Source organism: Zootoca vivipara, chromosome 3 (assembly GCF_963506605.1).
Source record: "Zootoca vivipara chromosome 3, rZooViv1.1, whole genome shotgun sequence".
NCBI classification, from domain to species: Eukaryota; Metazoa; Chordata; class Lepidosauria; order Squamata; family Lacertidae; genus Zootoca; species Zootoca vivipara.
The window spans coordinates 117,306,317-117,449,986 of record NC_083278.1 but is presented as its reverse complement, the minus strand read 5'-3'; the positions used below and the strand labels follow the sequence as shown (position 1 = coordinate 117,449,986).

Genomic DNA, 143,670 nt, shown 5'->3' with positions numbered 1-143,670 from the left:
AAAGCTCTCTCATAATACTAGAACTCGTCAACAACCAAGGAAGCTGAATACTGGAAAAGTCAGGGTGGATAAAAGCAACTTCTTCACATAGCACATGGTTAAACTATGAAACTCCCTGCCACAAGAGGCAGCGATGGCCACCAACTTGGATGGCTTTAAAAGAGGATTAGAGAAATTCTTGGAGGAGAACACTTCTGATGGCTACTAGCCAGGATGGCTGTGCTCTGCCTCCACATTCCACCAGTTCCTGGAAAGCGTCAGAGAAAGGGCTCTTGTGCTTTGATCTTGCTTACAGCTTTAAAACAGGAATCTGGTTGGCCACTGTGAGAGCAGAATGCTGGGCTAGTTGGGCCATTGTCCTCATCCAGCAATTCTTACGTTCTTATGCATAAATTATCCTATAGTTTCACATCCAAAAGTAGTCCCAGAGCGGATAACAAACAGCAACCACCGGCCACACAAATATGGATAGCCCAATGTTGGAAATACAGTACCCATGAAAAAGATTGGCAAATGAAGTTAATGGAATATGCAGAAATGGCAAAGTTAACAGGAAGACTCAGAAATCAGGACAATAACAAATTTTTAAATGAATGGGAAATATTTATTGTGTATATATCAAAGCATTGTATACAAGTTGATACATCAGCGGGATTCTAAAAAAACCATTTACAGTATTTTAACGAAAGATAGAATTAGATACGAATAGATGGAGAATTGAATTTGGACATGCATGAATTAATGATGAAAATAATGGAACCATGGAGAGGGGAGAGGGAAGTCGAGGGATTTGAAAAATCCCACACTTTGAGCTTGTATAAACCAGGCGTCCTCAACCTCGGCCCTCCAGATGTTTTGAGACTTCAATTCCCATCACCCCTGACCACTGGTAGGGATCATGGGAGTTGTAGTCCAAAAACATCTGGAGGGCCGAGGTTGAGGAAGCCTGGTATAAACAGTATGGAAAATGTTACAGTTGTATTTAAACTTTTTCTTTTTCAATGTTTATTTTTATATGATGTTTGTTATAATTAAAATTAATAAAAATATATTTTTTAAAAAAAAAACCCAGCAAACATCCACATTTAAAAAAGTCTCAGCACCAAAGTGCCTATTGATGACAGTGACCTTCTACTGTGACCCATCTCTCTGTTGGGGGCTAATGGCTTCAGTTGCCCCCCAGCCAGAATTGGTTGGTTGGCACCTGTCTGTCTTGGGAGACAATGGAGGAGTGCGCATTTAGGGGTGAAGTCAAACCATTGGAGAGCTATAGCACCTGCTGTGGCCATAGAGACTGATGCAGTAGAGACATGTTTTGTTGCAGCCAGGGCAGATGAAGACATCTGCTTGTGCTGCTGCAGATTCACCATGGCATTTATTCTCTCTGCACTCCTCCCAGCGGTCATTTCTCCTTTGGTCAATGCTGTGAGTGCATGACCTGACTGCCTTCTCCGGGCACTGCAGTGGTCTGGATCCAGGATCCAGGTCTTGCAATGTTGCCTTTGTCTCTGTATAAGCCACAGAGTGGGGAACATTTGGCCCACGGGGTGGTGCTGAACTACAACCCCCAGCAGCCCCAGCAAGCATGGCCAATGGGCAGGGGTGATGGGAACTGTAGCTCAGCAGGATCCAGAGGGGTCAAGGGTTCCTGGTGCCTGGCTCTTAACACGATCTCTGCTCACGGTGCAGATTTTGTAAATTGCTGGATGGAAATAAATAAAGACACACCTAATCCCATTTCATCCTTTGCGCATCTGCATGGCGCCACCTCTTCCTCTTTCTGCAAGGGAGAGACAACAAGGGGGGATGGAGAAAGCACTGGACATTGCTGCTTCCTGTGGGAGAGAGTTCCACAGTTTAATTATGCTTTCCATGAGGAAGGAATTTCTTTTATCTGTCCCGAATCTTCCAACACTCAGCTTCATTGGAGGCCCACAAGTTTTTAGTTCTATGGAAGTTGGAGAGAAACCTCTCTGTCCACTTGTGCCATGCCAGGAATAATTTATGAACTTCTGTCATGTCACCTCTTATTTCTCAAAACTAAAAAAAAGCCCCTCAAATTCTGCACCCTTTCCTCATAGCAGAGTTGTTCCATCCACTTGATAATCTTAGTTGCCCTTTTCCAAGCCTTTGAACAGTTGTTGGCACCTGTCTGACTTGGGAGGCAATGGAGTGTGCCTCAGGGGGTGAATTCAAACTGCTGGGCCAGCAGAACCAAAGTGAACTCTCCGGGGCGCAAGCCTGGGCAGTGTGTCTGGAGGTCCTGGGCTGCCCAGACGACAAGACCCCCCCCCCCAGCCTCGCTGATGTGCCAAAGGAAAGCAGAGCAAGACATTTGGCACCAGCTTGGCAGCAGGAGTTGCCGCAAGGAGGCATACGAGGCGCCATCCAAGCGTCTTAGGGGCCCCACTCCAGATTTGTGTAGGGTTTACTCCTGAGCCTTTTCTTCTCCTGCAAGGTGGTGGAGGTTCAGGATCAGAGTTTTCCTTCTCCCAGATGGGCTTCCTTCCCAGGTTGATGACCCCACCTGCCCCTCAAAAAACCATCAAAAAACCCCACCTACCATCAAAAAAAACCCAAGATCATGGCCACTGGTCCCATCACCTCCTGGCAAATAGAAGGGGAAGAAATGGAGGCAGTGAGAGATTTTACTTTCTTGGGCTCCTTGATCACTGCAGATGGTGACAGCAGTCACGAAATTAAAAGACGCCTGCTTCTTAGGAGAAAAGCAATGACAAACCTAGACAACATCTTAAAAAGCAGAGTCATCACCTTGCCGACAAAGGTCCGTATAGTTAAAGCTATGGTTTTCCCAGTAGTGATGTAGGGAAGTGAGAGCTGGACCATAAAGAAGGCTGATCGCCGAAAAAATAATGCTTTTGAATTATGGTGCTGGAGGAGACTCTTGAAAGTCCCATGGAGTCCCATGGATTGCAAAAAGATCAAACCTATCCATTCTTAAGAAAATCAGCCCTGAGTGCTCACTGGATGGACAGATCCTGAAGCTGAGGCTCCAATATTTTGGCCACCTCATGAGAAGAGAAGACTCCCTGGAAAAGACCCTGATTGAGGGAAAGATTGAGGGCACTAGGAGAAGGGGACGACAGAGGACGAGATGGTTGGACAGTGTTCTCGAAGCTACGAACATGAGTTTGACCAAACTGTGGGAGGCAGTGGAATACAGGAGTGCCTGGCGTGCTCTGGTCCATGGGGTCATGAAGAGTCAGACATGACTAAACAACAACAACAAAACCCTCACTTCTCTCTACATCACGTGCAGAAACCGACTTCTTGATCTTTGAACTCACTTGCTCTCATTTGTTCTATCTGCAGAGCCTGTCTTCACAAGCAGGGGAAGCCCCAAACTCATTGAGGATTTGAGACCTCACCTGGTTTAGCTGGCCAGTCAAAGCCGTTTCCCGGGATTGTGGCCTCTGTCGCCTGCTGACGGCTTCTCGGAGCCACAAGTAAGAGCTGTGTGCAGGATGGGGGACCAAAGGTCAAGAAACTACCACAGAAGGAGCATGATGTGCCCCCCAGAGGTACCACCCCTCCCCAACACCCCATACACAGTAGCTCAATAGTATTATCACCTAAGAACAAATAAATAAAAAATTGTCCAGTTATTCTTCAGGTATCTGAAGAAGTGTGCATGCACACAAAAGCTTATACCCCGAACAAACTTAGTTGGTCTCTAAGGTGCTACTGGACAATTTTTATTTATTTCAACTGCTACCTACCTGAACCACTTAAGAACAAGAGAGTCTTGGCAGCTGGATCAGGCCAATGGCTCATCTAGCCCAGCAGCCTGTTCTCACAGTGGCCAACCAGGTGGCTATGGCAAGGCCTTTATTGCTGGCATGGGGCAGCTGTGGGTCCCCAGATATTTCAGGACTACAACACCCATAATCCCTGACCATTTAGCATGCTGATGGGAGGTGGAGTTCAAAGACACATGGAGAGCCACAAGTTCCCCACCTTTGCTTTCTGACATGTGGGGAGCACCGAGCCATGGAATCTTGTTTGAGGCCACCTTGTAAATTGGTGGCAGAAGTGGGATTTGAACTCAGGACTTCCCACACCCCTAACCACTCCACCCTGTTAGCTCTTAGCGGGGGACAGGAGCTAAGTGGCAGAACCTGTGCTTTGAATGCAGAAGCCTCCAGCTTTCTGTGCTTAGTGTCTCCCAGTCAGAAGGCTCAGGAAGCAGGTGGTGGAGGGCAGGGGGTGGGAACCACTGCCTCAGATGCTGTAGAGGGGGACAGAAGAAGGTTCCATTGACTTAATCAGACTATTCACCCATTTGCGTGGTATTCTCTACACCAACTGGCAGCAGCTCTCCAGGATTTCAGTTTCTCGCAGCCCTACCTGGAGACACCAGGATTGACTCTGGGACCAAGGTAGATGCTGCAGCCCTCCTCCTGCAGCTGCTGCCAGCCAGAGCAGGCAACACTGGTCCCGATGGGCAAATAACCAGAACCGGCACAAGGCAGCACCCGGTGCTCCACAAGGTATGGAAGCACCGCGACTCCCAGGGAATCTCATCAGCAATGCCTGAGAGAGCAGCATTGCAGAGCCAGAGAAGCCCCAGCACATCGGAAGCCTCACTTTTAGGGCTGCCGGTCCAGCGATGCCCCCGTGCCATTGTTCCAGCCTCCCGGAGTGTGACAAACACTTTCTGGGAAGGTTTCTCCAGAGGGTGCTGAGGGGCGCACAGCTGCCAGTGGAGCAGTCAGGTGGCTCCATCAGTGGGTTGGACTCACCGATCCACATGTTAATGGGCTGGCAAGGTTTGTGCGTGTGCGTGTGTGTGTGTGTGCCTGCATGTACATATAGAGGGGGCCACTCCGGCAGAGAACACAGTGCAAGGCTCGAACATCAGAAGGAACAGTGCAGCAACTCAGGCATCACACCCAAGCAGGTAAGGCGGCTGCTCGCTCTGATTTGCCAGCCAGCCTCTCCTTCTCTTTTGTCTTGGTGGGGCTTGTGAGTTCTTAGCTTTGCATGCTCTTGAAACCGACCCAGAGCTTTGGAACTGGCAGTTTTGGGGTGGGAAGGAGCTGGGAGGGGGGGTTGGGGAGGGAGGGGGGCTTTATGGTTCTCTGGTGGCGAACTTCCTCCTCCTCCTCCTCCTCCTTAACCTCTCCTTCAAGGAAATCAGCCGCTTAAACATTTGTTTTGGGTCCGCCAGCAGAGTCGAAAAGCATGCCTTCTCTTTGATCAGGGATATTGTTTGGAACGGGTTCGTTGAAGGAGGATTTGTCTCTTGTTAAACTAGCTACTTTTTGTTCCCTTTTAAAGAAAAACGCTTTCGGGTGGTGGAGGTCGGGGGGGCACAGAAAAATTCACCCAATTTGAGAGAGAGAGAGAGAGAGAGAGGAATCCCCCCCTTCTCTTTCTCTCTATGTATGTATTGAAATGTACCGTATTAGCTGGAACAATGCATATATTGCTTTAAAAAAAGATAGAAAGAAAACTGAATTATTTGTCGCAACGTTTGCTTTTTTTCCTTCCTTCCTGTGGGTATTTCTCGGCAGCCAGCTCTGAAAGGTTTGTTTTAGAACTATTTCGTTAACAGGAGACTTGCCCCTTGGGATCAAAGATATTTTCCCCCCTGTTCTCTCCGTCCGCACCCTTTGGTTCCTTTGTCTTGCAAAGGGAATAATCCCTTCGAAGATAACTGCACATTCTCTACGGAAATCTCTCCAACTTAGAATCAAAGTTCCTTTAGGCTTCCGTTCTATGCACGCTTTACCTGGGAGCAAGCTGCAGGAAGGGCTCAGGACTTCTGAGTAGGATTCCACCCTTAGTCTTCCAGAATCCCCAGAGTAGGTATTTTAAACTCCATTTCTAAACAAAAAGAAAAAGGATTTTTAAAAACCCTGAAAAACTTTGGAACTTTATCTACGGGTGATTTAAAGGTTTATTCCCAGAAGCGAGTGTTGGAAGAACAATGCCTCTTAGACACAAATGTTCTAAGCTGTGTTCCGAGGACAAATTTCAACCCCCAAAACAAACTTCTTTCCCTTCTACTCGGCAGCCTCTCCGGGTTTGCATTTGGAGTCTTTGTCTGACGCTTTCTCTGCACCGTATAATTCAGCCGATTATAGTCAATTTTACGATAGGATGCACATCGCGCCTCTTGCGCCTTTGCGCAATAGACCAGGGAGATCTGTAGCAAATGCAGCTCCACTGTGAGGGGGTTTGTTTTTTGGGGGGAAGCAGTTCTTGCAAAGAAGAGGCAGGTAGATCTATCGACAGAATGTGGTTGTGGTACCTGCCCCATTGACAAAGGAGCGCGCCGGCTCCTATCTCAGAACCGTCTGCATTAAAATACTATCAAAGTGGCAGGTGCCCTCGTGATGAAATTCAGCAGGCATAAGATTACAATTTGCTCTGGGGTTTTTTAGAAAGAGGTTAATGAGCTTTCCCATTACCGGTATCTCAGTTAAATCGGCGGCACCTGCTTTCCCACTAGATGTGTTGACATTTGACGCCGGTCCTCTGACATGCAGGAAAGCTACAGTAATTGCTAATTCCATAAGGGAGAGGAGGGGGGGTTAAACACAAGGAGGATTTCACTGTATCCAGTCTAAAGAACACTGCTGGTCAGCGGTTCCCCTGCTCCCAGGCTCCTCCTTCGTTTCGGTCCTGTGTCTACCAGGTGCATTATCTGCTGGTTAACCTGGTGTCGACATGGAAAGATTCCAGCAGAAAGCAAAAGCTTTGCCATGCTTTGGATCATTAAAAAAAGAAAGGAAGATACCATAAACATACATATACCTATTTGATTCCAGTTTTAGGTTTCGGGAATCCTTTGCTAAAGATGCAGTTTTACTGGGAATCGGTTTCCATTGGAAGCACAGAGACTTGGCTCCCAAGCGCACCGGTCTTTGCGCTGCCTACCGCCTCTCTCCACACCTAGCGCTAAAATCACACAGTCCGGCTACAGCTGGGGGAAGAGTTGCCCGCATCCTTAACTCTTCCGTCAGAGAGGGCGTGTCTGCTCAGACCACCCACAGTTAGAGGCAGCAACGCTAAGTTCTGAATCCCAGTTGGTGGAAACCGCAGGAGGGGAGAATTATTTGCTCTCCTGCTCGGATCCTGCTGGCGGGTTTCCCAATAGAGGCATCTGGTTGGAAGGTGCTGGACTGATCCAGCATCTTCTTGGGTTATCTGGGAAGCCCACAAACAGGAATGGAGTATAATGGGACTCTCCCACTTGCGGTCTCCAGCAGCAGGTGTTCAGAGGTAGACTACTCCTGACCCTGGAGGCTCCGTATATGCATTACAACTGGTAGTCATTGTAAGCCTTACCTCCCAATGAAGTTGCTGAAGACTACCTTGTGGTATTCCATGCTGTAGCTTAGCTGAAGGAGTCATTTGTCTCTTCCTGAATCTTCCAGCCTTCAGCTTTGCTGGACGTCGCTGCCTTTTAGGGTTCTGGTGGGGAGGGGGAGAAAAGCTTCTCTCCATCCACAATGTGCATAATTTCCTGTGCCTCTGTTGCATCTTCTCTCACTCATATTTCTTCCAAATGAAAATGCTCCAAAGAGTGCCTTCTCTTTTGGAAGTTGCTCTGGTCATAGAATCATAGAATCATAGAGTTGGAAGAGACCACGAGGGCCATCCAGTCCAACCCCCTGCCAAGCAGGAAACACCCTCAAAGCATTCTTGACATATGGCTGTCAAGCCTCTGCTTAAAGACCTCCAAAGTAGGAGACTCCACCACACTCCTTGGCAGCAAATTCCACTGCCGAACAGCTCTTACTGTCAGGAAGTTCTTCCTAATGTTTAGGTGGAATCTTCTTTCTTGAAGTTGGAATCCATTGCTCCGTGTCCGCTTCTTTGGAGCAGCAGAAAACAATCTTTCTCCCTCCTCCAGATCATTCTGGTTGCTGCTTCTATGCTCTTAGGGACAAAAGAGAAGGAGCTGCCTTATGGCCTCAGGCCTGTGGTCCATTGACCTCAGCATCGTCTACACTGACTGGCAGCTGCTCTCCAGGATTGCAGCCAGGAGGAGTCTTTCCCAGCCATACCTGGAGATGCCCTGGGGGGATTGAACCCACGACCCTCTGTGCGCAAGGCAGGTGCTCTGCCACGGAGCTACAGAATTCCCCTTGTTTCCCTCTGTCTGCTTGCAGGAGTCCCCGCTTGCCTGCCCAGCCCTCTCTCTGAGGACCCAAAATGTGCAAATGCCTGGGCCCACCCAACTCTCCAAAATGAGGGTGGAGGGGGCGTGTCAGGTGCTGGGACAGAGGGCAGAGCCTACGGCAGGCAGTGGCAGACCCTGGGGTCTCAGATTTCAGCGGTGCCCCGGGCGACATCAAAATTTGGTTGCTCCACTTCCCTTACTCCATTCTAAGTAATAGTTGTTTCACCCCCAGGACTCCACGCCCAGTGTGAATGATGGCACTCCCTTAAGAGTGCACAACTCCCCCCTCCACCCCCAATACTGGGAACTGTAGTTTCTTGAAGGCGCTGGGAACTTTAGCTCTTTGCAGCAGAAACTATGGTTCCTGGGATGCTTTGGAGAAGCCATGTGCAAAGAGCTAAAGTTCCCAGCGCCTTCAAGAAACTACAGTTCCCAGGATTCGGGGTTGGAGGGCAGTTTTGTGCTTCAAACACGCGGCTCTGCCCATAGACTTAGTTTGTGCCTACCAGCTTATCATAGAAGGGACCCCTAGCCCTGCAGTGGTCAAACGTAGAGCTCTGTTCTGAACCACAGGATCGTGTAACCTGCAGCTTGCCCCATGTTGAGGTTGCACAGTGGGTTTTTTTGGGGGGGGGGAGCTTCAGCACTTAGCCAGCCAAGAGCCTGACACCAGTACTGTCTACTCTGATTGGCACTGGGGATTGAACACCTTGTTGAGGTAGAATCCATTTCCCTGGACTCGAATTATCATATTTTTATTTTTATTTTTAAACAGGTTTTTTGGCAAGGAAAGTAATAGGAAAATGTAACTGGAAAATGAGGAATAGCAACTGTTTGCTACTGCGTTGCATAACCTCCCTGTCTGCCTTGCACAAGCAAATCGGAACAAATTGTGAATCGAGTGGTTGTCTGGAAGCAAGCTCAGGGAAGGCCAACCGGTGGGCCCCCAAGGAGGACCCAAGCACAAGAGCATTGGCCACTCCTGGGGTTCCCAGCAGCTGGTTTTCAGAAGCATTCCTTCCTCCAACTATGGCTGGTAGGAGCCACCCATAGCCCTGGCCTTCAAGAATTTCTCCGATCCTCTTTTAAAGCCATTAAACTATGCACCGTGTGAAGGATAAAGGACTTTATTTTGCCATCCCTGACTCTTCCAGCATTTAGCTTCATGAGATGGTCACCTGTTGAGAAGAGGATATAATAATAATAATAATAATAATAATAATAATAATAATAATAATAGGTGGCGCTGTGGGTTAAACCACTGAGCCTAGGGCTTGCCGATCAGAAGGTCGGCAGTTCGAATCCCACGACAGGGTGAGCTCCCATTGCTCGGTCCCAGCTCCTGCCAACCTAGCAGTTCAAAAGCACGTCAAAATGCAAGTAGATAAATACCTCCAGCGGGAAGGTAAACGGCGTTTCCATGTGCTGCTCTGGTTTGCCAGAAGCGGCTTTGTCATGCTGGCCACATGACCTGGAAGCTGTACGCCGGCTCCCTTGGCCAATAATGCGAGATGAGCGCGTTGGTCACGACTGCACCTAATGGTCAGGGGGTCCCTTTACCTTTACCTAATAATAAATTTATTATTTGTACCCCGCCCATCCAGCTGGGTTTCCCCAGCCACTCTGGCTCTGGGCGGCTTCCAACAAAGATTAAAATACATTAAAATGTCACACATTAAAAACTTCCCTAAACAGGGAACCTTTCTCTCTCAACTTTCTCTTGTTAAAAAACTTCCAGTAGGTTACCTTGCCTTCTCTCTGAACTAAAAGGTCCCAAATGCTGCAGGCTCCCTCCTTAGGGGACTTCCTCCATCCCCTGACTCGCTTTGGTGAACCTGATCTGCCGACTCAGCGTCTGCTCCAAGGAATACGCAATTTAGTCCCCTCCCTCCCTCCCTCCCTCCTAAAAGCTCCCAGGTGGCAAAACTTGGCTGTACTCAGGCCATGCAAGTCATTAACAGGAGGCATTTCATTCGGTCCCCAGGGGGATCTCCAGGGATGAGAGAGAGAGACTCCCTGTTGGGAAACCTGGAAATCCATTCCCAGGCAGTGCAGGCAATACCAGGCCCAGGGCCGGCTCTAGGTAGACCCCCGGTGGTGCGGTGTGCCAGGGCGCCGGGCCGGTAGGCTGGGCGCTGCGCGGCAACCATGCTGCACCCTGTGAGGGCGGGGGCACCGGAGCGATCTCCGCCCCTCAGCGCCAGGGCGGCCGACCTGCTCAAGACTGCCCTGACCAGGCCCTCCAACTGTCCTTATTCTCCAGGGACAGTCCTGGATTCACAGAAGCCGCCCCGGTTTTTGCTTTGATCCCAGAATGTCCTGCTTTTCCTTAGGATGTCACTATTCTCATCAGAGAAATGTTGGAGGGTACGGAATTATATGACCCACGAGATAAGTAAACATACAACCTTTAGAAGACGTCTGAAGGCAGCCCTGCCCGGGGAAGTTTTTTTTTAATGTTTAATGTTTTATTATGTTTTTATATACAGTATGTTGGTAGCCGCTCAGAGTGGCTGGGGCAGCCGAGTCAGATGGGTAGGGTAAAATTATTATTATTATTATTATTTTATTTAGAACGTCCCTATTTTCATCAGAGAAATGTTGGAGGGTATGCAATACTGAGCTTGGGGAGCAAATGGTCTGACTCACACAGAGCGCAGAGTTATGCAGAAGCAATGCTTCTGAATGCCGGTTGCTGGACGCCACAGGAGAGGAGAGTGTTGCAATTGAGCTCTGATTCCCACAAGCAGGTCCAGCAACTGCCTTGGGTGGCAGGATCCACGGGGGCTGCAGAACCAGATGCCCCTTGTCCCTGATGTAGATCTTCATTCACCCATTCTTCCCTGTGGGGGGGGGGGACACACCATTTTGCCATTCGCCTCAGGTGCCAAAATGACTTGGGCCGGCCCTGCCCACAGGCAATCTGCTTGGTGTCCGCTGTGAGATCCGGATGCTGGACTAGAGGGGCCAATGGCCTGATCCAGGAGGCTGCTCTTATGTTTTTACGCACTCAGAACCTGTTGCAGGCTTCCCATTTGTGCATCTTTTTGAACATGGCGAGAACAAGATGCTGAGCTAGATCAAACTCCAGGGCTTTCCATACGTTCTTGTAAAGCCACCGTTTCCCGATGTGGAGCTTTTACCAATGCATTTGAAAATCCACCCTTTCTGTTCCGTCGACACTTTAGGTGTCTAGTGATGGAGACATGACAAACGAACTGGAGCTTTTATTTCTGAGCTGTCGCTTCGAATGCCAGCTCTTTCTGTGGGTTACTTTTGTGGATATTTTAATATGCTTGTTTCCGTGATGTTGGCCGTGTGTCTGCCATCATGCATTTTATAACACACACACACTGCAGAAACCTGAGAAATGTAATTTACCATTCAGGGAGATACAAGGCGGCGCGGGGGGGGGGGGAGATGTGTATCCTACCTTGAGCTCGTTGGAGAAAAGGTGAGATATAAATGCAACAGTAAGTTTAAAAAAAATGCTCTTCAAGAACTAAGAACGTAAGCAAGGCTTAAACGTTGCCCCCTCGCTGCCTCCCCACTGGAAATAAGAAACCGTTGTGTTGGGAAACTTTTTAATCATTTCCTGCTCACCCCACTGCAGATATATATATTTTTTGGGGGGGAGGTGATGTGACACACAATTAACCTCCCATCTCAGCTTATTCCTGATCACCAAAAAATAAAAAGTGGCACAGGTTGCAATCCATAATAATAATAATAATAATAATAATAATAATAATAATAATAATAGAATTTATAGACGTAAGCTAAATTGAACACAGTAGGAGTTATTTCCAGAAAATAAACATGCTCAGGATTGCACTGATGAACTGGATTATCCTCATGGTAGAAGTTTATAACGTGAAGCACAGCATAGAGGAAGTCAACAGAGCAAAGTTTTCACCCCTCTCTCATTGTGGGATGGGTTTTGCTGGATAGGAGAGGGTATATTAATTACAATTTATCTCTCTAGGTGCCCTCGTGTGTGGGCTGAACAGAGTTTCAAACTCCCATCCTGGGCAGCAAAATTAAAAGTGAAGCAATTAGGCTGCAAAACCTTGTTTTCAGAATGTGCGGCTACAAAGTAAGCTGGCTTTCCACTTCTTGCCCCACTTAACAAAGAATCAGGCAACAACTTGGGAAGCACGTTTAAAAATATAATTTAATCGCTTACATTCTTGCATTGGCTCATAGCAATGGCAGCAGTAAAATCCATGCAGGCAAAATATTTATATTTACAGTATGACCAGCTTCAGGCATGTGCCTAGAACTATAGCAAGAACAGGGCACAACTGCCCTCAGGGTTGGTCGAAGGGAGAGAGAGAGAGAGGAAGAGGAAGTACCATATGCTCCTTCCTCTCCAGGAGAGGGGAAATGACATCACACAGAGCCCTCTCTAGCAATTGCATTTCTCTGGTCTGAATATCTGTCTATGAGCAATACAGCTCTGTGGGTGTAGCTCCTGTGAACTAGCAAAAATATTAATGTAAATGAATGTTGGAAGGTTCAGGACAGGTAAAAAAAAAGGGACTTCACCCAGCACATAGCTGAACTATGGAACTCCCTGCTGCAGGAGGCAGTGGTTGTCAGCAACCTACAATTAGGCAAATTCATGCCTTCATGGTTGAAAGCAGTCATGCTTCTGAACAGCTGTGCTCGGATCCTGCTTGTGGGCTTCTCTTGGGGGAATTGGATTAGATGGGACATTGGCCTGATCCTGCGTGTTTTCCTTCTGTTCTTATAATATGCGCTTTCCAGAACAAGATTCAAACCGGAACACAGTCAGCCTTTGAAATTTGCACTTCTCCAAATTTTGCAGCCAAGTAATGTGTGTATGAAAAAAGCTCATTCACCAGGCTAGAGTGTGCGTGTGAATTTATTTTTGTTATTTAGTTAAAAGCGTTCATCAACTGTTTAATTTTTTTTTAAAAAAAATCTCCATGATACAAAAACAATGCAAAAAGCAAACATTGCCATTGAAACAAAAAGGCACCCAGACACCGATAAAACAGCAGTAGAGAAACATGTAAATGCCTCTAAGAGCAAATAAAACCGTCAGTGTCTTATGCTTGAAATGGATCTATTAGTGAAAATGTGCATTCTGTTAGGGGGAAAGTGCTTTGCAAAAGCGTCTCAATTAGGCGAGATTGTGTGTAGCGTCAGAAATTCTGGGGGATTTCCACAAGGACTTCAGAAATAAAAAAATCACAAGCTAATGTCAAAATGTGAAGCATTAAATTTAAGGTTGAGGGTGGGGAATGAGAAACAGAGAAATGTACAGATTTGCCTGTCCTTTCTCCCAAGTAAAACTCCACAAAGCTTGCAGGCTGCTGCTCAACAGAAGAGGCCTGTGTTTACCCCCTCCCCACATGCTCAATGGGACTTACTCTCCAGAAAGTGTGTTTAGGAGTTAGCCCAAAGATGGAAGCAAGAAGAACTACCAACAAAAGAAGAGTGGCAGATGAAATTACCGGATTATGCCGAATTGGCAAAATTGACTGGGAAAATCCAGAACCAGCAGGGCCAGACTTTTCTGAAAGATTGGAATAAATTTATGTAGTACTAGCTGGCCCAGCCACGCGTTGCTGTGGGTTTTTGTGTTAAATGGACCTTTTTCTGTTAAATGGACCTTCAGAGTCTCCCTTCAGAGTCCCTTCACCTGCCCTGTCCCAACCCTGACTCCCCTACTGTAAGTTTCAAAAACAAGACTCCCCCACCCACGCGTGTTCCTGAAAATGTCCCCACCGCCCACTGCTTTGGCTGACTCAGGGTCCTACCTCCCCCCCATGGCTATGTGTTTCCCCCCCTCCCTTTGTTGTGCTTCATCCCTGTGAGCCCGCTCCCCCATTGTTGTGCCTCATCCCTGTGATTCCCCCACCCTGTGAAAGGCCCATATTCTGTTTGTTTTTGCCTATTGGGCAAACATTGGGCAATGTTGCCCTATTGGGCAATGTTGCGGCCTACTCAGTTTTCCCTGTCCCAACCCACCCCCCACGGCATTGGCTGACTCAGGGTCCCCCCCCATGGCTATGTGGTTCCCCCCTCCCTTTGTTGTGCCTCATCCCTGTGCCTCACCCCATTGTGAAAGGCCCTGTTCTGTTTGTTTTTGCCTATGGCCTGCTGAATGGTGCGGCCTACTCAGTTTTCCCTGCTTGGCAATGTTGCGGCCTATTGAAAAAGCTGGGCCTTGTTGCTGCAAAAGGACTGTTTACAGTTGGTTGCTGTGGGATTTTGTGATGTCATCTGGCAGCTTTGGAGGCGGCAGGGTGCGATCTGCCTTTCTATAGGATGCTGCTGGAGTTTTCAGAGCTTCTGGTGGTGACGTCTAATTTGGGCGCCACTTTTTTGTGTTTAATCATTATTTTAGGTGTGAAACGTGTGGTTTTTTGGGAAAAATTTAATGCCAGATCCCTCCCTGATGGGCATGGAATGTTGTGGCCAAATTTGTTACATTATGGTTCAGCAGTTATGGAGAAAGGCTGTTACATCCGCTCGCGCAATGCCTACATTTATATATATATAGATTTGAAAGACAACTGCCAACAACCAACATCATTAGTAGGGTTACAAGAGGTTTTGTAAGGATAAAAGTATCGTTTGTTATTAATAGTGATTTTTTTAAAAAAGTTTTTTTTAAAGGATTGGATTCAATAATAATAAAATATAATCAAATGCAGGATCAGAGAATAAGTTTGAAAACCATTAGCCAGTGTGGGGTGGAGGGAAGTCAACGTTGTTTATTTTGTTCTACAACAATGTTGTCATTTGGGGGGGGGGGAATGTAAAAACCAATAAAAAAGTATTATGTGTATATATATATATATAAGGTAAAGGGACCCCTGACCATTAGGTCCAGTCGTGACCGACTCTGGGGTTGCGCGCTCATCTCGCATGATTGGCCAAGGGAGCCGGCGTATAGCTTCCAGGTCATGTGGCCAGCATGACAAAGCTGCTTCTGGCAAACCAGAGCAGCACACGGAAACGCCGTTTACCTTCCCGCTGTAGCAGTTCCTATTTATCTACTTGCACTTTGATGTGCTTTTGAACTGCTAGGTTGGCAGGAGCTGGGACCAAGCAACAGGAGCTCACCCCGTTGCAGGGATTCGAACCGCCGACCTTCTGATCAGCAAGCCCTAGACTCTGTGATTTAACCACAGCGCCACCTGCGTCCCATATATATATATATATATATATATACAAAGAAAGTGTGTTTAGGAGGACAACCTTAGAGCCCCCTCCTCTAGGCTGACCCTCCAGGGGTCTTCGTACTTCCCAACACGCCCATTTACTGCATGGATGCTCTATCACCCCCTTCCTCCAATTTTTTCAATTATTATTATTATTATTTTTACCCCCCAAAGTGGAGAGCAAGAGAACAAGCTGACGGCTGTCCCTGAACCGCTTCCTGCGTTCGCTCTGGCTGATGAGATGTATTTAAAATATAGGCTGTGACCACAGCAGCGCTCTGTCTCTTGGTAACTAGGGGTGGGGAGAGAACATTACATTTCACGGCGCATTATCTCCCCAAAATGCTGTCTTTTCCCGCGACCGGTCATGAAATATTTATGAATGTTGGGGGGGGGAGGGGGAAAGTTATTTGCGCCGTTCCGACAGCTTTGCATGGAAATCAGGACGGACTCGCTGAGTGGGGGGAAGTTCTCTTGCACAAGCCCCATTGAATTGAATGGGAACGGGCAAAGGAGAATCTCCCTGGAGGACTGACGTCAGCCATCCTTACAGGGAAATTATGCTGTAAAGTACATTTCCATCCATGTAATAATAATAATAATAATAATAATAATAATAATAATAATAATAGGAGACCCAGGTGGCGCTGTGGTTAAACCACTGAGCCTAGGGCTTGCTGATCAGAAGGTCGGCGGTTCGAATCCCTGTGACGGGGTGAGCTCCCGTTGCTTGGTCCCAGCTCCTGCCAACCTAGCAGTTCGAAAGCACGTCAAAATGCAAGTAGATAAATAGGAACCGCTACAGCGGGAAGGTAAACAGCGTTTCCATGTGCTGCTCTGGTTTGCCAGAAGTGGCTTTGTCATGCTGGCCACATGACCTGGAAGCTATACGCCGGCTCCCTCGGCCAATAATGCGAGATGAGCGCGCAACCCCAGAGTCGGTCACGACTGGACCTAATGGTCAGGGGTCCCTTTACCTAATAATAATAATAATAAACCTTTGTTGTCACTACACCACCTGTGAGCAGTGGCCCTCAACCCAACCCTGACAGCGAGATGCCAAGCTAATGTTCAGCATATCCACTGCCTACCCTCTGGTTCAGGGGAATGTTTTCTTGCGGTGGTATCTCCTGCACACATAAAAAACCACCCTTCGTGTAGCAGCTCAGCCTGTGGCATGAGCTGCAGGAGGAAACAGCGTTCTTTGCTAGATGCATCCAAGCACCTCGCACAATGCACCAGAATTATGATGGCTGGAGCATAAAAGCCATTGTGGTCCGAGTAGTCAACCTCCTATAGTGGAGCCAGGGGTTGTGGTAGCAACAAGGTATGCGGGTGGCATGTGGTCTAAACCACTGAGCCACTTGGGCTTGCTGATCAGAAGGTCGGCGGTTTGAATCCCGCGACAGGGTGAGCTCCCGTTGCTCTGTCCCAGCTCCTGCCAGCCTAGCAGTTCGAAAGCACACCAGTGCAAGTAGATAAATAGGTACCGCTCCGGCGGGAAGGTAAACAGCATTTCCATGCACTCTGGCTTCCGTCATGGTGTCCCGTTGCACCAGAAGTGGTATAGTCCTGCCGGCCCCATGACCCAGAAAGCTGTCTACGGACAAACACTGGCTTCCTCGGCCTGAAAGCGAGGTGAGTGCCGCAACCGCATAGTCGCCTTTACTTTACCTTGGCAACGAGATTCCTTCATCTTGATCTGACGATCTCCATCAAGATGAGTGTCCCTCAAATTGCATGTACCCATAGGAAAGGCATGATGCAATGTGATATGATGGCTGTTTTAGAGTGTGGTGCTGAAGACGGCAAGGTTGCAGGTTCAATCCCCGTATGGGATGGCTGCATATTCCTAGACGGTTCCTTCCAACTCTACAAGTCTATGATTCTATGGTTCACATATCTGAAGGGCTGTCCCATGGAAGATGGAGCAAGCTTCTTTCCTGATGTTCCAGAGCAGGCATCCCCAAACTGCAGCCCTACAGATGTTTTGGCCTACAACTCCCATGATCCCTAGCTAACAGGACCAGTGGTCGGGGATGATGGGAATTGTAGTCCAAAACATCTGGAGGGCCGAAGTTTGGGGATGCCTGTTCCAGAGGAACCAATGGATTCAAGTTAAAAGAAGGGGGATTCTGGCTAAACGTTAGGAATAACTTTCTGATGGCAAGAGCTGTTTGACTGTGGAACAGACAGCCTCAGAAGGTGGTGGATTCTCCTTCACTGGACAGGTTGGGTGGCCATCTGTCAGGGATTCTTGAGCTGTGATTCCTGCTTTGCAGGGGGTTGGACTAGATGACTCTTGGTGGTCCCTTACAACTCTACAGTTCTGTGATTCTATGAACGACTCAATAGGCCATCAGAAAAGAGGGCTAAGTCTCTCCTTGAATTTTAACAAGGAGAAATGTAAAGTACTACACTTGGGCAAAAAAAAATGAAAGGCACAAATACAGGATGGGTGACACCTGGCTTGAGAGCAGTACATGTGAAAAGGATCTAGGAGTCTTGGTAGACCACAAACTTGACATGAGTCAGCAGTGTGATGCAGCAGCTAAAAAAGCCAATGCAATTCTGGGCTGCATCAATAGGAGTATAGCATCTAGATCTAGGGAAGTAATAGTACCACTGTATTCTGCTCTGGTCAGACCTCACCTGGAGTACTGTGTCCAGTTCTGGGCACCACAGTTCAAGAAGGATACTGACAAGCTGGAACGTGTCCAGAAGAGGGCAACCAAAATGGTCAAAGGCCTGGAAATGATGCCTTATGAGGAACGGCTTAGGGAGCTGGGTATGTTTAGCCTGGAGAAGAGAAGGTTAAGGGGTGATATGATAGCCATGTTCAAATATATAAAAGGATGTCATATAGAGGAGGGAGAAAGGTTGTTTTCTGCTGCTCCAGAGAAGCGGACACGGAGCAATGGATTCAAACTTCAAGAAAGAAGATTCCACCTAAACATTAGGAAGAACTTCCTGACAGTAAGAGCTGTTCGGCAGTGGAATTTGCTACCAAGGAGTGTGGTGGAGTCTCCTTCTTTGGAGGTCTTTAAGCAGAGGCTTGACAGCCACATGTCAAGAATGCTTTGATGGTGTTTCCTGCTCGGCAGGGGGTTGGACTGGATGGCCCTTGTGGTCTCTTCCAACTCTATGATTCTATGATTCTAAGTCTGACACATGGAACTGTTTGATATGGGGCTATAGCTCAGTGCCAGAACATCTGCAGAAGCCCACCCACCTCTAGTTCAAACCCAGATAGGGCTGAGTAAAACATGAATCCGAAACCTGGATAGTAGCGGCCAATCAGCGTATATAATACTGAGGCCACTTCTTCTGTTTGCGATGGGCAGGGGCAGAGAATTCATTAGAACGCGTCAAGGAGGAGGAGGAGAAAAAAGGAAGAGATCTAGGCCTGCCTGAGATGGGATTTCCCTTTTAGCCTCTGGGAGAAAAACAGTCCTTTAAATACTTAATTAAACTAAACTAAATACTTAATTAATTGAAGTGCTGCATAGGCAGTAAAGGCTGCCTTACTGGAACAAATGCCTCGTCAGCAAGACATGGCTACCTGGTGTATTCTCTGTCTTGCTGGGAGGAGGATGACAGAGTTGTGTGCTTTGGGGTGGTTATCGTGTCTTGGGATTGCCGATCGGAAGGTCAGCAGTTCAAATCTACTTGACGGTGGTGAGCTCCCGTTGCTCTGTCCCAGCTCCTGCCAACCTAGCAGTTCGAAAGCATACCAGTGCAAGTAGATAAATAGGGACCACTGCGGTGGGAAGGTAAACGGCGTTTCTGTGCGCTCTGGTTTCCATTACGGTGTCCCGTTGCACCAGAGGCTGTTTAGTCCTGCTGGCCACATGACCTGGAAAACTGTCTGTGGATAAACACCGGCTCCCTCGACCTAAAAAGCGAGATGAGCGCCACAACCCCATAGTCGCCTTTGACTGGACTTAACCATCAGGGTCCTTTACCTTTTTTTAACCTTTATCGGTGAATTAGTTTATCTTTACAGCTTCATAGGGTAGGTGGAACAAGAGACTCGTAATCTCAGGGTCTTGGGTTTGAGAAAAGATTCCTGCATTGCAGGGGGTTGGACTAGATGACCCTGGGGTCCCTTCCAACACTACAATTCCCTGATTCTGAGGTTCTAGGATTCTAAGACATGAGAAGACTCGGCCACTGTACTCCATGCTCTGGTAGCTTCCAGGATAGAATATTGCAGTTTGCTCTATGTGGGGCTGTCTTTGAAGATAACTTGGAAAATGCAAGGGATAGTATATCTATTACATTGTTTGACTCCTCAGGAAGTGGTAGACTCTCCTTCCTCGGAGGTGTTTAAGCAGAGGTCGAATGGCTGCTTGTCCTGGATGCCTTAGCTGAGATTCCTGCATTGCAGGGGGTTGGACTAGATGACCCTCGGGATTCCTCCCAGCTCTACAATTCTACGATTCCATTATTCTTCCCAGGGTTTTGGCAATGTGTTAGTCATGCCAGTGAGTCAAGGTCACTCTTAACCCACTGGTGCAGTGGAGCAGGGCCAGGCAGGGACAAAGCGTTGACTCTCATTACCCAGCAGCGACAGTGAGGTCGTCCCCCGGGATGCTGTTTGTCAAACCTCAGGATGCTGAATAAATAAAATTTTCTCAGAGAGGAACCCATCGAAGATGCTCAGCAGAGGAAGCAGCAGGTTAAACTGGCATATGGGAGGGCTAAGGGTTAAATTGCCACTTTCATTGTGAAATAATTCCAAGATCGCTTTGTTACGGCCACCCAAGATGTCAAGGAAGCCCAAGAATTGCTTAGCAAGCTTTTGAGTATACCAGAGTTCTTCACCAGGGTAGACTTTAAGGGAAGTAGTAAATGCAATGTAGGGAAGCTAGGCTGGTACGGAACCCATAATGCCCACATTGGTCAGAAGTTCTTGTCTACTGCACATAAGCCTTCGCCTTGGAGTTGTAGGCACTTGCAGTTCGAAGCATCCGAAGGCTGTCACATTGGCAAAGGCTGCTTAGGAGGACTGTAGCCGAAGTGTTGTGTGGCTGTGGGGATTGCCTTCCTATTTCTTTAATGAAACTTCAAAAGGGGGTTAGGCAAATTCATAGGAATAAGGCTATCCCACCATCAGCTGCTAGCTATTGCAGATATTAATATTGTGCAGTTTGAAGCGACTGGAAACAGAAGGACTGGCTCCTTTTGGCAGAAACCATCGTCCGGACCCATAAAAATATTGTTCAAACTTTTACTTGCAGGACAAGTATCAAAACAAAATCAAAACATCACATGGCACATCCAAAATTATCCATACAATATCTTGTGCTGTCCAGCACAGGCTCAGCATCTTTGAAAATATGAAATGACCCAAACAGACCTATAACAGCACCCATTACGCCTGGAGCTGTTTCCCTTGAGAGCTCCACAGAGTCTTGAGAGAGAAGATTCAAAGCCAGGGGTCAGCAAACTTTTTCAGCAGGGGGGCAGTCCACTGTCCCTCAGACCTTGTGGGGGCACAGACTATTTCTTTTGGGGGGAGGGGGATGAACGAATTCCTATGCCCCACAAATAACCCAGAGGTGCATCTATATATATAAAAATGTAAAAATCGTGAAATAGCGTTTGCAACTTTTCTCCGTAACCACTTGACCGATCGTCCTGAAATTTTGACACAACGATCCAGGCCACTCCTAGAGCGTTGTTGGGGGCAAAAATCCCTCAAATCGCACACCTGCCCAGGTACAGACCTGCTGTTCCACCAAGTCAAACAGCGCCCTCAAGTGGCGTAATACCCTCCTCCACCTCTCCCTTCCTGTGAAATCTAAGCCACACCCACAAACCAAATGACATCATCATCAACCAAGCAACTGAAAATCCCCCAAGGCGGCCATTATCACACTACTACGCCTTTGTTTAATGTAGGCCCCTGACAGGCCCGGGGGGGGGGGAAACCCACAACAACGCACTTGGGGGCATGGCAAGGGGTTTTTACTTTACCATTTAGCACAACTAACACCCCCCCCCCAAAAAAACCCACCAAAAAACCAACATTGCCAAGTGGAGGTCTGGGCCTGTCTGGGGCCTGTCTGGGGGGGGGGGTGGCACATTGCATGGCAAGGGTTTTTTACTTTACCATTTAGCAACACTACCACACCGGTCATGGGGGGGGGCAAACTGAATAGATCATGGATCGGGACACATGGGGCCAGTCGCAGGGATAAGCCACAACAACACACCACACCCACAAACCCCGCTTCTGCCACGAGATCCTGTAAAACAGGAGGCCTTGGCTCCATTTTACATACTAGGCTTATATTGCACAAATGCTTAGTCATCCTGCTATGGCTTATTTTATGGGTATGTCTTATTTTAGGAGAAACAACTGATTGTAAGCCTAAGTGTGTGTGTGTTTTTTTTTTTAAAAAAAACCATTCACTTTCTCTCCCCAGTTTAAATCCTCAGATATTTGCAGTGGCCACCCCCCACCCCATTTACAATCCCCTACCTTCCCCTTGCCCGGGCCAGGTAGATAATGTGGCCCTTTTTTAACCCTTTTGTTACTTTTCTCATTTTACTGATTGTGAATATGCTGACCGAGGCCCCCTTTAGATTCGGAGGCCCCCCCAAGTGGCCCATATGACCCCCCCTCCTTCTGTCTGGGCCTGTCTGTTGCTACGGGGCTATGGGGCTTCACTATTTGACCCCCCCCGGTTGGGATTCTTTAAGTAGTTATCTGGGTCCCAGGGCACATCATCATCCCCTATCCTTAATCTAAATATATAGAAATGTTCACGATTCGTTTGCAGGAGCCAATGTATGGAGATACAGGGGGGAGGGGACAACAGAGGGCTCAGACAAAAGTAAATACTGGGAAATAGAACCCAGAAACTGACAACTCCTTCTCCAATGACGGGGGCCAATGTAGGAAGATACCGGGGGTAGGGGCCAACACTCCCCAGGAACAACAGAGGGTTCAGACAAAAGTGCATGCTGGGAAATAGAACCCAGAACCTAAGAATTGCTTTTCGAAGGGTGGGGGCCAAGGTATGGAGATACAGGGGGGAGGGGCCAACACTCCCCAGGGACAACAGAGGGAAGGGTATCCTACGGAAACACAGGGATGAGCCGGGGTGGAGGGAGGAGGGGCAGGATACGTCATGGATCGTGACAGGGTGGGGGGGGGATCACAGGAAAGAACCACAGCAACGCGTGGCCGGGTCAGCTAGTTTTAAATAAAAGGACACATTCTACTCATGTAAAAACACGCAATTCCTGGACCATCCGTGGGCCGGATTTAGAAGGTGATTGGGCCAGATTCAGCCCCCTGGGCCTTAGTTTGCCTACCCATGCTCAAAGGCAACTCAAAGGCAAATTTGCTACCAAATACCTTTGCCACCTGAATTAAGGTTACAAAGCCCACCTGTTAGCTAGCAGGAAACAACAATAGTTAACTGTCAACTGTGAGTATCTGAAGAAGTGTGCATGCACACGAAAGCTCATACCTATGACAAACTTCGTTGGTCTCTAAGGTGCTACTGGAAGGATTTTTTATTTTGTTTTAACTGTCAACTACTTAAAGCTCAGAGAGAGCTCCTTTTGCTGTTCTTTAGCTTCAATGAGAGCCAGTGTGGTGTAGTGGCTTGTAATCTGGGGAACCGGGTTCGTGTCTCCGCTCCTCCACATGCAGCTGCTTGGGCTAGTCACACTTCTCTGAAGTCTCTCAGCCTCACTCACCTCACAGAGTGTCTGTTGGGGAGGAAGGGAAAGGAGAATGTTAGCCGCTTTGAGACTCCTTCGGGTAGTGATAAAGCGGGATATCAAAACCAAACTCCTCCTCCTCCTCCTCCTCCTCCTCCTCCTCCTCCTCCTCCTCCTCCTCCTCCTCCTCCTCCTCCTCTCTCTTCTTCTTCTTCTTCTTCTTCTTCTTCTTCTTCTTCTTCTTCTTCTTCTTCTTCTTCTTCTTCTTCTTCCTCCTCCTCTATGGAATCTCTCCACGCTAAACCTTTTCACCAATACACATTGATCCATTCCCATTTCAGTGTCAATTAAACCAATTATACTCAACACTAGCCACAATGGTAGGGCTGGCCCACCCCATGAGGCAAGGGGATGCGACCATTTCAGGCAGCAGGATCCACAGGGGCAGCTGATCCCGATGTAGTTCTTTATTCCCTCTCTGTTCCTTCCTGATGTAGATCTTCAGCCATCCTTTCTTCCCCAGTGGAGAGGGAAGGGTGCAAATTTTTTTGGCCGGCCTCGGGTGTCAAAATGCCTTGGGCCGGTCCTGCGCAACAGATATGTTTTCCTTCCGTTGTCCAAGGCAGTCTGCTTCTAAATACCAGTTGCTGGGAATCACAAGGTGAAAGAGGGCTGCTCTTGTGTTCGGACCCTGCATGCTGGCTTCCCATAATGGCCACCTGGTCTGGCCATTGTGAGAACAGGATGCTGGACTAGATGGGCCATTGGCCTGATCCAGCAGGCCTCTTCTTTTCCACTTATGCTCAGATGATTTCAGGCTTAGTTGAAGCCTCCACAAATGCAGGTGTTGACGGTTCTTTGGACATGTAAGATTTCTTGTCTTTCAAGCTTGTCATAGACCCTTGCACATTTACAATTCCGAGAATCTGTTTGGAACTATTATTTTGTTTATTCATTTATAGGTGCATAATATGCCTGTTTATTGGTTTCTCTTCGCTTTTTTGCAGTTAAAGAGAATTGTGGGGGCTTTTAGCCCTTTTTTATTGCTCCCCATTAAAAAAAAAATTCCACATTTGCAAAAAATTAGGAGTTGCAGCAATTGTTGTTTTAATGACCCAGATTTAACTCATAACCATTTTACGGTGTTGAGCAGCAACACTTAAAGCACAAATTGTCAATATTGTCATGTACAAATTTCCTTGACTTTCTGCACCATCCTTCCTTTATTGGGTTTTAGGAATTGTTTTGCCCTCTGTTCGATCCAGTTGTTGCCAACACAATTATTTCCCTCGGTCTCCAATTAGGTGATGCATCTGATATTTCTTTCTTTTCCATTGCGCCAGAAGCGGTTTAGTCCTGCTGGCCACATGACCCGGAAAGCGGCCTGTGGACAAATGCTGGCTCTCTCGGCCTGAAAGCGAGATACCATAGTCGCCTTTGACTGGACTTAACCGTCCAGGGGTCCTTTACCTTTCTTTTTTACCTATAACAGTTCTGTTTGGATTGGGAAAGGTTTTAAGAAACCTCCACTGTAGCTGCCACAGGGAAGGAAAACATGATTCTAGCACAACCACTCCAAAGATCGCCATAAGCACTGAGTCCAGCCATCGCTGGACCTCACACACATTGTGTGGGCTTATGTGTGTACTGTAGCTCCTGGAACGTGTCCAGAGGAGGGCAACCAAAATGGTCAAAGGCCTGGAAACAATGCCTTATGAGGAACGGCTTAGGGAGCTGGGTATGTTTAGCCTGGAGAAGGGAAGGTTAAGGGGTGATATGATAGCCATGTTCAAATATATAAAAGGATGTCATATAGAGGAGGGAGAAAGGTTGTTTTCTGCTGCTCCAGAGAAGCGGACACGGAGCAATGGATTCAAACTACAAGAAAGAAGATTCCACCTAAACATTAGGAAGAACTTCCTGACAGTAAGAGCTGTTCGACAGTGGAATTTGCTGCCAAGGAGTGTGGTGGAGTCTCCTTCTTTGGAGGTCTTTAAGCAGAGGCTTGACAGCCACATGTCAAGAATGCTTTGATGGTGTTTCCTGCTTGGCAGGGGGTTGGACTGGATGGCCCTTGTGGTCCCTTCTAACTCTATGATTCGATGATTCCTTCATCCAAGCAATGGACCAAAAGTTGAACTGCAGAGCTGACCGACCCCTCGCCTCACGAACTCCATTGCTGAATATCATTATCACCTCCTTTTGCTGCCAGCTGCAGGTCCATGAATGGGATTCAGAAGAGATGGATGTCAGGAATTAGAGAGATAGGAAATGAAGGAGACTCACACATACAAGCGTAATATCATTTGGGGGTTAATTGTCCGGGGCCGAAGCATTGCAGAGAAGCGATTTGGGACGGCAGCGGGTCATAAACTCTGCCTGAGTCACTGATGCAACCCTCTGACTCAAAACAAGGAGGGGGGGGGAGGCCACTGGCGTTTTCGGGTTGCCGCAGCATTTTATTTGAAATTCAGCGGAAAACAGAACCGCTCTCCTTGAAATGGCAGAGTCTTGCTCTGGGGAGAGCAGGTAGTGTTGCTGTGAATAAACGGCTTTTATTTTGTGGTTTAAAAGCTGACTGAGCATCCCTAGATCATAGCCATGGAACTGTAGAGTTGGGAGGGATCTCCAAGGATCCTCTAGTCCAACCCCCTGAAGTGCAGGAATCACAGCTCAAGAATCCCTGGCAGGTTGGCACCCAACTCTTCCAAGGAAGGAGGGTCCTACTGTTGAACAGCTCCTACCATCAGGAAACTCTTCCTAATGTTTACATGAAATCTCCTTCCTTTTGTCATGTCAATGCCTCTATCCCAGGTGATGCCCTGGCTTGGAAAGAAATCTTAGCCTGTGCTATCCCACTGACCTCCAGTCTTCCCTTCAATACTCCAAATAATTGAAATATGACTATTTATTAATTCCTAGGGTTTGGGGGAGGGTTCCCCCACCCCAAATCTATAACAGCATTCACGGTCAGTTTGCTCACGTGCTCACCTCTAAAGCCAGAGTAGGAAGTCCTTCTCCACACAGCACAAAGTTAAACAGCGGAACTCCCTGCCACAGGAGGCAGGGGTGTCCACTAACTCGGATGGCTTCAAAAGAGGGTGGAGGACGAGGAAGAGGACTATCAATGGCTACTACTAGGCATGATGGCCGTGCCCTGCCTCCATGGGAGAGGAGAGAGGGCTCTTGTGCTCGGATCCTACTTGGAGGTTTCCATGGGGGCATCTAGTTGGCCACTGTGAGAACAGGATGCTAGACTAGTTGGGCCACTGGCCTGATCCTGCAGGCTCTTCTTATGTCTTTATGTCCTTAGGATAAATGAACATTTCATATGGGAGCAGTGAGGGTACGAGCAGTGGCGGAGGAACCCTCTCCATCACCCGAGGTGGGACGCCGAGGGGCAGGGCAAACCGCTTGGTGACACATGTGCGACGTCTGTACAGACTGTGCACACGCAGCAGCCCGTACGGTCACCACACAAGTGGCGGCCCGTGCGGACGCTGTGCAGACGCCGTTCGAGCGGCACCCACTCTGTGTGCGCGCTCTCCGCCACTCTACAGCTGGGTGGAGGCAGTGGGCCATCTTGTCACCCCCCCAGCCGGTGCCCAGGGCGACCCATCCCCTCCACCACCACCCCTTCGTACACCCCTGGGTGCAAGGGAGACGCGAAGGTCTTCAGAAAAAGGAGCCTCCAAAACGGAGGTCTCGAATCTCTTTGAACCAACACCTTGAACTCACCTCAGTAGCTGGTTGGCAGCCCGTCCCATTGACTCACTGAGCCTTCCACATAAAAACCACCGTATCAGACCACATGGGCTTCTTGCGAGCCTGCCTTGAGCACTTGATAGGATACATTTACAGCGCCTCATCATTTCTGAGTCCGGCCAAATTCCCACTGCGGTGATTGACACGAGAATCAGTGCTTCAATCACACACACACACACTTCTTTGATTGCACGTCGCATCGCAGACTCATCTCTTCCCATAAACTCTTGAGGCCATCTCCAAAACAAGGGCAGCTTCTCCCCCTCTTCCTCCTGCTATCATCCGCCCATCGCCCGTCACCCTAATCAAGTTGTAAATGAATCCCCCAACTCTGGCTAAGAAATTTCTGGCCAGAGAGATATTTTTAGCCCTTCCTTTCATGACACAGTTTGGTATCTTTGTTGTTGCTTTTAAGGGAGAAAAGAAGAAAATGCTCAAGTGGGGTTAAAGGACCGCTGGTGCTTGACTCCTAATCAGCTGTGAGGAATGGTTTTTATCCTGACTTGTCTCCCACAAGCCCTCTTCTCAGAAGTTGCTTAAATGATTGCTAAGGGGCTGCAAAGATATGTCTGTGCAGGAAATTTTGCCAGCTTGGGTCCCTCCAGATAGTGTGGGCACTTCCTGATCCATGGGATCATTGAACTGGAAGGGACACGAGGGTCATCTAGTCCAACCCCCTGCAAGACATCTACATTGGATCAGGTTCCATTATTGTGGTCTGAAGATGTGGACAAACTGCTTGGAGAAGTGCAGCTGGCCACCTCTTTGCTTGACCTCTGTCCATCATGGCTTCTTAGAGCTACCCCTAGTGGTCGGACTGGGTGCGACCAGGGAGTAAGCAATGCTTCGCTGGAAGAGGGCGAAATGCCACCCCCTTTGAAGGAGGTGGTGGTTGGTCACTTCCATAAGAGGTCCATGGAGGGGAGGGCCACAATGGCTGTGCTCTGCACCTCTGCAATCGGAGGCAGCAAAGATTCTGAATCCCAGTTGCTGGAAACCACAGGAGGGGAAAGTGCAGCTCTTGTGCTTGAATCCTGCTTGCGGGTTCCCCATAATGGGCTTCTGGTTGGCCACTGTGAGAACAGGATGCTGGACTTTTCTGTGAACTGCCCTGAGATCTTCAGATGGACACTATACAAAATAAAACTCTGCGATGTCTTCTGCTTTGGCGATCCCTTGTAGCCGAGCAAGATCCATAAACACGGTTTTAACAATGAGTCCGTAAGTGACTGTGGAGGCCAATTCTGGATCCACACGTCCTTCCACAGTGGGGACATTGGTTTCCGGGCGGGAGTTGATCATGGTGAGGGTTTGCCAAGCGTGCCTTCCTCTTAGCATGTTTCTCCCTTGTGACCTGAGTTCGAGTGTCTTCAAAGCCCATGTCACCTTTGGTCAAGGCTGTTCTCCAATTGGAGCGCTCACAGGCCAGTGTTTCCCAGTTGTCAGTGTTTTTACTACATTTTTTTAGATTTGCCTTGAGACAGTCTTTAAACCTCTTTTGTTGACCACCAGCATTACGCTTTCAGGGAAACCTCAGAGTCAGTACTTCCCATGGCCCCAAATCTAACTGATTTTCAGGTGCCTAGTAAAAACATTTTACGGTCATGAGTGTTTGATGGCTCCGCTTTTTAGTGCCTCTCAGTAGCTTGTAGAATTTAAAAGGGCCTGGGGGCCTTGTTGCTACTGAACTGTTTTTGTTTCCCCTTTTTATTTGGCTGTTTTAATTGTTTTGCCATTGGTGGTTCTTAAAACGAGCTGTGAATTGCGTTGAGAGTTGTACTGTATCTTGAAAGGCAGGGTGGAGTTCTTTTAAAAATACAGCTGCAGCCCTAAGCCAACTTTTGCGCACTGTGAGGAGTAAGGCTTGTTGAGTAAAGAGAGCCAGTGTGGTGTAGTGGTTAAGAGCGGTAGACTCGTAATCTGGGGAACCGGGTTCGCGTCTCCGCTCCTCCACATGCAGCTGCTGGGTGACCTTGGGCTAGTCACACTTCTCTGAAGTCTCTCAGCCTCACTCACCTCACAGAGTGTTTGTTGTGGGGGAGGAAGGGAAAGGAGAATGTTAGCCGCTTTGAGACTCCTTCGGGGAGTGATAAAGTGGGATATCAAATCCAAACTCCTCTTCTTCTTCTTCTTCTAAAGAGGAGCTTACTTCTAAGGAAACCTGCAGAGGACAGAGGAAAGAAAGTATGGTACTTCTTTCCACAAGGGCCAACATTGATGCCGAAATCCAGCATCGCCTGAGCTCTGCGAGTGCGGCTTTCTCCCGATTGAAGTGCAGAGGGTTTGAGGACCGGGACATTCACAGGGAAACCAAAGTGCTTGTTTACAAAGCTATTGTACTACCAACCTTACTTTATGCTTGTGAAACATGGACCACTTATAAATGCCATCTCCAACTCCTCAAAAGATTCCATCAACGGTGTCTCCAAATTTTTTTACACATCACTTGGGAAGACAGGCAAACTAATATCAGAAGAAGCAAAAATCACCAGTGTTGAAGCAATGATTCTTCAACATCAACTTCGTTGGACTGGTCATGTTGTTTGGATGCCTGATTATCGTCTTCCAAAGCAACTACAGTACTCTATTCCAAACTTTAAAATGAAAAGTGTAATGCTGGTAGTCAACAAAAGAGGTTTAAAGACTGTCTCAAGGCAAATCTTTTAAAAAATGTAGTATAAACACTAACAACAGGGAAACACCGGCCTGCGAATGGCCTTTCCTTTCCCTCCTGGGGGTGAGCATGCCACATTGCTTTCCGAAGCATGCCAACTGTACACAATGCTCACATCGCTTTCCCTGCATTGGCGAGGTAGGCGAGGGTTGCACGCACGTCACAAATAGAGCTTCCCCTCCAGCCAGGAAGCATAATTCTTCGTTCCATCTGCCAGCAAACCGTGGAGCCGGTCAGGAGCTATCTCGCCCTGCGTGAGATGAAACTCAGACCATGAATTTCACAAATAGAGGCAAGGGGGGGGAGAAACAAGCATATCCCTGGCTGCGCTCGGCCTGAGTCGCCGCCGTGTGACAGGCTTTGAGTACCCTCCTGCCTCGGGGTCCGATTCTCTTAATTTAGTTAATGAGTAACTGCACCGTCACAGATTCCGCTTGAGCCGTCACACGGCTTCAGCGTGGAGGGAAGGGCGTCATCGGAGCTCCCCCCCTCCCCTGCCGGAGCTCAGTTCCGGCACTGCTCAGGTGGGCGCCATTGCCATTCTAAGACAACAAAGGAGAAATTCATGCTGAGCTCTGGCACCTCTGTTTCTAGAAAAATGGCACTCGGCATCATCACTGTATTCTGCTCTGGTCAGACCTCACCTGGAGTACTTTGTCCAGTTCTGGGCACCACAGTTCAAGAAGGATACTGACAAGCTGGAACGTGTCCAGAAGAGGGCAACCAAAATGGTCAAAGGCCTGGAAACGATGCCTTATGAGGAACGGCTTAGGGAGCTGGGTATGTTTAGCCTGGAGAAGAGAAGATTAAGGGGTGATATGATAGGGGAGAAAGATTGTTTTCTGCTGCTCCAGAGAAGCGGACACGGAGCAATGGATTCAAACTTCAAGAAAGAAGATTCCACCTAAACATTAGGAAGAACTTCCTGACAGTAAGAGCTGTTCGGCAGTGGAATTTGCTACCAAGGAGTGTGGTGGAGTCTCCTTCTTTGGAGGTCTTTAAGCAGAGGCTTGACAGGCATATGTCAAGAATGCTTTGATGGTGTTTCCTGCTTGGCAGGGGGTTGGACTGGATGGCCCTTGTGGTCTCTTCCAACTCTATGATTCTATGACAGACATCTTCAAATATGTCAAGGGCTATCACATGGAAGATGGAGCAAGCTTGTTTTCTCCTGCTCTGGAGAGGAAGACTCAAATTTATGGATTCCATTTACAAGAAATTGTCATAGGCTCAGGATACCAAGCCAACCTCTGAGATCAACTGGGGGAATGATCCCCCCATGGACTCATGCCAGTGACTCTATGATTCTATGATCACCTTCACAAGTCAACTGCAAGAGACCTTTCTGCACAACTTGTGAAAGCCCCCACCCGTGTTTCCTTTTTATTTGTTTATTTGTTTATATTTTAAAAATTGTGTCACTTTAAAAAAATCTATATCAAGGCAATTTATAGGAATAGAAGCATAAATCCATACAGGCAGCTCCCAGTTTGTGCAGGGGGTGCATTTTGAGTCATTGTGTGCTTGCGTGAAGTCTTGTGAAATCGGAAACCCTCCCCCTCCCTGCTCCACCCTTCCAGTGGTGTCTTGGTGACATTTCCTGGTCACTTCTGGGTTTGGCTACATGCACCTGCGCAATCACATTTATATCGGTCGTGCCTAAAACAGGAGTTGCCTGTACGGTAAAAACCATCCAGAAGGTTAAAAACGTTTGTGTTCCCCCCCCCCCATAATTTTATTTGTATGCCACTTTTCCACACACAAAAATATCATGCCCAAAGCGGCTTACAACAAAGAGAGCAGGAATACATTTCAAAATCAAACATCAAAATCATGTCATAGTAACGTCATAAAACAACTGGCATCAAGTAACCATTGGGGGAGGACGGGTTCTGAACTGCCTGCGTTGGCCCGGCAGAATATAAGAGTTTTCAGCAGGCATTAAAAAATTGTCACAGAAGGCACCCCCCTGAATCTCTAGTGGCAGAGAGTTCCACAGGGCTGGGCCACTGACACTAAAGGCTTGGTTTCTTGTTGTTGACAAATGAGCCTCACCAACTCCGAAACAACAAGCGATGTTCCTGCAGATGATCTCAGTGTTTGAGCCGGGATGCGGGGGCGTAGGAAGGAGGGTAGGGACATCATTCCTTCTATTGGCTGCAGGCTTCCGACACCCTCATAACGGAAGCATCCCCAAAACATTGTAGGTGCTTGATAGACTGATCGATGTGGCATAGAAAACATGCTTTGTTTCAATTAGTTTGCACAAGGGTGTATATATTGCTTGATGGTAAGCATGAACCTCTGTGGGGAGGCAATTCTGCAGGACCGGTGAGAATGACCAAAAACCTACTGGGTTAGAGTTTTCTTCCACTTCTAGTGACCCAGAGTCAGAGAACGGGAAAGGACAGTTCCATCTCTTGACATAGCTGCCAAGTCTCCCGTTTTCCCCGGGAAATCCCCGTTTCCCCAGCTGTTCCTAGCTGAAAAAACAGATTTTTTTGTTTTTCCCCGGTTTATTCTGGCGCGGTGGCCATTTTGGAACTGGGCGGAGCATGCTCAGAAGCGACTTTTGATGCTGCTCTGCCCAGTTCCAAAATGGCTGCAGTGCGACTTCTGGCGTGGTGGCCATTTTGGAACTGGGCAAAGCAGCATCAAAAGTCACTTCTGAGCATGCTCCGCCCAGTTCCAAATGGCGGCAGCGCTACTTCCGGTCTGCTATTTCCAGCCCGGTCCCTTATTTCTCTGACAGCAACTTGGCAGGTATGTCTATTGAACATTCCACTCTCTCTTATTCCTTTTTGCAGGTTTTTGAGAGTTGAAACCATGAGGGTCCTCCTTTGGAACGTCTTGTTGTTCTGCCTGCTTGCGTACGCCCTCAGCGACTGCCGGAGAGATTGCCTGAACTGCCACAGACATTTGTATAGCCACCAGCAGGATGACTTCAGCCTTCTGGTGAGTAGTCCAAGCAGTGGCGGGCTTGGGTCATATGGCACCCAGTGAGAGGCAAACCTACCCGATCCATAATTTCTGAAACAGGATGTGAACCGATGCACATCCTTTGGAATTTGCACTTATCTGAATTTTGCAATGAGGTTCTCCAGTCAAATAGTATGTACAGAAGTGCAATAAAGATCAAATTAGGGGAGATGGCTTTTCAAAAATGCGTAAATTAGGCAGAATTGCACGCATTTGCACTAAAGTGCTGGTGGGTTTTTATGAGACCCTTAAAAGAAAAAAGTCACAACATCATGTGGAAATGTGGAGAACTGAACATAAGATTGGAAAAAAAGGAACCAAAATGGAGAGATTCACCCGTCCCTATCCTCAACACAGGCCACCTGAGACCCCTTCCTCACTCTGCCCAATGGTAGGGCCAGCCTGTTCTCGGTATGCCAGAAAGTAGGTAGCAATGATTTTTGGCCGCCTTCCAAGCTCCAGTCCTGGCAGCTCAAACACCAAGTTTCAAAGGAAAAGGTAAACACCGTTCTCATTTTCACGCTTTGCTGATCACGCTTGGCTGATCAACAGTGACACTTTTGCAATGGGCTTCTCCTCCTTCCCTCTCCCTCTCCCACTTCTGGTGCTTGTTCCTTCCCATTTGATGAGGATTTATGTCCCAGCCATTCCCTGCCCTGGCTCCATTTCTCCTTGAGTGGGGCCCAAAAGAAAGATCGTGGCATCTGTCTGCATTCATCTGGGTCGCCATCTGAGGCCACCTGAGGTTCCAGTCTGGATGATTCGCACCTGCCTGCCCAATAAGCTCATTTCAGGATAATAACCCCCCCCCAAAAAAAAAACCTCCTGTGAATCATCTCTGAAACAGAAAGTGGCTCTAGGAGAGGTCTTTGCCCATCTGGTCCCTTCCAGATATCCTGGTGCCATGTGATCATTTGGGGCTGGACTAGATAACTCTAGAGGACCCTTCCAACTCTACAATTCTCTGATTCTATAAAGAAGTCCTTTCTTCTACTGTATCTGTCATGAATCGTCCAACATTCCGCTTCATCAAATGTCCACAACTTCCATTGTTATGAGAAAGGGAGAATTCCCCCCCCCACTTTCTCAATGTCATGCATGATTTTATAAACTCCTATGATGTAAATTAAAACGTCCCAAATGCTGCAGCCTTTTATTCCCCCAGAGAGGAGTCCCAGCATCTCCTTGATCATTCTGGTTGCCAAACGACCAAAGAGGGCTTCTCTGAAATTAAGACATGGACAGGATCCTTTGCCTCAAAATTATAGGAAGTTCAATGCACTCTTATGCCCGTGACCTTGAAGGGCTTCCTTTCCACAGCTGATACTGTCATGGCTGGACGGTTTGTGGATTGGAATGAATGGATGGATGGATGGATGGATGGATGAATTAGCAAACCAAGGAACGAAGCCAGCTTCAGCTGTCTGGGCTGGACTCTGCATGGTGCTGGCAAACCATTTCCTGCCCATTAAGAAAATGCAGTGGACAGATCATTAAGATTCATTCAGCCAGCCGCCTCATTTCAGGGAAATGGCAATTTCACCACCAGCTACACACACACACACACACACACACACACACACACACACACACACACACACATAAAATGGGTGCAACCTTGAATCTCACTCCCAGGGAACTGCAGAAGGCAGAGCTTCTCTGCTAGTGTTGTGCAGTGGTTAGAGCAGGGGGTCAGCAAACTTTTTCAGCAGGGGGTTGGTCCACTGTCCCTCAGACCTTGTGGGAGGACCGGACTATTTTGGGGGGGGGGTAAACGAATTCCTATGTCCCACAAATAACCCAGAGATGCATTTTAAATAAAAGGACACATTCTACTCATGTAAAAACACGCTGATTCCTGGACCGTCCGTGGGCCAGATTGAGAAGGTGATTGGGATGGCTCCGGCCCCCAGGCCTTAGTTTGCTATTAATGGGTTAGGGTCTCAGACTCGGACCAGGGAGACCAGGCTTCAAATCCCCCACTCAGCCGTGAAGCTCACTGGACAATCTTGGGCCAGTCATTCGCTCTCAACTGAGCCTACCTCACAGGATTGTTGTGGGGATTAAATGAGAAAATGGGAAATCATGCGTGCCCCAGTGGGCAACTTGGAGAAAAAATGTGGTATATAAATACAAAGAAAGGAATAAATAGAAAGGAAGGAAGCAGGGCCGTCTCAAGCCGGTTGGGCACCCTGGCGCCGTGGCGCGGAGATCACTCCGGCGCACCACCGAGACTACCCCTAGAGCCGGGCCTGAAAGGAAGTGCCCCCCAAACTGCCTGCACAAGAGAGATGTGATGGCCACACTGTTGTTTAGTCGTGTCCGACTCTTTGTGACCCCATGGACCATAGCACGCCAGGCACTCCTGTCTTGCACTGCCTCCCGCAGTTTGGTCAGACTCATGTTCATAGCTTCGAGAACACTGTCCAACCATCTCGTCCTCTGTCGTCCCCTTCTCCTTGTGCCCTCAATCTTTCCCAACATCAAGATCTTTTCCAAGGATTCTTCTCTTCTCATGAGGTGGCCAAAGTATTGGAGCCTCAGCTTCACGATCTGTCCTTCCAGTGAGAACTCAGGGCTGATTTCCTTCAGAATGGATAGGTTTGGTCTTCTTGTCACACTAAAGAGGGCCAGAACTTGCTTTTTTTTGGATCAGAGTTCTAGGCAAGAGTCATCTGGGAATGGGTGAGCAGATGCAAGTTAGATGGCTCTCCTGTCTCCTGCTCTCCTGTCAGGGATTGGCTGGGCACAGAGGAATGGGGGGAGGGAACAGCTGGGGAACCCACACACCCACACCCCGGAAGAAGGCTCAGAGCCCGGGGATTGGTGGTGGGAGGGCGATGAGTGGCCCGGGGAAGAAGACTGGGAAGAGTAGATGTCAGAAGTGGAAGCGGTACCAGGGCTTAGTGAGGAGGGAGAGTCTGTGGCAGATAGAAGTCCAGAATCAGAAGCAGGCGATGAGGGAGGAGGGAGGCTAAGAGGCAGAGATGAGTCAGGCTGGTACACAGTTGTGGGTGTTTCCCCTTCCTGCTGCAACAAGCTCCCCTCCTCCCTGCATAGCTGCCAAGTCCGGATCGTAAAGATCCGGGATCGGCAGCGCGCGCATGACCGAAAGTTGCGTGACGCAACTTCCGGTGCGCTTCGCCCTTCTATGGGCACCAGAAAATGGCGGCGCCGGCGCCGGAAGTCGCTTCTGCGCATTACCGGAAACACGTAAAAGCGACTTCCGGCGCCGCCATTGCCATTTTCTGATGCCCATAGAAGGGTGAAGCGCCACCGGAAGTCGCGTCACGCAACTTCCGGTCATGCGCGGAAGCGACATCCGGCGCCGGCGCCGCCATTTTCTGGTGCCCATAGAAGGGCAAAGCGGCACCAGAAAAATGGCCGCCGGGAAGAAGCGAATTTAAGGGACAATGCCGGGATTTTTCGCCAAGCGGGAGACCGCCGGGAAACGGTGAGAAAAAAGGGGTTTTCCCGGCGGATACGGGATACTTGGCAGCTATGCCTCCCTAGTTTGCAAGAACCAGGAGAGGCACAAAGAGGGTGGAGAAGTCAGCTTCACGCAAGCACAGTCTCGAATCGCTTGGGGAAAACCCTGGAGAGGAGAGGGCTTAGGCAGCTGTGGGGAGGCGGGGACCTTCATTCTCCTCAACTACATCATAGGGGCCAGACAAGGCCGGATTTAGGTTTGATGAGGCCCTAAGCTACTGAAGGCAATGGGGCCCTTTATATGTCCAGCTGTCCTTTGTCAACAAATTGTAGCTGTTTTTTGTGTTGAAAATATGCTATATGGTAATTTCTGGACCTAATAGGTATCTAAAGCCATTTGCGCATGTTGCCATGCAACCAATCCATGCAGAATGTAGGCACCCTATATACAGAAAGGAGCAAACCAGTGATATTTTAGGGAGCAGGCGAGCAGACGGGGCCCATGACTTACATCATAGGAGCCAACACAACACAAAACACTGTTGCTGTATGAAGGTTTTATTTTATTTGTTTTATATTTTGGAAATGTACATCCAGGGGTGTTTTTTCCCCCTTTGTTTTTTTTTGGGGGGGGGGCCTCCAAGAGAGTGGGGCCCTAAGCTAGAGCTTGTGTAGCTTATACGTAAATCCGGCACTGGGGTCAGACCTACCAGAGATGAGTCGCTGTGCTCATTACGCCTGACACTCATAGCTGCCAAGTTATCCCTTTTTTTCAGGGATTTTCCATTATGCTGAATAGGCTTCCTCGCGAGAAAAGGGAAAACTTGGCAGCTATGCTGACACTCCTGTGCAGATCCTGTTTTTTCTAATAAAGAGTTAATTCCACTTGCCTTGTGTGATTGAACGCTGGTTTCACAGACTGCCTTCCTAGAGACACCACTTCTCTGAAACCTTCAAAACTTCAGATCCAAACAAACAAACAGAAAGTTCCTCTTCCCTCACTCTCATCATTCACATGAGTGCTTGGGAATTCCAGAGACAGGCTTCCTAGCAAGGGTGTCTAATGCAAAGACTGGCCCCAGATAGCATAGGATGACAAGGTTGGATTGCTGGCATTCGCACTTCGCTTGTATTTGAGAAGGTGCCAGTCTTGCATATATTAGCAGGTAGCTAGGAGTGTTTTTTTCCCAGACCCCAAACTTTCTCTGTTCATCTCTTCTCACCCCATAACTAATAGATTGCAAACAGGTTCTTAGAGGGATCACTGACTTTCATCAGAAGTCAATTGTAAGACAGTAACTTCCTTTCCCCCCCTTTGCTGGAAAGGAATTGAATTCACAGCAAGGGGCCTTTGAGTGCCAAGAGCGAAGAACCCAGCTCTCTTTTCACGCTCAGGTTGCTAAACCACTTTCCGTACTTCTGCAATCAGGCTGCTATTTCCAAAGGCTTCCCCATCACCACCACCTTTCATTAGCAGGTGAACTGCTTGCATTTAATTCTACCCACTCTCTCTCTGTGTGTGTGGTGGCTTGTCTGTATTTTTTTTAAAAAAAATGCAGCCCTGCAAAAGTCTAGCTGTACTCATTTATTCTGCACAGCCTGACTCAAGGAAGAGCAAAGTGGGGAACTTGGACTAATTATAAGTTCTGAAGTTTCCTGGGTCTTCTGAGCTGAGAGTTCTACATTTTTGTCCCAAATGGCTTCTTCACGCAGAAGGGAGGCCTTTTGAAATTGCCCTTACTTTGGCAAACTGAGCTGAGAGGGATTGCTGGTGACAGCTGATCTCATGTGGGGAGCCAGCATGTGGAAAGCCCACTGACCAGGCCAAATAAATGCAGGGGGCAGCTTCCAGTGGCATATTAGAAGAACGAAAAACCCTTTTCATTCATTTGCTGTACAAATTTAGATGCCGCTTTTCCCACTCTCAAAGCAATGAACTTGATCCAGAAGCAGCAGTTCTTGCTAAATGCTGCAGCGCAATTGCTGACGGGGTGATATTTTGCCAGCATATAGCCCCTGTTCTCAGAGATGCAGCCCACCCGGGAAACGAGTTTCCCATTCTGCTGAATTCTGCAGCAGAATCCCATTCATGGATTCTGCAGTTCGGTGCTGATAAGGAAAAATTCTGGGGTGAGAGACTACTCAACAGCCCAGCTCATCGGGGTGCAAGTCCCCCGTGGGTCCATGTGGTCAGTAAAAGAAGGAAGTTGCAGCCAAGTCATTTGGAGCAAAACGGCGGTCAGTAGACCATGATCTTTATTGTTGCGCAACAGGTCTCCACAGGAGTAAGAACCCTGAGCATGGGGCGACATTCTCTCTTAAAACTTCCCTCTTTCCACCAGAATACATTTCGAGCAGCATCATTGAGATATCATCACTACATCACTAGCAGATCACAAATGGGGAGGGATACAAGGGTCACACAAGTTCAACATAAGTTCACTTTATCAGAAACCTTTCCCAACCCCTCTTAAGTCCCCGAAAGAACAATAAAACTCTTTGCACATCCTTGCCCTCAGGACTTGTCTGGAGATGGGCTTTCAGAGCACCTGACTTGCTAAACTGCCTCTGTGGGTGTCCATTGTTGCCCCCCCCCCCCGTCACTCCCTGGGTGGGGTGCCTTGCATGTGCTCTCACGCTTGGGGAATAATGGCGCGATGCCCTGTTCCTGCTGCCTAGGAGACTTCCTGCTTCTTGGTTCATGGAGAGAGGTGGAGCCCAAATTCAACTTTCTTTAAGGGTTAAAATGGCATTGGAATGAAGAGAGTTGGTTAAAGTATGGATTTTCTACAAATTTACAGTGGTACCTTGGTTTATGAACACAATTGGTTCCAGAAGTCTGTTCGTAAAATGAAGCGTTCATAAACTGAAGCGAACTTTCCCATTGAAAGTAATGGAAAGTGGATGAATCCATTCCAGATGGGTATGCGGCGTTTGTAAACCGAAAATTCATAAACCGAGGTGTTCGTAAACCGAGGTTACACTGTATAAAGCTAGATATCTTCCCTGAGCTGTCAAGTTGAAAGGATTCATTCGACTTGTATTTGTAACATTGAAACAACTTTAAAGATGTGCACAAACACCCGTCATTTCCGTAACAGTGGTTACAGTCTTCTTAAGCCACTAGTTTAAAAAGGAGATTCATTTTTAAATAGCCTGCAGCTATTTTAATAATAGCCCTTTCCTAGCTTTCCTCCTTCAAAGAGAAAGATGATTAATGTAACCCCCGGTGCAATACTCCTGAAACTAAAAGCACACACACACACACACACCTCCTGAAACTGTTTCTTCCTTCCTCCCTCCTCTGCAGATCTGCGTCATGGAGTGTGAGGGGAAGCTGCTCTCCAGCGCCACCTGGGGGCTGTGCAGCAAAGCCACCGGAGGCAAGGCTCCTTTGCCCCTCGACCTCGACAGCCTGGAAGACGACGCCAGCCGGCCCTTGGAGATGTGGAACGGCGGCCTGCTGCCAAGCAGAGGCGGCCTGAAACGCCTCGGCAGTCTGGCCAGGGTGGCGGACCTCGACAAGGCCGGGGGCGAGAAGGGGGTGTCCAAGACAAGCGGCTTCTTCCGCCAAGCAGAAGGTGGAGAGGGTGACGGGGTCCAAGCTCTGCTGAGGGACTTGCCGGCCCAGCTCGACATCCCGAAAGGGGTGAGCGGCTTCCTGAGCGGGCCGTTCGGTTATGAGCCGGTGGGGGAGGCCGGTGTGCAGGAGCTCCAGAAGCGGTTCGGGGGCTTCATTGGGGTCCGGAAATCGGCTCGGAAGTGGCACAACCAGAAGCGGTTCAGCGAGTTCTTGAAGCAGTACCTGGGGATGTCTCCGCGATCCGTCGAGTACGATGACCTGGCCGACGACCCGAAAGAGCAAAACGAGATCTAGGCGGACGGACTCCCCCCCCCTCCCCGGCGTTCCCGGTTTTTTTCTCGTACCACCAACTTATAGTGAATTGGTTCAGGTCTGCCGAAGCCTAAGAAGTCAACCCCGATTTAGTCCCTTTCTGTTCCCGTTCTATTTATCGTGGCCCCCGTGTTTGTCGTCCCAGACCGGGAGTCGAGGCGGCTTGCAAATAAAAATACGCAGGGTGGATAAAATGCAAAGAGCTAAAAAGATCTGAGAGATCATCGTTCGAAAGCAACTGAGCTCTGACAGAATTAAAAGACTATGAAAAGAAACGGTGCAGATTATGGAAACAGCAAAGTGCTATTAGAAGCCCTTCTTCGAACAAACACTTCCCAAAGGCCTGTTGGAATGAAACAGTCCTCACCTGCAGGTGGAAGAGCAGTGAGAAGGGAGCCTGTCTAGCCTCACTAGGGAGGGAGTTCCAAAGTTGCTCAGGAGGAGCCACCACCGAGAAGGCCCTCTCCTGTGTCCCCACAAAGCACTCCAGTGAAGGTGGCAGGACCGTGAGAAGAGCCTCCCTTGAAGATCTCAGAGACTGGGCAGGTTCATATGAGGGAATATTGTCTGTCTGATTGCCCAGACCTAAGCCACGTAGGGCTTTATATTGATTGATTGATTGATTGATTGATTGTACTCCAGATGCTTTTGGTCTATGAGTCCCATCACCCCCAGCCAACACTGTTAGAGGTGACCCACGACACCCCTTTCACATCTGTAAGCAATCTATATTTTAGTGTGTTGACCTTTGGAACTCCCTGCCAATTGAGATCAAGCAGGCGCCTTCAAAGTACACTTTTCAATATCTGCTAAAAACATTTTTGTTGAACCAAGCCTGCCAGTTATCTAAAATGCTGGAGGAGGAGGAGGAGGAGGCGGAAGAAGAAGTTTTTTTAAAAAAAATTAATTCTTTTTCCCTTTAAAAAAAATAGGTTTTTGTTCTTTTTTGCAAACTGCTTTCAGTTTTATTTTGTTTTTACAATCAAGCGGTATATAATTTTTATGTAATAAATTAATTAAAACATTGGGGGCAGGTTTAGGAAGGCCACTGTGATTGTGCAGACAAGTTATTCACTTCTATATAAGCTTCCTTGGGATGTTTATAGAATCATAGAACTGTAAAGTTGGTACCCTGGGGGGTCATCCAGTCCAGCCCCCTGCAATGCAGGAATCTCAAGTAAAGAGTCACTGACCACCTGAGATAGCTAGAATTCATGAAGCAAGGCTGCGGTTTCTGGCTTACAACTTTGATATTTGTTCTATTTTAGTGCCAGAATTTAATTGGGACTGAGTCAAAATCCTGGATTATGTTCCCAAAACGAGGTTGACATCTTTGGATTGGCAGTACTGTGGTGTTTGTGGATATTTTGTTCCCCGTTCCTCATCCCTCTCGGGGTCTCTCTCTCTCCCCCTATGGCATGCATTTTGTCAAAGCCGCTGTCTATGGGCTGTCACTTTCAAAGGTGTATTTTTGTAAGGAGCCAATGAGATTCCGGTTGCCCCCTTCCTCTGCCCTGCCTGGCAACAATCATCTCCAGAAAAGACCGCATGACTGAAAACTAGCAATGTAGCAAGTGCTGGGCACACCTCCTTCTGTTAACCATTGAATGTTCAAAAACAGGGGAAATGAGACCCAAAACCCTGTTCTTTTTAATTGTTGCAGACGCCAAGATTCCTCCATTAAACTTGTACATAGCAAAAAGAAAAAAAGAGAAAAGATTAATAAATTACTTTTCTATTTCTACTGTAGCGTTGTGGTCGGCACACCGTCAATCAGCATGGTGCTAATGTGCTACCTGAGCATATTCTCCATCCACACCCCTGTCTCTGCCCTGGCCACCCCACTCTCTCAAGTCTCGGACGGAGATATGAGTCAGAGGCCTTCCTTGCAGACCTGGCGCTCGCCCGTGGCTCACTCGAACTCACTCCCCAACTTTCCTGAGCGGCAGGAAATTTCAAAGGAACTTTTAGGATCGCTTTCCATGCACGGGGGTTGTTTTTGCAGCACCTTTGTATTTGCACACTAAATTCGGCAAGAGTGAGGGGTGTCAGAACGGCCAAAGCCCAGGATTGTAAAATGCGTGTGCCAAAAACATTTGAAAAGAAGAAGAACATGCACAGGTGTTTATACAATAATGCCAGGTGCCTCTGAGCTAAGGTGGGAAAACTGGAGTACTTAAAGATGAACATAGATTGGCATTGACAAAACCTAGCAGAATGGGACACAATTGTCTCTGTCCCAATCTCTAAGAGCTCCCAGGGGCTCCAGAAATTGTCCACAGTTCAGCTTCCTAGGAATGAAGCTCGGCAGAGACTGTGGTGTCTTTAGGATATACGGTTATATTTACCCATATGCACAACCTGAGCCTAAGATGGAGGGGCTCTGAACATTGACACCCCAACAGATCTTGCTTCTCCATTAGCCACAGCTTTGGACCCAGCACAGAGCAAGCAGGTCTCTGCGTCCCCCGCTTCCAGCCTGCTTTCAGCTCAGCTCACCCCCCAAAACTCTGGCTCTTCTTCTCCTACCTGGCAGCTAGGTGAGGAGGGAGAGACCTACCCATTTGTTTTGCGGCACAGAGCAGCTTTATTGGGTATGCTAATCGTGGTGCTTAACAAGTTAGGCAAAAACATTAGCTAGACAAAGTTACTGTTCTATCTCCACTGATACAGGATCACAAGAACTGGAAGGGACTCGGGGCATACTGGGCCCCAAGAGTAATTTAGTACTGGCAAAGTACAATTGTCCCCCAGACCAAAATGTTACCCTCAATGTCCTTCAGTTGAGCCTCTTCACCAAAAGACTAGAAAGTGGTCAATGTTAATGCCAATTTCTAAAATCCTGGAAATTAGAGGCTGGGAATCTGGATCCTAGAAATTAGAAGCTGATTAGGGATCCTGGAAATTAGAGGCTGATTAGGCTAACTTCTGTTCTGGGAAAACTGGTGAAAGACAATGCTCACTAAGCATATGGAAGAATAAGCCTTGCTGAGACAGAAGCAGCATGGCTTCCACAAGGATAAGTCCTAGCTGGCTAACTTTTTAGAGTGCTTTGAGAGTGTTCATGAACACCTGGAAAGGAATGATCCAGGAAACATTAGGTGATATCCAATGCTAGTCATGCTTAGAGCAGGCCAATTGAAATCAGCGGATTTAAGTAACTCAGCTATCAGCAAGTTTCATTTTCACTTTCATTTCACATTTGTATACCATTTTCTATATTACAGCAACATGCAGTTTGGGAAGCGGCAAGATTTACGAAAGTCCCAATCATTATTTAGGACGGGGAAACCCAAGGTGCCCACAAACAGCCCAATGAGGACTAGAATGGTCAGTAGGCATGTAGTTAATTTAATTCTGGTGGGAGTGGGACAAGGAGTTGGGGGGGTGGAATGGAGTTTTCTGAAAAGGGGCAACACATACTGCAGCAGCTGACAGTTCACCACACCTCAATCTGTGTGATGTATCAGCAGACTATGCAAAGTCCCAGCCGAGTCGTAGAGATTTCCTGATCCCAGCAGACAGCCTTTTCCAGAGTCCCTGCTTAGGGGGGAAACTCCTCTCCCATGCAGTTCCAAGTCGGAAAGAGATTATTGTTTCCAGGCACAACACAAAGCTAAACATTAATATCAGTATACAGTTCTTCTGGTCTTAGACGTGAAGATATTTGCAGAGAAATCCAGTAACACCATCACCATGCTAGCTAACCCATAGCCTCTTCCCCTGACTCTCACAGATTCAGAATCAGACCCTGACAGCAAAGAGGATGGGACACAACATAATGAAAGCAATGCCCTAGAGCAGGGGTTGCCAACCTGGTCCCTACCGCCCACTAGTGGCCGTTTCAGGGATTCTAGGTGGGCGGTAAGAGGTTCTACAGCACAGGCTGAATCCTCCTCCCATCGAGCACTGGTGGGCGGTAAGGAAATTTTACCATCAAGAAAAATGCATTAGTGGGCAGGAGGTATAAAAGTGATCTTGGGTTCCATGATCACTGCAGATGGTGACAGCAGTCACGAAATTAAAAGGTGCCTGCTTCTTGGGGAAAAAGCAATGACAAACCTAGACAGCATCTTAAAAAGCAGAGACATCACCTTGCCGACAAAGGTCCGTATAGTTAAAGCTATGGTTTTCCCAGTAGTGATGTATGGAAGTGAGAGCTGGACCATAAAGAAGGCTGATCGCCAAAGAACTGATGCTTTTGAATTATGGTGCTGGAGGAGACTCTTGAGAGTCCCATGGACTGCAAGAAGATCAAACCTATCCATTCTGAAGGAAATCAGCCCTGAGTGCTCACTGGAAGGGCAGATTCTGAAGCTGAGGCTCCAATCTTTGGCCACCTCATAATAATAATAATAATAATAATAATAATAATAATAATAATAATAATAATAATGGGGAAAAACAATTAATTAAAAGACAGATTAAAAGACAATATTAAAATTTAAATTTTAAAATGCAGCCTCATTTTAAGTAGTCCATAAATCCAAACCATGAGGGAGGAAAACACAGGGGTCAGACTGAATCCAACCCAAAGGCCAGGTGGAACAGCTCTTTCTTGCAGGCAGAAGACTCCCTGGAAAAGACCCTGCTATTGGGAAAGATGGAGGGCACAAGAAGGGGACGACAGAGGACGAGATGGTTGGACAATGTTCTTGAAGCTACCAACATGAGTTTGACCAAACTGTGGGAGGCAGTGGAAGATAGGAGTGCCTGGTGTGCTCTGGTCCATGGGGTCACGAAGAGTCGGACACGACTAAACGACTAAACAACAACAAAGGTATAAAAAGGTTGACTACCCCTGCCCTAGAGACTATTATACCCATCTCTACACGTAGGCAGGTGGTGCTGTGGGTTAAACCATTAAACCACTAGGGCTTGCCGATTGGAAGGTTGGAGGTTTGAATCCCCACAACAGGGTGTGCTCCCATTGCTCTGTCCTAGCTCCTGCCAACCTAGCAGTTCGAAAGCACGCCAGTGCAAGTAGATAAATAGGAAGCACTGCAGCAAGAGGGTAAACGGCATTTCCATGCGCTCTGGCTTCTGTCATGGTGTCCCGTTGCACCAGAAGCGGTTTAGTCCTGCTGGCCACATGACCCGGAAAACTGTCAGGGTAGTCTCGAGCAGGTCGCGCTGAGGGGCAGAGATCGCTCTGGCGCCCCCGCCCTCGCAGGGCGCAGCATGGCTTCCGTGTGGCGCCCGGCCTACTGGCCCAGCGCCCTGGCACCCCGCGCCACCGGGACTCTACCTAGAGCCGGCCCTGCTGTCTGTGGACAAACACCGGCTCCCTCGACCTGAAAAGTGAGATGAGTGCTGCAAACCCATAGTCGCCTTGGACTGGACTTACGGTAATTGTCCAGGGCATACCTGCCAAGTTGCTGTTGGAGAAATAAGGGACCAGGCGGAAGTAGCAGACCGGAAGTAGCGCTGCCGCCATTTTGGAACTGGGCGGAGCATGCTCAGAAGTGACTTTTGATGCTGCTTTGCCCAGTTCCAAAATGGCCATCGCGCCAGCCGTCGCACTGCCCAGTTCCAAAATGGCCACCGCGCCAGAATAAACCGGGGGAAAACAAAAAAATCCGTTTTTTCAGCTAGGAACAGCTGGAAAAACGGGGATTTCCCGGGGAATACGGGAGATGTGGCAGCTATGGTCCAGGGGTCCATTACCTTACTTACACGTAGGCATATTTCCTGGACCAATGGGAGGGTGAATGACTTGGCCTTGATGGTGTTGCTATGGCAACCCTTACCTCAGAACATCCAGATGTGGAGGATGTGCTCCTCAAGACAGGATCCCAAGCAAGCACTGCGTGATTTAACCAATTGTTCACCTTGTGCCAACGTTTTCCCCCATCACCGAGTAATAACTATTTAGGTCCTCAAATATCTGTAAAGCAGCAGGGATGGGAACAGGAGACGTTCTCATGGTGACACATCATGTTGTTAAGCCAGAACAGAAGTTGTACCACCCAACATGCAATGCACATCTGCAGCTCACACTCTTCCTGTGCCGATTCACATGCTCCTTTTTTTGCAATTTATTCATTACATTTACCACCTTTTCAAGGAATTCAAGGTGGGGTACATGATTCCGCTCCTCCCTGTGTCATCCTCACAAAAGCCCTGTGAGGTGGGTTAGACTGAGGGGCAGTGGCTGGTCCAAGGTCACCCAACGAGCTTGACCACTGAGTGGGGCATTCGAATCCTGGTCTCCCACATGCTAATCCAGCACTCTAACCACACGGGATCTCCACAATCAGCCCCTCCTTATCTTTTGGTCCTGGAAGAGTAGCTGCCTCTGTTCATGATTTCACACACCTCTCCCAATTACATAAGACAGGAGAAGCACAAAATAAATTGAAGGAACCCATTTGGGGGGGGGGGAGAGACTGAGAGTGCAATCAGCAACAGAGTGCTCATCTCAGACGTTTATTAGAAGTTCTCTGCTGCAGGCTGACATTGAGGATAATAACGAGGAGTTAATCACCCTCAATTGAGGGTTTGTTGGAAGAAGGAAAGTCATAGAGTATTATCTATCCAGTAATGTAGGAGTTAGTCTTATCTAAAAGAGAGAGAGAGAGAGAGGAGAAACCTTTCCAGGAAAGAAAGAAGGAATCATAGATTTGGGACACTGTGGATCATCTTAGTCCAACTCTCTGCAATAATAATAATAATAATAATAATAATAATAATAATAATAATAATTTATTATTTATACCCCGCCCATCTGGCCAGGTCTCCCCAGCCACTCTGGGCGGCTTCCAACAGAAGAATTAAACACAATAATCTATTAAACATTAAAAGCCTCCCTGAACAGGAATATGCAGCTATCCTGTACAGGATCAAACCTGCAAATTTAGCATTATCAGCACCAGTAGGTCTTGTCCCTATGGGGCAGTTCCCAGGACTAAAGGTCCCTGCCTTCCACCCTTTCTAAGGATCCACCTCTCCCAGATGAATTGAATTGAATTGAATTTATTATTTTGGTCACAGACCAGTTCCAGCCCACATACAATATCGAGAAAGTCATAAAACACAATAGGGATACATTTGAATTTACAGTTAGGTATAACAGGGGCAATACAGATATAGCAACAGTTTAAAAATATATAAATTAAAACTTAAGTCACTAACATATAACCTAAAATTATCATTTAAGGCCTAAATCATGATGATAGCACAGCTTGTTCCCTAAGTTTTATGGAAATCGCACAGAATTTGGCTACCCTTGATCTCAGGATCCTTGTCTTCTACCAGGAATTTTAGACATTGAAGTTTGGTTTCATTTGGAGATTTTTGCATAGCAGGAGTAATAAATACCGAGTGTATATCCCTGAAACGGCAGCATGACAAGGCATGAGAGACAGTTTCTACCTCCATCAAGCCGCAGGGGCAGACTCGTTCTGTGTATGGTTTACCCTCGAATCTGCCCTGCAATAAGGCAGGTGGCAGTTGTGTTTCCCAAGCAGTCTCAAACTGCATTTGTGCACCTCTGATCTCTGTCCTGCCCTCCTCATTATCTTCCTGGAGACTAGGGAGAGAGGAGCTTGTCACAGCCATAAAGGGAGACTTCTGGGATTCTTCAGCAGCCTCTTGACACACACACAGACAGACAAACACACACACACACACACACACACACACACATACCTCTGCTTCAGTCTCAGAGTCTGAACTGCTCCCTGTCGCCGACTCTCCCTGCCCACCAAACCCTGTTGCCCCTTCAGCATCCAGCACCTCCTCCCAGCCCTCTCCTCTGACCTCTCCTTGGCATCCCAGGACCAACTCCCTGGCTCTGAGCCTTCCTCCTCTGGGGGGTTCCCTTGGGGGTTCCCTAACTGGTGCCTCCGACCAGTGCTCCCTGACAACTGCAACCCAGGGCAAGGGGAAATGTCACATGGAGCCAATACATGCTACGGTGATGCGATGCGACGGTGGGACTGTGACATCACAATGGTGCTGCAGGAGGGGCTGGGGAGAAATGAAGCCCACCGCCCCTTGTCTTGGCTGGATGCAGTTCAGATCGCCTGCTGCAGATCTAGGAAGAGCAGGCCCTTCAAGGCGTCCCAGTAACTTGGTCCTGTCCCTGGGGCCCTGGGTTTATTCCAAGCAGGGGGAGAGACTTTACATCCTCCAGGTATGCTGAGCCCTTTTTTCATGCCTCTGGGAAGCCCAAAGGAAACTTCATAGAATCATAGAGTTGGAAGAGACCACAAGGGCCATCCAGTCCAACCCCCTGCCAAGCAGGAAACACCATCAAAGCATTCTTGACATATGGCTGTCAAGCCTCCGCTTAAAGACCTCCAAAGAAGGAGACTCCACCACACTCCTTGGCAGCAAATTCCACTGCCGAACAGCTCTTACTGTCAACTCTTACAGCTCTCACTCTTACTTCACTTTCCTGCTGATTGTCCCATAACAACTGGCATTCCGAGGTCCGCTGTCTCTGAACCTTTTTTTGGCCGTGCCCCCATCTCTAAAATCCTGATCCCCCCCCTCCTGTGACGTATCATTCATTCTTACTATTCAAAAAGTGAATTCCTATTCACGTGGAGGAAGCCTAAGAGGCCATTAGTGTTTCTGTGTCCAGGGCAGCTGTCTATCAGCTCCATCTGGTACGCAGGATGAGACCCTCCCTGCCCACGGACTGTCTCGCCAGAGTGGTGCATGCTCTGGTTATCTCCTGCTTGAACCACTGCAATGCGCTCTCCGTGGGGCTACCTTTGAAGGTGACTCGGAAACTGCAACTAATCCAGAAAACGGCAGCCAGACTGGTGACTGCGAGTGGCCACCGAGACCACATACCAGCAGTACTGAAAGACCTACATTGGCTCCCTGAAAGGAGCATCTCCACCCCCATCGTTCAGCCCGAACACTGAGGTCCAGCGCCGAGGGCCTTCGGCAGTTCCCTCCCTGCAAAGAAGGAGTCTCCTTCTTTGGAGGTCTTTAAGCAGAGGCTTGACATGCATATGTCAAGAATGCTTTGATGGTGTTTCCTGCTTGGCAGGGGGTTGGACTGGATGGCCCTTGTGGTCTCTTCCAACTCTATGATTCTAAGAAGGGAGGTTACAGGAATCAGGCAGAAGGCATTCTCGGTAGTGGTCTGCCCTGTGGAACGCCCTCCCAGCAGATGTCAAGGAAATAAACAACTGTCTGACTTTTAGAAGACATCTGAAGGCAGCCCTGTTTAGGGAAGTTTTTGATATTTGATGAATTATTGTATTTTAATATTTTGCTGGAAGCCACCCAGAGTGGCTTGCGAAACCCAGCCAGATGGGCGGGATATAAATAATAAATTATTACTATTATTACTGCCTGGAAAAGACCCTGATGTTGGGAAAGATTGAGGGCACAAGGAGAAGGGGACGACAGGGGACGAGATGGTTGGACAGTGTTCTCGAAGCTACGAACATGAGTTTGACCAAACTGCGGGAGGCAGTGGAAGACAGGAGTGCCTGGCGTGCTCTGGTCCATGGGGTCACGAAGAGCTGGACACGACTAAATGACTCAACAACATTATTATTATTATTATTATTATTATTATTATTATTATTATTATTATTTTAAAAAGCTTTATTTTATTTCAAGTTAAACTCTACAAACCATAACATAACATAAACATAACATAAACATAACATAATCAAATCTAACTGAACATAAGCAAATATAATCCAATATAACCAAACATAATTTCCAAGATTTTCAAAAAATTTCAAAAACAAAAGGAAAATAGACAAAAAAGAACTAGAGACAAAATTAGAAAAAATTAAGAGCAAAATAGAAAAAAGAAAAAAGAAAAAATTACAAATTAAAAATTAAAAAGTAACTTCCAATTTATAATAATATATTATTATTATTATTATTATTATTATTATTATTATTATTATTATCTGTTAATAACTCATTCTTGAATTGCCCCCCCTTAAAAATCAAATTGCCCCTCTGTGGGGTGTGTGCCCCATGTTGGGAACCATGGCTCTGAACCCAGAGACTCAAGCAAGCAGTGGGCAAGAGTTGTCTCCCCTATCCTCCGGTACAGCAAGAGAGAGAACTGTAATTGAGAGGTATATAAGGTAAACTCCCAGGAATTTAAAGGAAGAGACTCTTTCTCCACACACACACACACACACACACACACACACACACACACACACACCATATACAACAGGGCTAGTTCTCCTCTCTTCATAAGTCCAACACCATCTCCTTTGCCTTGCTAATATTTAGATGCAAGTTATTCTCTAGGCACCAGTAGATACTTTTTGAGCCTCCTCCCTGTACGCTGATTCATCTCCACCTGTAATTATACCCATTATGGTAGTATCATCTGCAAACTTAATAACTGCAGTAGACGGATCAGATGAAACACAGTCCTATTTATACAACAAGTACAGTTAAGGACTCAGCACACATATGTTGCCAACAGGAGCAGGAAACCTGATTTTAAAAATTGTATTAAATTAAACTAATTAGGTTTGATTTGTATTAAATTTGGAAAACGAATTAAAAAATTTGACCAAAAAAAGAAATCGTCTTAGTGGTAATATCTCCCAGATGTTTGGACCACGACTCCAGCCAGCACAGTCCTGATAATAAAGAACCATAGAATTGTAGAGTCGGAAGGGAATACTGTGGGCATCATCTAGTTCGCCCCCCCATGCAATGCAGGAATATGCAGCTGTGGGGATAAGAGATGTGGTCTGAAACATCTGGAAGGTAACAAGTTGGGGAAGGCTGAGTTTGAGTGTTGTGCTAGAAGCTGAGGGAGACCCGGGTTCAAATCCCCACCTAGGACGAACGTTGAAAATGGATAACAATGAAAAGTTCATATTGAAAGCAATTAACTTAACGAAAGCAACAAAACAAGTCTTCCTGTGTCTCTGCTCTTATTTGCTTTTGTATTAAAACTCATAGCAATCAGAATAAGAGGAAACGAGGTTATAGTGAATAAAAGTAAGGGCGGGGAAGGAATATGCAGATGATGTTATGTTATTGCCTTAACTAAGCCTTGCAATAGTCAATGGAAACAGAACAACTCTTTGATGTCTGTGGGGCCCCTGGCAGGATAGAAGGTTAATATAGGGAAAATAGAATTATTGGGAGTAAATATGAGTACAAATTCAGAAACACAGATTAAGGGCAAGATTGGGTATAATTGGAGGTAAAGAGCAATAAACTATCTGGAGTTATAATTCATATTGCTGTGGAATATGCTATAATTTAGATATTACATGAAAATGAAAATAAGTAGGAATCTCTGAACAAATCTCTTGCATTTCAGTGGGGAAACTATTTTTATATTTTATTTTCTCACTGCTTCTGCTTCTTCATTAAGAAGGGAAAGTGCAGAATAGCAGCCTAACTGCTTTGCAGAGGTGGATAGGAAAAGGCACAGTGGGAGGAGCTGTCCCTGGGGGAAGTGGAAGATGTGTTGTGGGTAGAGATGTAAGAAGGCTTCATTTTCTGTTCTGCCCACCGCTGTTTCCATTCCACTGCAGGTCACTTTCCACCAAAAACTACATGATCAATATTGCTGTCTGCAGCGGTGAATTTATACAACTTATGTAATTAATTAGATAAATTATTATGTAATTATGTAAACTAGGTTGTCATTACGTTAGTCCCCCTCAGTGCAAATGAGGGGGGCATGTAATCAATTACTTACAATTTGGGGGACAAAAGCAGCAGTGACAGCAAATGCAGTTGGCATTCACTGGCTGGGTTTCCATTCTGGACGTGGGGCAAATAATTCTGTTTCCATTAGAATTCTCCAACATCCCTGTTTGGGGCAAACCTCCTTTGTCCCTTTGCATGTTTCCCATTTCCCATTTCAAGCTATTTCACATCCTGCCCCACAAGTCCTTTCCCTTGATCCGTTGGCTCTCAGCCGTAATTAATTGCTTTCTAGAATGAGGTTTCCACATCTCACACACTTCAATTAGCTACTTAATTAGCAGACTGAACTGCAAACAGCCGGCACTTACTTCCAAGTGTAGCTGAGTAGTTTCCGACTGTAATCCTGTAAGGTTGCAATATTGTGGGTCTTCCTTCTCAGCAAGCGCACAGAGGTTGCAGCTGCAATCCTCTAATCCAGTGGCTCCGAATTAGGGGTCTGGGGACCCCATGGGGTCCGCAGAACACACCCAGGGGGTCCACGGCCCCATCCCTTGCCTTCCCCCCTCCCACAACTAAATTTTTGTCATTTTTGCATGGTGAGATCACAAACCCGCTTTTATTTACTGTTTGAAACAAGCATTCATATGCCACCGATTCACATGGCGTACGATATAGACAGCCAGACATAGAAACAAATTCAAATTAAGCATTGCTTTTCCCTGTGGCCCCTGCTCAGAAGAGAATGAGGACCTGTTTTAGCACTGTGCAGTTTTTCAATATATTGGCCAAAATTAGTTTTGAAATCACACCGTGATAACAATTTTGACCTGGCAATATACAGCAATATATCACTCCTTGCGCAAGGGAGAGCAAGGCAACCAATTTCAATGAATAATAATAATAATAATAATTTATTGTTGTTGTTATTGTTGTTGTTGTTCTTGTTGTTGTTCTTGTTGTTGTTATTTATACCCCGCCCATCAGGCTGGGTTTCCCCAGCCACTCTGGGCGGCTTCCAACAAAAGATTAAAAGTACATGGATTCAAACTACAAGAAAGAAGATTCCACCTGAACATTAGGAAGAACTTCCTGACAGTAAGAGCTGTTTGACAGTGAAATTTGCTACCAAGGAGTGTGGTGGAGTCTCCTTCTTTGGAGGTCTTTAAGCAGAGGCTTGACAGGCATATGTCAAGAATGCTTTGATGGTGTTTCCTGCTTGGCAGGGGGTTGGACTGGATGACCCTTGTGGTCTCTTCCAACTCTATGATTCTATGATTCTATACATTAAAACATCAGCCATTAAAAACTTCCCTAAACAGGGCTGCCTTCAGATGTCTTCTAAACGCCAGACATCTGTTGTTTATCTCCTTGACATCTGATGAAAAACAAGCCACAGTCACAAAAATGAAAAAGCCACACAAACAAAACACAAAAACAGCAAAAACAAAAGCACCAAATAGCACCTCAGAACACTGCAATCAGAAATGGAAGGCTTTAATTAGGGGGGGGGCTTAAATTAGCTGTTCACGGGTAAAAATGGGAGGGGGGAAAGCCTTAATTACGATGGGGGGGACTCAAATGAGCTGCGCAGTAATGAAAACGGAAGCTCAGGAGCACATTTGACACCTGAGGCAAAGTTCAAAAACCAGAACACCTACTTCTGGGTTTGCAGAGTTCACGTTCCAGGTTTTGGGGAACTAAGCTGTCTGAAAACTGAGGTACCACTGTGTTGTTGTTGTTGTTGTTGTTGTTGTTGTTGTTGTTGTTGATCAACCCTTTGCCACCCATTGAAAATTAAGCAAGGGCAGAGGTCAGCAAACTTTTTCAGCAGGGGGCCGGTCCATTGTCCCTCAGATCTTGTGGGGGGGGGACTATATATTTTTTTTTTAAAAAATATGAACAAATTCCTATGCCCCACAAATAACCCGGAGATGCATTTATAAAAACTTCTGCTTCTCATGTTCTTATTTTTTTTAAAAAAAATAATAATAATTTAAATATATAAAAATGTTCACGATGCGTGCGCAGGGGCCAATGTATGGAGATACAGGGGGGAGGGGACAACACTCCCCAGGGGAAACAGAGGGAAGGGTATCCTACGGAAACGCAGGGATGAGCCAGGGGGTTGGAGGGAGGAGGGGCGGGATACGTCATGGATCGGGACAGGGTGGGGGGAATCACAGGGATGACCCACAGCAACGCGTGGCTGGGCCAGCTAGTTTTAAATAAATAACCCACAGCAACGCGTGGCTGGGCCAGCTAGTTTTACATTCTACTCATGTAAAAACATGCTGATTGCCGGACCATCTGCGGGCCGGATTGAGAAGGCGATTGAGCCGCATCCGGCCCCCCGGGCCTTAGTTTGGGAACCCTTGAGCAAGGGAAACAACAAAATAGAAACATTCCTTATGCAAGAAATGAACTGCCCTGGTCAAGTCACATCCAGGTCAGCACAGGAAATCCCCCAAATTCCAACACTTCTGACCCATCTATTGTGCAGATGTCAATTTTGTCCAGGATACCAGCCTTTCAAAGGGGAGAAAACAGCCGGCCGAGGTCGCCTACGTCAGACAGAGAAGATCATAAGGGGAAAAGGGCATATCTCAAAGGCCATGCAGGTGAGTCAGGGTGCTCTGTCCCTAAGAACATGCACATGAAATAAGAGCCTGCTGGATTAGGCCAATGTGAGCCCATCTAGTCCAGCATCCTCTTCTCACAAATAAAGTAATATTCAATAATCCGTTAAGAGTATGATGGTAAACCGTAAAGGTAAACATCAGCAAATAATAATTAAACAGTTTGCACTTAACAGTCACAGCAAAGAATTGCTAAACTAAAAATGACGACAAGTCACAATGCCCATAAATTTATTTTTATAATATACCCTTGTCCTTGTCTTATCTCTTCCCAGCTGCTTCTGCTGTTCCCAAAGTCATGGACTGGGAAAGGTTCCTAGGGGTGGAGGGAGTGGGACAAGGCAGGTGGGAAAAGCCATTGCCGCTCTCTTTCCCCAAGCCGGTGCCCTCCAGATGTTTTAGACTACAACTCCCATGATCCCCACCCAGCACTCTGCTGGGTGCTGTGGGTCCAAACATCAGGAAGACACCGGGTTGGCTGCCCTACACGGTGCAGAACAGAAGCTGTGCAGTTGAATCCATAGATCCTATCTCTGAATCTCTCTCCCTCCTCCCTTTGCGTTGCTGCTACGATCTTAGTGCGAGGACAGGTGATGATAGGAAATGTCACTGTTATAAATGGCGAGGCTGGATTCATGCTTTATTTGTTGGCTGCTAGACGCCGCAAATATTTCATCGACCAGAGGAGCGGCCTTGCCAAGTCTGTCTCTGCAAAACAAAAGCGACACAAACCCAAGAGTCTCGGAGCACCTTTATCACAAACAGATTGATTATAGCTTAAGCTTTCATGTACTAGGAGCCCGATACATCACGGGCATGAATTGTTATCATCCTAGGAAGATGCCTTATACCACGGGTGTCAAACACAAGGCCCGGGGGCCTAATCCGGCCCGCCAGACCTCGTCATGTGGCCCGCGTAGCCACCGCCGACAATAGCCGCTGACAGTAGTTCTGGAGCCTGCGATTGGCCGAGGGTCAAAACTGGGGGCGGGGCTTCAGGAGGAGGCCGGGGCGCTGGAGCCGCGCTGACGGCCTTGGCCAGGGAATTTCAATTTCGAATGAGGCTGAGGGAGGCGGTGGCACAGCGGCCAGACGGGGAAGTGAGATGCAGGAGGAGGAGGAGGAAGCCCGCCGAGGAGGTAAGAAAGCCCTACAGGCGCCGCCGGCAAAGTTGGTGCCGGGACGGAGCAGCGCTGGATTTTTTTTTGGCGGGCTTTGCTGTTGTCTCCGAGAGCAAGTGAGGCGGCACTGGGGAGCTGCTGCCCGCCGCTTCCCTTCCTCTCCTCGGCTGCATCCGGGAGGTGGGCGAGCATGCGGGCGAAAGGGACGCGGAGTGAGCCTGAGGGGGAAGTAGGCGAAGCGCAACAGTCACTCTCTTGGTGGAGCCGGGTTTCTCTTCCCTCTTCCCCCGTTTTCTCCTCATAGACACTCGGGAGGGTGCCTGGCTTTTGCTCTGCCCCCCACCCCCGAGCCGCCCTTTGGCTTCTCAGTTCCGGCGGAGCTGCTCCCCGGGGGGCGGCCGGGAGGGAGGCGGCGACGACAGCACGGGTTCCTGCTCTTCCCGCTCTGCCGCCTCCGCCTCTCAGCCCCTCGTGATGTAGGGCTCCAGATGGAGTCACCTCACGGTTTGAGTAGGTGGGAGGGGGATTTTTTTGGGGGGGGGAGGTTTTCAAGCCTCCTCTGCCTGCAGTCCCGGTAGGGAGAGGTGGCGGCGAAGACGACAACAGCGCGGGTGGGGGGAAGAGCAGCTCTGAGGCGAAGATGCACGTCCGCTGGGGCTGCCGCCGCCTTCCTCCTCGGGAAATCCGCTGCCCTCCCTCAGCGTGAGGGGAAGGGACTCTGGCGCTGAGGAGGGAGGATGCAAAAGCAAAGCAGGGAGTTGGCGCTGCACCGCATGTTCCTGCCCCTCTCCAAAGCATGGGGTGGGTTGCAGCGTGTGGCATCCTGCCTAGCGGGGTTTGGGTGTGTGCAGGGCGGGAGAGGGAAGCCCTCTTTCCATCTGCAGGTTTTTAATCCCAGCAGTGGCTTTCTCCTTCCTGCCGAAGGTTTAGTTGAGCCCCCCCCCCCCGGAAGCCATCGATCCCCACCTTTTGTTCAAATTTCCCTCGTTTACATCCCCTCCCACACACGCGCCACGACGCAGGAATGTGATCCGCGTGGGGGCGGGAATGAGCTTACATTATTACAAAAAACAGTAATAATTGAATGCAGTGGCAATAATTTATGATAATAAAGAGTGGACACATAGTCCTACAGACACAACCGGCCCTTTGAGGGTGACCAAACTGCTGATGCGGCCCCCGATGAATTTGGGTTTGACACCCCTGCCTTATACAGTGGTACCTTGGTTCCCAAACTTAATCCGTTCTGGAAGTCCATCCCAAGACCAAAGCACTCTAAAACCAAGCCACACTTTCCCATAGAAAGTAATGCAAAATGGATTAATCCGTTCCAGACTTTTAAAAACAACCCCTAAAACAGCAATTTAACATGGATTTTACTAACAAGACCATTGATCCATAAAATGAAAGCGATAATCAATACTATAATAAATAAGACAGTATTGTAGATGATAAAAATAAAACTTATTATTTTTTCTTAGGTGCACTGATAATAGTCATTGTTTGGATGGGGGGGGGCTTTCTGCAGTCACACAATCAATCAGTAGCTGAATTGGGTTCCACACAGTCACAAAAACAAGTCACAAAAACGAAGCCACAAGCCATAGTTACAACAACAACGAAGTCACAAGCCACAGTCACATGTCAGTCCCATAAAACGAGGAACAAGTCGCAGTCAAGAGAACAGAAAAGCCACACACAAAAAGCGCATTTCTTTTTTTTAGCAAAAATGAAAGCTCCAAATATCACCTCTGTGTTGCGTGGGTGCTTGGGACTCAACAGCCAACAGATTCAACAGGAACCCTGATTAGCAGCAGGGGACTCGATTTACAAATGGAACACACTCAAGCGGAACATGTTCAACTTCCAAGGCAAAATTCACAAACCAAAACACCTACTTCTGGGTTTGCAGCATTCTGTTTCCAAGTTGTTCATAAACTAAGCTGTTCTAAAACCAAGGTGCCACTGTATATACTGTGTCAGACCAATGGTCTATCTCGCAGAGGCGTTTTTAGGAGCGCCATTTCCACTGGGGACCCTTGAGCAGTGATGGAAGTGGAGCAAGAGCAGGCGCTGAATTTTAGCGCTGCTGAAGTTTGAGAACCCAAAGTCTGCCACTGTGTCTAGCTCTGTATTGTCTACACTGGCAGGCAGCAGCTCTCGTGGGTTTCACGCAGGGGGTCCTTCTGCATGCAAAGCAGATGCTGTACTGCTGAGTGTAGAGAAATATTGAGGATTCAAATGGTTGTGTAACTTACAAAGTACAGCGTGTAGCGAAACGAAACCATTCTGGGACTGCTTTATTCTCCAAAATAAAAGTGGTTGGGTTAAATGTGTCGTGTGTGTGCACATGCAAAGAACAGAACAGCTTCATATACTTTAATAAGCAATTTATTATTTCCAGCATTTATATAACTCTTTCCAACAACCTCCCAGAGCAGTTTGCAGAAATGTTAAAACAAAGAAAATATATATACTGTACATATAAAGGGGGAAAGGGGGGAATACAGGGGAAAAACAGACATAGGAAAGCAAACAACAACAACCTGTTTTTAAACAACCAAAACACACATTCGTCCAACCTTGTGTATACATGTCTACTCATAAATAAGATCCATTCAGTTTGGTAGGGTTACTTCCAAATAACTGTACCTAAGATTGCAGGCTGAAACTCTGGACAAATAAAAAAGGTCTTTGCTCCCAGCTGGAAAGAATTTGGGTTCGGGCTGGAGGAGACAGCTGAAATGTCAACTAGCTGAAGGGACCAGAATAACAGGCAGTTTTGACAAGCATCCTTCCTCAACCTGCTGCCCTCCGGATGCTGTTGGACTACAACGCCCATCATCCCTGAACATGGGCCATGCTGACTTGGGCTGATGGGCGTTGGAGTCCCACAACCTCTAGAGGCCATAGATTCCTGTTAAGAGTGTAGGGACAGGCCGTTTAGCTTCTCCTTGCTGCTAAAAAACGACACTCTTTTGCATGTAACGCCGAGGCTGTGGAATCTCCCTCGCAGGTGGCCGCATCCTGAAGCTCTTCCACACCCCACATGAAAACATCGACTTCTCTTCTCTGGCCCAATCCCCGTTTGAGACAGTTTTGCAGAAATACCTCGGGAAAGGAGAATACCCAAACTTTCGGTCTGTTGCCATGTTCGAGAGCAGCTTTTTCCAGGTAAATGGAACTGCAGAGAGGTAAGCTACAATGACCTCAACTAACTCTGGAGCCCAGCATCCTATTTGCTGTGGCTCAGTGGCAGAACACCTGTCCTGCATGCAGAAGGTCCCAGGTTCGGTCATCTCCAGGAGAGCTGCTGCCGTCAGTGTAGACAATACTGGGCTAGATGGACAAATGGCCAGCTTCCTCTGTTCCTATAGCTTGTCAGAGCAAGTTGCAGGGAGCTGGACTGGATGACCCTTTGGGTCCCTCTCAACTCTACAGTTCTACGATTCTAGGGAAATAAAGGGAAATGAGATGTAAGAGAAGCCTTGGGAGACTATGGCACTAAGAGTGTCTCTCCTGAGGAATTATGTCAGGGCTGGTTCAGATGCAGGTCATCACGGAAGATGCAGAGACAAGCAGAAAAGTTAGCTCTTTATTCAAGGAAACAGTGTACAAGGTAGCAATGCCTACAGACAGGACTGGCCCCCATGAAGCAGTTGCCAGGAGAGAAGGTCTTTGGCTTCTACTTCCTCTAACTCCTTCCCAGCCTCAAACTATGTGGGGTGTGTGTCTGTGTTCTTTGTTCTGCTACAAAGACCTCCCTGTCCTTGGAGACAAGGTTGAGCTTTTAATACAGTAGGAGCAGCAAGCTCTTAAGACGCTTCTGCAGCCTGTGTCCCCTCCACCTCTGCTTTATCTGCTGAATCTGAACCGCTTTCTGCACCTGACTCCTCTTGCTCACGAAAGCCTGTTGCCTCTTCAACACCCAACGATTCCTCCCTCCCTTCCCCGTCTGACGTGTCCTCATGCCCTGGGAACTGAGCTTCTTTTTTGTGGGCATGTTCAGGGTGGCAGGACAGCATACACAATACGCAATTCAATCTGGCTTGTCCAGATTGAAATGTGTTCTGATATTTTCCTGGTAAGACCCCTTGAATCCCTCCTAAAAGAATAAAGACACCACAGTCTTATTCATAAGTAACATAAGAACTGCGGTGCCCGGAACTGGACACAGTACTTCAGACCTCACCTGGACTACTGTGTCCAGTTCTGGGCACCACAGTTCAAGAAGGATACTGACAAGCTGGAACGTGTCCAGAAGAGGGCAACCAAAATGGTCAAAGGCCTGGAAACAATGCCTTATGAGGAACGGCTTAGGGAGCTGGGTATGTTTAGCCTGGAGAAGAGAAGGTTAAGGGGTGATATGATAGCCATGTTCAAATATATAAAAGGATGTCATATAGAGGAGGGAGAAAGGTTGTTTTCTGCTGCTCCAGAGAAGCGGACACGGAGCAATGGATTCAAACTTCAAGAAAGAAGATTCCACCTAAACATTAGGAAGAACTTCCTGACAGTAGGAGCTGTTCGGCAGTGGAATTTGCTGCCAAGGAGTGTGGTGGAGTCTCCTTCTTTGGAGGTCTTTAAGCAGAGGCTTGACAGCCATATGTCAAGAATGCTTTGGTGGTGTTTCCTGCTTGGCAGGGGGTTGAACTGGATGGCCCTTGTGGTCTCTTCCAACTCTATGATTCTATGATTCAAAAAGAAAGTTTACTCACGGTCAGGCAGAGCACAGTGTGATCCCTGAAGGCAGGCTTTAGGCTTAAAGTTACAAGCATATACAAACAGGTTTTTTATACAAACCCCATATGTGGGTTGACCTAGTGACTGCAGTTAGCAGTCAGGGAAGTTTGCGGGATTCCTCATCCAGCCAGTCCCTGGCAGATCAGCCTCCTAGTCTAATCTAGGAGAGCTTCCCCCCCCCCATGACCTTCTCCAACAGTTGCTCTTGGTTTCTGCTACCCCAGGTGACGAAAAGGGGCCGGCAAATCTTCATGCACAACCAGTGCAACGAGGCCATCATCGGCATTGCCTCCACCAACGTCAAGCTCCCACTACCAACCCTGATGTTTATTGCTCGCCCTGTTGGTGCTGACCAAGTCTCCTCTGAGCCACACACAGACGAACCGATGCTCACCAGGTAAGTTAAGGTATCACGTCCAAGTACTGCTGTATAAATGTTCAAGTACAAAGGTAATGGGGCCCCTGACCATTAGGTCCAGTCACGGAGAACTCTGGGGTTGTGACACTCATCTTGCTTTACTGGCCGAGGGAGCCGGCGTACAGCTTCCGGGTCATGTGGCCAGCATGACAAAGCCGCTTCTGGTGAAAGCAGCAAGCCCTAGGTTCTGTGGTTTACACCCACCCACGTCCCTAAGTGTTCAAGTTGTTGTTGTTGTTGTTGTTGTTGTTGTTGTTGTTGTTGTTGTTGTTGTTGTTGTTGGACATCCCTTTAAATAGTTGAAGATGATGTGAGAACAGCAGCTAATTTAGGGGCTGCCTGGCAGCCAAAGTGACACATTACGCTCTGTCCTCCAGCTCCTCGGTGACTCTCCTTTGCACCAGCCTTCTGGAGCAGCTACCTTACCCTGCCCAATGAAAGAGTTGGCCCTGGCTGCCGAACTGCTATGTTCAAAGCAGCACGGCTGCTTCCAACTGTGGAGCCAGAGTAGAGCCACCCTGGCTAGTTGCCAACAATAGCCCTCTCCTCTATGAATTTTTGTATTCCTCTTTTAAAGCCCTCCAAGCTGGTGGCGATCACTGCCTCCTGTGGGAGGGAGTTCCGCAGGTTAAGTATGCGCTGCAAGAAGGGCTTTCTTTTATCTGTCTTGATAAGCTAGATGGATCGGTCCTCTTGGCTTAGGTACAAGGCAGTGGCTCCCCACAACCTTCTGCGAGCCAGTGTGGTGTAGTGGTTAAGAGCGGTAGACTCGTAATCTGGGGGACCGGGTTCGCGTCTCCGCTCCTCCACATGCAGCTGCTGGGTGACCTTGGGCTGGTCACACTTCTCTGAAGTCTCTCAGCCCCACCCACCTCACAGAGTGTTTGTTGTGGGGGAGGAAGGGAAAGGAGAATGTTAGCCGCTTTGAGACTCCTTCGGGGAGTGATAAAGCGGGATATCAAATCCAAACTCCTCTTCTCTTCTTCTTCTGCTGACTTGCCCCGAATATTATATTTTTGCATCCCCTCTGCTGCCACTGCAGGCTCATCCCTCTGAAATACGTGCGTATCTCCATTCACGACCCGGAGAAGCGGATAATCAAGATCAAGCTGATCAATGGGCGCACTTATTACCTTCGGTTTCACGCAACCAACGAGGAAGAGGAAGCCGTCTTTGACCGCTGGCTCTCCCTGGTCTACCTTCTCCAGCACCCGCCTCCCTGCTACCTGAAACCCCAGCCCAAATCCTATGCCGTGCTGGAGAACCTCAGCATTCGCATCTTCCCAAGCGACGATGAAGCTGTGAGTAGGAGCAAGACTTCGCAGGGGGGGCATTTTCGTGCCAGAATTGGGCGAGGGGAGTTGGAGGCACCCTTTGAAGCAGCATAATTAGCAAGAGAATAAAACATTAGACTCTCTCTGCTGCTGCTGTCGCTGCCAATCCTGCCAAGGTCTGGCTTTCCCAGGCCAGGTGGGGAAAGGCTTGCAAGGAATGACAATGTAAATTATTGTGTTTTTCCTTTTAATTTACTCATGGTACCATAGAGTTTTAGGGACATGGGTGGCACTGTGGGTTAAACCACAGAGCCTAGGCGGCCTTGCCAATCAGAAGGTTGGCGGTTCGAATCCCCGCGACGGGGTGAGCTCCCGTTGCTCGGTCCCTGCTTCTGCCCACCTAGCAGTTCGAAAGCATGTCAAAGTGCAAGTAGATAAATAGGTACCGCTCCGGATTAGTGCAAGTACTTTCAAAGTGCAAGTAGATAAATAGGTACTGTGCGCTGCACCGGTTTTGCCAGAAGCAGCTTAGTCATGCTGGCCACATGACCCAGAAAAACTGTCTGCAGACAAACGTCGGCTCCCTCGGCCTATAAAGCGAGATGAGTGCCACAACCCCAGAGTCGTCTGTGACTGGACCTAATGGTCAGGGGTACCTTTACCTTTACCATAGTGTTTTAGTTATGTTCTCCCTCTTCCCCTTTCATATGTCATTTTCTTGCCTTTCCTTCTCTCTTCCCTCCCTCCCTCCCTCCCTCCCTCCCTCCCTCCCTCGCTCCTTCCTTCCTTCCTTCCTTCCTTCCTTCCTTCCTTCCTTCCTTCTGTCTTTTCTTCTTTCCTTCTTTCCTTCCTTCCTTCCTTCCTTCCTTCCTTCCTTCCTTCCTTCCTTCCTTCCTTCCTTCCGTCTTTCCTTCTTTCCTTCCTTTCTTCTTTCATTTCATTTTCTGAATGAATATGAGAGAGAGAGAGAGAGAGAGAGAGAGAGAGAGAGAGAGAGAGAGAGAGAGAGAGAGAGAGAGAGAGAGGCAGCTCAGTTGGTAGAGTACTAGACTCTCAGTCTCAGGGCCATGGGTTCAAGCCCCATGTCGAGCAAAAAGATTCCTGCATTGCAAGAGGCTGCACTCGGTGGCGCTCTTGGTCCCTTCCAACTCTACAATTCTTTGGTGACAAAAGCAAGCAACAATACAATAGCCAGTTGCTTGGGGGAAGTAGATGGTGCAGCTAAAGAGTTGTTTTATCATGGAGTGTTTACTGCCTTGGACTCCTGCATGAGGAATTTGAATAAACAACACATTTTTTTTAAAAAAATAATCTGCCCCTGCAGACTTTTCTGCTACGTCTGACTAGTTCCTGCCCTTCTCACCCTTATGCCCTGAACTCCAGGAGGTTTCTCCTCTTCCAGAGGAGCCAGAAGAGGAGGAGGAGGAGGAGAAAGAGAAGGAGAAGAAGAAAGAGGAGGTAGAGAAAAGCCCTGTTGAGAGCCGCATCATCTTTGAGGAAGAGGAGTATTCCACAGAGGAGAGGAAAGCGATAGAGGCAGAAGGACGCTTTCAATATAGCTTAAGGGACCTGTACGTGAGGGGACAGAGCAATGAGATCTACGAGAGCGTTCCCACAGTGCCAAACACACCCAAGTAAGACCAGAAGAGGACGGAACAAGGTGCCTCTAATGTTGAATCGTTACATTTCCTGTCTCTAACTCAGCCTTCCCCAACCTGGTGCCCTCCAGATGTCTTGGATTGCAACTCCCACCAGAGAGCGGGGCGCCAGGTAGAGGGAAGGCTGCTTTAACCACTTGGTCAGCTGGTCATCTATATCATCCTTTCACACAGAGGTTGGATGGCCATCTACCAAGGATTATTTAGCTGTGACTCCTGCATTGCAGAGGGTTGGACTAGAGGACCTCTGGAGTTCCCTCCAACTCTACAGTTCTAAGATTCTATTATCCACTGAAGGTTTTTAAACAGAAGACAGATGACCATCTGTCAGGGAGTCTTTAGTTATCATTGCGGCATGGGGTTGGACTAGATGACCCTTGGGGGTCCCCTCCAACTCTATGGTTCTACGATGCTATTATCTTGCCAAGGTTTCTTGAGAAGGAATCAGAAATCCAGGGAATAATAAAAGTAATACAATGTTCTTGGGAAGGCTGGTAGAGAGGACCAGAGGACAGAAATTCTCCGAGGTTATTTAACGCTCTTGCGGTGGGGTTGTTGAAACAGTCTTCACCTGCAGCCAAGTTGTAGGGAGACCTTTAAAAAAAGCCCCACCCCCTTACAGAGCTGTCTTATATTTTACATCCGCCTGCTGGTAAATCGCCACCTGATAAAACCGAGTCAGTCCGCACCCAAAGGCTCTGTGGCCAATTGAATTTCAGTGTGTTCTGAGAGAGAAAAGAAAGGACTTGTTCACACAGTAACTATGGAACTCACTGCCACAAGAGGCAGTGATGGCCACCAACTTGAATGGCTTTTAGAAAAGGATTAGGCAAATTCACGGAGGAGGGTCAATGGCTACTAGCTAGGATGGCTCTGCTCTGCCTCCAATTCAGCAATGCTTCTGAATACCAGTTGCTGGAAACCACAGGAGGGGGAGGCATGCCCAAATCCCGCTTGTGTGCTTCCCATTGGTGCATCCGGTTGGCCACTGTGAGAAAAGGATGCCAGACTCAATCGGCCATTGGCCTGGTCCAGCAGGCTCTCCCTATGTTCTTATGCTTAGTAGTTTTGGGCTACATCTCCTAACCATCCCAGCCAAAGGCTGCTTTAAATATTCCCTCCCGCTACTTCATTGAGCGTTGGCTGGGGGCTTTGAGGGTTGTGATATGGACTGGAAACTGGAGACAAAATGTGGGTTAATTCAACTCAGGCTGATCGTACACAAAGGTGCCATTGAGCCTGTTGGCGGTGTCAATCAGCAGAGCTGTCCAAGGTGCTGAAAGGTGGGCTCTCATTGCCTCCAAGCCAGAGATGCCTGGGTCACCGTCACAGCCCATCGCAATGTCTTCGCACAATGGTCTGCTGGTAGAAACATTGTGCTCACACTGACTTGTGCGCAGACAGGCTCTTCTCCAATTTGCTGGTTGAGCTTTTGTCAGTTTTTGGCACCCTTTGGTTTTTGGTTTTAAGGCACTTGAGGAAGTGGAGTCTACCTGACTTGATGTGAACTGGACTCCTGGACGTTCTACTGTGGCCAGATGGGATATCTCAGTTTCTTTCCTAGTCTCCATCATAGAATCATAGAGTTGGAAGAGACCACAAGGGCCATCCAGTCCAACCCCCTGCCAAGCAGGAAACACCATCAAAGCATTCCTGACAGTTGGCTGTCAAGCCTCCGCTTAAAGACCTCCAAAGAAGGAGACTCCACCACACTCCTTGGCAGTAAATTCCACTGCCGAACAGCTCTTACTGTCAGGAAGTTCTTCCTAATGTTGAGGTGGAAGCTTCCTTCTTGTAGTTTGAATCCATTGCATCAAGAGTTGAAGGGTGCCTGGTTGCAGCAAAGAGGCAGTTCTGAATGCTTCGGGGCAGGCGAGGGAACTTCCACCCTGTGTCAGACTTAAAACCCTTCCACTTTGTGTGAGGGGAGGGAGATTAAATTTTCATCTGTATGGATGAACATACAAAAAATACCCAGGTGCAAATAGGAAAAGTAATCATAGAGACAACACACTTTACACAGAATAAGAACTGGGCTGCAATCCTAAACCAACTGACTAGGGAGCAAGCCCCATTGAGCATCTGAAAAACAAAGGAGAAACCAAGGTTGTAATTTGTAAATAACCAAGAAAGTGACTAAATGTTAGAATAATTAAATAAATTGAATCCTGAAGGAGCGTCTCCACCCCCATCGTTCTGCCCGGACACTGAGGTCCAGTGCTGAGGGCCTTCTGGCGGTTCCCTCGTTGCGAGAAGCCAAGTTACAGGGAACCAGGCAGAGGGCCTTCTCGGTAGTGGCACCCGCCCTGTGGAACGCCCTCCCATCAGAGGTCAAAGAAAAAAACAGCTACCAGATTTTTAGAAGACATCTGAAGGCAGCCCTGTTCAGGGAGGCTTTTAATGTTTAATAGATTATTTTATTTCATTTTTCTGTTGTAAGCCACCCAGAGTGGCTGGGGAAACCATTATTATTATTATTATTATTATTATTATTATTATTATTATTATATTTTATTTTATTATTATTATATGATTATTATTATTATTTTAACATAACTAGGCTTGTGTCTATTGTTCCAATATTGTGTTAAAGGGGTTCCCAAACTTAGACAAGGAAAGCAGCCACAGCAGGGCCAGATTCAAAGATCTTAATGCGTGGGAAGGATCCTACGAAGGAGGGTCCCAAAGCACCTTTAATTCATTAGAGGTTTTTAAGCAGAGGTTGGCTGGGCATTTGACAGGGATTCTTTAGCCCTGATTCCTGCCTTGCAGGGGGTTGGACTGGATGACCCTTGGGGGTCCCTTACAACTCTACAATTCTGTCATTCAATGATGCATATTGGGCTTTAAAGTTCAGCACCAGGGCCTTGAATTTAGCAGGGAAACAAAGAAAACAGCCAGCCAGGATCTCTTTAAACATCAGCGTCACACGACCCACGAGACCTTCACCAGTTAATAACTGCATTTAGGGCCCAATGGTTTTCCCAAATGATCTTCAAGAGCAGCCCCACGTAGAGTTCATTACAATGTTCTCATCTTTACCAAGGCATGGATAATGGGATAATAAACCCTTGGCGGACCATCGTCCAGCTGTCATTAATGTAACAGCTAACAACATTCGCAGATGTGGATGCTGGCAGCCTTGCAGAAATAAAATGCAAACTTAACCAGTGCTGGGGGGGAAGGGAGCATTTTCTAGAAAATCTTCCACTGCTATATTTTCCAAAAATCCGCGCCACACACACACACACACACACACACACACACACACATTCTTGGGAAAATATTTTTTGTAAGTTAAAATTAGTGACATAGCAAAAAATAGCAAACAATGGATTCAAACTACAAGAAAGAAGATTCCACCCAAACATTAGGAAGAACTTCCTGACAGTAAGAGCTGTTCGGCAGTGGAATTTGCTACCAAGGAGTGTGGTGGAGTCTCCTTCTTTGGAGGTCTTTAAGCAGAGGCTTGACAGGCATATGTCAAGAATGCTTTGATGGTGTTTCCTGCTTGGCAGGGGGTTGGACTGGATGGCCCTTGTGGTCTCTTCCAACTCTATGATTCTATGATTCTATGAATACAAGACTAGGCAATGGAAGCGATAAATGTCAGAATAAAAATTTCAATTAACTAATTTATTAACAAAAATAGTGCAAGCTTAAACAAAGGGGGAGGGAGCAAAGAATCAAAAAATTAAACCATAAAAGCATCACAGCCTGGAAGGACAAAAGTACAAAGTTATAGTGCAGCTCCAAAGAAATAATAAAGTATTGACTCATGCAAATATTCCCTTTACAAATAATAAAGATTTATTTAAAAAATAAGTGTTCTCTACTTGCAAGTTCCATTATTATTGAGAATAAAGGATCTAAATGACCCAGACGTTTGCATTTACTGGTGGCAATAGCTGCAATATCTGTATGAGAAATAAAACCATGCCATATATTTATATATATAAAGTCTTCCCTTCAGATACATTGAGTTTAAGAAATATCTTTCTAAAAAGGGCAATTTGCCAAAGCCTTGAATACCAACAATCCAGATTATAAAGATTTTTTAAATAATAAAAAAACTTGCAACTACCGGTAATTTTTTTCAGGTGACTTTTTTATGAGGAAGGAAATTGGAAAAATTCTTGAGATATTTTTACAGCATACAGAATTAATGTAGGGTAGTATCCGGCTATGTTGTAAAGTGGACCCTTTAAAGCAGAGGTTTAAAGGGTCTTGATTAGTCTCGATTAGTCAAGAGTCAGACTGTGTACACACCATGCCTTAAAAAAAAAAAATTCAGAGCACATCCTTTCCCTCAAAGGATCCTGGGCACTGAAGTTTACCCCTCATAGAGTTGCCATTCCAAGCAACCTTTAACAAACTACAGTGCCCAGAATTCTTTGAGGGCAAAAAAAAAATCTGCTTCGAATGTGCTTTAAAGGTGCAGTGTGAACTCAGACCAAGCCTTCTCTGAGAACGGCTTGGCTGGATCAAACGAAGAAAGAGATTTGGTGGCTAAGAGGCTGGGCGGCAAATTAGGGAACCCCAGGTTCAGACCTCTGTCGTGAACTTTGCCTCAGGTGGGCTCAGGTGAAGCCCCCCTCTGACTCACAGACCCCCCCACCTCTGTAATATGAGGGGTCACAGTGCTTGCCTACCTTGCAGGGCCCTTGGGTGTGTGCCTGTGAAGCGCCATTAAGTGTTGTTGTTGTTATTTCTAGGGTATTGAGCTCAGAAAGTTTTACCTCTGGCAGTTCGTCAAGCAGCTTGACTCCAAAAGCTTCCAGCAAGCCTCAGCCGCCACCGCAAGTTTTCCCAGGTTTGTAGAAAAACATTCCCCACGCGTACTGCTCCTTACTCTCTGCACTTGAGAATTAACAGGAAGGACCTGTACAACTCCTGACTGAGTCAGACCCAGCAAGCACAACGTCATTCTGTTCTCACTATGGACCAATATTAGCTCCGGGGAGATTTTCAAACTTGTCGGGGAGCCTCCAACAAGGACGCTCTTCCCTTTATCCTGGGATTTGGGTGGTCCTTGTGACTCCAGAAAGCCTCACCTGCCCTCACCCAGGCTGGGCGAGAGAATGCCTTTTGGCGAAGTGGCTAATTTCCACCCCAAATATAAAATAATAATAATAATTATTATTATTATTTATTTATTTATTTATTATTTATACCCCACCCATCTGGGTGAGTTCCCCAGCCACTCTGGGCGGCTTACAACAGAAAAATGAAATAAAACAATAAAACATTAAAAGCCTCCCTAAACAGGGCTGCCTTCAGATGTCTTCTAAAAATCTGGTAGCTGTTTTTCTCTTTGACATCTGATGGGAGGGTGTTCCACAGGACAGGCACCACCACCAAGAAGGCCCTCTGCCTGGTTCCCTGCAACTTGGCTTCTCGCAATGAGGGAACCGCCAGAAGGCCCTTGGCACTGGACCTCAGTGTCCGGGCAGAGCGATGGGGGTGGAGACGCTCCTTCAGGTATACTGGACCGAGGCCATTTAGGGCTTTAAAGGTCAGCACCAACACTTTGAACTGTGCTCGGAAACGTACTGGGAGCCAATGTAGATCTTTCAAGATGAAGCTGGTAGCCAGAATTGCAGTATTTTAGCCGTGCCTGCAACTAAGCTCCAGCACTAATGGAGTTTGTGGAAGGATGGTGTCCTTCTCTGGGAGCAGGTGACAGCACCCAGTGTTCTTGGGACCCCCCAGGGCTCAGAAGGACCCATCTACTGGAAGCCAGCCCTGATCCTGCTGTGCTACTCTAGATAACCTTCCTGTACCCGTTGCTAGTTGACAAAACTTGGGCCACAGTGTGCTAAGGGTGACTGTAAGAAATCCCTGCTATCAGTATGGGCTTGCCGTCAGACGTAACCCTAAGGAAGAGGGGGGATGTGGCCCTCTGGGCTTCTCTATATGGCCCTTGGAACAGTTTCCAGGCCACACCCCTCATTCCACATTTTTGCGTGGCTGGGATGTACCCTTAAATTATAGAATCATAAAATAATAGAGCTGGAAGGGACCCAGAGGATGGAGAGGGGTATGTGTGGAAACTAACCGACAGTACAAAGGAAAAATTGACAACCTTTGCTCCACCCACTTTAGCCTCTGGCTCCACCCACCACTCACATGTGGCCCTTCGGAAGTTGCCTGGAAGGAAATGCGGCCCTCAGGGTGAAAAAGGCTCTCCACCACTGCCCTAAGGGGATGGTTCTGACTTTGGGCATAAAGAATGGTGGTGTGGTAGTCTTTCAGCTCAGCCGTTGCTTCTTGACACTTCAGCGAAGTGTGGCGTAATGGTTAGAGTGTTGGACTGGAACCTGGGAGACCAGGGTTCGAATCCCCACTCAGCCATGGAACTCACTGGTTTACCTTGGGCCAGTCACCATCCCTTAGCCTCGTCTACCTCACAAGGTTGCCATGAGGATAAAATAGGAAGGAGAAACATGTATGCCACCTTGAGATCCTTGGAAGAGGAAGGTGGTATGTGAATGGAATGAATGAATGAATTGGACAAGGTCCCTGCTATTCCTCTCTTACGTAGATATGTGTGTCTGGTTTGGTTTTTTTTTTTTGCAGTCCCGAAAAAAGAAGGAAGCAGCAGTCTTAATATTGTCACGCTCTATTCTATTGTCTCCAAAACGATTGAAAAGCAGGAAGGTGAGAAGAGAAAAAACTGAGCAGAGATGGGAAATGATCTCGGCCTGAACGTTATGGAGGAAGCAGAAAGGGAAAGCAGGGACTCAGGTAACCTTTGATGGCTCTTAGGTTTTATTGTTAACAGGAACAGACGAAGAGCTTGCTGGATTCAGGCCAGTGGGCCATCTAGTCCAGCATCCTGTTCTCACAGTGGCCATCCTGATGTTTGTGGGAAGAGAGCCCTCTCCCTTCCTTTGATTTCCAGCAACTGGTATTCAGAAGCATCCAATTTTCACTTTTTGCATCCTCGTAAGCCGCTTGGGGATGCGGGTGGCGCTGTGGGTTAAACCACTGAGCCTAGGGCTTGCCAATCAGAAGGTCGGTGGTTCGATTCCCCGTGACGGGGTGAGCTCCCGTTGCTCGGTCCCAGCTCCTGCCCACAAAGCAATTCGAAAGCATGTCAGAGTGCAAGTAGATAAATAGATACCTTCTGGCGGGAAGGTAAATGGCGTTTAGTGCGCTGCTCTGGTTCACCAGAAGCGGCTTAGTCATGCTGGCCACATGACCCAGAAGCTGTACGCCGGCTCCCTCGGCCAGTGAAGCAAGATGAGCTCCCCAACCCCAGAGTCGTCCGCGACTGGACCTAACGGTCAGGGGTCCCTTTACCTTTATGCCGCTTGGAAAAGACTGTCCTTAAGCAGTGTGTAAACTGTTTAAATTTAAAAATATATATCAAAATTCACTATTTTAAAAAGTTTAATTACAGTCCCAGGAACAGGGCGCATTCTGAAAACATCCCCCCAGTTGTTAAAGGCCATGCTCCTTGGCATTCAGCAAGAGCTGGTATCACAGACCCTCCAAGTGCCCCGACTTTCCAGGGACGTCCCTATTTTCATTGAAGATTTTTTAAAGTATTTAATGCTTTATTATGTTTTTATATATGTTGGAAGCCGCCCAGAGTGGCTGGGGGAACCCAGTAAGATGGGTGGGGTATAAATAGTAGGATAATCATTATGGAACGGGACGTCCCTATTTTCATCCGAGAAATGTTGGAGGGTATGGGATCGTGAACTTGCAAGAGGAGGGAGTTCCAGCACTCGGGGGCTGCCAGCTTTTAAAAGGAGGTGCCGGGGGGGGGATTCAGTTCTGCTTGCACTTAAAGGAAAAGGGGTCAGTGGGTCACAAAAAAATCACTACTTTTGAATTAACCTGGCTCTAGGCACATGGCAACTTGAGGAATGACGCCTTTGCTTGAAAACGGAAAGCACTAAAAAGGTTAAATGCAATTAAGTAGACATTTGGTGCTTCTGTTGGAGAGGACTGCTGAATACTTATGGTTGCTTCTTGTACAATTAAGTTAAAACAGTAGAAAATTTGGGTGGAGATGGGAGAAAGCTTTCCTATTAAGGGAAATGTAGAATAATTTTCTGTTTTAACATTTTTCTTTTTCACTTCTAAGTGCCTTGAGACTCCCAAACCAGAAAGGCAGGTTAGAAATCCTCATCGTTATCATCACCATCCGGAGATAGCAGCTATTGCAGTACTTCAAAACGCTTGCTGGCATTCAGATGGGTACAGATTCTTAGGCAGAAAACACTGAACGTTTGGAGCTTTCTACAACCTTGCGGTGTTTGTCCCTCTGCTATGCAAGGCGATGGACGCCTCTCTGTGTCTTGCCTAGGTGATTTCAGCCTTCAAAGCCCAAGGCTGGAGTCTGCAAGAGCCTGGATTCTGTGAGCTCAGAGGGGAGGAGACTTAAAACCTGGAAGCAAAGTTAGAAGGAGGGAGACAGAGGAAGAAGAGGAGAATCTGCAAATAAGAACTCAGGGAAGAGGGAAGGTGGAGATAGGTTTATTTTATTCTATTAAAAAGTCTGTTTTAGCTGCCATCTTAAACTCCTTTACTGTTTAAAGGCACAAAATTCTTGATTTGTGTTTGTATGGATCATGCACATTTGTTTTCTGTTCGTATTGTTGCAATGCCTTCACCCACCTATGGCCAAAGCATAGCAAACACAGCTCAGTTTTTAGCCTGGGTACTTTAAACTTTCTTTCTTTCTTTCTTTCTTTCTTTCTTTCTTTCTTTCTTTCTTTCTTTCTTTCTTTCTTTCTCTCTCTCTCTCTCTCTCTCTCTCCCTCTCTCTCTCTCTCTCTCCCTCTCTTTCTCTCTCTCTCTCTCTCTCACACACACCCCTCTTTAATTAACCCGGGATTCACCTCTTTTGTAACCTCATTAGCAATCAAAGCCAATAGGTAATTGAGCTATACTTTAATTTCGAGAAAGAAGCCAGCTTGCGTTTTCCACAACATTGAGCAGAAACAGAAGACCTGACAGGTCTCCAATCTATTGTATTAGCAAGAGGGGGGGGTGTCCATAAGCGCACAGAGGTGCAGAATTCCACCAATTAATATTCCTGCTCGGTCAGCATTAGCTGGTGAGCGTGGGAAGGAGGCGCCATGGCACAATGGGAGCTCCTGGGTTCTGTTCCTTCCTCACTCGTATCTCGCAATCCATAGCAGGGAGATCCTAGAACAGGCATCCCCAAACTGCGGCCCTCCAGATGTTTTGGCCTACAACTCCCATGATCCCTAGCTAACAGGACCAGTGGTCAGGGAAGATGGGAATTGTAGTCCAAAACATCTGGAGGGCCGAAGTTTGGGGATGCCTGTCCTAGAACCTAGAATCGGAGATCTGGAAGGGGCCTGAGGGTAATCGCCTCCAACCACCGCAAAGCAGGCATCTCGACTGCAGGATTGCCAAGCACACACTGTTGGGCCATTCCATATCAAGTGGTCCAACTTTTTTACCTTGTGTCCTCCAATTTTCTTAATATTTTTGTACACTTGTCAAATGATCAAAACTAAGTTTCAATCTAAACATTTAGCAAGCTGTCAATCTGCTTTGGAACACGTTTTTAAAAGAAAAGCCTGACTAGCTTTTCAGATAACTTTTAATCATATAGCTTTCTAAAGAAATGCCTGATCTTATAGTTGGAAGTCTCATTTCTTCCGTTACATTTTACTCCAAGAAGACCCATTTATCCTAAGCAGAACCCAATAAGGCAGACATGTATGTACAAAAGATGTGACCCTATTGAGATCCTAAAATGAAATTTTGCAGGTAGATCTTAGAAATACTAAATAATCAATACATTTTTTGAATTTTAAAAATTATATTAATTTTTGCAACCACTTTTTAAATTTCGTAACTTAAATTTTAAAATTTAAAGTAAGTCCCTCTTGTGACATATCATATTAAAGCCCATGGCATTCTGAAGAGATTGTTTGTTTTCAGTTTTGACATATCTCAATCCTGGGCTGAGCTTTTAAGGCGTTTGTGTAGCCCGACGAGGCCAAAATCGTCTTTTTATTTGAAATTTCAAACCTTCAAAACTAAAAAACGGGACGAGATAAAAAGCTAATGTTTTAGATTTAAACTTAGTTTTGATCATTCAACAAGTGTACAAAATACTAATGAAACTGGATGACGTGAGGTAAAACAGTTGGATCACTTGCTATGGAATGACCCAGTTGCAAAATGCTATGGTCGCCTTTCCGTTGCACATTTGTGCAAAACCCAGTTAAAACTATTTAGTTTAATGAATTCAGCAAAATTGATGGGGTTGAGCCAGTTTTCCAAAGTCTGATAGTCCTTCACACCTCCAGCTCCCCCTGCTGCCTCCTAGTGCCCCCCAGGAATCCCTTGCCCCCCCCCAAGAGGGGCAGTACCACCCACTTTGAGAACCACTGTATTAGGTGCTGGCGTTTCAGAACTATGACAGGACTGCTCCCTGCCTGCCTCTCCACCCCCCCCCAATAAACCATTTGCAGAGGCGGGGAAATGTTTCCTACTGCCTTCGCTGAGAAGGAGCCCAACCAGGCAGAAAAGAGGAGTTTGACAGCAGTTATGAGTCCCAGATCGCCAGGCGGGCCCAGCAGCCTGGAACGGGTTGATTGCCCCGAATCGGGATCTTCCTGAGCCGGCATTCATCAAACAAGCTCTGGGAAGCGCTTGAGCATGCTAGAAGGCATTTGAGTCCGTTGTATTCGGAGCGTTTTGGAGCAGAATGGGGACCATAAAACTCAATGCCACGGAAAGAGGAGAGGCGCAGAAATGACAACTCTTCATTGTAGTTTGGGGAAAATTTATGGGTCGCTTGTGGCGCGCGAGATGAGGCTGCCGAGTTGGGGGCTGAATTATTGGCTATACAGGCTTATTTCTGTTGGGGACTGAATCATTTGCTACACCTTATTATTTCTTTAACTGAGCAGAACTCCAGAACTCGTTGCAAAGAAAGCAGTAGCAAGGCTTCGTTTCAGGACTGAAGGGAGGCCAGAATTCAGGAGACAGTGCAGTTAGTCTACCCTCCCCTAATCCCGATGCACATGGGGCTAGAGGGCAGGATGTGGGAGCTATGTACTCTGTGCATGCTCAGAGGCACTGAAAAACTTTCATTACCGGTAATTATTCACATTTATGACTTCCTCACTGATTTTCCTTAAAAAAAGAAATGGACATACCATCAGCTCATATAGAACGGTGAGGCATTATGCAACAATGTTGTGCCCTCAAAGCGGTGCATCACAAATAGATCAAAGCAAAAATTAACAAATAAACAGGCCTACAAGAAACGCAAAAAGCAAGCCAGAGACAACAGAGCAGGCTTTGCCCAGCTGGTGCCCTCCATATTGTGTTGGACCGCAATTCCCATCAGCCTCAACTTCAATGGGTGTCCATGAATGTTAAGAGAAGCTTTCCTCTGTCCAGATCCTTTTCAATATCCATTTTGCACTTATGCACACCCTAATCTCCCCACAGTGAGAGACTTCGCTGCACCTTTTCCCTAAGCTGCGTATAAGACTACTTTTTAACCCAGGAAAATCTTCTCAAAAGTCGGGGGTCGTCTTATACGCCGGGTCATATTTCTTATACGGCGAGTGTATCCCAAACTCTATATTTTAACTGCAAAGGTTGGGGGTCGTCTTATACGCCCAGTCGTCTTATACGCCAGAATATGCGGTATATGCATTTTATGCTTGGGCAAATGCCTCAAAAATTGGAGAGGTGGGAATTTCAAGAGCTGCATTTTGTCTCGCATCTTGCTTTGGGAAACACGAATCAGGAAGGTTTGCTGAACGACTCCCATCCCTAATGCAACCCTGGACTGCTTGTCTTCCGGTGTAATTTTGCATGTGTCTACTCAGAAGTAAGTCTCACCTGAACTCAATGAGAAAGTGAGTGGAAGAGTTCAGCCTTAATCTGAAACTTCTCACCATGATATTCACACTAGCTTTACCTTTCAATGCCTGAGCAAGAAAAAAGAAAACATTTGGGTGGCTAAACACCTTCCATAGCCAATGCTCTAATACAGAGACAGCAACAGACACACAGACACACGACAGACAGACAAACTAATACCAGTGAACTGGAAGAAGCAAAGATCACCAGTGTTGGAGCAATGATTCTTCAACATCAACTTCGCTGGACTGGTCATGTTGTGCGGATGCCTGATTATCGTCTTCCAAAGCAACTACTCTATTCCAAACTTAAAAATGGAAAGCGTAATGCTGGTCAACAAAAGAGGTTTAAAGACCGTCTCAAGGCAAATCTAAAAAATGGGGAAATACTTGCCTGCGAGCACTCCAGTTGGAGAACAGCCTTTACCAAAGGTGTCATGGGCTTTGAAGACACTCGAACTCAGGGTGCAAGGGAGAAACGTGCTAAGAGAAAGGCACGCTTGGCAAATCCACACCAATGTCCTCACTGTGGAAGGATGTGTGGATCCAGAACTGGCCTCCAGAGTCACTTACAGACTCATTGTTAAAACCATGTTTATGGAAGACAAACTTACTCGGCTACGAGTGATCGCCAAAGAAGATGATCTAGAGAATACAGAGACAGACAGATATGTCTGCTTTCAAGCCAAGCCTCATATTTGGGAACGAGAAAGAACAGACACTGCCATCTGGTGGGTGAAACATTGAAGTGCGTTGTAGGAGGAAAAAATGGGTCAACAGTTCCCTCTAGTGGATTCATGGTAGCATGACATGCACACGAAGTGTCTGAAATTTGGGGTCGAGCTGGGAAGGGAGAAAGAGCACTGGAGTCAAGCAATATCAGTAGGTGTTAAGGCAGGCATCCCCAAACTTCGGCCCTCCAGATGTTTTGGACTACAATTCCCATCTCCCCCGACCACTGGTCCTGTTAGCTAGGGATCATGAGAGTTGTAGGCCAAAACATCTGGAGGGCCGCAGTTTGGGGGTGCCTGTGTTAAGGGATGGGGAGAAATTCTGTTTGGTTTGCATCTAATTCTGTTTAACTTGGACTTTCTGAAACGACGTGTGAACCGCAGCAGCCGCCTGCATCTTTTACCTCTCCATTATAGCAAAGATTCACAATTAAACTACAATAATAATAATACTAATAATACCAGGGACCCAGGTGGCGCTGTGGGTTAAACCACAGAGTCCAGGGCTTGCTGATCAGAAGGTCGGCGGTTCGAAGCCCTGCAACTGGGTGAGCTCCCGTTGTTCGGTCCCAGCTCCTGCCCACCTAGCAGTTCGAAAGCACATCAAAGTGCAAGTAGATAAATAGGAACCGCTCCGGCGGGAAGGTAAATGGCGTTTCCGTGCGCTGCTCTGGTTCGCCAGAAGCAGCTTTGTCATGCTGGCCACATGACCTGGAAGCTGTCTGCGGACAAACGCCAGCTCCCTCGGCCTATAGAGCGAGATGAGTGCCGCAACCCCAGAGTCGGACACGACTGGACCTGATGGTTAGGGGCCCCTTTACCTTTAATAATAATAATAATAATAATAATTTATTATTTATACCCTGCCCATCTGGCTTGGCTTCCCCTGCCACTCTGGGCGGCTTCCAACAAACATTAAAATACATCAAATATCACAGATTAAAAACTTCCCTAAACAGGGCTGCCTTTAGGTATTTTCTAAATGTCAAATAGTTGTTTATCTCTCTGACCTCTGATGGGAGGGTGTTCCACAGGGCAGGTCCACTACCGAGAAGGCCCTCTGCCTGGTTCCCTGTAACTTGGCTTCTCGCAACGAGGGAACCGCCAGAAGGCCCTCGGTGCTGGACCTCAGTGTCCAGGCAGAACAATGGGGGTGGAGACGCTCCTTCAGGTATACTGGACCGAGGCCATTTAGGGCTTTCAAGGTCAGCACCAACACTTTGAATTGTGCTCGGAAACGTACTGGGAGCCAATGTAGGTCTTTCAAGACCGGTGTTATGTGGTCTCGGCGGCCGCTCCCAGTCACCAGTCTAGCTGCCGCATTCTGGATTAGTTGTAGTTTCCGGGTCACCTTCAAAGGTAGCCCCACGTAGAGTGCATTGCAGTAATCCAAGCGGGAGATAAAAGTCGAAACAAAATATAGAAATTCCTTCCAGCAGCACCTTAGAGACCAACTACTGTAATTTGTCGTTGGTATGAGCTTTCGTGTGCATGCACACTTCTTCAGATACACGAAAGCTCATACCAATGACAAATTTAGTTGGTCTCTAAGGTGCTACTGGAAAGAAATTTTTTATTTTGTTTCGACTACGTCAGACCAACATGGCTTACCTAACTGTAACTTAAACTACAAGTGTTATTCCAATCCTACTAATGATTTTAACTGTTCACAATGATTTTTAGGATAAATTATAAATTTCCCCCATTCCTTATTAGAATTTTGGTCTTCCTAATTTTGGCATAATCCATCAACATAATCTGCCATTCTTCTCTGTTAGGGACTTTTATCTTCTTTCCATCTCTGGCCCAGAGCTGAATGCTCTTTTTTCAACCTTCCCCAGCTTCCTAGTCCATCGTAGAATCTCCATCATAGAATTGTAGAGTTGGTGGGGCTGCAGAAAAGTGGGAAAGAAATTGGAGTTGTGTGTACGAAGAATTAAAAAAGATGCTCAAAATTCCCCTAGAAAAAAACCCCTGAAGCGTTTCTTTTGAGCATAATTGGAAAGGACATACCACATTATTTCTATACGCAACTGCCGCAGCCAGGCTCCTACTTGCCAAAAACTGGAAAAGAAACTATATACCTACAAAGGAAGATTGATTAAATAAACTTTTTAAATTCATTGAATTGGCAAAATTAACTGCAGTAATAAGATATCATTAAACAAACCAGAAATTAAGGTCACAATGGAAACGGTTTGAAGAATACATGAGTAAACACTGTTCTAAAAACAACATGCTAATACGTTTAGACTAAATGTGTAAAGCTGACTCAGAAACCAAAATATTAGTAAAATAACAATATTAAGGATGAGAGATAAAGATTGAAATGTAAATAAGAATATTAAGGACTTAGAAATGACGTTCACTGGTGAAGGAAAGTCACATAAGTGTAGTATTTATTTTTGTAATATTTGCATTTGTTTGTATTCAAGTTGTCTAAAATAAGTGAGTATATGTTTGGTTGTATGTGCATATTGAATAATAAAAGTAAAAAAAAGAAAGAATTGTAGAGTTGGAAGCGACCCAGAGGATCTTTTGGTCCAACCGCCTGCAATGCAGGAATACGCAGCTGTCGTTTAAAGGAATCGAAACTGCAACCATGGCATTGTCTGCACCCCTGCTCTAATAGGCAGCTGAGCTATGCATAACGCCAGACATAGGCAAACTCGGCTTTCCAGATGTTTTGGGACAACTCCCATCATCCCTGACCACTGGTCCTGTTAGCCAGGGGTGATGGGAGTTGTAGTCCCAAAACATCTGGAGGGCCGAGTTTGCCTATGGCTGCGTAAGGCAGTGGGTGGGGGTGGAATAGATGACCTGGCACTGCCTTTCCCCCAAAGAATCCTGGGAACTGTTGTGCATACCTGCAGAGAACCACACTTCCCAGCACCCTGAACAAAAAGTACGGATGCAAATGCGCTCGTGATCTATCTGGGGCCAGAATAAGCGAAGGTCTTATTCAAGTACAACACACTCACACACACAAATCATAGGCAAAAGCAGGCTGTCCGGCCACGAGGCTCATCGCTCAAGCAACCCTGCCTCGCAAGAAACGTTGGCCCGAGGTGTGAGCCACCCAGGAGCATTTTTTTATTATTACTTTCCTGCAAGCAAAGCCCAGGTGTTCCATCTCGGGGCGATGGTGTTTGCATTCCTATGAAGTCATAATTCATAGCAATTGAAAGGGAGGGGGAGGGAAATTCCAGTAGGGAAGCAAGCAAATGATGCCCCCACCCAGGCCGCACCTCACCCAACTCCATGTTTCCTTTCCCCCTCTCCCACCCTCCCTCCCTTTTTAATTTCCCAACTCACAAGCCTGCCAAGGAGGCTGGAGGCACTTTACAAAATAGAGCTCTCCATCGCCCTTCGCTCTGCCAAACCTCTGAGGCGGAGCGTGCAAGGCTCTGAACCCAGCTCACCCAAGCCCTGCACAGCTTCTTTGAATGGCTGCGTAAAAATCATAGAATCGCAGAGCGGGAAGGGACACCCGTGGGTCATCAAGTCCAACCCCCTTGCAATGCAGGAACAGCAGCTGAAGAATCCGACCCAATCGTCTTCCCGATCTGTTTAAAAACCTTGCCACGGAGGAGAGTCTGCTGCCTTCCAAGGGAGTGCTACCCTGCCTCGCAGGGTTGTTGTGAGGATCGGATGGGGGGAGAGCTTCGTGTGGCACCTTGAGGTGCTGAGAGGGAAGGTGGGATATAGAATCATAGATTCATAGAATCATAGAGTTGGAAGAGACCACAAGGGCCATCCAGTCCAACCCCCTGCCGAGCAGAAAACACCATCAAAGCATTTCTGACATATGCCTGTCAAGCCTCTGCTTAAAGACCTCCAAAGAAGGAGACTCCATCACACTCCTTGGTAGCAAATTCCACTGCCGAACAGCTCTTACTGTAAGGAAGTTCTTCCTAATGTTTACGTGGAATCTTCTTTCTTGTAGTTTGAATCCATTGCTCCATGTCCGCTTCTCTAGAGCAGCAGAAAACAACCTTTCTCCCTCCTCTATATGACGTCCTTTTATATATTTGAACATGGCTATCATATCACCCCTTAACCTTCTCTTCTCCAGGCTAAACATACCCAGCTCCCTAAGCCGTTCCTCATAAGGCATCGTTTCCAGGCCTTTGACCATTTTGGTTGCCCTCTTCTGGACACGTTCCAGCTTGTCAGTATCCTTCTTGAACTGTGTTGCCCAGAACTGGACACAGTACTCCAGGTGAGGCCTGACCAGAGCAGAATACAGTGGTACTATTACTTCCCTAGATCTAGATGCTATACTCCTATTGATGCAGCCCAGAATTGCATTGGCTTTTTTAGCTGCTGCATCACACTGTTTACTCATGTCAAGTTTGTGGTCTACCAAGACTCCTAGATCCTTTTCACATGTACTGCTCTCAAGCCAGGTGTCTCCCATCCTGTTTTTGTGCCTTTCATTTTTTTGCCCAAGTGTAATACTTTACATTTCTCCTTGTTAAAATTCATCGTTTGCTACATATAAATGTAGTAAGTCAGGGAAAGAAACTTTAATAGCTCTTTTAGACCTTTTAGACCCCCCCCCCAAAAAAATATATATATATAATCAATGGGAGCAAACCAGAGCTTTGGGTTTAACAGATCTGCTTCAAACCCAAATAAAGACTCAAATTGGAATAACACAGAGCAAGTCCAAAACATTATCAGGCTGTTTCCAAAAGGCCTTGTGGTTGCTGCACACATACCTGAAGCACACAGGCACATCCACCAGGGGTTTCTGCATGGAATGAGAGGCAGGGGTGGTGTAGTGGTTAGCGTCGGGCGAGGACCTGGGCGACCAGGGTTCAAATCGCCACCAAATCAGCATGCTCCCTGGGGGGCCTTGGGGGCCAGTCACTGCCTCTCAGCCTACAACTACCTCACAGGGTTGTTGTAGGGATGCCATGGGGAGGAGAACCACCTTCAGTTTGAGAAAAATTAAGGTCTAAATGTCACCTTGATGATACAGTAATAGCAAGTGGAGCAGGGGGAGAAGAAAAACCCAGAGAAACTTAGGGTTATCAGGCCATATCATTTTATTATAAAATATATTTCATATTGCCGTTGTAAAAATTACATTTCACATTTTTTTTGTTTTGCTTACAATAAAAAATAATACTTGGAAGACAATCAAAAAAGAAAAGCTCCAATTAGAGACAGTAATTCACCGATACGATATATTCCTCTGTTAGGCTTGGTAGAGTATCACCACCCAGGTTACAAGATCTCATCCCTTCCCCCTTTCCTGTCCAAATGCCTCGTAATAACTGGGGGGGGGGTTGTGCCTCGGGGGGGGGGGAGCTGCCCCTCACCTTTCCCACCCCACGAGCAACCCAGCAAGCCCACAAAACGTCCATGTTGCATTCCTTAGCTTTCTAAGGAGATCTTGACAGACGGACATTTGGAGAGGACGGCTAGCATCTTGAACGTCTGAACTGGCTGGTGTGACTTGTGCGAGGGAGAAAGGGCAGAAAAGGGAGGATCCTGGTTCTTTCTCCTCTTCCCGCACCTTTGTTAACTCTTTCAAAAGAGAAGAAGAAAATTGCTGGTGATCAGACTGGTCCCCTTTCTCCTGCACCCACAGAACTGCTTGCACCAAAGTGTGTATGTGTGTGTGTGTGTAAAAAAGATTTCTACCAAATGCAAAAAGGAAGGAGTTTGTATCCAGGCGACTAGAGATGCGAGTTAACCCCGCCAGGCTGAGCTAACAAAAGTGTCTATGCATGCCCAACAGGTCACAACATCCACACATGCAGCCATTTCCTTGTGGGATTTCGCTGGTAGTTTATTTTGGTTGGGGTGGGTGGGAAACTTGCAGCTTTTCAGGCAATCTCCCAAAGGATCGTGGGTGTTGTAGTCCAACAACATCCAAAGAGTCTCAGGTTCCCACCCACCCCGACTGAAACCCAAGCGTTCGTTTTTCTTTCCTGGTAGGAAGGGGTCACAAATGAGTTCTGGATCGAACCAAACATTGCGCAATGGTTCGGTTTGTGCCGGTTTTCTGCACAAACTCTTCCTCTCTCTCTCTCTCTCTCTCTCTCTCTCTCTCTCATGTGGGCTTCCAGCCTCCCAGCAAAAAAAAATCAACAGTGCAAAGTGTAAATTAGAAAACAGCTCCCGCCTCTTCCTATTAGTGCCTGGTAGAAACAAATCCTATATACATGTGCACAAAAGTCCTCTTAAAGTGGGGTGGGAGACCCAGCCCACAGTGGTGTGTGATCTTTCCTGGGTGTTCAACTCAAGCGACTACTGTCTCGCAAGGTCAGGATGCAGAAACCACAAACCACCAGATGGAGAAGAATATACCATAGGTGGCATGCAACAGAAGAATTGTACAAGTGTGGGATTTCATGCTAACACAGCAGGATCCCCCTCTGATGTGTGTCCCGTTATGGAATGGGAACCCCTAGGGCAGATTTAGGAGGTGCAGGGAGGAGAGAAACTTTCTGTTGCACAAGAACACATTCGGAGCTGCCATTTGTACGAAGGCTGAAAACACACCTGTGGTCAGAGGAGCGACACACACACCCCATTTTACAGAGAGGTGAGAGGTGAGGAAAAGAGAGACTTTTCACTATAAAAAGTTCTACGTAAGAAACTCAACCACATTTCAAGGGGAATTGAGAGAATGGGCCGGGGGGGAAAGGAAAAGGGAAGAGATTTTTAAAAACGAGATCTAAACATTTAGGTTATTTTTCCAAAACAGAGGAAAGGGGAGCTCAAAGCTGTAAAGAAAATCCGGAGGAACTGCTGTTTTGGCTAGAGGAAATAGCAAATACTTTGCTTTCGGTTCATTTCCTGCCGAGGGAAAAAACTGAAGTTACCTGCAATAGTTGCAAGGCTAGTGTTGATCGAAGCTGGATTGTGTACTTTTGGGCCCTGAAATAATTTGCAAAACACCTCCCTGGGCATCATGCAGAGACACAAGATGAAGCTCACGCCTTTCGAAGTAGTGATGGGATTCGTGTATTGCTGGTTTCCACTGAGTGCAAAGTTCTGAAGCTCCCACCATGCCAAATACAAAAAGCAAGGCACTAGTCCACAGCGTGGCAACACACAGCCTTCCTCCTGGCTCTACGTATGCCCGTTACCGGTGCCAGCAATCAGAGTTACATGCGGGGCCACAAAGCGCTTGGTGGGGAGGACCAGAGTCTAGGAAGCAGAGCATCTTGAGTGGAACAAAGCAGGGAGGGGTAGCAGGCTGCATCTTAAACCTGGCTCCTCAATGAGGGCTAGTCTCATGCATAGGCAGCCCTCACAGTCAGTCTGCCAGGAGGAGGCGGTGGCAGAATGAGCCAGCCCTCCCTGTTCCCATCACTCGCCCCTTAGTTTCTGGCCGTCACACGTAGATGTAAAGTCCTCTATCCTAAGTGTAGAGAAAACAGGATTGTGCCCTTTTGGTGCAGGGGAAGTCGTGTGCCCTAGAAATAATGGCAGAGCGGAAATCTGTTGCATGGGTAGGTTGTTCCCTAGAGCTTCCATTGCGTTCTGGGTTCCCACCCCTACCCCACCCCCCAACTTTAGACATATGTTGTCCAGTCTAACTTGTACTGCACAGCTCAGAAAATAAAAGAGAGGGGGGGAACTCTTACCCCATGGAATAAAACAAAAATACTGACAACAAATATATTCCTATGCATGCTTAGCGTTTCCGTTTTCACTTTCCAAAATTTAAGTGCTATAGAATTGTGGAATGAGGCATTCTATGAACAAGGCTGGGAGGGGGGGGGAGCATACAGCAACCAGGGCGCTGAAACCAGGGTGCTGCAACCAGGGTGGTGCTTTTGGCGGTGAGTACAGCTGATGGCCTCCCCACTGATGGAGTGCACATTCCTTTAATAGCTCGGTAACAGCAGGAAATATTCCCCAACCCCAGGGTTTTTGCAGCTTAGCAAGAAAAACCCAGATACCCGAAGTCCTTTTTTTTTCCTTTTTCCTTGACAAATTATTTCTCTGTTTCCGCCTCCTCCTTAATCACCTTTTAACAAACAAACAAAAAAGAAAAACAGAAGCGAAAAAGAGATTCCCAAGGGCCCAGACTTCTGCCAGTGAAGAAACTGGTCTCCAAATCTCAAGACAAATTAGTTCTGATGGGGAAGAGAGGTCAGGAGGCTCCTTCAGGAGCAGAAACAGACCGTTTTGGAAATCTGGTCGATTTTGCCGGACCTCAGAAAGGTCAAATGCAGAGAGATAGCTACGGATTTTTGAAGCAGGATGAATGAGTTTTCCAAAGAAACGTCCCAGATTATTTGTCCCCGAAATTTAAACACAGCTGTCAAAAAGACAACGTTCCCTCATCATAACTCATAAAGGTTTTTCCCCCCCAAAAAATGCACACTGCTTTGAAGAAATCGAAAGTCCACAAATATCCCAAAATCCCGCATTTGGAAATATAAAAATGCAGAAATCTGGGCTCAAGCTTTGTGTTCATTCTCTGGCTGTTCAAAGCCCTCAAATAAGACCCACATTTTGGCGTCAACCAGCTTTAGCACTGACCAGGAGTCTGGGCTCAGAGAAATAAAAAAAAATCAGACATACTGTGTATAGCAGCCTCCTGTAACTTTCGAGTCTTCCAGATGTTTTGGACCAGACCTGCAAACCAGCCCCAGCCAAAACACCAGGAGATTGAGGGAGGCTGGTGTGTGTATGATGCACAAAATGACAACAGAGAAAAACACAAAATTTTCAACAAGCACCAATAATGTACATAACTCCTTTAAAAAAAAAACTATCCCACCCCAACCCTTTAAAAAGTACCCTTAAAAGTAAAGCAGGGCTAGCTTTTGTTTTCTGTAAAGAAATCCTCGTTCTCAGAGTGTTCCTTGTTCATTCAGTTGCTCTTTTCTCAAGGAGAGATCTTTGTCTTTAGTTTATGGCTCATGATTATCAAAACGCAGGTGATTGGGAGGGGGAAACCACATATTTAATCTGAGCCCTTGTCGAACTGCCCCCAGACACACACCCGAAATTGGCACTGCCGCTGCTGCAACCGCAAGACGTTTTGACATCTGCAAAATGAAAAGCTGGCCAGGCAACTGGTTTTTGTGGAGGGAGGGAAGCGCTTCCCCAAGGAAGGGAAACCACGATTTGTTAACAAGGGCCTCCCTGTCGTGACTGGCAACCCCAAAGTTTAGTGACCTCAATGAGGGCTCTCTCCTTGTGCAGTGCCACACCCACACCTGAGAGAGAAGCAGATGGAGTCGAGTGACAAATTGTAGGTGGGGGCTCCCACCTCCCCACCTCCCCCCAGGGTTCTGGTGCCTGAAATGGAAACCTGCTAGAAATGTGGTGTGTTAAAGCAAGTTGAAAAACTGATTATTATTTTTTTAAGTACTACCTAAACCAGGCATCCCCAAACTGCGGCCCTCCAGATGTTTTGGCCTACAACTCCCATGGTCCCTGGCTAACAGGACCAGTGGCTGCGGAAGATGGGAATTGCCGAAGTTTGGGGATGTCTGACCTAAACTTTCATTTTTTTCCCCAACCTGGGGGGGGGGCGTGCAGGGAAACAGAGGGCTTCAACATTCCTGGAGTTTTTACATCTCAGGTTTCCACACCTGTCCCAAGACATCCCTGGGCTGCTTTGCCCTTTTATCTTTCCCCAGTGCGGAGATCTAGCTCTCCACGTTGATTGTCATTTGGCAACTCCGCTGTCTTTTTTTGGACCGCTGGCAGCCGTAGCCAAAGATACCCTGGCGCTAGGCTAGAAAGAGTGTTTTCCCAAAATGTTTTGCCCCTCCACACAACTCCACCGCATGAGCCAAGTGCATTCTCCCAGCATGCTCTGCAAAACGGCGCAGGACGCAGAGACGTGCTTCATGGGCTGGGTGCGTTGGCGATGAACGGTCTGGATTGCATGCGCAATGGGGCTGAACCCGAAGAGGAAGGAAGGAAGACCGTAATGCAAATTCCTCAACCTGACGCCCTTCCAGCGTTTCGGACTACAACTCCCATCAGCCCCAGCCAGCCCAAAACATTTGCAGGGGGGCCAAGCTGGGGAAGGCCATGATAATGGCTTTTATGTTCTGGTCCCCATGACTTTGCTCGCTCCAGTTCTGACCAGAGCACCCACGAAACCACCCAATGGCACAAGTCTTGATTGGCAAGCCCATCATTAAGCAAAAATATTATTTCCTCCCTTGGGTAACACTGGGTAACCTTTGAGGCCGGGGGCAACTGAAGCCACATGAGAAAGACTTAGTTGCCCCAGGGCTGTTTTGCACATTAAATTTTAGGTGCGCAGGTATAAAATGGGGGAATAAAAGCATGAAGCCAATATAGCCAGGTTCCTTCCACTTCAGTTTTAGAAAACGAAATGCGCATTCGCTGGATTGTAGCTTAATGCAAGGATTGTTCTTTTGACAGCACAATGTTTAAAAAGAAGGGGAAACCCAATGCTTGGGTGCAAGCGAGTAATTCCTCCCGGGCACCAGAAATGAGAGCCAGCATGCTGGCAGAGTCCACAGGAAGTCAGCCACGCCCCTTCCTCCTCCAGCTGATGGACCCAGCGCCCTGTTGAGTCCACATCCGGCACCCTCTTGATTTGGGGGGGAGGGGGGTTAGACGAGGGGTGCTCCTATGTTCTTCATATTGCAACCACCAACCCAAACACTCAGCCAACCACGTATTGAGGGAACAGTTCGAAAAAAAGGTTCTTTGGTCCCTGGGCACACCGAGAAACAAGTCTGTTGAACTACACCAAGCCGAAAACTCTCTTTCCTCCCCCCATTGCACCTCTTATTTACAAATAGAAAGGGAGGCGCTGTGTGTGTGTGTGTGTGTGTGTGTGTGTGTGTGTGTGTTAAAAAAAGGAGGATAAGATGTGTTTAAAAAAACAAACATTCCCACAAAACACTGAAAATTAGAGGAGAAGAAAAAAAACCTGCCGGACGTAGAATATACGGAGCCCAAGGTGCACAGGTGGGCTCTCGAGATCTCCGCTGAAGCACGGGGAGAGTGGCTTCCAAGGGCGCCGACGCTGCAAAAACACAGAGGTCCGGCCCCTTGGCGCTTGGCTGGCAGCGAGAGAGAGAATTGCTCCCTCCACCTTTCCGGTGGGAAACATTGCATGCGCTCAGTCCAGGAATCGCTGGCAGGCCTTTTTCCACCGGCAAGCGGTGCACCACTGATCGCGGTGCTCGATCCCATAGACCTTCCGGCACTTCTTGGCTTCGCCACGGACTTTCCTGCGGGAGAACGGAAGGCAGGGGACAAGCGATGAAGGAACCGCAGGGCTGGATCGCCGGCATGCAAAGCCTGGAGAACTTCCCAGGGTTATCCTCGCCTGAACACGGCCGTGAAAACAGGGGAACAGAGGCTGAGGGCAGCCTTTGCAGTCCTTCTCCCCCCCCTTTAAATCCTTTATTGAAATTCATAGATATCATACAGTATCTTAAATCCACACATACAAAGAAAAAAAATAACCTTACATAAATTTACAGTGAAATGTTAAATTACTCTTTCCACTTATTTTTTAACTAAGATAATATAAGATAAAGTAAAATAAAATAAAGTAGACTTCCCATCATTTCCCAATGTAATTGACATTTGTAATATTGAATGTACTTATAATTACTACCTTACTCTTAATATATTTTCTAATACTTTCTTACAACATGTCATACCATTTTTCCTTATCCTATATAATAAAGTCCAATGTCTCTGCGTCCAGTATTCCGTGTGTCCCTGGGTTACTGCGCATGTGCCCCACGGACACAGGGTTTGGACGCAGAGACAACCGCCAACCACCGCTCCGCCAACCCCCGCTCCAAAGCCCAGTCTCATGCTGGAGGTGCGCGGCGAGGCGGCGGGGGAGAGAAGCGCTCCTCCCCCCCCACCGCCTTGCCGCGCACTGCCAGCATGGGACGGCGCTTCCTCGGCGAACGCAAGCAGGCAGACAGCCCGCCTGCTTGCCTTCCCCGAGGAAGCCGAAGCGGCAGCGGGCGCCAAGGGAAGCCGGCTTTGGCTTGGTGGCGGCGGGAAGAAGGGGAGGAATTCCGCCCCTTTTTCCCGCCGCCGCCAAACCAGTCCCCGAGCCGAAGTGCGGCGCGGCGGGGGCTTTTCGCCGTTTGCCTCCTCCTGGGGGGAAGGGAAACGGCGCGGAGCACCGCATCAAGGAGCCGGTCTGCAGAGTCAGCGCCCAGCAACGCCGCACAGAGCATCGCCTCCTCAATCCACCACGGCGTTGCTGGGCGCTGACTCTGCAGACCGGCTCCTCGATCCAGTGCTCCGCGCAGCGCTCACATGTGTTCTAGCGCCCGTTTATTTAACTTATAATTTATAATTTATATAACTTATAATTACTTATAATTACTACCTTACTCTTAATATATTTTCTAATACTTTCTTACAACATGTCATACCATTTTTCCTTATTTCTTAATATTTACTTTACACAAGGGTCATTTGAACGCTGCCATAGATGTTATATCACTGTTACATTTTTGTAAATATCTCTTGAACATATCCCATTTTTGAATGGGTGGGGTATTATTATTATTATCATTATTATTATTATTATTAGCCGGCCTTACCTTGAGCTGCTGGGCACCCGCAGAGGAGATGTGACAATCAGGTGGGATTTCAAGACAGGTGGCGGAGGAGGAGGAGGTGGCGGAGGAGGAGGCAGCGGCTGCGGAGGAGGCTGCTGCTCGCTGAAACTCAGGGACCGGCTTCGCACCTGCAAACAAGAAACATACGCGCTTTACGATACACCCAAGAGCAAGTCTCTCAAGGACCCCACCTCCCCAAGGAGCTGGAAGCCAGCCCTCTGTGCCACTCAAGATTCCTGCAGCCACAGAAATCAGGACTAGAGATGGGAAGGCCTGGAAAAAACCCGGAAAAAATGGGGGGGAACCAGTTTTTTCCCCTGTTTTTTCCAAAGCCATTTTTTAGAGGTCCATGAGAAAAATGACAAAGAGGAAGAAGAAGAAGAAATGGAAAATGACAGTAGTTCAAGAAAATGGGGTAGAATAAACTGCATGTATATGTTGTGTCTTCCGTTTCTTCTTTTGAAAAAGCACTCCTCAAAGAGCAGACCTTCTATGGATCTTAAATATGGAGGTGGATCTTAACTTTTCTTTGCTGTTGGTGCTAAGGGGCAAATCTGATGATTTTTACGTTGATGGTTTCTTGCTTTTTGTTGCTTTTGAGGGGAAGGCGGGTGGTTACGTGTTTTATTGCAGGCGTAATACTTTTATATACACTGGGTTCCACGCAATTTGTAAAACTACTCCACACTAAACTTTGCTTCAGTTTTTCCAAAATTTCTATTTCCCCCCCCCAGGAAAAACGGGGGGGGGAGGAACGTCGACATCTTTTTCTCATGGCTTCAAAATTTCCGTAATTTTTACATCTCTAGTCAGGACTTACCGGCGAGAGCGTGGGTATGGTTGATGTCGCGGCAGCCCAGCTGATACTGGTGAATATGTGCGGGGATACGGGAATCTGGATGGACGGCAGAGCCTGGGAGAGGAAAAAAACAAGGGAGGTGTGAAAGGATTCGCTGCATTCCCATCTCTGCTACATAATAATAATAATAATAATAATAATAACCACTCTGGGCGGCTTCCAACAAAACATTAAAATACAGAAATCAAACATTAAAAGCTTCCCTAAACAGGGCTGCCTTGAGATGCCTTCTAAAGGTCTGGTAATTGTTGTTCTCTTTGACCTCTGGTGGTAGGGCGTTCCACAGGGCGGGTGCCACTACCGAGAAGGCCCTCTGCCTGGTTCCCTGTAACTTGGCTTCTCGTAGCGAGGGAACCGCCAGAAGACCCTCGGTGCTGGACCTCAGTGTCTGGGCAGAACGATGGGGGTGGAGACGCTCCTTATTATTATTATTATTATTATTATTATTATTATTACTGCAGATCAGGCAACTGGCCAATCAGCTACCCACCAACATGACAGCAGCGGTGTTTCTGTGCAAAGTTGGTAAATTATGTTGCAAACTGCCCTGTGAACTTTGAATAAAAGGCAGTAAACAAATTTAATAAATAACAGCCATGATGCAAACTAGCACAAATCCAACAAAATAACAACCGCAGAGTTCCTGCCGCCACCGAAACACCAGGTGGTGACGGGTGCTGTGCGCCCTGAAAAGATTCCAAAACGACCTGCCAGGAAACAAAGGGTCTCAAAATATTTGGGAGGGAATGCCCTTGGGTTTCTGGTCCCAAGTACAGTGGTACCTTGGGCTGCAAACGCTTCAGGTTACAAACTCCGCTAACCCAGAAATAGTACCTCAGGTTAAGAACTTTGCTTCAGGATGAGAACAGAAATTGTGCTCTGGCAGCACGGGGGCAGCAGGAGGCCCCATTAGCTAAAGTGGTGCTTCAAGTTAAGAACAGTTTCAGGTTAAGAACGGAGCTCCAGAATGAATTAAGTTCTTAACCAGAGGTACCACTGTATATCAAGAAATCTCAAACAGCTAAATTACCTGTCAAGGTTTCCCCGCAACTGTCATTCCTACAGAGAGCTTGTGATGCGTGGCTGAAGCAGGGATCTTAACAGAGCAGCAATGGAAAACCTTGGGGAAATCTGCATTGGTCTTACGGCTATTTGGCTGTTGTGTGGGGAAATGAAACACAATCTGTATGCTTCCAGAGGGATCCAGAAAGCTTTTATGACACCTGGTGGGGTTTTTATTTCCTACACTTTGGACTTAGATGCTCAACCTTCTCCATCCATCCGTGCAAAGCTTTGGGACGAGGGATGCCTCGGTTATATTGGTAAGTCCCTATTCCTCTTATTTTATTTTGAAAGGCTGGACTAGATGAATCCCAAGACGGAATTAAGATTGCCAGAAGAAATATCAACAACCTCAGATATGCAGATGACACAACCTTGATGGCAGAAAGTGAGGAGGAATTAAAGAACCTTTTAACGAGGGTGAAAGAGGAGAGCGCAAAATATAAAAAAAAACCCCTCAAAAATATCAAAAAAAAGCTCAACATCAAAAAAACCAAGATCATGGCCACTGGTCCCATCACCTCCTGGAAAATAGAAGGGGAAGAAATGGAGGCAGTGAGAGATTTTACTTTCTTGGCTCCTTGATCACTGCAGATGGTGACAGCAGTCACGAAATTAAAAGACGCCTGCTTCTTGGGAGAAAAGCAATGACAAACCTAGACAGCATCTTTAAAAGCAGAGACATCACCTTGCCTACAAAGGTCTGTATAGTTAAAGCGATGGTTTTCCCAGTAGTGATGTATGGAAGTGAGAGCTGGACCATAAAGAAGGCTGATTGCCGAAGAATTGATGCTTTTGAATTATGGTGCTGGAGGAGACTCTTGAGAGTCCCATGGACTGCAAGAAGATCAAACCTATCCATTCTGAAGGAAATCAGCCCTGAGCGCTCACTGGAAGGACAGATTGTGAAGCTGAGGCTCCATTACTTTGGCCACCTCATGAGAAGAGAAGACTCCCTGGAAAAGACCCTGATGTTGGGAAAGATGGAGGGCACTAGGAGAAGGGGACGACAGAGGACGAGATGGTTGGACAGTGTTCTCAAAGCTACGAACATGAGTTTGACCAAACTGTGGGAGGCAGTGGAAGACAGGAGTGCCTGGCGTGCTCTGGTCCATGGGGTCACGAAGAGTCGGACACAACTAAACGACTAAACAACAACGTCAGACCAACACGGCTACCTACCCGTAACTCCCTATTCCTCTTATTATTTATCGTTTGACTGCTTTGCACGTGGCAGGTTGCAATACCCCACAGCCACACTTTTGGGTTTTTCTAGTTGTCATAAAAAGGGTGAGGGGGGGATATATATTTGGGGAGGGCTGGCAGGGCCCTACCTGATACGCATGGTCGGCTTGGATGTGCCAGAAGGAGCTCGGGGCCGACTGGCTGAGGGCGCTGCTGGGCAGGTGGTGCTCCAGGGGGGCTGCTTGGTCCAGGATGAGAGCCTCTGGCTGCGACGGAGTCTGCTGGATGGCGATGGGAGAAGAAGCACCCGCAGAGGTGGCGGTGGGGCTGGAGACGGCCGCCGCGGGTTCTGGGGGCGCCTCCTCCTTCACTTGCATTTCCGTGTAGTAGAAATCCTCTTCCCTCTTCCGCTGGTCAGAATTGGCGCCGTCTCTGCAGAGATGGAGGAGAAAGATGAAGCAATGCCCTGGGGCGACACAAGTCCAACATTTGCCAAATTTGGGGCTCTGGGGATTTAAATTAGAGGCACCCTTTCTCCATCAGCTCCCCAGATCAAATGGGCAGGTATTGTCCTCTCGACCGCAGAACAGCCCAGGTAGCATTAACCGCCCACCTCCCAGTTTCCCCCTTTGCTCGTTGACAATGCTGTGCTTTTGGGGGCAAATCCCCTGGGAATGGGCAATGTTGGCGGCTGCGATTGGCAGGCAGCATGGCACCTCCAGATTGGCCAGGCTTGGTATAAATACAGTGGTACCTCTACTTACGAATTTAAAGCGTCCAAACACACGTTTGTAAGTCGAAAAAATTTGTAAGTCGAATCCCATAGGAATGCATTGGGGAAAAAAATTCGTAAGTCGAAGCAACCCTATCTAAAAATTCGTATGTAGAAAAAATGCTATCTAAACTGCATCCAAGATGGCGGATGGAGCTCCATTTGTAAGTAGAAAAATTCGTAAGTAGAGTTATTCATAAGTAGAGGTACCACTGTACCAGGTGGCTGGAAGTTCCAGCTCCAATTCTGGCCTCTACGCCAGTCGCGGCATCCACCATGTCTGGCTGTGATGACCCAACGGGGACAACTGTGACACTTGGGGTCGCTTCCACCTCTACAATTCTGTGATTCTACAACAACAACAACAACAACAATTCCTCAGGCTGCCAGGTACAGCAACTGATCTCGAGGAGCTCAACTTGGAAGTCCCCCTGAACACAAATGTTCCAACTCTGGAATCAGGCACACCTGGAGCCTCTGGTTCCGTGAATAGCACCCAAGTTCCATCACAGAACGACAGAGTTGGAAGCTCCCCCAAGTTCATCTAGCCCAGGCAACGTCCAACTCCCTGTTGGGCATTGGTGATCTCTAGCCCAACCAGCTGCAATAAAAGGAATCTCAACACCGTGTCGCTTCCTTCTGGGTCAGGGGTCAGCAATCTTTTTCAGCCGTGGCTGGTCCACTGTCCCTCAGACCATGTGGTGGGCCGGATTATATGGGGGGGGGGGGAGTGAACGAATTCCTATGCCCCACAAATAACCCAGAGATGCATTTTAAATAAAAGGACACATTCTGCTCACGTAAAAACACGCTGATTCCCGGACCATCCGTGGGCCGGATTGAGAAGGCAGTTGGGCCACATCCGGCCCACAGGCCTTAGGTTGCTTACCCCTGCTCTGGGTGAACGCCATTCGGCCGGGGTCTGGGGGCCTTACTCACCCCAAGTGCTGGGTCTTCACATGCCTCTTGATCCCCACGATGGAGCGAAGGACTTTTCCGCAGCTGGGCCACAGGCAGGTGTACATCACCTTCACAGAGTTCTAGGAGAGAGAGACACACCTGGGTCAGGTCTGCAGGCAAAACCAAGCAGGGGGGAAAATCCTCATTTGGGGACCCTGCATGGCTTTCCTCCTCCTCCCCTTCCGCTTGGACGGGGCAAGGCAGGGAGGAGCTCGGGCACAAATCCCAAATGTGTCCCCTTCTCGGCCTCTCCACCTGGCCTAGGAAATCTCCACAGATTTCCCTGCCCCACATCATTCTGGAATGCTTTCAACTGGCTGGAATGGGCCCTAGAAACCCAATGGTGCTTTTTTGCTTGCATGGAAGGAGGGCAGAGAAGAGAGTCAAATGGAGGCCACTGCACAATGGCAACATTGAAATGTGTTGCTCCACCCAGCCTTCAGTCTGTCATGTGGCCCTTGAAAGGCTTCCCAGGACTGAATGCGGCCCTCAAGGTGAAAAGGGTCACAACCCAAAGCTCTTGGAGATGAGCTCCCTCGGTGAGACCAGGAGCTTCCATTTTCCTAGCGCAATTGCTCCTTAGGAAACTAGAATGAGTGCTGGTTGGAGAGCCAGCGTAGTGTAGTGGTTAAGAGCGGTGGACTCGTAATCTGGTGAACCGGATTCGCTTCCCCACTCTTCCACATGCAGCTACTGAGTGACCTTAAAATCTATAAAATATCTTTGTTTGCTTTCCATATTTCTGTCTCTGCATCTTCTCCATAACAGTTTGGTTTTTGTGAATTTAGAAGCAGCCCTGGGCCCCTTTCTTTCTTCCCTAGCACAGCCAAAGCATCCCAAATCATTTCACACGAGGTTCCCTCTTTAAGAGGCTACCTTATGTGGCGGCAATGTGAAATTATCATAAAGGCCCAGGAAAAGACATGCTGTATAAAGATTTAAAGAAAATGTGGGAAATCGTTGTCAAAAAAATCGTTGTTTAAAACAAACAAACAAACACCTGAAGTTATGATATTGAGATGTACAGGACTTGGTGGTTTGTTTGAGCGAAAGACTTGGTTCTGATATGTGAGACTGGATGCCCGGCCAAGACCAGCCAGCCCCTATGGACGGAAGAAGCCTCGGCCAAAGAAGATAAAGAAGAAAGACTGGCAAAATAAATTACTGAACTATCCAGGACAAATTATTACAAAATAGGGCAACCGTTCAATGCATATTTTTTAAAGCTTTGTGTATAGATTCTTACATTGGTGTAACCTTTAAAAGTCACTTGTAATAAGATGAAGAAGGTTTTAAAATTGTATTGTTAAGTACTATGGACATGCACAAACAAGTATATTACTGTATAATAAAGCCAAGAGGGGGTAAATGGAAGTCAACCAAAAAAATTATCGTTTAATCTGGTTATGATTTTTTTTTCCTGGTTTGTTTGTTTTTTTTATCCGTTTTGTCATTTTTGGAAAACAAAAAAAATGTTAGCAAAGAAGAGGAGGAAGAGGAGGAGGAGGAGGAGGAGGAGGAGGAGGAGGAGGAGGAGGAGGAGGAAGACGCAGAAGACGCAGAAGAAGACGCAGAAGAAGACGCAGAAGAAGACGCAGAAGAAGAAGAAGAAGAAGAAGAAGAAGAAGAAGAAGAAGAGGAGGAGGAGGAGGAGGAGGAGGAGGAGGAGGAGGAGGAGGAGGAGGAGGAGGAGGAGGAGGAGGAGGAGGAGGAGGAGGAGGAGGAGGAGGAGGAGGAGGAGGAGGAAGACGCCCCAGGACTAAGTCTATCGTCAAGCTTTCTTGTGTGTGCCTTGCTCACTAATAGGTATTTTTTGCTTATGTGAAAAAAAAACAGTTAAAAAAAATTCTTACAAAAGGGACATCCACATGAGAAAGAGACCTGTTTTTCTCATCATTAGCAAAGTTAATTATCAGCCACCTGCTGAGTAAGAACAGACAAGTCTGCAGATCAGGCCAGTGACCCACCTACCGTGTTTCTCCAGAAATAAGCCATACCCCGAAAATAAGCCATAGTGATAGGCAGTTTAACCTTGTAGGTTAAGCTGTACCATACTTAATAAATAAATAAATAAATAAATAAATAAATAAATAAATAAATAAATAAATAAAAAGACATCCCCTGAAAATAAGCCACCGTGGTTTTTTTTGAGGAAAAATAAATATAAGATGGTGTCTTATTTTTGGAGAACACGGTAGACCAGCATCCTCTTTTAAAGCCACCTGAGTCCGTGGCAATTACTGCCTCCTGCGGGAGGGAGTTCCACAGTTTAACGGTGAGTTAATGAAAGTCGGGGGGGGGAACCAGCCAGCGAAGAATCCGTGTCACGTGGGCCGATTCTCCAGCCACTGCCCCTCCCCACTTATGCCGCCCCCTACCTTTCTCTTCCGGGGAGCAGGCTCATCAAAGAGGAAGGGGTCCAAGTCCGTCTCAAAGCCGTCGTCCGGCCGGGGAGAACTGAAGGCTTCGCTCGAGTACTTGGGGCTGGCCTCAGAATGGGGCGGAGACGGGGTAGACAAACCGCTCCAGTGCCCACTGGTGCTGCTGCTGCCACCGTCTGACATGTCTCCGCTTTCCTTCCACACATCGCCCGCCGCTTGGGATGCTGGGGAAAAGAGGAGAGAGGATGAGAGGGGGTTGGACTAGATGACCCTCGGGAACCCCTTCCAACTCCACATCTCTTTGAGAAACAAGACACCAACGTCTTTTCCGAATTGCTCTTTCCCCCCCAGATACTAGGCCAGGCTTCCTCAACCTTAGCCCTCCAGATGTTTTTGGCCTACAACTCCCATGGTCCCTAGCTAGCAGGACCAGTGGTGAGGGATGATGGGAATTGCAGTCCAAAACATCTGGAGGGCTGAGGTTGAGGAAGCCTGTACTAGGCCGTGGCTCAGCAGCAGGGAATCTGCCCAGCATGGAAAGGGTCCCAAGTTCAAGTCTCACCTTCTCCAGATAGCCATTCAATCCATTCACCCATCTATCAACCTCTGTTTTGTTTTGTTTTTGCTTTTTATTTATATACTTTTCAAATTTATACATTTCATTAGTTTTACAATCAATTTAACATTTCAAAATTTGACTTCCTTCCCCCCTCTTTCTGCGGTTCCTTAAATTTATTTTTTGATATCTTCTGCATATCCAAATTCATTTCACTTGCTCATTTAATTATCTACTGTAAATAAAAAGGTAAGGTAAAGGGACCCCTGACCATTAGGTCCAGTCGTGACCGACTCTGGGGTTGCGCGCTCATCTCGCATTATTGGCCGAGGGAGCCAGCGTACAGCTTCCGGGTCATGTGGCCAGCATGACAAAGCCGCTTCTGGCGAACCAGAGCAGCACACGGAAACGCCGTTTGCCTTCCCGCTGTAGCGGTTCCTATTTATCTACTTGCATTTTGACGTGCTTTCGAACTGCTAGGTGGGCAGGAGCTGGGACCGAGCAACGGGAGCTCACCCCGTCGCAGGGATTCGAACCGCCGACCTTCTGATTGGCAAGCCCTAGGCTCAGTGGTTTAACCCAAAGCGCCACCTGGGTCCCTAATCTACTGTAAATATACACCCTTATAAAACTGCAGGTTATTACAATGATCCTGCTAATGTTTTTATCTGTTTACAATTGATCTGTAAATTTATTTGTTTTGCTTTTTAATTATCCATAACTGAAAAGCATATGCACACCTAGGGGGGGGAGGAAAAGCAGCTTCACAATTTTGTGATTCCACCAGAATATTGAGGGTTGTTTCTGGGGTGGGGATACATCAGAGGTCTTGCTGAGATCTGCTGGATCAGGCCAATGGCAAATCTGGTCCAGCATTCCCCTCTCATAGTGACCAACCAGATGCCCATTATGGGAAACCCGAATTTCAGGATTCGAACACAGGAACGCTGTCACTTCTTGTGGTTTCCAGCAACTGATATAAGTTAATTTGTTTCCATGGGCCTGCGCTGGGTACGACATTGCTGGACAAAGCCCAACAAACTCAAAAGGGATAACCTTTGAGCAGGCGTGGGCAGGATTCCACCTGTGAAATTTGCATCTGGAAAGGAGGACGAGAAAATAAACCCCACACAACTCTTGAGCTTCCACAACTGCTCTGCCAACTCAAGTCGATCAATGGCCTTTCCCACATGGGCAGAGTCCTATTTTTAACTTGATTCCTGGGAAGCACCTCTAAATAGAGACACCGGCTCCTCTGGGTGCCCCAGGACCCATCGCTCCCATAATAGGCTGAGCATCCGACTGGAAACGGTGGCTGGGAGTCGGATTACATGCTCCATGCCTCCACCGTCCCCCCTCTCTCTAGGAATGCAGACACCGTCCCAAATGCGGCCAGCTGCCCTTCCTAGCAGCTGTCCGACAGCAGGGCAGGGCGGAGGACACAGCGAGGGAAGCAGACGGTCACAAACAGCAACTCTCAAGGGACTCGGCCGGCAGGCTCCTCGGAGATCGCTTGGCCAGCAAAGTCCAGCCCCCACCTCCTTGCTGGTTTGAGAAGGCGGCTGAACCAGACGGTCGCAGGGGGGACGCAGAGGTCCCGTCAGACCTCGGAGGGAGACGGGGCAGCTGCTGGAGGGGAGAAATTGAGTGCTCTCTCTCACTCAAGGCCCGCTTGCAGACTAGAAGAGCCACTGTCCTGATCCAGGCCAGTGTAGCGCAGTGGTTAGAGTGCCAGACTAGGACTCGGGTTCAAATCCAACCGCTCGGCCACTGAGCATGCCAGGTGACCTTCGGCCAATCGAATGGAACACAGCTGTGGTCAGCCTGAGGAAGGACCATCCACCTTGAGCCGCCCATAAAAAGCAAGTCTAGAGTGAGAGGCTAGGGCGAGGAACGCTGTTTTCAGGAACTCTTCTCGCAGTGATAATTTTGGGGGTGAGCTGAGAGTTTGTTTGGACCCTGGTGAGAACCTGGAGGCTGAGAGGGAGAGTTTGGATTTGATATCCCCCTTTATCACTATCCAAAGGAGTCTCAAAGCGGCTAACAATCTCCTTTCCCTTCCTCCCCCCACAGCAAACACTCTGTGAGGTGAGTGAGGCTGAGAGACTTCAGAGAAGTGTGACTAGCCCAAGGTCACCCAGTAGCTGCATGTGGAGGAGCAGGGAAGTGAACCCGGTTCACCAGATTACGAGTCCACTGTGTGTTAAAAAGAAAATATTATATATATTAGCAATTTTGCATTAACGCAACGTTTTTATGCGCAACAGTGTGTTTTTGCAGTATTTCGTTTACATCGTCTGTTGTCGCTTCAGTTTACTCAAATGTTTTAATCTATTAAGCCGCACAGAAATTGAATGATCAGTAGTCCATCAATCAATCAATCAATCAATCACTTGATCTACATTTAGGTCACATGCTGTTTTCTGGAACAAAACCTTCAGCAAATCTCATTGAGAGGAGAGTCTGAGTGCTCTGTGTGGTGTAGTGGTTAAGAGCGATAGACTCGTAATCTGGTGAACCGGGTTCGTGTCTCCGCTCCTCCACATGCAGCTGCTGGGTGACCTTGGGCTAGTCACACTTCTCTGAAGTCTCTCAGCCCCACTCACCTCACAGAGTGTTTGTTGTGGGAGAGGAAGGGAAAGGAGAATGTTAGCCGCTTTGAGACTCCTTCATGGAATTGATAAAGCGGGATATCAAATCCAAACTATTCTTCTTCTCTTCCTCTGTGACCGCGGAGGAAACAGGACACCTGAACTGCCTGGAAGAGGCTTCCCAGGATTTCACCCTGTGTTTGAAGGGCTTTCACGCATACGGAGCAAATTTGCTTTCTATTGCTCTGTTGCAGGGGAGCAGGGAGACCAGAATGACAATGGAAATGGAAAGCCTTTGCCAGCCTTACTTGGAGGCACCTGGGGTTGAACCTGGGACCTTGTGGCCCTTGCCACTGAGCCACGGGGTCCTTCCTATTTGATCTCGGTGCATCAAGCTCACCTGGGATGGCAGCGTCACCATTAGGGGGGCTCTGCACCACGGGGCTGCAGGATAAGCTGGTCAAGACCATGGCTGCCATCATCTCGTCCATCTCCACAGCAGCAGCATCCGATTTCCTGAAAAGAGAGACCGAAAAAGAGGGTGGAGGGGTGTTGAATATGAAGCCAACATACAAAAAAAGGTGACACACACCAGCATGTCCTACGAGAGACGGCGCCAGGTTTGAACCTGGGATGAGGCTGGATTCGAGCCCTGCTATCGAATCCAGCCTCTTCTGGGCTGCATCAATAGGAGTATAGCATCTAGATCTAGGGAAGTAATAGTACCACTGTATTCTGCTCTGGTCAGACCTCACCTGGAGTACTGTGTCCAGTTCTGGGCACCACAGTTCAAGAAGGATATTGACAAGCTGGAACGTGTCCAGAAGAGGGCAACCAAAATGGTCAAAGGCCTGGAAACAAAGCCTTATGAGGAACGGCTTAGGGAGCTGGGTATGTTTAGCCTGGAGAAGAGAAGGTTAAGGGGTGATATGATAGCCATGTTCAAATATATAACAGGATGTCATATAGAGGAGGGAGAAAGGTTGTTTTCTGCTGCTCCAGAGAAGCGGACACGGAGCAATGGATTCAAACTTCAAGAAAGAAGATTCCACCTAAACATTAGGAAGAACTTCCTGACAGTAAGAGCTGTTTGGCAGTGGAATTTGCTACCAAGGAGTGTGGTGGAGTCTCCTTCTTTGGAGGTCTTTAAGCAGAGGCTTGACAGGCATATGTCAAGAATGCTTTGATGGTGTTTCCTGCTTGGCAGGGGGTTGGACTGGATGGCCCTTGTGGTCTCTTCCAACTCTACGATTCTATGATTCTATGATTCTATCACCCTTTGAACAGCTCGCATTTGTTTCAATGAGCTGCGATTCCAGAATTGCAGGGGTGCCACAGGTTGCCTTCATGGGTGGGAGAGATCACCGTGTCTCACTGGACAGCCTTGAGCTGGGCAGTCCCTGGTCAATAAAGTACTGACCCACCACTGTCCCCTGCTTGCTTCAATGGGTGCTTGGAGCTCAGAGTATCGCTCAACAAGCGGATTGAATTTCTGCACCGGGGAGGGGGGGAGAGACTTCCAACAGTCTGACCCCCCCCCAAAAAAGCGCACTCCTCCACTGTCTCCTGAGACAGACAGGTGCTAACCATCGAGCCAATCAACGAGGGGATTGGATTAGATGACCCTTTGGTCCCTTCTAACTAGAATCGTCAAACTGAAAGGTACCCCCCCCCAATGAAATGCAAGAACCACAGCGGAAGAATCCCTCTAAGCCTTGATCAAGCATCTACTCAACAAGGCAGCAATGGAGGGTTTCAATCGGGACACTCAATTGGTTGGGTTTCAGCAGGCATTTTAAAAAAGGCAGCTTTGAAACCAGCACGGGGGTCAAGGAAAGTCCAGGTCTCTTTTCTCCAAATCTGCATGGAAAGCTGAACTCAGCTCAGCGCTGAACTCGCCTCGCCTGCTTCTCCAGGAAGAGAGATCTATAAGAGGCGCTTTTAACAGAATGAATTATTTAAGCAGTGAGTCCAAACAGCCCCCGAGATTTGGAGAACATCACGTACCTGGAGTCAGGAGAGAAAGCATATCGCTTCCCCCCCCCTTTTATTTTAAAAAATTAAGCATTAGTTGTATCCAGGAGTTAAGAAACCTTTCCTTAGGCTTTCCAGCTTGGACTGCCATGTAATGCTTTGGTCTCCTTTAACGCGGAGGGGCTGGAGCTCAGAAGTAGGCAGGGTGGGGGAGTTACTGAGGAAGGGGCCACATTCAGTCACCAGCATCTGTGATGAAAAGGCGTGTCTGGAAGCAGGATGCGCCCCTCCCCGAGACCCTGAAAACTCCTGCCTGATTTAGGAACATAGGAACCTGCCTTGCACAGAGTCAAATCACGAGGCTCCACTGGTTCAACAGAGCCCCCCCCCCCCCGCCCCTGGCTCACGCGAGCTGGAGGGGGTGTTCTTTAAACTGCTCTGCTGAGCAGCACGCGGCATTTTCACACACACACACACACACACACACACACACACACACACCTCGATATACCGCTGGGCGAAGCTACCATCGCACTCTGCCCCTGGTGTATTGTTTGCTATTGCTATGCAGATTCTGGGGGAGACCAGAACAGGTTGCAATTAAAAAGAAAAGGGGGACTGAACATTACGAAGACCTTTTTGACAGAATGAACATGCTTGATGATATCTGAGGTATCTGAAGAAGTGTGCTTGCTAACCAGGCACTGGAGGGACCTGTCAGGGGTAAGCATGGACCAATGGTACCAAGTTGTATGGGAAACGGCTCTACTAGAAAAACTAACCAGTAAGCTGAAACTGACACAGGGACAAACAGAAGAAGACACCCCAGAAGAAGACACCCCATACTTCACCCCAGTATGGTTCCCCTACATCACTTATACAGCCCAACATGACAACAACAAAAACTTACCGTCAGCATACAAATCAATATGGCTAACCTAATCAAAACATCCTCCCTCCCCACTCACACGAGAAAATAAAGATAATCACAGCCAACCATAAATGAGCAATCACATCTTAAGACAAATCCCGACCTCTCTCACCAACAGAGAAGCACGAACAAACAACAGTGAACCTGCACAAACGGCGATGACGCCGAACCCCTACACATATCACGAAAAACAGGAACATTGGCAATCCACCACACCCAACTCCCCATTCCACCCACCTCTTCCCCCCTTCCTCCTAATGTCTCAACATGTAAAATTGATGTGTAAAAATGATGCATGAGACACTGCTCTACCTTTGTAACCCAAGAAAATCCTTAATAAAAATGATTTTTTTTAAAAAAAAAAAGAAGTGTGCTTGCTCACGAAAGCTCATACCAATGACAAACTTAGTTGGTCTCTAAGGTGCTACTGGAAGGATTTTTTTTATTATGCTTGATGATGGATGCTGTAACAGATTCTGTGCATCACCGGGGGGGTGGGGGGGTGGACTTAGGACACCTTTTAGGAACCTCCCAACTTGCACCCACAGCAGTGCCGGCCCAACTCCTTCAAAAGGCAAGAACTTCAGTGAGGAAGTGAGCAGCCATGTGCAGCTGTTTTAACAATGGCGATCCATGTTTTTAAGGTGGTCTTATCACTTGCAAGCTGCCCCGGAAACCGAGCATTGTAAGGAAATAAGTATGACGCAGCCATGAGCGAAACATCTGGGACTCACCTTTTTGGCACGTCGATGCTCCTGGAGACCGACCTGGGTCCAGGTGCGGCTGTGGCAGCTGCCTCCATGGTCGGTCCGTGGTCCATGGCCACTGGGACGGCCTCATAGCCCGTCATGGCAGGAGCCCCGAGGTCCATCTCCAGGGCTGGGAGAGGCAAGGCCTGGATGTTAGCCAGCCTCACTTCCTCGGCTTTCCGGCAGACATAGAAGCCCTGCTCCAGAAGAAGCACCTTCACTTCGTTGCTGAGGTGGTCATGGTGCTCCACCAAACCGGGGGCCTCTTGCCCTTTGTAGAAGACATAGACCTATAAAGGGAGGAGGAGGAGAAGAGGAGTAGTAGTAGTTTGGATTTGATATCCCACCCGAAGGAATCTCAAAGCAGCTAACATTCTCCTTTCCCTTCCTCCCCCACAACAAACACTCTGTGAGGTTAGTGAGGCTGAGAGACTTCAGAGAAGTGTGACTAGCCCAATGTCACCCAGGAGCTACAGGTGGAGGAGTGGAGACGCTAACCCGGTTCCCCAGATTACGAGTCTACCGTTCTTAACCACTACACCACACTGGGAGGAGGAAAGGCACTCTCTCGTCATGGCTGCCGTTTCAGTCTGCGGCTCAAACCCCCAAGCCCAGTGTGCCATGCCTTGGGTTTTCAAGTTCCGAACTACCCTGAGATCTAAGGATGAAGGGCAGCGTGCAAATAAATAGAGAAATAGGTAAAGGTAAAGGGACCCCTGACCATTAGGACCAGTCGTGACCGACTCTGGGGTTGCGCGCTCATCTCGCATTATTGGCCGAGGGAGCCGGCGTATAGCTTCCAGGTCATGTGGCCAGCATGACAAAGCCGCTTCTGGCAAACCAGAGCAGCACATGGAAACGCCGTTTACCTTCCCGCTGTAGCGGTTCCTATTTATCTACTTGCATTTTTTGACGTACTTTCAAACTGCTAGGTTGGCAGGAGCTGGGACCAAGCAACGGGAGCTCACCCCGTCACAGGGATTCGAACCGCCGACCTTCTGATCAGCAAGCCCTAGGCTCAGTGCTTTAACCCACTGCGCCACCTGGGTCCCTAAATAAATAGAGAAATAAAATATACTAAACCCCTGAAAACAGGCCCCATTGTGCCATAGAATCATAGCTTTGCAAGGGACTATGAGGGTCATTTGGCCAACCCCCTGCAATGCAGGAATCTTTAGCCCAACTTGGAGCTCAAACTCACGACCCTGAGATCAAGAGCTTCGTGATCTCTATCAACTGAGCTACGCCCCCCCCCCCAGCATCCTTCTGAAGAAAATTGCACCTTCAGCCTAGCAGGAGTGAAGAAGGTGTTTGACTAGCAAAGCTGTGTTCGTGTTATTATTACTGCGATTTGTTGAATTAATTGACTTCCGAAGCACTGTCTCAATGCAATTCACACCTAAGATAATTGAAACCACAAATGCATTTAAAGCAAGACCGAAATCCTAACAAGCAGACACTTGTGGTACAGTCCCTGTTGTTGAGATTCCTGCATCTCAGGGGGTTGGACTAGATGTCCCTTGGGGTCCCTTGCAACTCTACAATTCTATGATTCTATGACCCATTTATCCAGCTGGGACAAGCTCATCTGGGAGACCTGATATCCACGGCCTAGATGGGTTTCCCCTCTCCACAGTGACCTAATTGGACACAGAGCCACTGCCTTGATTCCCAAAGTCTATTTTTACGTATGTAATTGCATCTGTGCGGAGATTGTCACACTTGTGTTAGTTATTCTTGGGGACTATTTATAGAGAACTCCGGTTACCCTATGGAAAGACTTAGGGTGCTGTAATGTACAAGCCGGTATGGAATGGGCAGCAGAAAATGAGAGATAAAACAGCACCCTCTTGGGAGGATAGATTAGCTGTGGACCAGACTCGATGGCTCAGAGTAGCATCTGCATGAAAAATCCCAAGAGCCTGCTGGATCAGGCCAAGAGCCCATCTAGTCCAGCATCCTGTTGTCAAAGTGTCCAACCACAAGTAAAAAGGTAAACAAGGACCCCTGGACAGTTATGTCTTATCAAAGGCAACTATGGGGTTGCGGCGCTCATCTTGCTTTCAGGCCGAGGGAGCCAGCGTTTGTCTGCAGACAGCTTTCTGGGTCATGTGGCCAGCAGGACTTAACTGCTTTTGGCACAACAGAACACAGTGATGGAAGTCAGAGCGCACAGAAACATCCGTTACCTTCCCGCCACAGCAGTACCTATTTATCTACTTGCACTGGCGTGCTTTCGAACTGCTAGGTTGGCAGGAGCTGGGACAGAGCAACGGGAGCTCACCCCGTCACAGGGATTCGAACTGCCGACCTTCTAATTGGCAAGCCCAAGAGGCTCAGGGTCAACCACTATGGTGTCTCCATTCCCCTCATCCAGCATGGGAAACTGAGGTCCAGCTCCAAATGCCTCGTCAGTTTTCTCACTGCAAGAAGTGAAGTTACAGGGAACCAGGCAGAGGGCCTTCTCGGTGGTGGCGCCCCGCTTGTGGAATGCCCTCCCATCAGATGTCAAAGAGGAAAAACAATTACACGGTTTTCTGTAGACAGCCCTGTATTGGAAAGCTTTTAATGTCTGATGTTTCAATGTGTTTTTTATATTCCGTTGGAAGCTGCCCAGAGTTGATGGGGAAACACAGTCAGATAGACAGGGAACAAGTAATATATGAGGAGGAGGAGGAGGAGGAGGAGGAGGAGGAGGAGGAGGAGGAGGAGGAGGAGGAGGAGGAGGAGGAGGAGCATCACCTACAGGACCGCCTCTCCTGGTATGCCCCGCAGAGGACCTTAAGGTCCACAAACAACAATATTCTGGAGATCCCGAGCCATAAGATGGCTAGATTGGCCTCTACTAGAGCCAGGGCCTTTTCAGTATTGGCCCCAACTTGGTGGAACGCTCTTTCCCAGGAGACCAGGGCCCTGCGGGATTTGTCATCTTTCCGCAGGGCCTGCAAGACAGAGCTGTTCCGCCTGGCCTTTGGGTTAGACTCAGCCTGACCCCTGTGTTTTCTTCCCTCATGGCTTGGATTTATGGACTACTTGAAATGAGGCTGCACTTTAAATTTTAATACTGTATTTTAATCTGTATTTTAATTAATTGTTTTTATGTTTTATTGTAATTCTGTTGGTGTGAGCCGCCCTGAGCCCGGTTTTTGACTGGGGAGGGCGGGGTATAAATAAAAATTTATTATTATTATTATTATTATTATTATTATTATTATTATTATTATCATCATCATCATCATCATTTAGCAGTGCCTGAACACAAGACCAGCACTCTCCTCTCCTGTGTTTTCCAGTAACTGGTATTATTAATAATAATAATAATAATAATTGAGTTTATATACCGCCCTATACCTGGAGGTCTCAGGGCAGTTCACAACATATATAATCAGAATAAATCAGAATAAACAGAATAAAAACAACAACCCCCCAATAACACACACACACACACTCCCAGAAAAGAGCCACATGTCTTCTAGGGCTGTGAGAGAGGGAGAAGAACCTTTCTCCATCCAGGTTGCAGAAGACACTCTGAGCTCCCCAGAAAAAGAGAACGGCACAAACATCATAAAATCAATGTGAGGCAGGCCACAGCCTGGGCACGAGACACCCACTTCCGTTCGGAAGCTTCGCAGACGGATGCTTGCTGAATCGGGATGGGGTTTCTGCAAGAGCCCACAAGTCTGTCCAAACTCAACAGGAACCCTGCCCAGTATGTTTTCTGGCTAGCTGGCCTGGCTTGCGAGCTGGGACTTTGGGGTATATCCAAGAAGCCTTTGGACCTTGCAATCTCACCCACCCATCCTCAAATATCGAAACCTGTGCCAGCACCCACCTATAAGGCCAACATAAAAGGGACACGGCAGAGAGGTCGTTTTCACAGGCCATCCTGGCAGGAGACACTTCTTATTTTGCAACAGTGTTATAAACTCATATACAGTCAAACCTCGGTTCCCGAAAAAGCTCCGTTTTGGAACATTTCAGCTCCTCGACGCCGAAAACCTGGAAGTAACTGCTCTGGTTTCCGGATGATTTTCGGAAGCTGAACATGCTATGCGGCTTCCGTTTTGAGTTTCCCTATTGTATTGAGGCTTCCGCTTTCAGTTTTCGGTTGTCGGAGGTTTCGGAAGTCAAACGGTCTTCCGGGAACGGATTACGTTTGACAACTGAGGTTTGACTGTATAAACTAGTCACTAAATGGCAACTTAAACTTATGGTCACCGCAACGTAAGATCTTTTTCCCCCCAATGAAATTTATCGTTGTTGTTAATTGAATTTATTTATTTTAACAATTTTTCAATTGGTTTTTAAACAAATACAAACACGGTAACCAAGTTCAAAAAAGTTTCTTGGAAGGTGTCTCTATCCGTTATGCCTTTAATTGCCCCCCCTGTGAAATGCTCAGACATTGCTGTATCCCCACTGCTTTCCCCTTTAAGTTGGAAGAGCTGTGGAAAGCTTGGTTTGTTTATGCATTGGTGGGAATGGACTTATGTTTAAAAAATTCATTTATGCAGTGCTTTTTTTCCTGGGGGGACGCAGGGGTACACATACCCCTATACTTTTTGTGAATATAAGTTTGACCTCGTTGAGGGGCAGTATTTCAATATGAGTATGAAAATGAGAGTACCCCCAAACATTTTTTAGAGGGAAAAAGCTCTGCATTTATATACCGCTTTACATTTTAATCCTGCCAATCTAGCAGTTCGAAAGCACATCAAAATGCAAGTAGATAAATAGGAACCGCTACAGCGGGAAGGTAAACGGTGTTTCCATGTGCTGCTCTGGTTTGCCAGAAGCGGCTTTGTCATGCTGGCCACATGACCTGGAAGCTTTACGCCGGCTCCCTCGGCCAATAATGCGAGATGAGCGCGCAACCCCAGAGTCGGTCACAACTGGACCTAATGGTCAGGGGTCCCTTTACCTTTACCTTTTTACATTTTAAAGGGGGGGGGAATCAAAGCAGTATAAAGGTGAAGGGGCCCCTGACCATCAGGTCCAGTCGTGTCCGACTCTGGGGTTGCGGCGCTCATCTCGCTCTATAGGCCGAGGGAGCCGGCGTTTGTCCGCAGACAGCTTCCGGGTCATGTGGCCAGGATGACAAAGCTGCTTCTGGCGAACTAGAGCAGAGCACGGAAACACCGTTTACCTTCCCGCCGGAGCGGTCTACCTTAAAACATCAAATCGCTCACTCTGGAATATAGTTGTAATAGAGGGAAATCATGCATAATTTGAGATATTAACAAGGACTAGAAACTCCAGACCCCTTTTACATGCTACCACACCCAGCAGAACAAATTGGTTCGGTTACCTTTTGGCCTGTTTGCAGGAGTGGCCAGTTCTGGCTCTGACCGCCAGAGTCTCTGACAGGCTCCTTGAAGCGGCCGTCCTCACACGAAGCCAGCCGAGGAGACTCTTTGACATGCTCCGGCTGCAAGGGAGGGAGCTGGGCCATCATCAGCACCCCGTCCCCCAGCAAGGGGGGAGCGGAAATTCGGGCGCCCAGCAAGGACCGCTTCCCCAGCCTCCTGGAGAGAACACTCGCCATCTCGGACCCGCTGCAGAGAGAAAAAGGGGCAACAAAGGTTAGTTCACGGGGGATGGGCGACTGTATTTTCATATTTGTTTTCTCCATAAAATTTATGCACCTCTCGGTTGTAAAACAAACCAACTCCAAAGCGGCTTACAAAGAGAGTAACACTGTAAAACTATCAGTGAAAACGATGCTTCAAAACATTCAAAAATATAGTATCAGCAATGGACTGAAAACAGATTAAAACACACATCCACATTCTTCACGTGGGCTTCTCTGTTCTCAGTGGGCGCAGAGAAGACTATAGGGAAGGCGCTTGCCTGATGTCAAGTGGCAGAGAGTTCCACAGTACTGATTCTGCCACCCAAAAACGGATTCAAGTTACAAGAAAGGAGTTTTTGTCTAAACAGGGAAACAGTTTCCCTTGGAAGGTGGTTGACTCTCCTTCCTTGGAGGTTTTTAAGCAGAGGTTGGATGGTCATCTGTCCTGGATGCTTTAGCTGAGATTCCTGCATTGCAGGGGGTTGGACTGCATGACCCTTGGGGGTCCCTTCCAGCTCCACAGTTCTATGATTCTACGAAACATGGAACCTGTAACCGTGCCAGTTCTGCCAATCACAGATTTGTAGTGTTGGAAGGGACCCCTGAGAGGGTCACCTAGCCAGGCCTTCAAGCAGAGTTAAAACACTCCTGGGTGGAAAATATTGGTAGTGGCGGAGCATCTCCTTTGCATGGAGAGCCCCCCCCCCCAATTCAATCCCCGGCAACTCCTGGTAGAACTGGGAGAGATCCCTGACTGGATCCCTGGAGAGCCACTGCTGCCGGTCAGTGCAGGCAGTATTGAGCCAGGTGAGCCAATGGCTATGACCCAGCGAAAGGCAGCTTTCTAGGAAGCAGTGATGAAATACGGGGGGGGGGAACGCATGTTTCAGAACCTCAGGGAAAGCACAAAGGGGGTTACTGTGCCGTTGCAAACATGCAACATCAGGAATTATTATTATTATTATTATTATTATTATTATTATTATTATTAATACATACCCCACCCATCTGGCTGGGTTTCCCCAGCCACTCTGGGGGGCTTCCAACAGAATATTAAAATACAGTAATCTATTAAACATTAAAAGCTTCCCTAGAGCTCCCTTCAGATCTCTTCTAAAAGTCTAAAATGTCGCCTGCAGAAACCCCACCAAATGCAGGGGCCTCTCAAACAACAATCGCCTTCCCAGCTGCTTTCGATGCGGTTCGACCAAGACTGGGGTGTCTCGGGAGCGGTGGCAGAGAGGCAGGAGAGTGTGCAGCAAGTGTTTGTGCAGCCAAGTATAGTAGAGATATTCATTTATTTTGCATTTGACCAGGGAAGTTTTTTTAAAAAACAAAACAAACCAGGAGGATGGCAGGCAGGCAACACCAGTGCCCACGCGTCCGTCTCCCCCCGCCCCCCAAGGGACAGCGCTGGCAGGAAGCGGCAGCCGAGAAGCGGAGGGATGAGCCTCGGCTGTGTAAACAGAAGTTTGCGCTTCCAAAATTCAGCAACAATTCCGCCTGTTTCTAAAGAGATCTGCAGCTCCACCGCCGGGCAAGCAGGGTTCCTAGAGGAAGCCCGAGCTCAATCGAAGCCCAGAGCTCACCTCTGGAATCTGCAACAGCGAACATGTCTTCTGGGCATGGGCAGAGAGCCTGGCTCGGGGCTGGCACCAGGGGACCATACAGGAGACCACCAAACCTCCATTCTCTGAAGATGCCCCTACCTACCTTTCGGTTGCCACCTGCTCGGCAACCAGCACCTGTTTCCACCCTCTTGAATTGGGCTCTCCTTTTGGGTAGCTGAGATGACTGGGCCCAAGGGATGAGGGCAAACTAACTGGCAGGGGTGACGGCAAAAAGGAGACCAGCCCACACATCTGCCAGATGTGCCCCCAAAATGCTGCCACTGGGTCTGGCAGCACAACCTAAGGAGAGCCTACCAGATCAGGCCGACGGCCCATCTAGTCCAGCGTCCTGATGCCCCAACCAGATGCCCCAATGGGAAACTGGAAAGCAGGATCCAAGCACAAGAGCAACACTCTCCCTTCCTGTGGCTTCCAGCACCTGCGATTCAGAAATATTGGTGTGTGGGCAGAGCATAGGCCTCCTGGCCAGTAGCCTTTGATAGCCCTCTTCTCCTCCATGAATTTGTCTAATCCTTTGTTGTTGTTGTTTAGTCGTGTCTGACTCCTTGTGACCCCATGGACCAGAGCACGCCAGGCACTCCTGTCTTCCACTGCCTCCCGCAGTTTGGTCAAACTCATGTTCGTAGCTTCGAGAACACTGTCCAACCATCTCGTCCTCTGTTGTCCCCTTCTCCTAGTGCCCTCCATCTTTCCCAACATCAGGGACTTTCCCAGGGAGTCCTCTCTTCTCAAGAGGTAGCCAAAGTATTGGAGCCTTAGCTTCAGGATCTGTCCTTCCAGTGAGCACTCAGGGCTGATTTCCTTCAGAATGGAGAGGTTTGATCTTCTTGCAGTCCATGGGACTCTCAAGAGTCTCCTCCAGAACCATAATTCAAAAGCATCAATTCTTCGGCGACCAGCCTTCTTTATGGTCCAGCTCTCACTTCCATACATCACTACTGGGAAAACCATAGCTTTAACTATTTTTAGCGCCACCTCCTTTTTTAGAGCCACCCAATTTGGCAGCCATCACGGCCTCCTGCAGGAGGGAGTTCCACAGTTTAGCCGTGCACTGCATGAAGGACTGGATCTTATCCGTCCTGAATCTCGCAACATTCAGCTTCTTTGGAGTTCTAGTGTGCTGAGGGAGGGAGCAAAAACTTCCCTCCGTCCACTTTCACCAAGCCAGGTGTAATGTTATTCACTTTATCATGTCGCCTGTTCCTCACCTTTTCTCAGAACTCAGCCACCACAATGAGTCCATGTATACCAGTAAGGACGGGGTGTTTTAATTCTTGGGAGCAATTTCCAAACTGGTCTGAGCTACAGCACTTTTTAAGAACGTAAGCACCAGGTAGGGGCCAAGCCAGAGGAAGAGCAGCAGAGATATGGCAATGTGAGCAAAGCACTTTTGGAGGAAAGTAGAGGCACACAGCATACACCTGGCGCCCTCCAGATGTTATGGACTACAACTCCCATCAGCCAAAGTATCATGCAGCTGTGCTGACTTGGGGCAAAGGGTTGGATCTCTACACTGCATCCTTAAACCAGTTTGAGCCATTCCCTCTTCTTCACCTGGGAACCGGAGTTTGTAGAAAGGGATTTCTAACAGCAATGCACCCAACTGCTACCCCAAGAATTATTACTATGAACCTCACACTCCATCGCTAAATACCATCATCACCTTCAAAGTAGCCCAATGTAGAGCACATTGCAGTAGAAAGAGAGATCATGTACCACTCTGGCGAGACAGTGCACACAGACGGGAGTTAGGTAGACAGCCGCCCTGGACACAGAATTAACCTGCACCTCCATGGACAACTGCAAGTCCAAAATGACTCCCAGGCTGCGCACCTGGTCCTTCAGGGGCACAGTTACCCCATTCAGGACCAGGGAGTCCCCTGTCCCCCAGAAACAGTACATAAACAACATAAAGTACATTGGGTTTACATTGCTTTAATTGCCACACATGCACCCCTCTGCAAACACTCCCATCGCACTGCCAGCAAAGGAAGGTGATCATGTGGGATGAAGAGGCTGCAATTCCCCCGTCAAAGATGGCCGGCCTGGGTCACAAGGAAAAGTTTGGTGCCACGCAGGGGCTGAAAGACTTGATTGACATGCCACAATTCAGAGGCTTCACCCCCTCGTGATAGGCTCATCCAAATGACCCATTTACTGAACGCTCATCCTGATTCGCTTGCACATTGCTTCCACAGAGGTTAGACAGTGTCCAATCTCTACCGAGCATATGTTCCGATTTATTCACGGGGCAGGTCTACAACAACGAGCATTCATCCTGACGTGCCCGCGTAGGGGCCATGCATCTTTTCATTTAACCATTTATTCATCCCATACTTTTAAGCGCATTTCCTCATCACCCTCCCCGAACCCCTTTTTAAAGTGGGTATATTGCACTTGGACAACAGAGCACTTTAATCCACTTTTAACTGTGCAAACCTAAGATTCCAGCATGTGCGTGGATCTCTCCCAGAATATACTGCCCATCTGAAGGTGACCTTAGCCAGACAGGAATGCAAAGACAACTTATCGCCATAGCTTTTTCCCTTAATCCCCCCCCCCCAAAAAAAATCACGTCATATCCAGGATTCTGATAGGGATCGAGATGATGAAAAGGTAGACCAGTAAAGAGAATCAAGTTGGAGGAACAGGTCAAGAGCAAGTCATCACCCCTATGCACTAACCATGGTAGCAGGAATTGGAAAGGTGTACGAAAAGGTGACCCGAATGATCAAGAGGATGGACCAAATCCCATAGGAGGGAAGGTTGCAACGCTTAGGACATCTTAAAGAGGTAAAGGTAAAGAGGCCCCTGACCACCAAGTCCAGTGTGGTGTAGTGGTTAAGAGTGGTAGACTCGTAATCTGGGGAACCAGGTTCGTGTTTCCACTCCTCCACATGCAGCTGCTGGGTGACCTTGGGCTAGTCACACTTCTCTGAAGTCTCTCAGCCCCATCCACCTCACAGGGTGTCTGTTGTGGGGGAGGAAGGGAAAGGAGATTGTTAGCCGCTTTGAGACTCCCTCGGGTAGTGATAAAGCGGGATATCAAATCCAAACTCTTCTTCTCTTCTTCTTCTTCAGTCGTGTCCGACTCTGGGGTTGCGGTGCTCATCTCGCTCTATAGGCCGAGGGAGCCAGCGTTTGTCCGCAGACAGCTTCCGGGTCATGTGGCCAGCATGACAAAGCTGCTTCTGGCGAACCAGAGCAGCGCACAGAAACGCCGTTTACCTTCCCGCCAGAGCGGTCCCTATTTATCTACTTGCACTTTGATGCGCTTTCGAACTGCTAGGTGGGCAGGAGCTGGGACCGAGCAACGGGATTCGAACCGCCGACCTTCTGATCAGCAAGCCCTAGACTCTGTGGTTTAACCCACAGCGCCACCTGGGTCCCTTAAAGAGGTAACGGTAAAGAGGTCCCTGACCATCAGGTCCAGTCGTGTCCGAATCTGGGGTTGCGGTGCTCATCTCGCTCTATAGGCCGAGGGAAAAGGCAAGGAAAACCCAACACGACAAAGGTTTATGCTACTATGTTTGGCATGCAGAAAACGGCTAGAGAGACATTTTTCTCCCGCTCTCATAACACAAGAACTTGTGATGCTCACTGGTGTCAAACCCTTCTGTGCTGCCTGGCCTTTAAAGCCCTAAACGGCCTTGGCCATATTGATCTGAAGGAGTGTCTCCACCCCCATCATTCAGCCCGGACACTGAGGTCCAGCTCCGAGGGTCTTCTGGCAGTTCCCTCACTGCGAGATGTGAGGTTACAGGGAATCGGGCAGAGGGCCTTCTCGGTAGTGGCACCCGCCCTGTGGAACACCCTCCCATCAGATGTCAAAGAAATAAACAATGATCAGACTTTTAGAAGACATCCGAAGGCAGCCCTGTTTAGGGAAATTTTTAATGACTGATGTTTTAATGTATTTTTAATCTTTTGTTGGAAGCTGCCCAGAGTGGCTGGGGAAACCCAGCCAGACAGGTGGGGTATAACTAATAAATTATTAGTATTAGTATTATTAAAGGTAAAGGACCCCTGACAGTTAAGTCCCGTCGCAAATGACTCTGGGGTTGCGCTGCTCATCTCGCTTTACTGGCCAAGGGAGCTGGCGTTTGTCCGCAGACAGTTTTTCCAGGTCATGTGGCCAGCATGATGAGCCGCTTCTGTCGAAACCAGAGCAACACACGGAAATGCTGTTTACCTTCCCGCCACAGCGGTACCTATTTATCTACTTGCACTTCGTGCTTTTGAACTGCTAGGTTGGCAGGACTGGAGCGGTACCTATACCTATTTATCTACTTGCACTTTGACGTGCTTTCGAACTCCTAAGTGGGCAGGAGCTGGGACCGAGCAACGGGAGCTCACCCCGTCGCAGGGATTCGAACCGCCGACCTTCCGATCAGCAAGCCCAAGGCTCAGTGGTTTACAACACAGCGCCACCCGCGTCCCGTTGTTGTTGTTGTTGTTGTTGTTGTTGTTGTTGTTGTTGTTGTTATAGCCCATTTGGGAGATGTCAACTGACAGGTGTATGTGGCTCAGGGGAAATGGCCTCCTGGGCCAAGACTGGTTCACAAGCTGAAACCCCCACCCCTTCAAAATATACTATGACTCCTGCACGAGCCCTAGGTCAAAGGGAGTGGTGGCCAAACTCGGCCCTCTAGATGTTTTGGGACTACAACTCCCATCATCCCTAGCTAACAGAACCAGTGGTCAGGGATGATGGGAATTGTAGTCCCCAAACATCTAGAGGGCCAAGTTTGGCCACCACTGGTCTGAGGGGTTGGGTGGACCCTGCTGGGCGTGGGTGCCAGACATCGCAGCCAGGGAGCACGCTGACCTGCTGGAGAGAAAACCAAGTTAAGATGCAAGACTGTGACTTGGCAAGACGAGGGTTCAGATCTTGGCTCAACAATACCGCTAGAAAGGCAGGATATAAATAATTCCAGTAAACCAGTTAAAAATATCTCATGGCTCTGAGCAGCCTCTACTCCAGGGTGGACATGCCCTCATCTGCGGAATGGGATCAGTCTGGGCCTGTCTTGCAGCATTTCTGCTTTGCTGAGTAAGGAGCTGTTCTTAGCCGTCTGGGCTTCCAGACGGAGCAGGCTAAAAGATCCTCCAATATAATTTTAGGCCAGTGAATTCTGACGATGCAGAAAGCCCTTTTAATAACCATGCATGCAAATTCAGGCTACTCTGCATGCCCATTTTATGGGTGCTATGGGTGAAATCTGGAACATGTCCAGAGGAGGGCAACCAAAATGGTCAAAGGCCTGGAAACGATGCCTTATGAGGAACGGCTTAGGGAGCTGGGTATGTTTAGCCTGGAGAAGAGAAGGTTAAGGGGTGATATGATAGCCATGTTCAAATATATAAAAGGATGTCATATAGAAGAGGGTGAAAGGTTGTTTTCTGCTGCTCCAGAGAAGCAGACACGGATCAATGGATTCAAGCTACAAGAAAGATTCCACCTAAACATTAGGAAGAACTTCCTGACAGTAAGAGCTGTTTGGCAGTGGAATTTGCTACCAAGGAGTGTGGTGGAGTCTCCTTCTTTGGAGGTCTTTAAGCGGAGGCTTGACAGCCACCTATCAGGAATGCTTTGATGGTGTTTCCTGCTTGGCAGGGGGTTGGACTGGATGGCCCTTTTGGTCTCTTCCAACTCATTCTATGATTCTATGAAATCCGGCTGCAGTCGCTACCCCACCACACTTTATCTATCTATTGCATGTATATTCTGCCTTTTCTTCAAAGCTCAAATTGGTAACGATTCTTTTAATCCCCAGAACAACTCTGTGAGGCAGGTGGTCAGGCGATGAAAGAGAGTCACCATCTTCCGGGGGGGGGGGGTCCGTTCCACTGTCAAACTGCTATTACTGTCAGAAAGTTCTTCGTAAGGGTTAGCAGGAATCTCCTTTCTTATCATTTGAATCCATTGGTTTGGGTTCTCTTCTCTAGCTAAACATCCACAATCCCTCAGTCATTCCTTGTAAGGCTTGGTCTTCCAGACCTTGAACATCTTGGTTGCCCTCCTCTGCACGCCTTCCAGCTTGTCAACAACCTTCCTAAATTATGGCACCCAAAACTGGACACAGGACTTCAGGTGAGGGTTTGACTAAGGCAGAAGAGAGCGGGACCCTGACTTCCCTTGATCTGGACCCTCGACTTCTGTGGATGCAGCCTAGAATAGCATTAGCCACCTCAATATTACAGTCACCAATGCGGATGTGTGGACTGTTGGCGATGACCCAGGATGTTGGCCTTTGGTCAGGCTGATGGCGAGGCTTGGGAAAGCAGTTGATGAGTCTCTGTAGAGCTTCCTTGGGGTGCACTGTCAAGGCTACATCGTCCGCAAACATCTCTCGGATAAGGACCCCCTTTTGGTTGGTGTGGAGACGTGTTGGGTTGAACAGGCTCCCATGGCTCCTTGAACAGAAGTACAGTTGTGTCTTGAATCCCAAACGCCTTGGTACTCGGACATTTCGGCTCCGAATGCCGCAAACTCGGAAGTGAGAGTTACGCTTTGCAAACATTCTTTGGAACCCGAACATCCGACGATGGATTCCGTTCGATTTCAAAGGTACGACTGTACAAGCTGTCTTCAGGCGAGCTGAAGGCATAGGAGAACAGAAGGGAGAAGAATATGCCAAAGAGGTTTGGGGTGAGAACACAGCCCCGTTTCATACCACTCTCTACAGAGAAGGTGTCCATGCTATTGGAGAGTGCTGACTGCTCTCGCAGAAGGATACAATCATTTTTTGAAGCTCAGGTGGACATCCTATCTCGCTGAGCAGAGTGAAGAGTCCCTTTTGGCTGACGAGGTCAAAGGCCTCTCAGGTCTACAAAGGCGATGATGCCCAGGGGTGTCTCTGCCCCTGGCATTTTCCCTGCCGCTGGCGCAGCGAGGAAATCATGCCGACTGTCGACCTCTGAGCTCTAAAGCCGCATTGTGACTGTCTGCGAGTGGCTGTAATCTCTTGAGAACGCACACGGGCAAAGGCTTCCCCCAAAGTACCCTGCAGGGAGATTCCCCGGTGGTTGTTTACAAAAAAAAAAAAAAGATAGGGCGATAAAGCTATGAATAAGAAAAAGTCAACGAGGACAGCCTACGCCTCCCCGCTCTGCTTCCATTCTGTTATTTGTTTCCTGGCCTAGAGACTCTCCATCTCTCTCTCTCTCTCTCTCACACACACACACACACCCCTTGCTCTTTGCAAGAGCACTGCATACCTGCAATACCTGCAGGGGGCGGATAGTCGGGTGGGTCACCCAATGAGTAAATCAGAAGATTAGGTCTGGTCCTATGCTCTGCGCACACAACAAAAGCCACAATGTGCCCCACCCTCCACAGGGAGGCAGCAGGACAACACCCAATGCTGCGGTTTATTATATTTTTATTTTGGTTTTATTTATTTATTTATTTGCTATACTATTATTACTATTAATAATAATTAATCAATCAATTAATTAATTGATTAATTATACCCTGTCTCATCTGGCTGGGTTTCCCCAGGCACTCTGGGCAGCTCTCAGCAGAAATGCAGAAAACTCGATAAAACATCCCAACATTAAAAACTTCCCTAAACAGGGCTGCCTTCAGATTATCATCATTATCATCACATTTATTTATATCCTGCCTTTCTCCCCCCAGACTGGCTTACACAAATTAAAACAACACAGATGAAACACAAAACACTAAAAAAAACACACACACACACATAGAAAAGATCATTAAAATAGAAAAGATACAAACGATACGTTGTTTTAATATTCCAGCGGTCCACAAGCTTTTCAGCTGCTCTGATGAAAAATCGTACAGCAACTCGCACGGTGCATTATGGAGAAATATTTAAGTCGTCCACCAAGACCCTCAACAATTTTCAAGTGGTCCGTAGGGGGCAGGAAAATTGCAAAACCTGTGCCCTATACAACTAGTACTGAATGGTGTAATGTCCAGGAAACCAAGTAAAGCAAGCCTTTAAAAAAAGCCTCAAAAAAAAAAAGGACACCAACTATTTACTTTAGCACTCCAGAAAGTCTGTTATGCCGGAAGCATTTTTGAGCAAAATGTTAACTCTTTGATTGAAAGCAGCTGTATTAAGAATATTCAGAGCAGGCAAAGTATCATGGGATTCAAAATTCTGTGTCTGTGTGTAAAGAAAACAACTTGTTCATCTTCAAAAGTACAATGCACAGGTGAGAGTCTTAGGCTCCCAGGTCAATGGAGAGGAAGTGACAACTCACACCTCAAAACGCAGGTAAACTCATCCCAGGGGCCATCAGAATACAACCCGTGAATTTCGAAATCCAGGTTCCTGGTGCCAAAGTTTTATTCCAGGCAGCAAAATATTGAGCGACCCAAAATTCCACAGGGAATGTCACAAGTTTTGTGCCACAAGGTGTGTTTTGAGTCGCAAAGCAGAGGTCTTCGCTATCTTCAAGGGGACCTACTCGCATGTAAGGCCAGCCTAGGCTGCAAACTCTAGACTCCTTGCCTGGGACTAAGTCCCACTGAAGACAGCAGAACTTACTTCCAAGTAGACATGCACAGGATTGCACCATTAGCTTCTATATGTTGTTTTTGTTTTTTAAATTGAAGTACCAAAACACAAGCTCTGCAAAATTTGCTTCGCCATTTAAATCCAGGCGAAATGCGAAATGCTACTACCATTGAGATGTTCCCATTCTGTCCTTATCTAGAGAGCCAGTGTGGTATAGTGGTAAAGATTGCCAATTGCACTAGCACCTGGGAGAGACCTGGGTTCAAACCCCGCCTCTCGACGTTCATTGGGTGCCCCTGAGGGCCAGTCCCTACCTCTCAGCCTACCTCACAGTTGTTGTGGGCATTAAATGAGGAGGGAGAGATCCCCAAAGACCTCCTTGAGTTGGAAGGGAAGTCGTCTAGTCCAACCCCCTGCAATGCTAGAAACAAATAAATATTATCGTTATTATTAGGCTACAGAAGCTACAGTAAGAAGCTACAGTTAGAACTGGATATGGAACAAGTGATTGGTTCAAAATTGGGAAACGAGTACGACAAGGTTGTATATTGTCTCCCTGCTTATTTAACTTATATGCAGAATTCATCATGCGAAAGGCTGGACTAGATGAATCCCAAGCCGGAATTAAGATTGCCGGAAGAAATATCAACAACCTCAGATATGCAGATGACACAACCTTGATGGCAGAAAGTGAGGAGGAATTAAAGAACCTTTGAATGAGGGTGAAAGAAGAGAGCGCAAAATATGGTCTGAAGCTCAACATCAAAAAAACCAAGATCATGGCCACTGGTCCCATCACCTCCTGGCAAATAGAAGGGGAAGAAATGGAGGCAGTGAGAGATTTTGCTTTCATGGGCTCCTTGATCACTGCAGATGGTGACAGCAGTCACGAAATTAAAAGACGCCTGCTTCTTGGGAGAAAAGCAATGACAAACCTAGACAGCATCTTAAAAAGCAGAGACATTACCTTGCCGACAAAGGTCCGTATAGTTAAAGCTATAGTTTTCCCTACCATAATCAAGGACAAAAGGACAAAAGTGGTAAGGACCTAACAGAAGCAGAAGACATCAAGAAGAGGTGGCAAGAATACACAGAGGAATTATACCAGAAAGATATGGAGGTCTCGTACACCCCAGGTAGTGTGGTTGCTGACCTTGAGCCAGACATCTTGGAGAGTGAAGTCAAATGGGCCTTAGAAAGCACTGCTAATAACAAAGCCAGTGGAAGTGATGATATTCCAGCTGAACTATTTAAAATTTTAAAAGATGATGCTGTTAAGGTGCTACACCCAATATGCCAGCAAGTTTGGAAAACTCAGCAATGGCCAGAGGATTGGAGAAGATCAGTCTACATCCCAATTCCAAAGAAGGGCAGTGCCAAAGAATGCTCCAACTACCGCACAATTGCGCTCATTTCACACGCTAGCAAGGTTATGCTTAAAATTCTACAAGGCAGGCTTAGGCAGTATGTGGACCGAGAACTCCCAGAAGTGCAAGCTGGATTTCGAAAGGGCAGAGGAACCAGAGACCAAATAGCAAACATGCGCTGGATTATGGAGAAAGCTAGAGAGTTCCAGAAAAACGTCTACTTCTGCTTCATTGACTATGCAAAAGCCTTTGACTGTGTCGACCACAGCAAACTATGGCAAGTTCTTAAAGAAATGGGAGTGCCTGATCACCTCATCTGTCTCCTGAGAAATCTCTATGTGGGACAAGAAGCTACAGTTAGAACTGGATATGGAACAACTGAGTGGTTCAAAATTGGGAAAGGAGTACGACAAGGTTGTATATTGTCTCCCTGCTTATTTAACTTATATGCAGAATTCATCATGCGAAAGGCTGGACTAGATGAATCCCTAGCCGGAATTAAGATTGCCGGAAGAAATATCAACAACCTCAGATATGCAGATGACACAACCTTGATGGCAGAAAGCGAGGAGGAATTAAAGAACCTTTTAATGAGGGTGAAAGAGGAGAGCGCAAAATATGGTCTGAAGCTGAACATCAAAAAAACCAAGATCATGGCCACTGGTCCCATCACCTCCTGGCAAATAGAAGGGGAAGAAATGGAGGCAGTGAGAGATTTTACTTTCTTGGGCTCCTTGATCACTGCAGATGGTGACAGCAGTCACGAAATTAAAAGACGCCTGCTTCTTGGGAGAAAAGCAATGACAAACCTAGACAGCATCTTAAAAAGCAGAGACATCACCTTGCCAACAAAGGTCCGTATAGTTAAAGCTATGGTTTTCCCAGTAGTGATGTATGGAAGTGAGAGCTGGACCATAAAGAAGGCTGATCGCCGAAGAATTGATGCTTTTGAATTATGGTGCTGGAGGAGACTCTTGAGAGTCCCATGGACTGCTAGAAGATCAAACCTATCAATTCTTAAGGAAATCAGCCCGGAGTGCTCCCTGGAAGGACAGATCGTGAAGCTGAGGCTCCAATACTTTGGCCACCTCATGAGAAGAGAAGAATCCTTGGAAAAGACCCTGATGTTGGGAAAGATTGAGGGCACTAGGAGAAGGGGACGACAGAGGACAAGATGGTTGGACAGTGTTCTCGAAGCTACGAACATGAGTTTGACCAAACTACGGGAGGCAGTGCAAGACAGGAGTGCCTGGCGTGCTATGGTCCATGGGGTCACGAAGAGTCGGACACGACTAAACGACTAAACAACAACATAGTTTTCCCAGTAGTGATGTATGGAAGTGAGAGCTGGACCATAAAGAGGGTTGATCGCCGAAGAATTGATGCTTTTGAATTATGGTGCTGGAGGAGACTCTTGAGAGTCCCATGGACTGCAAGATCAAACCTATCCATTCTGAAGGAAATCAGCCCTGAGTGCTCACTGGAAGGACAAATCGTGAAGCTGAGGCTCCAATACTTTGGCCACCTCATGAGAAGAGAAGACTCCCTGGAAAAGACCCTGATGTTGGGAAAGATTGAGGGCACTAGGAGAAGGGGAGGACAGAGGACAAGATGGTTGGGCAGTGTTCTCGAAGCTACGAACATGAGTTTGACCAAACTGCGGGAGGCAGTGGAAGACAGGAGTGCCTGGCGTGCTCTGGTCCATGGGGTCACGAAGAGCCGGACACGACTAAACGACTAAACAACAACAATAGGCTACACAACATTAAACTAGCTATGCAATGTTACAACCACTATAACAACCCCCAACCGTGAGCGCTGATTAAGTACTGAAAGCACATCACAAAGACATGTGTTAACTTACAACAACTTTAAGAGATGCGTTCTTGCCCCCATACTGCAGACAGAGGAACTGAGGCAGGTGGCAATTGCCCATCAAATCCTCAGCTGAGATTTGAGCCAAGAGTTTGAGGTTCACAGTGCAACATTTCCCCCTCAAATGGTTTGTAACATCCCAATCCTGTACACATTTCCTCAGAAATAAATCACAAGTAAATTTCCTCAGAAGTAAATTTGAGCTTACGTCCAGGTGAGGCTGCCCTGCTTAGAGACTATGTACATATTTGCAAAGATAACATAAAAGCAACACAGGTTAAGACAGCAAGAGAGGATGGCAAGTGTGGCGGGAAGATTCAAGGACATGTAACATGTAAACATTTCAGTGCAGCACAGTCGTCCCTTGGTTCTCAAACTTAATCCGTTCCGGAAGTCCGTTCCAAAACCAAAGCGTTCCAAAATCAAGGCATGCTTTCCCATGGAAAGGAATGCAAAATGGATTAATCCATTCCAGACTTTTAAAAACAACCCCTAAAACAGCAATTTAACACGAGTTTTACTATTTAACAAGACCACTGATCCATAAAGCAATAAACAATGTACAGTGGTACCTCCAGTTACAGACGGGATCCGTTCTGGAGCTCCGGTCGGATCCCAAGGCTTCCGCAACCAAAAGAACCACTTCTGTGCATGCGTGTGCAGCGACAGAGCACTTCTGCAGATGCCCACACAGCAAAACACTTCCAGGTTTGCCGCTTTCGCAACCCGAAGTTTACGCTACCCGAGTTTACGTTACGTTACGAGGGTAACGTAAGCCGAAGTGCTACTGTACTGCAGTCACACAATCAATCAGTAGCTGAACTGGGTTCCACACAGTTACAAAAACAAAACATAAAGAGCTGCAAAAACAAAAAGGCAAAATAAATAGCAAAGACAGACCTCAGCTTAACACACAAATCGGAAGTGTAATACTCAAAACGGAGCATGTTTGGCTTCCAAAAAAAGTTCGCAAACCAGAACACTTACTTCTGGCTTTGCAGTGTTTGGGTTCCAAGGTGTTTTGAGTACCAAGGTGTTTGAGAACCAAGGTACCACTGTATACTACATTATCAAAACTTTTTTTAATTTATTTGCGGAATGTGGGTAGATTTCTTTTCAAAACGGGAGCAAGAGCATCAAGCGAAACTGAGGACAATCCTAGTCGAGATCCAGAATGGCCGTTTGAACAGAGCGCTGCAGAAGACTCGACAAGCAAACCTCCAAAAAAGAAAGTTAGTTGACAATATGTGGATAGCTATCCAAGTCTTGGTTTCACACGGCAGTATGCCACTGGACTCCTTCTGGATATACAACCCAAAGCAGTATCCACGCCTCTCTTCAAGAGCATTGGCTATTCTTCTACAGTTCTCCGCGACATATTATTGTGAGCCGCAATTTTCAACTCTGACAAATATGACAGATCAGAAAAGAGAAAGGCTTATTTGTGCTGAATAGGAGGGGAGTTTGCTTGCTCAAATTAAACCTAATATAAATGAAATCAGCCAGCAAAAAGCTCACTCACACCTCTCATTGAGTTTGTAGAGTACACATACCTAAGGTACATAAGAGGCTTGTTTTTAATTATATTTTGGGAATGATTTGTGTTCTTAGGTAGTTGCATTGTTTTATACTTTCTGGGTGCCCCGTGATAATATTATAAAGTAGTTGTGTTCTACATTATAAATCAAGCACTTTAGTTTCTTTTTGTTTCCCAGCCTATTTCTTATCAATTAAAAAAAAAAAATCGACGTCGCAAATTTTCATTCTGAAAGTGTGGCCCAGAGATAAAGGTTTGAGATCCACTGATGGAATCTACATTGACTGAGAGCTCCTCTCTGTGTTTCGGGCACAAAGTAGTTCTCCCTGCAAGGAAATAACTCTGCCACTGAGCCACGACCCTTCGCAGGACAGAGAAAGCTGCAATATACCAGTCAGGCCTCTGCTCCGTTTAGCTCAATACCATTGACACGGACCAGCGGAAGCACTTCAAGGTTTCAGGCAAGGGAACCTTTCCAAGTCCTGCCTAGAGATGGTCAGAACTTGGGTCTTTCTGCACGCCAAGCAGATTTCCTGCTGCTCAGCTACGGCCCTCCCTTCCTAAAGGCAGCTGTGCGAAAGGGTTAACAGTCAAAGTCTCCAGGAAGGAAAAGGCAAGGATTAGCAGCTCTCTCTGAAGGAAAGCCTGCAGCTTGTAAACTTAGATCTGACGGCCTCAGCATATTCCAGCAGAGAGACAGGGAGGAGGGTGGTTACACAGAGGGGGGTGTGGCGGTCTTGCCCAGAGGCAGGAAGGAGCCGGCAATGGGGTGTTAGGAAAGGGCACCCAAGGTGCAAATAGGAAAAGGAGAGTGGGGAGCTTGAAGGGCCGGTGGAACGCAGGCAAAGAATGTACAGTATAGCCTAGTGGAAAGCTGCTGAAAGCATTTCATCCCGTTGCCCAGATCGGCTTGGAACTATCATTCATAAGGTAGTTCCTGCCCTCATGCCTACAAAACTGGAAGAAAGACATGACACAAAAGGAAGATGGGTTGAGAGGGAGGAGGAAAATAGGTGGGGATGGCAGTGGTAATAGTATCCCTTCCTCCCAGGGTCCTTCCCTGTGGGAAGCCAGGGCTAGGATATGACTTACTGACCACCTTTAAAATTCCAGCAGCAGGGGGCTCAGGGAAGTCCAGCATTGCGTGCTTTTTAGAGGTGACAAAACTATAGGCAACGGTAGAGCAATTTGCCAAAGGAGCGTATAGATAAGGCTGAGTGCCTCAAACCTGGCTTTAGAACACTTTGGTTCTGGAAAAAGATATATTTGTGATGTTACGGTGGCAAGCCAATCGGCACAGTGCACGAAAAGCCAAATTAATTATTTTTATTATTATTAGATTTCTACACCAGCCCTCATCTGAAGATCCCAGGGGCTTTAGGATTTCTTTTGGATGCTGCTGTATTTGTTTGTTATTATGGGATGTATTCTTCTGTCTTCATATTGTAAAGACAGAAGAATACAAACAAAATTCAGCAGCATCCTAAAGCAATTTACAACATTGTATTTAAAATAGTTTACATACATAAAACCAGTTAAAACAATTGCATAGATAAAAACATTTTTATAGAGTTGTCAATAAGAATCAGTTGACAGGTGCCGCAGATGCCCTCTCCCCCGACTGCCACAGAAAACAACCTCTTGACACATAGCAAACTAGCAGGCTCTAGCCTGGCCTTCTCCTTGCCCTGCTAGCTTTCCATGTGCAGGGAGGTGCACAGCATTCTGTCATTTCGCTGTTGCCACCTGCTGCACAGAGTGCTATCCTCCAATGAAAGCAGCTTCATGTGACCCCCACCGTCATTCTGAAGCCCACACAAGTTTCGAACACAGAGGGATTTTTAAGCACGTCATGCAGGGTTTCTGTGGCAGGATGGCGACAGGTCTTGTGACACCGCGCGGCCTTGCGACAACCGATTTTATCGTGGCAGAAGGTCGCGTGCAAAACGAGCCAGACTCCAAGGTGCCACCGGGGCCGTTTGCTGTGTGCTGCAACAGCTAACGTGGCTTGTTCCTCTTGAAATTACGCCTGCGATAGTCATCTGTGGTTTAAAAGGGGGGGAAATCACACAGAACCAGCCGCCTGTCGGAAAGAAGCTCCAAAGAGGCGATTCCTCCCCGGCTGCAGACTATCTATGTTTTCCGTCAGTGGCACAGACACCCACACAGGTGAGCATACAGAAAGAGCAGCCAGGTAGACTACCGGGCATATAAAAAACTGCCAGCCAAATAAAGGTGTGGCGGTTAGGGTGCCAGACTAGGACATCGGAGCAATGTTAAAAACTCAGGTATATAAGCTAGGAGCCAAATGGCTCCTTGAAACAGAGTTACAGGTGCCAAAACAGAATGTCTAGTTGCCATTTGGGGGCCAGGTGTCTCGAAAGTCGTATTTTTTTCAATACAACTTCTCGGTTCCTGAAATTCATTGGTTGTGCAGATAAAAAAACATAACAGAATTCTGCAGGAGGCATTGCTAGTGTGTGAAAACAGGCAGGATCCAAGGATTCCCAGGTACAGTGGTACCTCGACTTCCGAACGACTAGACAACCAAATTTTTCGACTTACAAATGGGGCTTACGAATTTCTCGACATCCAAATGGAAACCACAGCGGTTTTAGATAGGGTTTTTTCGACTTACGAATTTTTAGATGGGGTTGCTTCGACTTACGAATTTTTCGTTTCCAATGCATTCCTATGGGAAATCGTGTTTCAAATGGTGCTTTTCGACTTGCGAATTTTTCAACCTACGCAGGTGCCTTTGGAACGGATTAAATTCGTACGTCGAGGCACCACTGTATGCACCTCCAGGTGGTGGAGATGTCAGGTGCCATCCTGGCACCCGGGCATCTACACTTGGTCTCAAGTGGCTGATAAAAAAGGTAAAGGTAAAGGACCCCCGACAGTTAAGTCTAGCCGCAGACGACTCTGGGGTTGCGGCGCTCATCTCACTCTATAGGCCGAGGGAGCTGACGTTTGTCTGCGGACAGTTTTTCCGGGTCATGTGTGGCCAGCATGACTGAGCCACTTCTGGCGAAACCAGAGCAGCGCACGGAAACGCCGTTTACCTACCTACTTATCTACTTGCACTTTGACGTGCTTTCAAACTGCCGGGTGCGAAACACGCCTGGCGGATTTTGAACGCTGCCTGGGAGACCAGGGTTCAAATCCCCCCTCTCGGACACGAAGCTTACTTGCTGACCGCGGGCCTCTCAGGCTAGCCTACCTTACAAGGTTGTTGTTACTGGGATTAAATGAGGCGGGGAGAGACAGGTACACCACCTTGAGTTCCTTGGAGGAAAAGGAGGGCTATAAAGCCAATAAATCCAGTTCATTTCCTATCGCGGCATTAGGTGTTCCAAGGCAAGGTGGCAGTGTCACAGATTGTCCCAGGGAAAAGACCTGAGATACAATCCAGAAGAAAGCAGGAGAATTATCGGAAGAAGGAGGCAAAACCCATTTCAAAGGGACCTGACACAATGGGGGGGGGAAGCACTCCACTCCAATCCTTTGCGCAGCTGGGCCCAAAAGATTCATAGAATCATAGATCTGGAATGGGTCCCAAGGGTCATCTAGTCCAACCCCCTGCAACGCAGCTGAAGAATCCTTGGCAGATGGCCATCTGATCTCTGTTTAAAGCTCTCCAAGGAAGGAGAGTCCACCACTTTCAGAGTGGGTCTGTTCCACTGTCGAACGGCTCTCTCACCGTCAGAAAGTTCTTCTGGATATTTAGTGGGAATCTCCCTTCTTGTAACTTGAGTCCATTGGTACTACCCTCCAGAGTAGGAGGGAACATGCTTGCTCCATCTTCTGTGTGAAAAGCCCTTGAGATGTTTGAAGAGGGCCGAGAAGAGTGGAAGCCAGGAGTGTCCACAAGGCCATTTTCTGCATCCGAGGCAGCCTGCTCTCATTCATAGCCTGAAAGGGCCACAGTCAAGGTTGCTCTACAGGAGTCGGCAGCTAAAGGCCATGCTGACAAAACTACCCTCCTTTACCCCACCAGCCAGAAAATTAAGAGGTCTCCATGGCCTACAGCATCACGGGTGGTCTGAAGACACTTCAGCACTTCTGAATAAGAGGTGCAGGGACTCGACCCAACCTTGGAACCAGGACCTACAACCCCTGCTTACAAAGAGCCGGCCACAGAATCGCAGAGCAGGGAGGCACCCCAAGGGTCATCTAGTCCAACCCCCTGCAATCCGGGAATTGCAACTAAAGAATCCCTGACAAGTGGCCACTTGAGAGCCCCAAGAAGACAGCAGAAGTAAGGCCCTAGTTGCCATCCCAAGCACACTTGCCTGAGAGTTCAACAGGCTTACTTGTGAGTAGACACACTCAGGCCTAAACCAGACCAGGAGAAAAAAGTAGCACAGCAAAGGGCCAACCAGATGTTGCAGCATTGTGTATGAAAGCAAAATCATAATGGGAGAGAAAGGACTGGAAATCTCAAAGTGCAGTGGATGCCCAAAAGGGGCCTGCCACCCAACGAGTAGGATCATAAAATTGCAGGGTTGGGACCACAAGGGTCATTTGGCCAGCCCCCTGCAAAGCATAGGACTCAAACCCACAACCCTGAGATTAAGAGTCTCATGCTCTACCGACTGAGCATGACGTTTTATTTGTTGTTGTTATTATTATTTATTGAATTTATATACTGCCCTATACTAGGAGATCTCAGGGCGGTTTTATTATAATACTTACTTATATCGTGCCTTTTCCCCAGGCTAGGACTCAAGATGGCTAACGCAAATCAACACAACAGCTCATAAAAAATATAGAAAGGTAAAAAAGCATGAAAGGCCATCACTTAAAGGCCACCATATTCTTAACAGCACTGTTAAAAGCCCTTTGCCTAAAACACAGTACAGTACTGTTCCCAAAGGACAACAAGGAGCAAGCCAGTCTAGCCTCAGAAGGGAGTCCCGAAGTCTGGGAGCAGCCACCAAGAAGGCCCTGCCTGCCTCCCCACCAGAACTAGAACTCCCATTACCTCTGACCATTGGCCAAGCTGGCTGCTAAGGTTTATGGGAGTTGGGAGTCCAGCAATGTCTTGAAAGGGGAGCCCTGGAGTCTCCATCCCTCAGTGTGCAAGGAGCTGTCCTACTCCAGATCAAACTATTAGCCTACCTAGGCCACGGCTGGCCCATCACCATGGCCGGCTACATTATTATTATTTCATTGTTATTTGTTAAATTTATATACCACCCTTCATCCAAAGATCTGAGAGGGGTTCACAGAATTAAATACAAGGTAAAAACACAAGTAAATAATTAAAACAGAACAGCAAAACAGCAACACCCCCTTTCCCACAGGTACATTTAAAAGGCTGTAGGATATTAATCAGCCCAAGGCCTGGTTGAAGAGGAACGTTGAATTATGCCTGGAAGATAATCAGTAGCCACTTCTCAATGTGTGCAGAATCCTGGTTCAGTCCCTAGCATCTCCGCTTGAGCCAGTGTGGCCCAGTGGTTAGTGTGTCAGTCGAGGACCTGGGGAAGACCAGGGCTCAAATCCCCCACTTGGTCATGGAAGTCACTGGGTGCCCTACCTCGCAGGGTTGTTGTGGGGACTAAAGGAGCGGGAGAACCATGCATGCCACCTTCCGCTCCTTGGAGGTAAACGTGGGCTAGAAATGCAGCAAACAGACAGATCTTGGAGAGAGAGGATGACCCCCTGCTTCGCCACGGGGGAGTGCCGCAGCTCACCGGTAAAGCTTCTCCTCTGCAGGCAGAATGCCCCAAACGACCATCAACCTAGATGCCCAAAGCCCCGGTCGGTGCGGACGCTCCCAAGCTCCTTTTGATCGAGCCGTCGCAGCGCGCACCTGGGAAGCGGCCTGCCGGACGCACGGCGCCACTTGCGAGGAAGGATCAGGTCCCCGCGGGGGGGGGGGCGCGGCCTGTGCACTACCGCGACATGGCCGCGAGGGGAGGGGGCGTGGCGGATGCCGACCCGAGCCCACCACCAACCACCGTTTCGCGCGGTGCCCCAGCCCGGCTGTCCCGGGGGTGGGCGTGCCAGGTAGCCCAAGGGGGCCGGGGAACGAGGCCGAAGCGGAAGGTGCGCGGAGAAGGCTCGGCCGCGGAGGCGAGAAGGGGGTGTGCCGGCCGGCCGAAAGCGCCCGCGGGTGCCGCCTCGCCGCGCGCCGCCGCCTGTGCAAAACACCGACACGGCTCGGAGGTGGTGGAGGCGTGGCGAACACGCGGGGAGCAAAACATAAGCGCGCACTACGCGATCACCGGTGATGGCGGGTGTGTGCGCGCGCAAAAAGCAGCGGAGGCGGCGGAGAAGGGCTTCCTGCAGCGGGGAAAGGAAAAGGGCGGGCGAGAACCCGTCGAGGGGAAAGCGGAGGCACCCAGGGCTGCGATCCGGGGCGGGGGGGGCGCAAGAGGAGGCTGCACGGTTGCAGGGAGGGATAATCCACGCACGATCGCCCTCCCTGGAAGAAGGGGGGGTCGTTGCATGGCATGGCAGGAGCGGAGGAATCGAGGAAGACACGCATGGAGAGAGAAAGAGTGCGCGCCTTCGGGCAGCGCGGAGTGGCCCGAGCAGCTTGGCTAGGGTGCACGGGCGCAGCGCGAGGGGAATGCGTCGCCGGCGCGCCCCCTCGCACACACCCCTCTCACCGCCGTGCAGCTGCAAGAGCAGAGTCGCCCACCCGCACCACAACCAGCCCCCCCATCAATCCCCACGCCCGCACCGCCAGCCCCCGACGGGCGCCCCCTCCCCGGCTTACCAGCTCCGTGCGCGCTCCGCCTCGCCTGCCAGCTCGGCTCCCTCCTTCCCTCGCGCAGCTTGTTTTGAAATTCCCCTTCCAGCTCCGCCGCGGCTCGCCCGCTCCCTCCGCCCTCCCTGCCGCCGCCGCCTCCTCCTCCTCCAGTCCCCTCCCCTCGGCTGTCCCCGGCACAGGCTGCCTCACGTACGCGGCTGCAGGCAGCCCCCGGAATGGAGTCCCCGCGCGCGGAAGGGAGTGGTGGGCGCGCAAAAGGAGAGAATCTCGCCAACGCGCGGAAGGGGCCGATGGATGGACCGACGGGCGTAGCGGCGGAGGCACCTGGCTGGAGGGAGGCGGCGCGCAGCGGTCCCGCCCTGGCCGTGGAGCTTCCAGAAGCGGCGGCAGGTTACCTGCGTGTCGCCAAGGGCACACCTGGATGACCGCCAGCTGGAGGCTGAGAGCCGCGCTATCTAGACTTTCGATCCGAGGCTTTTGGTCTGCAGAAAATGCACCCCCCACCCACCCAACAGGGAGTGAGAAAGGCCTAAAATAGCTTTTATTATTACTATATGTACATCCCACCTTATTTCAAAGGCTCTCAAAGTTAGACTGGCCTAAGGTCATGCAGCGGGATTCATGGCTCATCAGGGATATGATCCCTGGTCTCCCAGGTCCTAGACCAGGACTCCAACCTTGGTGCCCTGCTAGTTCTCTATATGTTACAGCACAAAGCTGGGTGGGAGGAGAAGGAGAAATTGGGACCCTGAGCAGAGAAAAAAGGGCCAAAGTGGGCAAAGGCAGAAAACAGAGAGTGCAGACCCAGGGCTGGCCCTGTTGCGCAAAGTCTGAATTGCACAAAAGTTGCTTACAAAGGGGGCTTATGGGAAGCCACAGGATATGAGCCAAACAGATCACGAATTTCTAGGCATTTGGTGTTTCCCCGCTCCCCAAAAACATAGTCTAGAATCGCTATGGACAAACAGTTTCTTTGAAGGAAGAAATAAATAAAGAGTGAGATGAAATTTGAGCATTCTTAGAATTTGGGCATGTATTGATTTGGAGGATTTTTTCCTTGACAGGGTGAATCGGGTCTACCCATCTATCCTCCCTTAATACAGTACTCCTAAAGTTCCCATCTTCACTGGCCGGCAAATGAGTGCCACAGAATTAAACACTCCCCCTCCCCTTCACAAAGGATGGCGGGTGGGTCTGCACCAGTGCAGGAAAAGAACTGTGTATTGGAACACTAGTCAGGAGTCGCCACCAGTATTTTTTAAGCTACACCAGTAGCTACACCAGGGACTGAGTGCAGCTCTTCAGGTCTCTCAATATGGCCCTCAGGACACTCTACAGCCCACATCTCCTTCCTAGTCACACACACCTTTGCAACCTCCCTTCGTGTTGTTTTCACGTGGCGGGGACCTGGGCTTGAACTCCAACAATGCCTTTTGCTTCCTTAGATGATGGACAGAGAGGAGGTGCAGGGGTGTCTTTGGAAACTAACCTACCATACAAGAGCAAGATTTAAGCGGTTCCTCCATCCATGTTTGTCCCTAGCTCTGCGCTCTGAGCCACTACTAAAATGCGGACCCTTGAATGCTTGCCCAAAAGAAAATGCGACCCTCATCTTAAAGGTTTCCCCATCCCCAGGTCTCTGCAAATACAGCAAGCCTGCAACTTGCCCACATTTAACATGTGTCCATTCAGCTTTACGCACTTGGCAGAATTAAATAGTACCGATAGTAGTAGTAGTAGTAGTAGTAGTACAGTGAAACCTTGGTTCTCAAGCAGCTTACAGTGGAACCTCGGTTTACGAACACCTCGGTTTACGAATTTTCAGGTTTACGAACGATTGTAACCCGGAAGTAAGTAAACCGAGGTTTCCGAGGCCTACGAAGGCCTCCGCGAAGGCCTGAAGACTGGGCCGCAGCTGTGGAGGCGCTCCCATGGCTCCGCAAAGGTCCGGAGCGAAGGCCCGGCCTCCGCGAAGGCATTGTGATTGTGGAAGAGGACCTGAGCCCCCATCCAAACAATGACTATCATCAGCCCAGGTAAAAAATCAATGCTAATTTTTTCCACCTAAAATAATTTTTTTCACCTAAAATACTGTCTGATTTATTTTATAGTACAGTACATTGATTATTGCCTTCATTTTATGGATCAATGGCCTCATTAGACAGTAAAATTCATGTTAAATTGCTGTTTTAGGGGGTGTTTTTCATCGTCTGGATCGTCCACTTTCCATTACTTTCAATGGGAAAGTTCGCTTCAGGTTAAGTATGCTTCAGTTTAAGTACAGACTTCCGGAACCAACTGTGGTTGTAAACCGGGGTACCACTGTAGTTGACGAACAAATCGGCTCCTGAATGGCAAAATCAGTTCCAACCAGTACCCCGTCATGCTTGACCCTCACAGGGTGCCATGGCTACCACTCGGGTAGGCCACCAAGCTATTGCCCCTTCATTCCACCGTGTCGGCGCACAGAACCAAGGATACCTGCTTGCCCCGGTCGCTGGCAACCCACGCTACGCCACTGGAGGGCATCAGTTTGGGGAAGGGTGCTTGTGCAGTGGAACCTTGGTTCTTGAACGCCTTGGTACTTGAACATTTCAGCTCCCGAACGCCGAAAACCCAGATGTAAGTGTTCCGGTTTTCAAATGCTTTTCGGAAGCCGAACATCCGATGCGGTTGTCGGCTATTGTTTCCGGGGCGCCTACGCCAATCGGAAGCCACAGCCTTGGTTTTCGAACATTTCGAAAGTCAAACGGACTTCCGGAATGTTTTGTGTTTGAGAAACTGAGCGGACATGCAAAACATTGCCCTGTCCATCTCCCCCGCACATTGCATGGCTGGGAGCTGAATGTGTGAACTGCCACCCCTGAGAAGCAGGGGTGCAGGCTCTACGCCAGCCTAGTGGCATGAGCTGCAGTTCTCACCTACTGAAGACACCTATGTGATCCAGCCCCCAGCAGAAGCTTACACTACCCCTTTGTTTGCACTGGGAGTTTGCAAGATATTTCTTTGGAGAGACACACCTAAAGTGCAAACAGGCAGCTGAGTGTTTGGAGGGAAAGGTGGCAGGGCGCCATATTGTTGAAACTCTCTTAATGAAAAGAAAAACAGGGGCGGGGCGGGGCAGGATCCAATTGTATGTTTCGCAGCACCTTCGCAGCAGAGAACTTTCTCTTCCAAAGAACATCCTCTTAGTATTCCTGTCTGCAGGGAATAAGGGGACAAGTGTGCTCTGTATTTCAATTTGGGGCGGTGGGGGGTAGGGGTTTGCCACAAGCTACAAAAATAGGACTACTTGAGGCAAAGTGGGAGTTGGCAGCCCTGGGCACATTTCCTAATACGTACAATTATAACAACCCACATTAAAGAATGTAAATGTTTCATAGAATCATAGAGTTGGAAGAGACCACAAGGGTCATCCAGTCCAACCCCCTGCCAAGCAGGAAACACCATCAAAGCATTCTTGACATATGCCTGTCAAGCCTCTGCTTAAAGACCTCCAAAGAAGGAGACTCCACCACACTCCTTGGCAGCAAATTCCACTGCCGAACAGCTCTTACTGTCAGGAAGTTCTTCCTAATGTTTAGGTGGAAATTTCTTTCTTGTAGTTTGAATCCATTGCTTCGTGTCCGCTTCTCTGGAGCAGCAGAAAACAATCTTTCTCCCTCCTCCATATGACATCCTTTCATATATTTGAACATGGCTATCATATCACCCCTTAACCTTCTCTTCTCCAGGCTAAACATACCCAGCTCCCTAAGCCGTTCCTCATAAGGCATCGTTTCCAGGCCTTTGACCATAATTGTCATTTGCACATTAATTGAAAGATCGTTGCAATTGGGTTTTGCATACCATCCAGTCACCTCAAGTTGCATCCGAAAAGGTGGGTTTTACCCCCCACCCCCTTGACCTGGAGTATACAGAAGAGCTAATCACAACTGCTTTTAAAAACACCTGAAGAAGTGTGCATGCACACGAAAGCTCATACCAAAATAAAAACTTAGTTGGTCTTTAAGGTGCTACTGAAGGAATTTTTTTATTTTGCTTTTAAAATCTTAAACTTTAAGCATTTCCTAGGAGAATTGCATCCTATCTCCATGGCAAGGGACACATATGTGAGACTTGTTCTTGGTGAGGTATCTCTGGTTAAGGAATTTCATCTTGCAGACTTTGGAAATGACTGCATCCTAAAGAACTAGGTCTGAGAACTACCACAGGAGTCTTCACACCACCTCAGATGTGGCTTGGCTGAAAGCGCTTTCAACCTGAAATACATTGCAAAGTCCTAGCTCAGGCATCCCCAAACTGCGGCCCTCCAGATGTTTTGGCCTACAACTCCCATGATCCCTAGCTAACAGGACCAGTGGTCGGGGAAGATGGGAATTGTAGTACAAAACATCTGGAGGGCCGAAGTTTGGGGATGCCTGTCCTAGCTTGACATTCAGTTCATCTGCAACATGCAGCCAAGAGCCATCAGTGGATATAGATACGAGTCCTATGAAGTCAGGGAGGAAAGGGCAAGCAGGAGGCCCCAGATTCAGTCCTTGGTCTCTCTAGGTATGGCTAGGAGAGACTCCTGTCTGAAACCCCTGGGAAACACAACCAATCAGTGTAGACAATACTGAGCCGGAAGGATCAATGGTCTGACTTGGTATTAAAAAAAAGCTTCTCATTTTGCTAGTCCTCTTGACTGCATCCTGGAGATGTAGTCTCTATGTCACAAGACTCTCTATTGTCAAAGGAAGCTGCCCTAGACCAGGTCAGGCTATTTTCCATCTGCCTGCTACCATCTAATCACACTGGCACAGCACTCCTGGGTCTTCTCTACAGAGTCTTGCTACCTGTGTTTTGTTTTGTTTTGTTTTGTGTGCGTGGGGTCGGAACTGGAGATGCCAGAGATTTAACTAAGAACCTTCTGTGCTAAGTTAGGCACCCTCCCTGCATTTTCCCAAACACCATTGTAATTCTACAATAGATATAACTCCATAATATTGCAATTCTATAAGGAAGGCTCTGGTGGCTCGATATTCTAGGGCAGCCTTTACCACGACAGTGCCCTCCAGATGATTTAAGACTGTAGCTCCCATCTTCCCTAGTCAGCAGGGCCATAGGATGCTGGGTTTGATGGAAGCCGTAGTCCAAAACATCAGGTGGACATAGTAAGCTACACAGAATCGGCTGTGCTGCTTTTGAGACAGGGCTATTTCAAGTACGTAAAGAAGGATTAATATATATATATATTAAGGAAGGGGTCTCTTTCACAAAGCTATAAAGGAGTTCCACGTTCACCTGCTATCAGGAGATTCACACTGTTTTGCAAAACAAAACCCATACACCTACCCCCATCAGACTCGCAACAAATCCATCTGTTTACACATCCCAGGCCGCTATCAGCAGGTGGAAATTCACAACGGGCAGAGCAAATATCTCCAGATGACTTGCTGGCATAGGAACATAAGGAGAGCCTGCTGGATGAGGCCAATGGCCCATCAAATCCAGCATCCTGTTCTCACAGTGTCAACCAGATGTTTATGAGAAACTCATAAGCAAGCTCCAAGCACAATTTCACAATTGATGTTCACAAGCATTGCTGCCTCCAACTGTGGAGGCAGAGCATAGCATAGGCATGATGGCTACTACTAGCCATTGATGGTTCTCCTCCTCCCATCTGGGTTAAAGCCATCTGGGTTGGTGGCCATCATTGCCTTTCTTGTATCTGTCCCCATTCATCCAACACCCAGCTTCATTGGAGGTGCACAAATGGTAGCATGGCAAGGCACATACCACAGTCTCTCTGCCACATGAGCTCAGAAGTGGGGCAAACATATAAAAATAAAAAGATTACAAAAGAAAGGAGAAGAGGGAGGGGGGAATCTATAAGCCCAGGCCTTCCTTCCTTCCCTTCCTTCCTGGGAAACCTAGCCAAATGGGTAAAGGTAAAGGGACCCCTGACCATTTGGTCCAGTCGCAGACGACTCTGGGGTTGCAGTGCTCATCTCGCTTTATTGACCGAGGGAGCCAGTGTACAGCTTCCAGGTCACGTGGCCAGCATGACAAAGCTGCTTCTGGCAAACCAGAGCAGCACATGGAAACGCCGTGTACCTATTTATCTACTTGCACTTTGACGTGCTTTCAAACTGCTAGGTTGGCAGGAGCTGGGACCGAGCAACAGGAGCTCACCCCGTCACAGGGATTCAAACCACCAACCTTCTGATCGACAAGCCCTAGGCTCTGTGGTTTAGACCACAGTGCCACCCGCGTCCCTAGCCAAATGGGTAGGGTGGTAGTAACAACAACAACAACAACAACAACAACAACAACAACAACAACAACAACAATCCCCAACCTGGTGCCCTCCTGATGTTTTGGACTAAAACTCCCATCAGCCTCAATCAGCATATCAGGCTGATGGGAACTGTAGTCCAAAACCTTTAGAGGGCACCAGCTTGGCAAGGGCTGTACTAGATTACCTACCTGCAACGTTCTTTCCTAGCACCAAAGGCAGGATCTGCAACCATTAACTGTTAATATTCATAAAGGTGCAAAAACAGCCAAAAAAAGGTAATTAAAATGACTGTGAAGTTTAAGCATCTTTCCTTTGTGGAAGAGTTTAAGCAGCCTGGGCTGATGGGATCTGCAATCCAAAACATCTGGAGGGCACCAGGTTGGGAAAGGCTGACCTTAAGGCTATGATGCTTTTTTTAAAAAATTAGGAGAACAACAAGATGCATGGGAGAGGGTTGGGGGAAGTATGCACGGTGCAAGAAAATGACCAGAGTCCTATCTTTCATATAGCTCATTTAGCAGAGCATGAGACCCTTAATCTAAGGGTCATGGGTTCAAGCCCCACATTGGGCAAAAGATTCCTGCATTGCAGGGGGTTGGACTAGATGACCCTTGTGGTCCCTTCCAGCTCTATAATTCTATGATTTAAACCTACCTCACAGGGTTGTTGTGAGGATGAAATGGGTAAGAGGAGAATCATGTACACCACTCTGAGCAACTTGGAAGGAAAAGGTGGCATATAAATGTAATAAATAAATAAAATACGATTCTATGTTTGTCCCATAGTTCCAGAATACCGGGTCCACCGGATACTCTTCCTAGCAGGAGAGGCAGAGCAGACGAAGGGGAGCACTTCCTCACATCATCCCCTCATTATTGCACGGAACTCCTTGCCACAAGATGTTGGCGGCAGCCCTTTGCGTAGATGGCTCTCAAAAAGGACGGAGCAAATCCATGGAGGAATTTTAGCTACACCCATGTAGGAGTGTGGTCATAAGCCTGAATTAAGCCCACCTCTCAGTACCAGCCGGCTGAAACCAACAACAGCACCGACGACAAAATAAGGCTTTCTGCCTGGCTGCCCTGCTTGCAAGAAGGACCAGGTGGGCCTCTGTTCGGACGTTTCCCCTGCAACACCAAACCACTTTTTTCGGTGCCCCCCGATGCACACACCCCACTGTTGTGTATTGAGTCAAAGGATTTTATATCTGTATTATTATTGTCTGTATTTGCATTAGGATAAAGTAACTGCCTTTTGGTTCCAGAGGGTACAGCTACTATTGGTTCATTTAAGCTGCTGTATTTGGATCCTCTGTCTTATTGGTTTCCTCCAAAAGGCAGCACTGTGATTGCTTGATATTGTTCCCTCCAAAATGTATCCCTTCCTAGCTAGTCCCCTGTCCCTATAAATGTAGCTTTCCTCTCCTCAGTCTTCAGTCTTGTTCACTTTAATAAAGAGCTGTTACTAGAGAACTGTCTCCAGCATGTTTTGTCAAGAGAGCTGAAATCACAAACCCCACGTCACAACAACTGGCGACGAGGATGGGATCCGGAATGCTGAGGAGCGGTTAAACACAACCCTGCCTCAGAGTCCGGATTGCAGCTGAGAAAAAGACTCACTGGCCAGCTGAGAAGACGACCCTGCCCGCTAGGACAATGGAGAGTCCAAGGGTATTGGAGCCCTTCCAGCCATCAGAGCCCCACACCTGGGAAGACTACGTCGAACGCTTCGAGTTCTTTGCAGTGGCTCAAGGGATCACCGATGCCAGCAAAAGAAGGGCCACATTCCTGAGCTACTGTGGGCCCGAGACCTTCAAGCTGGCCAAGGCATTACTTGCTCCAGCGAAGCTGAGTGAGACATCTCTCAAAGATATTCTTGCCTGCCTAACAAGCCACTTGGCGCCTACTGAGACCAAGATGGCCCGGCGGATGGAGTTCCATAAGAGGCAGCAGCATGCTGGGGAGTCTGTATCCACATTTCTGGCTGAACTCCGGAAGCTCGCTCAGCACTGCGGCTTCCAAAATCTGGAAGAGACTCTCCTGGATCGGTTTATTGGTGGTCTGAGCAGCAAAAAAGCCAGAAGACGCATCGTGGCTAAAGAAGAGGTTACCCTTGCTTCAGCCTTGAAAGAGGCCACCGCCACGGAGAATTATGAAAGAGAGGAGCTTGATGCCAGTCGCAAGGCCACTAAGCCACAGATAGAAGTTGCGCATGCCATGGACGAGCTAGAGGCTACTCCGAGCCAGAGCCCAGTCCGTGGGGTCGAGTCGGTGCGTCAGGCCTGCACAGTGCACAGAGATCGCCGAGGCAGTTGCCCAGGTTGTGGCGGAAACCATGAAAGGAAGAGTTGTCGTTTCAGGGATGCTATCTGCCGGACGTGCGGAAAGACGGGTCACATCGCCAGGGTCTGTAGATCGGCGGCGTCGGGAGCGACAGGAGCACCTAGACTGGAGCATCGCAGACCGCCCGCAGCAACTCGTTTTCTAAAGGACTGCCACTACGTAACGGAGATCAACGGGAGGGCCGTGCAGTTTCCAGCGCAAGGCAAGGCACACGTCAAGGTGAAGATTGAGGGTCAGCAGTGCGACATGGAGGTGGACTCCGGATCCGCATTCACCATCGTGTCGGACCAGACCGCGAAGACATTCTTCCCCAGGGGTAAGTTGCCCCCTCTGGAGCCCTTTCCGGCAACCTTGCAGTCGTACTCAGCAGGACGCATCCATGTTATGGGAATGTGTGCCGTGAGAGTACAGTTCCGGGACAAACAGGCTGTACTCAAACTGGTGATTGCGAAGGGCAGTCGCCCCAGTCTCCTGGGCACTGACTGGTTCCCTGCCCTGGGACTGAGTATCTCAGGGCTTAATTCAATCCAAACCTGCCCTGAGATGAGTGAGGTATTATGCAAGGAATTTGCTGGTCTCTTTAATGGAAAACTGGGTTGTTATAAAGGGCCCCCAGTTGACTTCGAGTTGGACCCCGGGGTGGCTCCAATCCGACTCAAACCAAGGCAAGTGCCATTTGCACTGCAACCCAAGATCGAGGCAGAGCTGGATAAATTGGTCAAGCAGGGAGTTCTCTCACCCGTGGACTCTGCTAAGTGGGAGACTCCAATCGTCACACCCCTTAAAGCAAATGGGGAAGTCAGGATCTGTGCAGATTACAAATGTACTATCAATAAGGCACTCAGGGGAAACTCATACCCCATTCCAGTCGTATCACATCTGTTGGCTAAACTGGCTGGGGGCAAGGTGTTCGCCAAAATTGACCTGGCACAAGCTTACCAACAGCTGCCAGTAACCCCACAATCAGCGGAAGCACAGACTATTGTCACACATAAAGGGGCGTTCAGAGTTAACAGATTACAGTTCGGAGTTTGTGTGGCCCCAGGGATTTTTCAAGGGCTCATGGAACGCCTGTTAAGAGGTCTGCCGGGGGTCTTGCCATTTTTTGATGATGTTTTGATTGCTGGAAAAGACCCACAGGAACTGGTTGCGCGTGTCCGTGCAGTGTTGCTCAAGTTCAAGGAGGTGGGGTTGCAACTGAAAAAAGAAAAATGCAGTTTTGGGGTGCCAACTGTGGATTTCTTGGGGTTTAAAATTGATGCATCAGGCATCCACCCCACAGATGCTAAGATTAAGGCCATCATCGAGGCACCACGACCACAGAACAAGACGGAGTTGCAGTCATTCCTGGGACTTATTAACTTTTATCATTCGTTCTTACCCCAGAAAGCTTCGGTAGCTGAACCATTACATAGACTATTGCAGAAAAAGAATGTGTGGCGATGGGGGCGGGAGCAGCAGAAGGCTTTTGACTCCTTGCGAGGAATGCTGAGTAGCAGGAGCGTCCTTGCTCATTATGATGAGTCAAAGCCGCTGGTCCTGGCATGTGATGCCTCTCAATACGGTCTGGGGGTTGTGCTGAGTCATAGGGAACCGGATGGGTCGGAAAAGCCCATCTCTTTCTATTCCCGTACGTTGTCGCCCACAGAGCGCAACTATGCTCAAATTGATAAAGAGGCACTGGCTATTGTGTCCGGAATCAAAAGGTTCTATGATTATTTGTACGGTCGCCATTTCTCCATTGAAACGGACCACAAACCACTGTTAGGGTTGTTCAACCCAAACAAACAAACGCCACAAATTCTCTCCCCCAGAATGTTGCGTTGGTCAATATTCCTGAATGGGTTCCAGTACACCTTGACCCATGTGCCGGGGAAACAGTTGTGCCATGCTGATGCGCTGAGTCGATTGCCCCTTCCTGGCGGGAGCAATGAGGATCCTGCTCCGGCGGAGCACATTATGATGCTAGAAACACTTCCGGGGGCTCCTGTAACAGCTACGGATATAGCTGAGAAAACTAGGAAAGATGCTGTTCTCTCCCGTGTGCTCACTTGGGTGGGGAGGGGGTGGCCAGGTGGTCCGCATGAAGAAAAATTCAGGCCTTATGCGACAAGGCAGCACGAATTGTCCATGCATAAGGGTTGTCTCCTATGGGGAGATAGGGTGATAATCCCAGCACCACTGAGAAACAGGGTTCTTGAGACGCTTCACATGGGACACCCGGGAATGGTCAGGATGAAGTCGCTAGCCCGATGTTATGTGTGGTGGCCTGGAATGGACCAGAACATAGAACAATGGGTACGAACATGCAAGGCATGCCAAGAGGTGCGGCCAGAAGTGGCCAGAGCACCAGTCCACTGGTGGGAGCAGTCCAGGACTCCCTGGAGCCGGCTGCACATAGATTTTGCTGGGCCATTCCAAGGGAAGGTCTTTTTGGTTATCGTTGATGCATATTCCAAATGGTTAGAAGTGGCGATGGTCCCTAGCATGGCATCAGCTGCCGTAATCAAGGTGTTGAGGCAGCTGTTTGCTACCCACGGGTTACCTGAGACCATTGTATCAGATAATGGGGCAGCTTTTGTATCCCAAGAATTCAGGGCATTCTTGGCTGATAACTTTATAAGAGGGGTCACATCCGCGCCCTTTCACCCATCCTCCAATGGGCAGGCGGAGCGCATGGTAAGAACAGCCAAAGAATCCATTGCGCGCTTAATGGAGGGTAACTGGTCGGCTCGCATTGCGCGAATGTTATTTTTGCAGCATGCGACACCGTGTACTGCGACGGGCAAGTCGCCAGCCGAGCTGCTCTTAGGTAGAAGACTGGTAACGGTGCTGGATTATGTCCACCCAGATAAAATGCCAAACCGTAATTCAAGAGCAACCCCCCAGGCTGAGACTGACACAACAAGGTATCTCGCCCCTGAAGATCTGGTCTGGGTGAGGAACTATTCACGAGGTCCGCGGTGGGTGGCCGGTGTGATCACCCGGGCTAGTGGACCTGTGTCCTATTATGTGACCTTGGAAAATGGGCAAGTTTGGAAGAGACATATAGATCAGCTGAGGCGCCGGGCGCTCAGCAGGGAGGAGTCAGATAATTCATCCCTGGCTAATGACGCACAGCTGCAAGACCAGAGTGAAAATGGTCCAGAGGTACAGTCACCAGGGGCTTCAGCAAATGAACCAGGGTCTGCTAGTCCTCATGATGACGAGGTACAGGTCGGGAACCCTGAGATGTCTGGGACTCCATCTGTTCCTGATGAAACCCCTATAGCAGCCCCTCCACCACAGGTAACACCCAATCCAGAACCTGCAACACCTGTTGTCAGGAGATCAGGTAGAAGTTGTAGGACCCCACAGTACCTGAGGGATTACGTCTGCTGTGCTCACTAGGGGGGGAGGGGTGTTGTGTATTGAGTCAAAGGATTTTATATCTGTATTATTATTGTCTGTATTTGCATTAGGATAAAGTAACTGCCTTTTGGTTCCAGAGGGTACAGCTACTATTGGTTCATTTAAGCTGCTGTATTTGGATCCTCTGTCTTATTGGTTTCCTCCAAAAGGCAGCACTGTGATTGCTTGATATTGTTCCCTCCAAAATGTATCCCTTCCTAGCTAGTCCCCTGTCCCTATAAATGTAGCTTTCCTCTCCTCAGTCTTCAGTCTTGTTCACTTTAATAAAGAGCTGTTACTAGAGAACTGTCTCCAGCATGTTTTGTCAAGAGAGCTGAAATCACAAACCCCACGTCACAACACCCACAACCTTCCTTCGAGCTCACCTCTTCGCCTCCGAGCCGCGGCGGGGTCCTCTCCTAGCGGGGCCTCCTCGCGGGGGCCGCCGCGCCCATCACCGCAGCCTCTGGGCGCGCACCGGGTCGCAGGAGAGCTGGCGCACAGCCTCCGATCCCCCCCCCCGCGCGCGCGCGGCTCCTCCACGTGCTCCGGGGCGCCGGGCTTTCCTTCTCGCCGCCTCCTCCACCTCCTTTGCCGGCCGGGTTCAAGCTTCTGCGAAGGTCTGTTGTAAACAAGCTGCCCACATGGCCCGGCCCCTCGGCGCGCATTGGCTGCGCGGCGCCATTTAAATACACGCCCCCCAGCCGGAGCTCTGCAAAAAATAAACACCCGAGCCAGAGAAAGGGACCTTCAGCCCTCCTCCTCCTCCTCCGCCTCCCTTCGCGCTCCCTCCCTCCCTCTCTCCACCTCCCGCTGTTGCTTTTCCTGATCTGTTTCCAGGGCTGCCTGCAAGCGCCCTGTTGCCAACTGCAGGGCTCGCCGAGGAGATGCGCGCATTCCCACGAGCCCGGGAAATGAACAAGAAGGCGCTCCCCGCTAAGAGGAGGGAGATCCAAAGGGCTGGGGCCTCTCGGCGCACCGCGTTCTTGCTGCAAAACATGCTTTAAGCGCCGTGGAGAGGGGAATTTATGTTCGTTTTCGTTTTCATTTGGAGAGCTCTGTGGCATCCTCAAAAGGCCGGCGCATTCAGGGCGGGAGCTGCCAGTGAAGCGAGGGGCTGGGTTCAAATCTCACTCGTGCCACGACCTTGCTGAACGCCTTCGGGCCTGGGGCGTTTGAAAACAGGCCACGTGGGCAAAGGGGCTTTGCAAACGCCACCGATCAGTTGAGCTGTGGCGCTGGCATAGCGGCTAGGCAAGAAGTCCCCCACCCCACCCCACCCCACCCCCTTACCGCTGGTCAGTTTCAAATCCTCTTTGCTTGCGAAGCCGCTGTATCTTTGTTTTTTTCTGCCACAAATAAAACCTCTGTGGTACCTGGCATCATAGTGTTATGAGTTTGGGAGGGAGGATGTAGGCTGTTTGCGACGTCCCTCTTTAACGCAGTGGTTCTCAAAACTTTTTTCTCTGGGCCACACTTTCAGAATAAAAATGTGTTCCGGCTACACCGATTTTTGTTTTATTGATAAGAAACATATTGGAAAGGGGGGGGGCATCTCCTAGCAGTGCTTGATTTATAACACAGAACACAACTAGTTTATAATATCCACATGGGGAACTTTCACCTCTGCTCAGCTAGAGGTTCTCAAACATGCAGGAGGGAAACTTTGCCCAGCATTTATCCCAGAAGGAAGGAAGGAAGAAGAGGAGTTTGGATTTGATATCCCGCTTTATCACTACCCTAAGGAGTCTCAAAGCAGCTAACTTTCTCCTTTCCCTTCCTCCCCCACAACAGATACTCTGTGAGGTAGGTGGGGCTGAGAGACTTCAGAGAAGTGTGACTAGCCCAAGGTCACCCAGCAGCTGCATGTGGAGGAGCGGAGATGCGAACCCGGTTCCCCAGATTAGGAGTCTACCGCTCTTAACCACTACTACACCACACTGGTTCTCAGGAAGGGCAGTTTGGTACCTGGCAGTCCTCCACACGTGATATTTCTCCTTACAGCTCTCTAAC

At 48.0% G+C, this 143,670-nt stretch overlaps 2 protein-coding genes across 3 annotated transcripts; one reads left to right on the top strand and one right to left on the bottom strand.

Moving 5' to 3' along the window:
- Positions 1–32,294: 32,294 nt before the first annotated feature.
- Positions 32,295–40,532, top strand: PNOC (prepronociceptin). Its single transcript, XM_035110819.2, has 2 exons — positions 32,295–32,431; positions 39,195–40,532. The coding sequence occupies exons 1-2, from the start codon at positions 32,303–32,305 to the stop codon at positions 39,759–39,761; spliced, it is 696 nt and encodes a 231-aa protein (XP_034966710.1). The 5' UTR covers positions 32,295–32,302; the 3' UTR covers positions 39,762–40,532.
- A 43,661-nt stretch (positions 40,533–84,193) lies between these two features.
- ZNF395 (zinc finger protein 395) lies at positions 84,194–142,259 on the bottom strand. Of its 2 annotated transcripts, none has more exons than XM_060273190.1 (10): positions 142,044–142,259; positions 107,750–107,996; positions 102,427–102,731; positions 99,188–99,303; positions 95,638–95,864; positions 93,239–93,339; positions 91,677–91,959; positions 89,242–89,334; positions 88,404–88,549; positions 84,194–87,056 (listed from the first exon to the last, which is right to left on the bottom strand). In XM_060273190.1, the coding sequence occupies exons 2-10, from the start codon at positions 107,984–107,986 to the stop codon at positions 86,945–86,947; spliced, it is 1,620 nt and encodes a 539-aa protein (XP_060129173.1). In that variant the 5' UTR covers positions 107,987–107,996; positions 142,044–142,259; the 3' UTR covers positions 84,194–86,944. The 2 variants fall into 2 exon arrangements, with proteins under 2 accessions (XP_060129173.1, XP_060129172.1); XM_060273189.1 differs by lacking the exon at positions 142,044–142,259 and adding an exon at positions 129,649–129,766.
- Between the last annotated feature and the right edge of the window lie 1,411 nt (positions 142,260–143,670).

Bases quoted from the DNA above. Each gene is read 5' to 3' on its own strand.
- PNOC (XM_035110819.2), top strand. From the start codon at position 32,303: ATGAGGGTCCTCCTTTGGAACGTCTTGTTGTTCTGCCTGCTTGCGTAC. The intron at 32,432-39,194 runs GTGAGTAGTCCA...CCTCCTCTGCAG, and splicing joins AGGATGACTTCAGCCTTCTG to ATCTGCGTCATGGAGTGTGA.
- ZNF395 (XM_060273190.1), bottom strand. From the start codon at position 107,986: ATGGCGAGTGTTCTCTCCAGGAGGCTGGGGAAGCGGTCCTTGCTGGGC. The intron at 102,732-107,749 runs GTAACCGAACCA...CTCCCTTTATAG, and splicing joins TCCTGCAAACAGGCCAAAAG to GTCTATGTCTTCTACAAAGG. The intron at 99,304-102,426 runs GTGAGTCCCAGA...CTCTCTTTTCAG, and splicing joins AGCATCGACGTGCCAAAAAG to GAAATCGGATGCTGCTGCTG.